General features: G+C 38.4%; 1 protein-coding gene across 2 annotated transcripts; it reads left to right on the plus strand.

The window, feature by feature from the left end:
• The first annotated feature begins 5,872 nt into the window (after positions 1-5,872).
• LOC144039210 (glutamate receptor ionotropic, kainate 2-like) lies at positions 5,873-117,296 on the plus strand. Of its 2 annotated transcripts, none has more exons than XM_077552287.1 (16): positions 5,873-6,463; positions 45,733-45,900; positions 47,351-47,614; positions 51,975-52,156; positions 55,676-55,729; positions 59,067-59,240; positions 82,812-82,955; positions 83,541-83,648; positions 85,639-85,752; positions 85,840-86,046; positions 87,920-88,143; positions 96,677-96,795; positions 97,549-97,766; positions 99,155-99,380; positions 111,463-111,713; positions 116,277-117,296. In XM_077552287.1, the coding sequence occupies exons 1-16, from the start codon at positions 6,340-6,342 to the stop codon at positions 116,439-116,441; spliced, it is 2,742 nt and encodes a 913-aa protein (XP_077408413.1). In that variant the 5' UTR covers positions 5,873-6,339; the 3' UTR covers positions 116,442-117,296. The 2 variants fall into 2 exon arrangements, with proteins under 2 accessions (XP_077408413.1, XP_077408414.1); XM_077552288.1 differs by having other exon boundaries at positions 47,351-47,608.
• Positions 117,297-121,896: the final 4,600 nt, after the last annotated feature.

A 121,896-nucleotide genomic window follows, 5' to 3' on the forward strand; every position in this document is an offset into this window, starting at 1 on the left:
TAAGCAGTGTTCATGGTAAGTATACACGCTTTTGAAATATCAAATTTGTTCCCATTAATGTTCATACTAAGTTACTATTTCCATCAGTAAAGACGTGGATCATGTTAATGATTTCTCCCAATGATTATCAACAATGATTTATCAAGGTATGACTTTGACAATGTTCCTAGGAAATCCCAATTTCCCATCATGGGTGAGCTATTTTTAGAGCGGGCCCCGGGCTCCCTGTGCGTTCTTCTATTATTAGCTTTCTGCTAATAGTGCATATTTGTCATGGGCAAGCACATATTGGTAGCATATCGATGCTAAACCGCTTTTTACACTTCTATGAAAGTGAATCATGCCGAAAACTTTGCCTGTACGGTTAATTAGTTTGTTTTACAGTTTGGCTTTCATCGCCCGTCTGCTGTATATTTTCATTGATTCCTATGCAAAATAATTGATTCCACCGTGCCACTTGGCAGGGCACGTACACTGATCGAGCGTTGTCCCATATAGCTTGAATCACATCCTACACTGACCACCCTACAAACACACGGCATCCATATAACGACTGCGGAATAATGAGCTGAGAAACTCGGTGGCATTATGCCGTCCCCACCTGAGTACACAACACTTTGGCTCTCATCTATCATCCTTACACCCGCGCTAGCCGAGCAGAAAAGGCGGGAGCCTCCATCCAGTACGCGAGGCGCTTCTGTGAAATATGTGAGTAAGTTTCACTGAGACGCTGGCTTCAGCCTTCCTATTTGGGATAAGTGGATCCACTCTGGTGCCAGCCGACTCCGGGAGATGCAAAGCCGGTGGAATCTGTGTATTCATAAAGCGTCTCCGGTGCCATCTGTTTACTCCGCAAGACAATCTGAAAGCCTGGTGTTGGGATTCGCTCAAGGATAATCGAGAATTTGGTCCTGCTGTTAACTAATGTAGCCAAGGTGGTCACAACATTAGGTACCCCTGCACAATCTCCTCGGATTGAAAAGCATGCCTTAATTATTCATGATGCCTTTCATTTTTAATAATCAAATTCATATATTACGTTATACATTATACATTAATATACTGACATCACATAATTATTAATAAATTAATTAACTCTTTGACTGGTTGCGGATGCTTATAGTCGCCAACTGGAATCCAACAGTTCACCGAAAAGTCGTTTTTCAACGGGTAGGTGCGAACGAGGTTCTCGCCTAGCTTGACTGTGATATTCAGGTTTGTAAACCACGATAATGGCTAACAGATCCCGCTAGATGGCAGCTGTGTAGCACTTCGGCCTAGCTTTTCAGTAGAAGATACAGACCAGGAGGTTTAGGCACCTCCCACTTGAACCCAGTTTGTTTATGTACGGCAAAGTATAGAAAGTGCAATCAACTCATATCTTGCATAGCCCACGGTATTTTTCATATTTTTTACTCTCACAAAAGTAAAAAAAAAAAAAATGCAAACATCCCTAGAATAGAGACTAGTCTTTCTTTCTATAGGAATGGTACGTAGAGTACAAACTCAAAGAACTCAATAGTTTCTGGGTCTTGAAAAATGCTCTAAAATGGCTGCCAATGGACAATTCTGCTTTGAAAACAGCTGGCAGTGAATGAGTTACAGGTCACTTGAGCAAATTATTTCTTACCGACGTGTATCAAACTAGTAGCCCTTCACATTCATTAGTAGCTCTCTGTTTCAAAAAGGCTGTCGACCCCCGGGCAAGAGTGCGCTGTGTCTTTAAGAGGACAAGTTCTTGTGCCGGCGCGCAATGAGCATTCCTTTCATGCTTTGTGAGGCTCCGCCGACTTGTGCCTAAATCCTCAACTTCTCCGTAATTATGCAAATGGCCCAGATGGCGACACGATGGCTTCCATTCTCTTTTGATTTTCCGACGCTGCAGATGGCCGCCGTGCAGACCCACGCAAAGTGACACTCGCTCAAAGTCAATGTTCACGCCGCATTTGTGATCCCGTTGCGAGGGAATCTCATTTCCATATTCCACCAGCATTACTACCACCACTCAAAATGCTTTTTTTTTCTCTTTGCGGTCATGCAGCCTTTCTAGTAAAAATAGTGGGCGTCAGCATAATGTTCCTATTGACACATTTAGTCATCCCTGTGTGCTTGTGGTGAGAGATGAGCATCCATAACATTGTGCTAAATTTGCATTTTTATTCTTATTATTTTGCAAATTTTAATTGTAAAATGGAAAAAAATTAAATGCTTGGTATTGTGAACATACACATGGAGCTGCTGTTGACCACAGCTCACCCCCAAACACTCACACGCATACTTTCCATAACGTCAGCCGATGCCACCCTACCAAGCCCAGCAGGAGGCGAGGGCGACCGCAGCAAGGCTTGTGCTGTGGAAGCAGGAACAGGCGGCAGCAACAGCGAAGGCAAGTGCCACCAAGGCAGGAACAGGATCTGGCAACAGCAAGGCTCGCGCTACCAAGGCAGGAACAGAGGACGGCCGCAGGACATGCGCAGCCCGAATAGGGTTAGAGGACGGCCGCAGATTGTGCGCTGCTGGAACAGGAACGGGCAGCGGCCGCAGGATGTGTGCTGCCGGAAGAGGAACAGGGAGCAACCGCGGGGCATGCTCCACTAGGACATGGATGGGCAGCGGCTGCAGGATGTAAGCCGCCAGAACTGGAACGGGGAGTGGCCGCAGGTTGTGTGCCGCCAGGACAGGAACAGAGGACGGTCGTAGGACATGCGCAGCCGGAACAGGGTTAGAGGACGGCCGCAGGTTGTGCGCCGCTGGAAGAGGAACGGGCAGCGGCCGCAGGAAATGTGCCGCCGGAACAGGAATGAGGAGTGGCTGAAGGATATGTGCCGTCAGGACAGGAACACAGAACGGGTGCAGGACATGCGCCCCTGGGAGCCCGAATAGGGTTAGAGGACGGCCGCAGATTGTGCGCTGCTGGAACAGGAACGGGCAGCAGCCGCAGGATGTGAGCCACCAGAGCAGGTCAGAGGGTGGCTGGAGAACATCTGAAGCCTTAACGGGTACCCGGTCACCCCCAAGGACCAAATGAGCAGCCTGTAGCTCACCAATGATGAGAAATTGCGATTTCCAAAGAATGTTGTATAATTGATCCATTGAAAATGGAAGCATTTGAAGAGAAGTTCTTGAAATAGTGTTGCATATGACTTATGTGAAATCATTAACACAATCAGTTTCTTTACATAACAGAATCATTCATTATTAATTATCGGTAATAACTTGTAATTAAAATTAATGTGAGCATATTTGTTATTTCCTATATTACCTATCAAACTGGTAGCTCTTTACATTAATCACTTCCCAAAATGTAGCTATTAGTTTCAAAAAGGTTAGCTATGCCTAATGTACTGTGTGGTAAATACGTTTACAACAGTGGTCTCAAACTTGCGGCGCAGGGACCATTTGCGGCCTGCAGGATTATATTTTGGGGCCCCGCACTTGACATCAAAGTTGTCGTTTTTTTAAATCACTTATGTGCTACCATAGCTCAGGCTCATGATATTTCATTTTAGACATACAGGAAGTAACTTAAGTGAGTTCACTTATGTACAGTAGTGTAAGTAAGCCACTGATGGTATCCTTGTAGTCACACAATAATTATTATTGTGATTCTACTAAAAATATCGATGATGTTACATCCTATCATGGGCGCCCTAATTTACAGACCGGCCATTCATGTCTCGGTCAAAGAGCTCCTTTCATTTATTTATGGGGGGTGAAATAAAAGCCCAATCTTTGGTCGCGGGGCTGCTGCACATACCTCACGGAGGTCCATCGACCCACTGGGAGATGTTCATTGGGGGTGGATGCTGATAAGGCGCGGGCGGTGTTCAATCAATAACATGTAGGCCCATGCTAGAACTACAGATATGCATCTTGCCGCGACATATCCGGTGGATACGGCCTTTTTGAAGTCGTTAATCAGAGCGATAAGCCGTCTCAGCGCCTCCGTGGATGCCGCTATTGTTTCCTGAAACGTAAACAATAATAACAAATAGTCCCCTCCTGCAAAGCTTTTGTTTTCATAGCTCAAATATAATTTCCTTCCCTGTGGAATGAATACATGGGTAAGAATGTTGCTAACTGTCATAAAGAAAGTATAAAAAATGAAAATGTTTTAAAATCTATTTATAGCTATTTTTAATGAGCAGGATAATGATATAAGTCATTAATGATGATTAAAGTTTCGCTGGTCTTTCGTCGCAATATTGAAAGTACGTTTGCTAACGTTGGTTGCTAATGCTAGTTAACTCTAATGCTAACAGTGTAGATTATTTGCTTGTGTGTGTGCATGCGTTTTTTTTTTTTATATATTATGAAGCAGTTAACGTGTCAAAATGTCTGCCCAAGAATTAAGACGTGTAGCAGATTTTACAAACCCTGTTTTTTAAAAAACTTTATTTATATAGCACATTTCATACACAAAGCAACTCAATGTGCTCCACACAACATAAACACATTTACAAACAGAACAGCTGAAGATATTTGTAAAGCAAAGAGCACAAAAGAACCTTATTAAAATTACTAAAACAATATCAATTGAGAATTCGGCACCTGCGATTTTGCATAATCACAGATTTGTCTTTTTTCAATACTTTGACATATTTTTCGTTTTTTTCTCTTTGCCGGGATTTTTTCACCACCCCCGTTTTTACGTATAAACCTTATATTGAATGCTTGTTTTTAAAAAAAAAATTTGCTTTGTTTTGTATTTAAAAAAAATCTAATAAATAAAACATTTTTTTCCAAATTATTTATTTATTAGAATAATCAAGGGGTAGAGTGTGGTTGCTCAGCCACTTGATCTCTGGTGACTCCATTTTTCTTTTCTTATTTCTGCTTAAATATAGTATATGAAACGCTTTTGTAAAATACTTAAATAATTTTATTAAAAAAATACTCTGACTTAACTAATACGTTGTTTGTTTTTTTTAACCTGTTAAATATGAAGCACAATTGACCATTAAATACGAGCTGAGGGCCGTGACAGAAAGAACGAGATCCCGGATCCAAGCGGTCGAAATGAGTTTCTTCCGCAGGGTATCCGGGCTCTCCCTTGGGTGAGAAGCTCAGTCATCCAAGAAAGACTCAGTGTGGAGCCGCTTCTCCTCCGCGTTGAGAGGAACCAGTTGAGGTGGCTCGGGCATCTGGTTCGGATGCCTCCTAGATGCCTCCCTGGAGAGGTGTTCTGGGCATGTCCCACACCGGTGGGAGGCCCCGGGGACGACCCAGGACACGCTGGTGAGACTATGACTGGGAACGCCTTGGGATCCCGTCAGAGGAGCTGGTTGAAGTGGTTGGGGAGAGGGAAGTCTGGGCTTCTCTGCTAAAGCTGCGACCGGAGCGGTAGATGATAAATGGATGACCATTAAATACAGTGAATCTTTCACAGGTCTGAGAATGACAGTTCTGTATCACTTGATCTCGTTAAAGTGCAGGTCCGGATCCGGTTTAGTTTGCTATCTATATTGTAAACGGATTAATGGGTGCTCCCTCTAAATTGTGTTCTGGTCCCTTGGGCTGAAATAGAGGACAATTATTATACAACACTACAAGACTCCGGCCCAATGGGCAACCGTCCTGTATGCCAGACGGCCAGTCCAGCAGTGTTAGACTCTAATTTTGAGTCATTCACACCGAAGGACATCCAGGCTCCAAGTTGAATGTTGTGGGAATGTGGGAGAGAACTCGCAAAGTCCTGAACTGAGATTCGAAGAACTTTTGAGGCAGCCAATCTAAAAAGCCGCTCAAGATGAACATTGTGAATTTCTCATCTCTCACTCGTCATCCATCTACTGCGCTCATCTTCATCACCACTCTCTCTCTCTCTCTCTCTCTCTCTCTCTCCCTCCACTAACCTTGGCAACACGTCACAGGCTGTGCAGCAGTGCAGTAGAAGGGGAGTGCATGCATGCAAGCAAGCCACAGTGCCTCATAGGAGGAGAGGGGGGGGCTGCACATCGCTGCCGTGTCCTCTGCTTGGCGCTCGTCGTCCCCGCTTTCGCATCCGTGCTCCGGCTGCTTCTCCCCCGCCGCCGCTTCTAACACACACCTCACACACACACGCCACCCCTCGACATGGATGTCCCGTCGTCCCTCGACCCGAAGGATTGTCGCGCGTTGCTGCAGTGAGCAAGACGAGGGGACCATGCCGGGACTGCTAATGGATTTTGGGAGAGCAAGAGTGACCATGCCGTGATCTTCACACGGCCATCTCCGAAATAAGAAGGAAAAAAAAAAAGAAAACACAGCGACGTGAATCGGAAAGGAAGGGGGCTCGAACCCACGCGCCGGCGGGATTCAAAACCACGGTGCATTTGTTTTGATTTCCCCGCAAACAACATGAAGATTACCTCCCGTCCGCTGATGATAAGCAGTGTCGTTTTCAGGTCCAAGCTCAGCCTCATTCCGCTTCTGCTGCTCTTTCTCGGTCACTCTCGCGGGATGCCGCACGTTCTAAGATTCGGTAAGCTTGCACTTATTTACCTTCCATTTGTAAACAATGCGTGTGCGTGTGTGTGGGGGGCCCACATTGAAATGACATTGAGTGGGGTGAAACGGATTTGTTGAGACTCTTTTTCCATCCCACTCAGAGTTGGCAAAGCCCTGTTGCTGCTGCTTTACTTTCTATTGCAATGCTACACCGTGTGTGTGTGTGTGTGTGTACCTCTCACCTAAAATGATCTTGGAACCTAATGAGGAGAAGTGCTATAGAAAACTCATAGATGGACTTTTTAAATTCAAGGAGCCGTGTTGCTATTTAAACTATTAATGAAAAGTCCCCACAGGAGCCAACAAAGCCATCACTGGCATATTTTGTCCAACCCTAATTGGTCATTTCCTCACTCTGACATGCCAACACGTCCTCTGCAGTAAATGTTTGTGTGGAAACAAGAAGTCCAGGTGCGCATCTATGCAATCAATTGGCCTGGCACCCCCCCCCCCCCCAAAGCCCCCACTCTACTACTTAATGTTATTGGCATCGACATCCCTTCCGAGCTAATTGGCTGAGTTGGAAGGTGTTGTAAAAGTGCCACACTCAAAAGTAATCACAAGGTGCATCTCTATGGAAGTTATATAATTAATGCAGAGCAGCAGTTGTGTTGTTTGGTCTCACAGCATCTTCACTGTGTCTGTTTCTTGGTGGCGCACACCGTTGCGTGGACAGAGCACTTTTAAAGAGTGACAGGGTGACAGTCGGTGGCGCCGAGTGTTGACAGCACGTCCTTGCGATCCCCCTTCACCCCGGGGGCCCTATTTGAAAGTCAGGCGACGTCTGCACGGGCCGCCGCTATGACAACCAGCCGGGTTTGTCCCCCTGGTGCACCCTTGGCCTGATGAGACGCTTCCGAGTCTCCCACGTTGAGACATCATTTTCTACAACTAAAGGAACAAAAGTTTTGTTAAACTTGTAATTATAGACCTCATATATATATATATAGATATATATAAATAATTTCCTTAAATTATCTATATTTTTAATAAAAGATGATTCGATAGATAAGAATAGAACGATAAAATTACTGGTAGGTATAATTCAATGCAATCACATCTTTTAAATCAAAACCAATTTTCTAATTCTAATTGTTTTTTGTTACACCCCTAGTATATATGTATATGCAAATGCAATATGTGTTTATTTGTATACATGTATTAGGTCAGCAATTAACAATTATTTTAATAATCGACGAATCTGTATTTTGGAGAGCGATTACAAAATTTTGTTTCAAATTAACTGTGCAGAAAATGCACAAACATAAATTAATTATGATTCAGTCACTGGTTTGGTCCGCAAAATGTCGGAAAATAGGCAAAAATAAAAGCAAATGTTTTATTTTAATCCAACACAATGACAATCAGTCTGTTTTTAAGGACGACTACAGAAATCGGAAAATATTTTTTATAATTAGAAACTGTATCAAAAATAATTAATCGATCATCGAAAATAGAGTGATATCAATATTACTCAATTAATTGCTGATTAACTTATTCACTGCCATTGACGGCTATAGACGTAAAAAATTCATTTGAACTATTTCTATTAGTTTAACATTTTTTTTCCACTTTTGTTAACAGTAGTATGAAAACCTAGAATTGTTTTAATTAACTTATTAGAACAGATATAAAGTGTGTGATTAATCGTGAGTTAACTATTGAAGTCATGTGATTAATTATAATTAAAAATTGTAATTGCCTGACGTGATTTAAAGATTATTAAAAATTCGGGGCGTCAGGCAATTAACATTTTTAATCGTAATTAATCGCATGACTTCACTTAACTCACAATAAATCACAAATTTTATATCTGTTCTATATGTACAATAAAAAATATATAGTTTTTTTTACTCTTGTTAACAAAAGTAGATTTTTTTTTATTAATAGAAATAGTTCAAATTAATTTTTCACGTCTATCACCGTCAATGGCAGTGAATGAGTTAATCAATTAAAAAGAAAGATACTGTGTGGTGAGGTGGTTTAGAGCCTTAAAACATGTATAATAAAAGTCAAACATAAAGCTAACTACTTCACAGATTGAATTTATTGTGGGCACTTTTGGAACCTAATCCCAGCGGAAAACGAGGGAACACTGTATAGATTAATTTATATCAAAGAATAATATTATTATTGTTGTTTTTTTTTGTTATTTTCCTGAAATGAGAAATAAATAAATAAATAAATAAAAATTGCCACCTACTGTAGCGGATGTGCAATTACATTTTATTCTAGTACGGCAAAATAGAAAAAAAGAAAAAGCATGTTCACCAGTGTCATACGTGTGCGTAAACACAGTATCTGTCTATATATGTGTGTGAGTGTGTGTGTGTGTGTGTGTGTGTATACAGTATGTATTTGATGTAGATCGGCATATGTGTGGATCACAATTAATAGCCCTCTGACAGTGTCAATCAAAACTGAGCATGGTTATATTTTTTCGCAGCAATACAGTGCAATACAATCCTTGAAATGGATTTATTAGAGCGCGCAGGTGTACCTAATGTTGTGGCCGATGTGTGTAATTACAGTAGATAAGATCTACCCTGGCTTTTGTTGCCGTGTGCATTTTGATGAGCAGCACATGGGCCGTGTGCAGGCTGCATCAGACAGGCATCAGAGTCAATATTCACGGCAGATAAGAGCTGATTCGTGTCACCAAGACATTTTGCTGCAGGATAAATCTGATAATCGTTTTTCCTCCACGGTCCTCTTCTGGTGCCAGACCGTAAAACCTGCTAAAAAGTGTCAGCCTGACGCCTGCTTGTGAGACACTTTTTTTTTTTCAGCACCCTGGACAGAGACTTTGCTTTTTGACAGTAAGCTGCTGTAGAACATTCTTATTTGCTGCCTTGCTCATCTCTATTTCAACCCGATGTTTTTAAATGTAGATTTTGAACTGCTTTTTCATGTTGTTAGCATGTATGTTAGCATGACAATAGGAATAATTATGTAATTATAATATGGTGCATTTATGTTGTTGTTGTTTTTCAAGATACTATAAATGCCACTCCAAGTTGAAATTAAATGTAAAATGTTTATGTAAAAAAAAAAAAGAAGATAACTTTGCCTTTAAGTCAGCTAGCTTAATGCTAACTCGTAATGTAAAACACCATATATGGGTTTACGAATAGCATCTATGTGCCATATTTCAACACACAATGCGGTAACAAATGTAGATAGATAATTTAGCAATACTCACAGGCATATATACTTTATCCTCTGTGAAAAATGGCTAATATCACTGCAGTTACTCAAAGTCTTGTTTGTGTCTGCATGATCGTATTAAAATGGTTGATGGCCGACCTCTATTTTGTTCGGATTCCTAAAAAAAAAAAAAAAGTCAAAAATAGCTGTGAGTTCCAAGCAAGTGCCCAATAGTGATAGCGACTCCTGATAAGTGAGTGTGGGAACAGTTCCCACTCTGACCGTGTGAATGGTTGTCTTGCCCTGTGATTGACTGGCGACCGGTCCTGGGTGTCGTCCGCGTTTGGCCTGAAATGAGCTGAGACAGATTCCAGCTTCAACGAAATAAGCAGTTTGGAAAATATGTAATCAAGCCCTGATACGGATCTGAGGATATCCAATTACACGCATGTTCCCCTCGCTTACACTGCCATGACTCATTTTGGAACGACATTGTATTAAAAAAAAAAGAAGTTCAGTTAAGATGCTAGTGACAACCACTAATTAATCTTCCAAAGGGACCATCTGAGAACTGTCGCCATGCTGAATTCAATTGTATTCCATATAAATGTGTCTTGATATAAACAAGCTTGTTTTTATAGGTTGCTAGTTGATTAGCAATGAGTGCTAACATGTAAGTTAGTGACGCTACCTAAAAAAAAAAAAAAAAAACTGATCATGATCTTCAAATACTTTGTTGTCATTTCAAACTCAATCAAATGCACCTGAATTAGATCAAAAATTAGTATTCGTATTATGTTAGTTCAAGTGACATATTTGAGCAAACACATAAAACAATTATGTAGAGTTGAAAGTTTTGGAAAAATTATTTCATTGTGATTCCACCCTCAATATTGAGATTGAATATGTGATTTTTTTTTCAATGTCACAAATATTTTTTTTAAACAAACACAAGCAATAATTTAATCTATGTTAAAATAAATAATATCAGATTTATTATGCATAAATGTTCTGTTTTTTTTATCAATTAGATTTACGCTAATATAAAAGCAAATTAATTAACATGAAAGAGTTTATTTTAGAAATGTTAGATTCCACTACATAATGAAATACTCACAGGCACATATTCTTTATCCTCTGCAAAGAAGGACTAATACCATAGTTTTGATTATAATCAGTGCCGATATTTAGCGTTTTGAAGAATATAGGATAGATATATAGAATATTTTAAAATTAAAGCAAAAATAAGTGAAAGTTCATACTAATGTTTTTTTAGTATGAGCTCTTTTTTCCTTTTTTTATCGTGAAAGTGATCATCTCGTGGCCTTCATATCGTGATAATATCGTATCGTGATGGTTGGATATCTTTACATCCCTATTTACTATAGAAAAGTATTTACTTTTGTGTTAGAATTGTAAAACAAAGCTGTCTATTTGCTGTATTCTAAATTTTAAAAAATATGTTGAAAATTGATGCTAATATTTTTTATTTTACTGCAAAACAATAGCGGTTCCAAATATCGGTTATCGGCCTCCTTGCCTACTAATAATCATTATCGGTATCAGCCCTAAAAAAACATATCAGTCTATCACTAATTTTGATGTCATAATGCGGGAAATATTACGGAAGCGTATAGCATTCACATGAAAAGAAAAAAAAACTAAAAAAAACTAATTTTTGGGGAGCTTAGTTTTTTTTTTGAGTATTTTTTTTGGAGTAATTTTTTTTTCAGTTTTTCTGAATATTTTTTTCTGTTTTACTGATTTTTTTTTCTGTCCCAAAAATATTCCAAAAAACAGGCTGAAAAAAAATATTCAGAAAAACAGGAAGAAAAATTACTCAGAAAAACAAGGAAAAAAATGATTCCAAAAAATAGAGCTGGTGTTCTGTTTTTCAAAGTAATTTTTTTTTTAACCTCTGAACTCCAGGTGACTTGTTGCAGACTCGCTAATAGCGGAAGTGGACACTTTCCCGCATACCTCCATATGCAATAAGATGGTCATGTTTACTTACTGGCTCTCAATATAAGAATGAATGGAAACCCTTTTTAAAAAATATTCAGAAAAACTGAAAAAATAAATATTCAGAAAAACTGAAAAATAATTATTTTATAAAACAGGGAAAAAATACTCAGAAAAACTGTAACAAATATTCAGAAAAACAGAACACATTTTTTTTTAAACAGAATATATATATTTTTAAATAACATGGAAAAAAATATTCAAAAAAACAAAGCTCCCCCCAAAAATTAGTCAGAAAAACAGAGGATTTTTTTTTAAACAGAAATTTTTTTTTCAAAATAAAATGGAAAAAAATATTCAAGAAAACAAAGCTCCCCCCAAAAATTAGTCAGAAAAACAGAGGATTTTTTTTTTCAAACAGAATTTTTTTTTTCAAAATAAAATGGAAAAAAATATTCAAAAAAACAAAGCTCCCCCTAAAAATTAGCCAGAAAAACAGAGGATTTTTTTTTAAACAGAATTTTTTTTTTCAAAATAAAATGGAAAAAAATATTCAAAAAAACAAAGCTCCCCCCCAAAATTTGTCAGAAAAACAGGAGTTTTTTTTTTTTCAAGTGAATGCAATTCGCTTCCGTAAAATATGGTTCAGTTTCCAAACGGTTAAAGACAAAAACAAAATGAGGTGTCTTCCCTCCAGACTAAAATAGACGACAGCTACAGGGTGGGGTCGTCACATAAGGAAAATGTACCGAGAGCCTCTAGAGCATCATTGGTCTTTTTCCAGTGCATGTCCTGTCCGGCGGGATGTGCTGAGTCAGCAGATAATCCCAGCTGCTCCTGCAGAAAGGCGTCGGAATTGAGGAGGTCAGCTCCCCCCGGCCGGCCCTGTCTGTTTTCTTCCGGTGCCCGCTTGTGTTCTGCCAAGACAGGCGTCCCCGCACGGCGCCCCGTAGTATTGTTCTCCTGTCAGACGCTCGTCCTCGCAAACGCGCACGCTCGTGTTGGAACATGAAAGAAAACAGTGGCCTTTTGTCTCGCTTCTTGTCGCCGCGGCCTCACCTTGTCGCGCAAAACGCCTGACGAGTTTTTATAGTCATCAGCTGAAGATACATGCGTTTTTATAGGAACTACTGCAGATTTTTACACGCCGTAATAAAACACACTTGCGCCTTTATATGTTGTTCACTCGTGCCTACGGAGGGCACTAAACGGGATGTCGTCGTCATGGATACGGCAAGGACGTCTCTGAGCCGCTCAAGTAAATATTTAGCCACTTCCTTTATGCTTCCCGCCCAAGAGGAAGAAAGTGGAGAATGCCCACTTTGAATATGGCTGACAAAATGAAAAGTATAAGGTGCCCTCACAGACGTCCGCTTGTTTTTGGCTGGTGGGAGTGAAATGAGGCGGAATGCAGCACGTAGCGGCGTTATGCGGCAGAACAAAAAAAACACAGGAGCTCTTTTATTCATTCATATAAGCAAATGAGTCAGAGTGGAAGATGTGATCTAATTTCACTTTAGGGTCATGCAGACTTGTTATTCATAAAATGCCTGTGGAAGATGAGAAAAAGACGGAAAGTCAACACTGAGATGAGATTTTATTTTATACATTTTTATTTCAATGACCGGAGAAAAGTGCAGGCTGGGAGCTAGACTGTGATAGCATCATCCTCAAACAGCGCTCCAAGCATATTTGCCTTGCTTATTCCCTGCCTATGTTTATGTTTTCCGTGTACCACCTTGTATGGGAATTATCGTATTAAATCAAAAATTGGAAATAAAATGCATTTATTCAAAGTAGTCACTTTTCCACTTTGAAAAACAGTGTACGTTTCCCCCGTATTTTTCATATGGTTTGTCCCCCCCCCACACACACGCATTTTAAACACATTTAAAGTTATTAAAGCACATTGGTTGAACTAACTAACTAAAAATATTTGTATTTATAGTGGGTAACAGTGAACAAAAATAACCGCACATTAAACGCATCAGAGTGAAACAACGGTTACAACGGAGTATTACGGCTACGTATAAATATATATATTTTTAGAGGCAACATTCTGAGGAAAAAAACAAATTTGTGACTTTATAAAGTGGCAAATTTTCGAGAGAAAAAAACTCGTAAATTTGCGAGTTTATTTATATACTTTTTATTTTATTTTTTTTAATTTTAATTTTTTTTCTGGAGAGTTTATAAAGTGACAAATTTGCGGCTTTATAAAGTGGCAGATTTGCAAGAAAAAACTCAGAAGGTTATGAGAAATACACATAGCGTACAACACGGACGATTATGCCGATACTTTTTTGTCGGTTTTTCAAATAAGAAGCTAGAAATGGCTTTAACCATCTGATGTTAAGCATTCGCACTTTGAAACGTTGGGTACGGCCACACCCTGAGGATCAAGTATTTAAGTTAATTTGTTAAAAAAGATATTTACTTATACAGTTATGTTTCCAGAATCATTATTTCCACATTCATACATTTTCGTATTTTCTTTTACAAGTAGCTAAGTTGATGTGTCGAATCTGCTGCTCTCCGTCATTCACTTGCATTTACCTAAAGAATGCTAGCCTCTGATTGGTTAGTGTTAGTCAGCTGATAGGGGATCAGGAAGTGTTGTCGCTCTGGCTGCGGTGAATGACGAGTAAAGTTTAAATCAAGAATGATCGTAAGTTTCTGAGTTTTGTTTCTCGCATATCTGCCACTTTATAAACTCGCAAATTTACGATTTTTTTTTCCTATAAAGTGGCAAATTTGTGAGTTTTTTTTTTCTCTGAATATTGCCCCCACCCTCTTAAAAAATATATTTATACGTGTCCCTAATGCGCCGCCATACAACGGTAACACTTTTTTTTTATGGTCTCTGGGTAATTTTGGACAAGAAATTTCTTTGAATTGGCTCCACTTTTTGAACTATCAATATTTTTAACAATTAATTCAGTGCTAATTGATGTGCTTTGACAACTCACAAAATATACTTTGACGTCACCTGTTTTTGCATTTTTTTTTTCTTGATTTCCACATGAAACATGATTTGTATAATGAAGACTCTGCGACAATATCACATCAAAAATGATGCGATTTTGTAAGAATATAATATAGACGTGCTTGAAAAGACAGATTCAGCCTCATCGAACTTGTAGCGTGACCAGCGTCATAGTTTGCGCATTATTTGCACTTTTTTTTTTAAAACAACAAACGTGGAATATCTAAAAAAATTTTTTTTAGCAAATTCGGGAAAAAATAAAATAATTTTCGCATTCAGAGACATCAAAATACCTTAAAACTGTTGACACTTTCTTGGCACTAAAATGTGTTGACTGGTGTAATCATTCAAAACATTTGGAATAATTTAACTGTTTTCAAACAATATTCATTTTTGTGGATGTGGTAATGATGAAGTGACACACTAGTGGATATAAATTGCGTTTTTGTGTAGCCTCAGTTTGGGGCAAAATACTAGGTTACATCAGGAAACATTGAGCACATCAGTAAGAACGTAACATGCTAACAAACAACAAAGAAGAAAGAAAGGACTTCTTGCGTCCTTGTGTTGATTTTTATAATGAGAAAACATTTTATTCAGGAGACTGAGAGCAGCTAGAAAAGTGAGCGTTGTAGCAAAGTGGAGACTGCAGGGTAGTACTGTAGCTTTGAGCGCTAACCTAGCGACCAGGGTAAGCTAATGTTAGCATCTAGGGCCATGGCCAGGCCACAAGTGAAGTCCAGAGGCATAATGTGTGCTGCTCCATTTGTGTCAGTGGTAAGTAATAGCATAATAGTGACTACATGCACTTCATCGTTGGTTTTAGACAATGAACTTTTTTATTTTTAGCATTTTGATGATATTTTATGTGCAATGGGGCTTTGGTGATCTCATAGCTTGTTAGCATGTAGGGCTGCAACTAACCATTAATTTAATAATCAGTTAATCTGTTAATTATAATATTACCGGATTTATTAATCTGATTTTTTAAAAATCAATTTAGACCGATTATCGGCTGGGTCGATTATCGGCGCAGATATTGTGCATTTTGACGAGTATCGCATCTGCCATTTTGAAGAATCAATTAACATTATAAGAGATGATGCTGACCCTGGGAACTCTCTGCATCTTCTGTTTTGTTTGAAATGAAAACTATGACAAGTAAAAAATAGAATACTTAAGATATTTAAAAATTTGGGCAAACTTTATTTACTGTCGAAAACAATAGGGCGCTATTTTTTTTTTAAGATATGCTACTGCCCCTGTGAGATCCCTGAACTTTTTGTTAGATGTTTAAAACAATGATGTCTATTGGCTAAGATTTTTTTTTTTAACTCCAATATTGCTTAATATGATAATGGAGTTGTTTTTGCACTTCTACCATTGCCCCAGAAATGATTGCCATAAACGATAATATTGCGGTGTTCATATAATTTTTCAACTAATATAATGTAAATGGTACAATGAATAAGTCCAAAGAATTCCCACACATGAACAGTTGCGTTGGGCTTTGATACCAGCTCCATTTGTCCGCATTATTTCCAAATGATGGCTGCCTACTACTCAGGGGCCCTCATGTTGAATCTGATGCACCAAATGCGCCGCTGTTGTCCCGGGGTGGTTGCCCCCGAGGAGGTTTGTATCCCCTGCCGCGGGATCTTATGACTTTTACCAAAAAAAAGTAGGCAAGTTTTAGAAAATGTTTCTTGTTCCTAACCCAAACCATAACCATAAACTTCAAAAAGTGTGGAAGAAAACCGAAAAAACAATAACATTCATCAGCCGTCTGAGCTTTTTTGATGTATGCTGAGATTTCCTACTGGTCATTGAACGCACCTGGAGTCCATTGCAAAATGCGAGTGTGTTCTTGCTTTTCTTTGGTTTATCTGTGATAAATATAATTTTTCTTGTTTCTATAACTCAAAAACACACGTGTCTTTTTCATGTGTTTATTGAAAACATGCGTACCCGTGGCAGGGTATACAAAAACATTTCGGGGGTAACTAACTACTTTGCCACAGCACGGTTTAGGAGTGACAGGAAAGTTAACTTATTACCCACCCAGTGTTTTTGGTAAAGCCCGTATCTCACTGAGCAGCACAGGATTGCGAGGGTGTGTGCATGTAGCGACTGTTCGAAGCACAAGCAATGACTAAAAACAACACCGCTGTGGTGCGCCGCTAGCAATAATGCTACATGGCTATTAGCAAGCGCAGCTGCCGCGGCTCACGAATGAAAAGACCCGATGGGACGCATGCGGACCAAAATGTTTAAACTGGTTTTAAAAGTCGCTTTACGTGCTCCGGGTGGCGGAGTGTTGCCGTCGGTGCAGGTGGTGTGGGTTCGACCATCATGTTTGCGTGTTTGCGTAAGTGAGTGAAGAGAAAGGAGAAAAAAAAAGCCGTGACTGACAGAGTGAGGCAACGGACCAGCGCGAATGTTGATGACGTATGTAAACAAACACGCACGTACATGGCTGGGAATTATCGCGTCCGGCAAAGTTATCAAGCTCAATTTTTATTATCGTGCAATTCATTGATTTATTGCATATCGCATATTTTCGTCTTTTCTGCCCATTAAATTGGAAGTCAAAAAAATGTATTTGCAATATATTCTATGTGTCCCCACTAGTCTATGGTGATCAATATTGTATTGATGGAATAACAATTAAGAAAACTGCACCGCCCCTTGCTGTCGACCGAAATAGACGTTATAGTGCCTTCGGGCTCGCATTGCGAATGGGGAAAAACAAAGAAATGACTTGTTTTTATTTCATGTCATTTCTTGCCTTAATGATATGATCCGTTAGTGGAATTGTTAGTGGAAATGCGACATAGCGAGCAGAGTCATGTCCAGCTGTGTCGGTCACATGTAGTGGAAAACGGGGGGGTGGATAGAGGGTGTTCCGAGGACACGCAAAAGCAAGAAGAAGCAAATGCGAGGGGGGTAGTTGTAGTTAATTAACTCAGCTTTTTTTTTTTTTTTTTGCTCCTTGCCAGGCTGAATTATCACCACGGCGGAGTTTAGTTTAGGATTGCAAGAATTAGAGATAACACCCGGCGCCCCGGCCCCGGCCTCGGCCCACTGCCAGCACATTCAGCGCAAATACATTTAAAGAGGCACAAAGCTGCTTAGAATATTCATGTGTCACTTGGCCCTGCGTGGCGTAGCTTATAGAAATATGAAACCATCTCCTCTCTGCTGGCAAATGATTTCCACGGTTTAAAAATATCTACTGTGGGTTTCAAGAACAAAGAGGAGATTGCGCTGACATTAGCATGCAGCAGCACACGTGGACCTGAAGCGGCGGATATTATCTGGATGGATTTCTAAAAAACGTGTTTACCGTCTTTGAAGGTCTTGCCTCAAACGCTGCATTGATGACAGATTCATGGTACAGACTTCCAAATGGGAATCGTCAACTAAGGACATTTTTAGACATTGTTTGTATTCACCGTTGGCGTGGAGGCTCACTTATGACGGTCTAATCCAATCAAATCAACCCCCAAAGTCCTTCCTTTTTCCTAACCTTTCACTGGAGGTGGTCGCGACTCCGGCGTTTTCCCCGTGGGGTGAGGGGTTATGTATGCGATTGTTCTGAGAGAGCGCCCCTCGAGAGGAGCCCCCGCTTGCATTTCTCGCTTGCTCGCCCGTCCAGCTCGGCGCTGACTGAAGGTCAAAGCCCGGATCACTCACATGGAAGGGAAGGGAGGACACGTGGATCTGTCCGGCTCCTCGGTCCTACCCGGGGAAGATGAGCATGAGGAGGGAAATTTGATGTCACGCTGGGCTGAAAGGAAAAAAGAAAGCCAGAGGAGAGAATGTTCAGTGAGAGCAGATAGAAAAAAAAAAGGAAGCATAAAGGAAGGTTGTTTTGCAGTCTTGCATTGCTGTGTTATGAGTCATAAAAATACAACCGACGTGCATAATAGGGTATCAAAGAATAACGTCATGGACGGTCCACTCAATTATTGTCGAACATAAAGACACATAGGGAAATATGATGTCTTGAGTCAAGTCGTAATTGTACAAAAAAAGATCAGTTTTCAGTTACAGCAAACAAATATACTTTCTAAAAAAAAAAAGTAGCAAAAGTAATTATTATTATTTGTAACCACCACTAATATGATAACATGGTAGCCCATTTCTTGGTAACCTTAACTCATCCGTATGTGTAGCTTCCACTCTTTGGTGTATCAAACTCTTGACCCAACCCTTGGACCCGGTGCTGGGTTATTTCACCTAATATGGGTTTGCTATTTGACCCAATATGGGTAGTTTCCCCACCTTGTTGGATCCAAATTTTGACCCAATGTGCTGGGTCAAATTCTGAACCCAATGCGCTGGGTATGACTAATCAAGCTTTGCTTGGTCCCTTTTGAACCCACCACCGCTGGGTTAGCTGTTTCACCCAAAATGGCAGTTTTGACCCCTTGTTGGATCAAAATCTTAACACAACTTGCTAGGTCACATCCTCAACCCGATGCACATGATATAAAATAACCAATATTTCTTTGGAACCTAGCGCTGGGTTAGCTATTTTACCTGAGGGGGGTAGTTCGTATCCCTTGTTGGATCAAAATCTTGACCCAACGTGTTGGGTCAAATCCTCAACCCAATGCATTATGTATACCAAGCATTGGCTCAGTCCCTTTTGGACCTAGTCCAGGGTTAGCTATTTCACCCAAAATGGGTAGTTCGTATCCCTTGTTGGATCAAAATCTTGACCCAACGTGTTGGGTCAAATCCTCAACCCAATGCATTATGTATACCAAGCATTGGCTCAGTCCCTTTTGGACCTAGTCCAGGGTTAGCTATTTCACCCAAAATGGGTAGTTTGTACCCCTTGTTGGATCAAAATCTTGACCCAACGTGTTGGGTCAAATCCTCAATCCAATGCATTATGTATACCAAGCATTGGCTCAGTCCCTTTTGGACCTAGTCCAGGGTTAGCTATTTCACCCAAAATGGGTAGTTTGTACCCCTTGTTGGATCAAAATCTTGACCCAACGTGTTGGGTCAAATCCTCAATCCAATGCATTATGTATACCAAGCATTGGCTCAGTCCCTTTTGGACCTAGTCCAGGGTTAGCTATTTCACCCAAAATGGGTAGTTTGTACCCCTTGTTGGATCAAAATCTTGACCCAACGTGTTGGGTCAAATCCTCAACCCAATGCATTATGTATAACAAGCATTGTCTTAGTCCCTTTTGGACCTAGTCCAGGGTTAGCTATTTCACCCAAAATGGGTAGTTTGTACCCCTTGTTGGATCAAAATCTTGACCCAATATGCTGGGTCAAATCCTCAACCCAATGCACTATGTATACCAAACATTTTCCCGGTCCTTTTTGGAACCAGCACTGGATTAGCTATTTCACCCAATATGGGTTACTTATACCCAGCAGTTTTAAAAATGTGTATGGTATTTTCTTAACATTTTGACTGATTTGGGGTCTTCCACTCTAAGTAAAAGAAATACCCGTAAAAACTGCGAGGGACTAAACCCACTAAAGCCCACATTTCTATTTTATCATCCTCCCACATGCTTCTCTATATTGAATCATGACACATTTAACTGTCTCCACTTCCACTCGACTGTGAGACTTTAAGAATCGGAAGAAGAAGAAGAAAAAAAAATCAATGTTTGTATTGCTAAGAGGAATTAATGGGGAAAAAAACTGGCAGCCGCGGCGAGTTAACGGCGCCAATTCCCGAATGGCGCTTGTGTGCATCTATCACAGGTTACCATCTGTGAGAACGCAAACACGTTGAGAAAGGCACAAGCGTGAGAAATTGGATTAAAAACGGAGCGTATGTGGCTTGCCGCGAGCCTCAGCAACTATACTTTCTGATCTAGACATCATAGTTTTACAGAAGAGCCCCAAACACATTTGGACAAGCTAAATATTTCTAATGTGACATGAAATGCATTTGTACCATTTTTACCGTGCATTTGGGTACCCGCTCCTTCAGTAGGGATTTACCCGATTTACGGTAATCCACCTGTTAATATCACTATCATGTCACAATTTTAGAAATTAATACTAGGGTTGTAAAGGAGTGAAAATTTTCCAGTAATTTTCCGTAAATTTTGCAGTAAATTTCCATGACAAGTTAGCTGAATTTATGTGATTTAACAGCAAATTGAGGGCAATTAAATATGTATATATATATATATATATATATATATATATATATATATATATATATATATATATATGTGTATATCACTCATGCTTAAATATAGACATTGTTTTTTTGTCCTAAGCAGACATCCTTGCAAAATAACATTATAATGCATGACATTTAAAAGGAAAAATCTCTGTAAGCAGAACTTAAACTTTACTTAATTATTCCTCTGAAGTAAAATGATTTTTATTCAAAGCATTATTGTTAAGTCAAATGTGACTCAATCCCTCCCGCTTCCAATCCATCTTAAAATACCAAGCAACGTTGCATTCAAAATATTCAATGAAAAGAGCCCTTCTAAAAAATAAAAATAAAAAACCCATTCAAAAATAAATAAATAATCACTAAAGCCTTTAAAGCTCTTCATATTCAACCGCACTTGAATGACATCTGCTTGTTTTCCCTCAGTATTATGCTCAAATACATTTTTTCAAACTATATTTCAGCTCCCTAAATTCTTCATTTATTCTTGTTCATTTTCTATAAATTCTTGGACTTTATAAATTTACAAATTCTTGGCTAAATTTTTGGGGGTTGACTAGCTTCACTGTAGTTAAGCTATCATAACTAAATGTGGACTAGCTTGTACCTTAGCTCACTACATGTTAATGTAGCTACTAGCTAGCTTCGGTAACAATGTCAATTCTTTACAAATATGTACAGCACACAATTGTTCGGAACCAATAGGCCTATTTATATAAGAACGTGACAAAAATAGCATTGTACAGAAAAGCTAACAAAATGAAAAAAAAACCTGACTGTTTGATAATATTTGAGTTGAGGCTGTAAATGTAAGCCAATGTTTCTGAGCGAAGAACGCCCACCGCTGTCAGGTTTCTCTGGCTGTGATTTCCAGAGAGGACACAGGGGACCCGTAGTTCCTCTCTGGTAATTAAACTTATATGACGACTACTCGAAGAAGGAGAAACAAACATGGCTTGACAACGGTTCATTGCGAACGCCGCCGATAGCGCTAATTGGCCGCCAGGCTAAATGTTTGCCGTGCTCTTGCTTTGTGATTAATACACCTAAGAAGTGACATTGATTGCCTCTCATTGGAGACGTCACAGCCCTCCCCCGTAGTGCTTGGAAAGCGGCCCCCGGTTCAATTACGTGTCTTGTAAGAAGTCAAGAAAGCGGGAACGGGCATCATAAATGAAAGCATCTCAACTGTGGAGGTCAACCGATGGGGTAAAAAGCCCGGCCGCTCTGTTGCTATGACGCTAGCCACGAGCGAGTTTCACCTTCATCTTTTGCCAGCATAAGAATCAAGAATAATGCCAACTTTATTGCACGACCCGTTTGAATGGTGAACCAAGGACACGGGAGGAGCAAACCATTCAGGCAGATTCACTTACGTCATCTTCATTCAATCAATATCGCCGCCTTTTGTCCACCGTTCGCTATCCAATGTCAAGTAGGATGTCCGCTGTTAAGATCTCTTCTTTTGCGTAGCATTTCAACATACTAGGTTCATTAATTGTTAAAAATTCGGTCTTTTGTGTAGAATTGAATGCTTTATAATAATGGGATATAATAATGGAATGCACTACCTGCAGACGAGCTATGGAACGTGACGTTAGCGATGGGAGCTAATCACAAAATTCAAGCATACGCCAGAGGTACTTAACCCTATAAAGCCTGAACCATGAAATATATAAGACTCTTTGTAAATAGTGTATTTATTGGTCTATTCGAACAAACAAACCAAAAATTGAAAATCAACTTCCACATTCCGATTTTTGATTTGTCCCATATTTGATACATTCGGTCACATGCTTTAAATTTGTACATTTATAACTGTCAAAAATACCAAACACATGAGTATTTCCAAAAATCTGAAAGAAAATGTCCCACAATTAATAAGTATAGTATATTTCTCAATTGGGGCAATCTTTCAAGGTCGCTGGAAAAGCCATCAGCTGGGTGATTACTGCCCTCTAATGGGGAAAAAAATATTACACTCATGAAATAGAGGGCACAAAATGTCTTGTATTTAATATGTTGTTTGGCTTTATAAGGTTAAATATGAAGATGCATATGGTTGCAAGCCCAAAGTCTTCCATTTACAGAGAGTTTTAGTAACAAGTGTTACAAAAATATTATTTTATTTAATCTCTCTAAAGCTTTAATTTTTTAAATCCAGTATGCTAATTCCGCCCTCCCATCAGCACGCATGCAGTCATGTCAGACACGCTCTTGATTTGATTTTCCCATTTCACGCGATCTGTTTTGGAATTCTAAGAAAACATGAAGAGTTTAAGCTACCAAACGGCTGCAGCGTCTCTTATTCTTTTTTTTTTTTAAGACAAAAAGCTCTACATTTCGCACTCAGCAGGGTGATAACCAATGTGAGACACATGAGCTTAAAAAATCTTTAATTTTCCACCAATTTCACTGTTTTCGTTTATCTCCCTTTCCCTTTCGGATCCGTTCGCCCCCCCTGGCTTATTTCCCGCTATTAAATCAGCGCCCGTGACTCTTTCATTTCTGTTCGGCCCTCGCTGCCGCAGATTGCCGCAATTGGCCTTTTGTTGTTGCAAAGAATGAGAAATGGACACACCTTTGCAGCAAAGTGCAGTTTATCGACTCGCACCTGTAGTCGTGTTTGTCAGGTACGGCGTGCAGCCTGCTCGCCGGCCTGATAACCACAGCGAGGCGGAACTCACAATTTCCTGCCCTCAGGCTGAAAGAAGTGGGAAGAAGTGTGTGCATGTGCACGTGTGTGTAGGTGTCTGTTCAGCTGTATCGGAGCGTCTATTCAATCTATCTTTTAATTGAGTGTCTTTAATCGGCCTTCCGTGACCCCTTTGTGTCCATATTACTCTTTTTTTTTTTGATCGTGGTCGTCCATTTTTCTTCCTGCCCCCTCTCTCCATTCAACCGTTTGATTTTTTTTTTCTGGGGTGGTTGTTATTTCTTCTGACAGCTTACTCAGACTTTGGCCATCACCTGTTGACACAGTGTGAAGGCAAGCTTTCGCAGACTGTGTAAATAAATGCCTGAAATCACAACACTTTGGACAGCGTTGATGAAATCTTTTGGGGTATCAAAACCTTTATTTTTATTTATTTATCTTTTTTTTTTTTTTTTTAGACAGGGGGTTAGAGATGTGATGGTGAATTGGAAAAGGGCAGACGACTTTGAAATCAGTTGGATTTGAACTAAATTACAGTTGAGTTAAGTTGAACAGAATTTGTTCTGGTACGCTTTTGATTTGTTCAGGTTTTGAAACTTGATTGGTTCCGGTTTTGAAACCTGAATGTGGTCTAAGGTCAGGATAAGGCCACCATAATACTTTTATCAACGTTACTAGCGAGGTTCAAAATAAGCGGTTTTGCATTGCAGTTTTCGGGTCAAAATTAGCATTTAGTGTCTCATCAAAACATTTTCGTAAAACTGAAAATCGCAGATTTTTGTCTGATCATTGAACTGCTGAGACCATCTCAAAAAGCTCCACGAAGCTGAACTCAGGTCATCTATGTGCGGGTAGTCGGCGACCGAGGGAAGCCCTGTGTTCCTAACGCCGCACCAGCTAGCAAGCAACTAGCTTCTTCTAGCTACTAGTGCGGCTAAACGCTAGGGGTGGAAATCTTTGAATATCTCACGATTCGATTAGATTCAGATTTGATTCAGAGTCGATTTTTGATTTAAAATGATTTGATTGACAAAGATTTTTGCTTCAATCTATACATGTGCAAGTAATTGTAATGATCTACTCCAGTCTGACTCGCTAAATGCCAATTAGCGCGCTACTCACAGCACTTTTACCACTCGAAAGAACGGCTCCACACTGAAAAAAAAAGCTTTTATTGGAATAACTTGATCGTGACTTTTTCCTTCTTCTCTCTAATGTGGCTACAACTTAACAGTGTATTAGACCGCGTGGAACTACACTGCCCCTCAGTGGCCAAACCGGATACAACATGAACAGCGCTCCAAATAAAGTCACACACACTGGCAAGACAGTATAAAATAATTTAAATAAAATCGATTCTGAATCGTACTAAATGAGAATCGCTATTTTTGGCACACCCCTACGAAACACGTTGAGTCAGAAATCATCGCTGCCAAGGCAGTGAATAAACGACACTTTGACAAGAATCCACATGAAGGGATGACGAAGAAATGATGCTAATTGCTAAGCTAACCTAAGATTCATATGTAATCATGAAACAGCGGAATTAAGTACTCGGGGGGGATCAGTATACTTTTCACAGAATTCTGGAATGATCTATAAACTTCAAAATGTTAATATTAAAGTACTCCGGTTTCTTACATACATGTTGAAATACACCTTGAAATACAAGTACCTTGACTTCAGAGTTTCCCAGATCGGAGCTTATTTCTTCATTAATTGCAAACTTGCGGGTTTACTTTGCTTCCATCTAAAGTCGATACTGTATCTGACCCCGCAGTCCATCTATTGATGTTTTCCATTCCTCCATTGTTTCACTTTAAAGTGTTGCGAGATTACTTCCTGCAATGTACTCTACTCACCTGTTATCTTGCTGCCAAGGTGTTTTCTGCATCTCCATTGTTTTTTTTTTTTTATATTTGTCCTTCACTGTCCTTTCTTTGTCTGTGTGCCTTCTTTGTCTGGGCTCCTCTGTTGGTCTCTCATTTCTTTGTACTGGCTGCCATTACCTTGTGTCCCTGCTTGTGTACATGGTAGCACTGCAGAGCGGTTTCGAATACAATGCTTTCCTTATTTTGCTTCAAAATGAACCACATGGCACACTAATAAACAAGTTGCTCACTCGATACTTTGCTGAAAGTGTCAGCCAGGACTGTTTTTTGTCAAGTCAATGCATAGGTATTACCATCCGTATTTAACTCATTCACTGCCATTGACGGCAATAGACGTCAAAAATTCATTTGAACTATTTCTATTAGTTTTGTTAACAAGAGTAGGAAAACCTTTTTTTATTTATTGTACATATAGAACAGATATAAAATGTGTGATTAATTGTGAGTATACTAGTAAAGTCATGCAATTAATTACGACTAAAAATAAATAAATTTTAATTGTAATTAATTGCATGACTTCAATAGTTAACTCACAATTAATCACACATTTTATATCTGTTCTAATAGAACAATAAAAAAATATTAGGTTTTCATACTCTTGTTAACAAAAGTGGAAAAAAATGTTAAACTAATAGAAATAGATCAAATGAATTTTTGACGTCTATAGCCGTCAATGGCAGTGAATGAGTTAACAATGAGGTTATTTAAGCGGCCTGTAAAATATACATTATTTCTTCTCCTCCCTTTTGACCAAACCAGCTGTGAGCATTATAGAGTTTCCTCCTGAATTAATTTGTGACCTCTTGGTTCTGCTGGTAGATAACATCTGCCTCTCGACAAGAAAGAAAGTGTCATTTTACAGCCATTTTGTTCATTTTACAATGTGGAGGAGAGCGGAAACATGGACGGTTTGATGAGCAGGGGAACAGTGAGAATTAGAATAAAGGAAAAGGAGCAGCCAGGACAATAGAGTGACACTTAATTGCAACATAAATGGATATTTTACTCCTCTGCTACATAGTTGAATGAGGTTCAAATGAAAGACGGACAGAGAGCGACGAATATAAAGATGAGACCTAAAATAATGTGATTATTAAACGCAAAAATACACATTATGTTTTAAAGTCAGATGAAATGAAGTGTGTCATTATCTTGGTTATTTTCTCAAATTGTAGAAGTAGATCACACTGATAAAGTCAATGAAATAAATATGATATTCCTTGAAATGTTTAAACAAATAAATAAAGAATAAATCATGATTGATTGATTATAATCGTTCTTTCATCGACAACAAATAAAACAGGAAGTAAAATGATGAGGATTTGAAAACAAAATAGCTTTTGTCACCGTGAATTAAAATTGAACATTGGATTAAAAGTGATAAAATGTTGCGCGAATGAATTAAACAGAAATAGTTAATCTATCAGTCATTGCTCATTACTAAAATAAAAAAAAATAAAAAAGAAAGACAACATAGATTCATTGATTATTATATAAGTAGCACTAAATTAAAAATGTGATCGGGATCGGCTGATTTCACTCATCTCACTTACGGATGAAAAAAAAGCCTGATCATAACGTCCCTAATAATACCGTGAAATCCCGTGGATTTTTCCATATAGAATAGAAAAAATACATTAAATGCGTATTCAGCGCCTGAATGTACATTTCAGGTGATTCTGTCAAACTTGATATCTGTTCTAAATGAACAATGAAAAAAAATTCTAGGTTTTCATACTTGTGTTAACAAAAGTGGGAAAAAATGTTTAACTAATAGAAATAGTTCAAATGAATTTTCGACGTTTATAGTCGTCAATGGCAGTGAATGAATAAAAGAAAAGAAAAGATTATAAAAATGTTGGGGCGTCAGGTGATTAAAATTGAAATCGTAATTAATCGCATGGCTTTACTAGTTAACTCACGTTTAATCACAAATTTCATATCTGTTCTAAATGTACAATAAAACAAATTCTAGCTTTTCATACTCGTGTTAACAAAATAAGGAAAAAAATGTTAAACTAATAGAAATAGTTCAAATGAATTTTTGACGTTTTTAGCCGTCAATGGCAGATTGTTTCAGTATTTTGTAAAATTGCATAAAAATGCTGTATATATTGAAACAAACAAACAAATGAATTGAAATGATGTGAAAATTCAGTTTGTATGAAAAGGTATATTACGGTAGACATAAAGATCAAATCTGCTGCCCAAAAGTCCAATTACAGCAAGACCAAACTTTTCTACTCACATCAAAAAGACTGGTCGCTCCCTTAACTGTCTAAGCTAGCAATCCCCTCACAATCCCTCTGCCTAACTTTTTGCTTTGTTTTCCAACATGAAGCTTAACTGCAACCCAACCGTGCCATCTGCACATCCGCTGTTGTTTGAGGTTCAATCCCGGACGCCGGAGCTCGTCTCGCGTCACCGCAAACACTAAAATCCAGCGAAATCAACATTAAATGAAAAAAAAAAACCCACGTTGTCAAGGATGGACCGACTCTCCGCTCTCTCTACATGCGCAGGATAATTAGCATATCGCTGTTGATTAAAAGCGAGTTTACCGCGAGGCGTGCTGTGAGGTCGCCATCTGTCACCTGCAGAGGCCGTCAGGAAACATACTCCATTCGCAGGGGGGGAGGGGTTGGGGGCACATGCGTGTGTGTTGCCTTTTTGTTCGTGCCATATGCGGCCGTTTGATAAGACGTTAAAAGAAATTGGTTAAATGTGAGCACGATGCTACCGGTGGTTTCCGTTCCTCTACGCCTCGGTGACATTGGTATGAGGATACGTACTTCAACTTTACAACCCGAAGGCTACAATATTCTCATTTTTATACATGGAGGTTCTTTTCCAAAATCCACTCGCCTGCTCCATATTCAATCATTCCGCTCTCCTTCCTTGCACTCTTTGCCGTCTTTCATTGGCGATGGGGTCCTGCCCTTAATTCATTTTTTTTATTTTGTATTTTTTAAATTTCTTTTTGATATTCAGTGCTTGGACCTGCATGGAAGCCACATTTACTAAAACATTCTGAACATGCATATGCATGCTTTCCCTGCGTGCTTTCATTATTAAATCCCGGCTGTAATTTGACGAAACTTTATAATTTTATTAATTTGCAAAATACTATACTATCTACTACTATATCAGTGGTTCTTAACTTTGTTGGGCCCCAATCTAGGAAAATAGGACCCTTAAAATTTTTCAAAATATTTTCTTATTGTTAAACGTCACATGATATTTCTATTAAAAATAACACTTTTTAGAGTCCTCCACGTTGAGAGGAACCAGTTGAGGTGGCTCGGGCATCTGGTTCGGATGCCTCCGGGACGCCTCCCTGGGGAGGTGTTCCGGGCATGTCCTACCGGCGGGAGGCCCCGGGGACGACCCAGGACACGCTGGAGAGACTACGTCTCTCGGCTGGCCTGGGAACGCCTTGGGATCCCGTCGGAGGAGCTGGGTGAAGTGGCTGGGGAGAGGGAAGTCTGGGCTTCCCTGCTAAAGCTGCTGCCCCCGCGACCCGACCCCGGATAAGCGGAATTGAAGACGGAACGGACCGGAACTTTTTAGAGTCATAAATTGTCATTACTGCAATTTAGATTTCGAACAGCCTCTAAAGAATGAAAACATGAAAAATATGAGAGAAAATTTGGATTCTTTGTAAATAGAGTATTTATCAATCCTTTTAAACAAACATTTATTTATTTATTTATTTATTTGAAAATCAACTTCCACATATGACTTTTGATTTGTGTCATATTTGATACAATCGGTCACAATTCTTTAAATTTGCACATTTATATTTATATATCATAATAAACAGACGGGTCAAGCATATTAGTATTTACAAAAAATCCGAAAGAACATTTCCCACTTTTAATAAGTATAGTATAACAGATTTGAGCAGCATTATTATTTTTTTAAACTAACTTTTTAACATTTTTTTATTTTAAATTGTGGAACACCTCCAAACTGTTTTGGGGCAAAGTTGTGCTTTGCATTTCTTACAGTAGACGTAGGCAGAACGTGTTTGCCATTTTGTGAAATGGTCATCTATGTATGATCAACGATCAATTATGTAATTCAAACATTTAATTAGTTTAGTTGAAAAATCAAGCTTTGATTAAATGGCAAATGCAAAAATGCACAAAAAATATCAAACAGCGTAAAATGACTCTATACACCTACTGTCTCAAATTTGATACATTTACTTTTAACACGGTTTTCCTAAAACATTTAGTCAAAAATATTGAGTACTTTTACATTATATTTTACGTGACATTTTTCAACTTTTTCTTGCCTTAACCACTCTATATTTGACAAAGAAAATCTTCAAAATCAGGTGTCTCTCCTTTCTCAATTGCGGCGATCTTGCAAGGTCGCTGGAAAAGCCATCGGCTGGGTGAAAATCTCTTGTAGTTAACTCATTCACTCCCAGCCATTTTTCACTGAAGCAACCCCCTTCGCTCTCGGCTGTTTTACTGGATTTTGACTCACATAATATTGTGTTCTATTGTTATAAAAACATGGAACCGACCAAAAGAAATATTAGAGTCTCTTCTTTCATCAGGAAAAACGTGTATCGTTTCTGTTTTGCAGTAATTAGCATTAGAATAAAGCTAAGTTTCATCATTATTTATAAATCTGTTGAAAACACTGGCAAAAAGATCTTGTTGCAACATGGCCCTGGTTGATCTCTTATACTTTGCTGCCAACTGCTGGCCGTTTTTTGTAATAACTACCATTGCTTTAAGCCACCTCTTCAGGTCAGAAGCTGTATATAAAAAAACAGCATAAAAAACTTTTTTTTTTTAAATAAGTTAAAAATACGTTTCTGGGATTGAAGGACAAAGTATTTAAAAAAACGTATTTATACGTTTTTGGTTTTGAATGAGTTTTGCGTTCTACTGTAGGTTATTAAATGTAGCTTGTAACACAAGGCAATGTCTCAGTCTGAACTCTAGGGGCACTATATAATCCGCTATGGATGGACCACAACTGAAGGTTGCTGAAGCTCCGCCCTCCCTTTGCGTTTCAAATGAAACAAAATTCATCACTACGACTGCGCGATCGTATATGTGTGCTAACCAAAGCACTCCAATACAAATGTCAACCCCCCTAGACATCCGTCTTACAGCACTTAACAAGAGAAAGAAATAAAGAACACTTTCACCTTCATTTACAGATTGTCCCTAAACGCACCCCACGGAGCCGTCAAGCGACTGCCAAAACAAACTTGAATGGCAGGCGCGCTGAACCACAAGCCAGGGCCGAACCAGGGAAAAATAGCAACGTCAAAACAAACAAAATACAATGAAAGCGACACAAAGAGGCAAGAAGTTCAATGAGGAAAAAGTTTCTGTCTGCAAAATGTCAATCTAAAGGCCACTTAGATCACAGTCTGGCCTTGTAATAATTAACTAAAGCACATCACGCTGTAAAATACTAAACATGACCAGAATATGGACAGCTAATTATGTAATATTTTGGTCTGTCAATGAAATGTGACTGTCAAGTGTTGTCATGTGTGTCTTTAGTAGCTCCGCATGGCTCCAGAAGGGTGTTCAGGTGTTGTAGTATCGGAGCAATTTGAAAAGTTACCAATATCGATACTAGGAATGTAGCAATAGCGGCGATATTGTGATATTGCGACATTAAAAGTGCCACAATATCGTCGTCGTCATGTCACGATATTAAAAGCAGCACATCCATTAAAAATGCGAGGTTATATTCCATTTGTGCAGTTGCAGCACCCTCTGGTGGTTAGTTTATTAGTGCGATTTAATTTTAATTAGGAATGTTTAGGGCACTTTATCACACCTCTAAATCAGTCATACCAAGTATTTTTCAACAATGCCGTCCAAAAAAACATTACTTTTGGTCCACTTCAGCCAAACACAACATTGTGAACTACATAGACCATGATGCATTGCGCCGCTGAACCAATAGGAGCTTATGACGACATAGCCAAGCCTACTTCTCCGTCACTGCTGTTATCATGTACACAAACACAATATTGTGTTACACCGCCTCCCCCCCCACCCATATGAGTTTTTGTATGTAATGTAATTTATTTTAATGAATTGATTTATTTACAATATCGTAGTTTTTACACATTATTGTGAGCTTTTTTTGTATCGCCAATGTCCCCCCGATATATCGTGATAATAATCAGATCGTGTGGTTCATATTGGGATATTAATTGCATCGTGATTTTTGGATATGGTTAAATCCCTAATCGATACTAGGGCCCGACCGATTAATCTGCCACTGATTGTAATCGGCCAATTTTTGCCCTTCAAACATCTGCCAAAACAATCAGCCAATAGGGCCAAATGGCCTATTATTTTCCCCTAAAAATGTTATAATTGAAGAAAATATATATTATATATATATATATAATTGTTTGCGACGCTGTGAAAGTACCCTGAATGCGCCATTTTGCTTGCGTCGCATTAACAAGTGTAGCGTACGTTATTCTGGTTATTCTGTTATCCCGAAGCTTTCTTTAAGTTGTTTAACTGTAAAACTAAACATAACAAGAAGAATTACATAATATACAAAATACGAAACACGCTTCGTTTTGAAAACATTGTTAGCATAGCGCTAATGCTAAAAGTGAAGGGAGGATCCATTCATCTGTATTTATTACTGGATCGTCGATCGGTCAAGACTTTTGAAGCCGCGACGTCGCCGTATTACTCCTTCACAGTTACAATAATGAAATTATAGAAACATCATGATTTAAATGTGTTAAACATAAACAAGAGGTTAACAATTTTATGCATTATATATATATTTTTAAATAAGCGGCAGATTAATCTGTAATCTGTATTTTTTTCTGCCAAAAATCGATACCGGCCTCAAAAAATGCATATTGGTTGGGCTCTAATCGATATCAATACCTGGTGCTGGTAGTGTTTCTTTTTTTCTGTTTTAAAGAGCAGTTGTGTGTGTATATGTGTGTGTGTCCTCTTCATCTTTGCTGTTTTATTATTCAGCGACATTCGCTTGAAGAGGTTACATGCGGACGAGAAGCCATTCGAGAGTCTGGCACGCGGGGGCCCGTAGAAGTGTACTCACAATTTGGCACAATTAGCACCAAAAGGGCTCCCTCCTTGACAAATTAGCACACAAAATGTCAGCTGGTAGTTTAGCGCAGCCACAGCGAGGCCTTGCAAATTAGCACCTATTTAGCGGAGTTAGCTGGCACATTATTGAGAGCGGCGAGAATGCGCGCAAATGAGCACATCTGTTGCCCGAGCTCCCCGTGAATACATGTTATACGATCGCCGGTGCCTCTCGTTGGAATCGGGTCAGCTTGGCAGCACTTTTATAATTGAAGTGTGCACACAGTCCTAATAGGGAATTGATGAGATGGGCCGTTTGGCAAAAAAAAAGAAAAAAAGCTTGTTATGGACCCCCTGAGTGTGAATTCGAGCAGCCTTGTGGAAAGTACCTGAAAGCTTAAAAGTTCCATTTCATCATAATCCACTTTTTCCCTAAATAACTGACTATAACAGTAAAATGCAAGAAGAGAACGTAGTCAAAAATGAGGCAGAATTTGTATTCCGAAAGGTGCAATATTATAAGATAATAGACATAAATTTTGAACAATAAAGTCCAACTTTTACCTGAATAACATCCAGTTACACATAATTAAAGGCGTAATATTAAGAGGGAAAAAACTATGTATATGACAAAGGTGTGCTGTTATGGGAAAAACAAAATAAAGTTAGAGGAATAAAGTTGAAATAATAAAAAAAAAAATTAAAAAGGGGACTAAAGACGGAATGTTTTTTTTTTTTTTTTTACCAGTTTCAGTAATCAAGTAGTCACTGATACCGACACCAAGTACGGATACCTTACTTTTAATACTTAACGACAGATCGTTTTAAAGAAATGCCTATATATTTCACAACATAGCATTTTTCCTTTAAATGTGTATGAAATTTATGTTCGGTTCTTCTAACTTCTAATTTCAAGTTCCTACACATAAAAGTGTTGCAAATACCGATACCTTGCAATAAGGCCTGGTATCAGCTTCATACTGACCCCTGGTATCGGTACTACTCACGCATCCCTAATATATAATATACAGTATATTATTTTATATACTAGAAAAATTCCCGCGGAAATATAAAATGTTATGACAAGAAAAAAAACATAATCTTTATTATATGAAATAATCTCTTATCTTATGAGAATAATGTCAAAATATTAGAAACCAAATGTTGAATTTTAATAAATAATAAATAAAGGTAAATTTTAAAAAGAACTTGGTAATTTTGGGGATTTTTTTTTACCTATGTAATAATTTAATTCTTAATGAACATTTTTGCTAAATAAGCTTAAAAACAAAAAACACTTCTTAAAGATTCAATGATGAATGTATTTGAATTTCAAAGTTAAATACAACTGAATTTTATGTGGGCAGTGATTCATTCATTCATTCATTCATGTCATGTCATGTGCATGCCAAGTACCACTGGGTGGTACTTGGCATGCGGACCAGTGGTCCCCAAACAACGGTACCAGCCTGGGGCATTTGGTACAGGGCCACACAGATATTTTTCTTCTTCTGAATTTTGTATTTATTTTTTGAGAGTGCAGGCCGCATAGTTGTTGTTGTTTTTTATTTCTGTTTTTATTTTTTGGGGGGGGATTCTGGAATATTTGTCATTGTACAACATTACAATGTCAGTTTTAATTTGTTCAGTGTTTAAAAATGTATGAGTGATTTTCTGATATTTAATGTACTTAGTAAATGCAAATACTGAAAAACAAGTCTCAATCAAACCCAAACACGTATTAATACTTTTTTATGTTGTTTTTTTATGCTCGAGCATACAGAAGGCTTTTTATACAGCTTCTGACGTGAAGAGGTCGCTTAAAGCAATGGTAGTTATTAAAAAAACGGCCAACAGGTGGCAGCAGAGTATAAGAGATCAGCTAGGGTCATGTTGCAACAACAGCTATATTCTAATGCTAATTGTTGCAAAACGGAAAGAGATACAAATATAATATTTTTTTTCCTGATGAAAGAAGAGAGTCTAATCTTTCTTTTGGTAGGTTCCATGTTTTTATAGCAATAGAACACAATATTCTGTGGACCTTGCAAAATCTGTCAAAATCCAGTAAAACAGCCGGGAGCGAAGGGGGTTGCTTCAGTGAAAATGCCTGGGAGTGAATTAGTGAAAGACTAGAGAGGAAATGTATAATATACATTTGATATCGAAACTATTCTGGAGTAAAAGAGAAAGTTGCCATAAATGTCAATAACAAAGCAAAATATGGAAGTTCGTACCTTGCTCACTTCCCCGACTGAATTTACAGTAAGTTGCAGCTGGCGCCACAGGTGTGTGCTCCAAACTCTCCCCTTTCCCCCCAGACGGACTTGTTTTGTGGCTGACAGCTCGGTTTAGGCTCAAGGGTGCCCGTGCGTGATTGTGTGCGCTCGCATGCGTCACTTCAAGTGTGTGAGTCAGCTGGAGGCTTAGCGGCCCCGAGTGTCAGGGGACGGTTGAGCTCGGTGTCAAAATGCTCGGGACTGACAGGAGGGATTGTGTCCTCTCTCCGACCATTCTGCTCACTTATCATAACGTCGGACCGAGACTTGAAAGGAATGTTTTAGCCATCGTTAAAGATGGCGAGGTGTAAATATTAGTCTGGAACTTGTTCATATTTTGTATGTGTGTACATTTCAGTGATCAACTAACTATAAAAAACAAAACTAAATAGAAGAATCACACTTTGAATGTTCTGAACTCCTGTTTCCATGCATTATTGTGCAGCATTACTGATTCTACATTGTGGTTCATTGTTTGCGCCCCCACTATATTATATTTTTTAAGGGATTAAATAAAATCAATTGTATATGGTGGTACCTTGACAAGTTCACTTTTTTTGCCATTATTTTTGTTGTTGCGTGTTTTTAATAAAGTAAAAATAGTGCCTTATTGCAAAATATCAACATAAAACATTTCCCATGCAATTATGGTGATCCATGATCAATAAACACTAAGCAATAATCAATAAATGTCGCTTTCCTAGAACGCATGAATACGTCGCAGCTCCCAGGCTACAAACTCACATGACACTCAAAGGCCCCGCCTCTTAAAGGGATATACACTAAAAAATATCGAGTGTTTTCTTGCCATTTTATTCATTTAGTTTTTTTTTTACAGTGTATTTTAATACATTAAAATGAGCATATTGGAAGGGTAATTATTATTTATTTTTTTACATGGTCTTTCAATTAGGGATAGACCGATTATCGGCACCAATATTTGGTATTTTGACTAATATCGGTCTCGGCCTTTTAAAAAAAAATCTGATACCTGATGAAAGATCAATTTAGAACTGTGGTAATTATTTATTTAAATTTTCAAATTACTTTATAAGAGATGATGGTGACCCTGAGAACTCTCTACACCTTCAGTTGTTTTGTTTGAAATTAAAGCTATGGGAAAGTTTCACATTTAAATTATTTAGTGTAAAAATATGTATTTATTTATTTGACTTTTAAGATATACTGCTGACCTTGGGAGTTTTCTGAACTTTTTGTTATAATTCAAAAAAAAAAATTACGCCAATATTTTTTCTCTTTTACTGAAAATGATTATTTTCTATATTGTGCATTGTCACCTGTTGGGTAGGACTGCAACATGTCACAGTGTTTCACAGATTAACGCTGCCAAAAGGAACCATTAGAAGAGATGTAGGTCTAATTCATCAAACGCATTGACAATAATTTAACAGCATCACATTTATTTTGCCCCACTTTCTTTAAAAAAAAAACATAATCAAAAGGCTTTGACTCAAAATATGGCTGCCATTGAAGGAGATGTAGGCCACTGCTGACGTCATGTTTTTCTTCTATAGACGTTGAATGTGTTGAGATTAATTTAACAGTATCGCACTGTATCTTTCACTATTTGCTTCAAAACATGACTAATCAATCACTTTCACACATGAGACAGAATTCTAAAGGATTGAGCGAGTGATTTTTATTCCTAGGAAATGTAATTTAGAGACTTCCCTACCAAGTAGTGTTAATTTTGTCAAACTAAACAAAAATAATTTCTCACCGGACAAAAACTAGAGTAGACTAAAACCCTCATTAATAAACAATAACTGGGACTAAATCAGTATGCATTTTTGTTGACTAAGGAAGATAAGAAAAATTATAGTTATAACGTAACAATAATCCAACGGCTATAACGTTCCAACAATAATGTTAATCAGACCGCTAACTGACGCTAACTTATTAGCTCGTAGCATGCAGCCTAGCCACTAGTTGATATTCTGTGTGTGAAGTCGTTTTTCATCAAAAAGATGAGAGAAAAATTGATGTGAAATAGTTTTAGATCCAAAATGTTCAACATTATTGTCTGTTGACAAAAAATATACAGGGGTCGTAAAATGATTGTCCTGGCCAAAACTAGACGAATAAAATTGTTTTCTTGCACTAAAATAAAGATTGCTTGATTTATAGTTGACTAAACGTTGACTGATAAAAACTAACAAACGTGATTGAAACTGGACTAAAACTGACACTAACTTTAAATATTGCTGATCAAATTAAGAAGAGAGCTGTACTAGTCTTGACTAAAAATGTAACATTAGCTTTAATGTAATATTCGGAGTCCAACTCACAAGCAAAACTTTCACTTGTTCATTATTTTTTTCTCTCCATTATTTCCGATTCAGAGCAGAGAATTATGTTGATTTTTCTTTTCTCAAAACGATCGACTTGTTTGTATGACATCATAGCCGCTGGCCGCCATCCAAACCGGTCCCGGTCACACTTGCGGGTGGTCTTCCAGGAGGCAAAATGGGCGGGTGTAATGTGCGAAGGTCGGCCCGTTGCTGATTAACGCGGGAGTGGTTTTCACGCATCAAACATACGGGGGGGGGGGGGGATTTCCGCCACGCCAGAAGCGAAATAGGTGGCGGTCAGTCGAGGGGGGCTTTTACCGGGCGCTCACCTGGGCCACTTACCCAAACGCCGCTTTGGCTCACCGGTTGCCATGGCAGCGCGGGCCCCGCCGCCATCCTGCAGCTACCCCGCCGGTCATTAGTCACACAGGCAGGCGGAGACAGGCCATCCGCGCTATCTTAACGTCCTTCCTCTACCAATCAGCCGCTCGCAAACTGCCGCTGCCTCTCAGCCGTGGCGTCGATGCGCCAGTCGCCATGGCAACATATCTGACTCAATCTCCGTCAGCATCCTTGAGTAAAGAAAGCTAATTGTACTTTCCGCGCATTGCGTTACCGGGTAACCTTCAAATCAAATCGCCGGTCAAAAGCCCGAATAGACTTCCGATTCCAAAAGTAACGAATGTGACTTCAATGTTACGATTGTGTTTAACAATTACACACACACAAAAAAAAAAAAAGATTACTCCAATTTTCCCCACACATCAAGGCACTCAGTTTGCCGCGCGCATATAAAGGGAGTAAAGCACACATATGAAAACACCCTCCCACGCAGCACTTTCATTTCCACTCGCCTCCCACTACACACACGCACTTGCCGCGGCGCTCATACACACACATCGTGAGACTCTCAAATCGGCAGGCCTGTTTTCTCGTAAGGGTGATTATCTCGCCTATAACTCACGCCGAGCTTTCATTTGCACCATAATTCACACCCGTCCCTCTCATGGTGGCTCTGTTGTTTACACACACACACACACACACACACACACACACACACACCACTCTCCGCTGTTATTCACACACCTGCAGTCATTTAGACCATAACATGTTGTGAAAGGACAGGACGGGCTATTTTCCCTCAATTATGAAAGTTAAAAAAAAAAAAGGGCTCCAATGCATAAATTAAGCAAATTAAAACAATTCTGCATCTGCTTCTTTGAAAGGTGCCGCAAAACACGTAGGAGTCCTTTTGGAATTGAATTAGCAAGTTATTATCTGATCATTTGGCCAAGTAATTTAATTTTCGACTCTCAGGACATGCCTAAATGAATTTTCCCCACGCTGGTGTAATCTTAAACCGTTTTGCGTTTGGCTGTTTCACACTCAAGAGTGTCTTTTTCCTAAATAGTAGTGGTTCAATCTTATAAACAAAATTGCAACCCTAATCGTGTTGTAGTGGAGTCATTTGGTTAGTATGTTTGTACGCCGGGATGTAATGATATTCTAACTTCATGATACGATAATTATCACGATATTGTGGGTAGGTTGGTGATATGAAAAAAAGCTTGACGTACTGTATAAAAACTCATGATATTGTAATTAAAATAAGGCTCATCGAAAAAAGCACACTAATACGTTATTGTAACTAACTAATGGCACAATTGCGATTAATCACAATTAACTAATTCACTTCTGGCTGTTTTACTGGATTTTGACAGATTTTGCAAGGCCCACAGAATAATCCGTTGCTATAAAAACATGGAACCTGTCAGTAAGGTGGGGGCTTTAGGACCCAGATGCGGGAAGGCAGAGCAAGGAGGCAGAGGTGCAGTCCAAAAAGAGGTTTTAATTTCTAATCAAAAAAAGCTAACTTCAAAATACAAAATAAACTGAACTAACAAAACATGAAGCTAAACATGACAAAACAACTAAGGCGAGACTAACAACATGACATGGATCCTGATAAGGCAAAGAGGTCAGCGTGACGTGGCGAAAGACTTACGACAGTGGCAACAATGAACCGACACAGCCAGGGGGGAGACAACCGACTAAATACACCAACACTAATGACATAACAAGACACACCTGGCTGAGGGCACTGATTGGATGACACATGAGGGTAATGGGGAAAGGTGGACACAATCAGGGTTGACACAGACACCACACAAGGAAGGGCAAGTGACCTGAAACGAGAGGAGTCAGACTTTTCACAATAAAACAGGAAATGACACGACAAGGGGAACACACAAGGAAAACAGAGGCTAAACATGACAGGGACTAAACAAGACTGAAAATAAACATGACAGAACCTACCAAAAGAAACATTAGAGTCTCTAGAAAATTAGAGAAAAAAAGTATATTTGTATCTGTTTCCGTTTTGCAGCAAATAGCAGTATATAATATATATATACAATATAGCTAACTTCCATCATTATTTACAAACATGTTGAAAACACTGGCAAAAAGAGGTTGTTGCAACGTGGCCCTTGCTGATCTCTTATACTCTGCTGCCACCTGCTGGCCATTTTTTTGTAATAACTACCATTGCTTTAAGGGACTTCTTCATGTCAGAAGCTGTAGCAAAGCCTTCTGTATGCTAGCATTAAAAAGAAACTTGTTTTTAAAACAACATAAAAATACATTTTTGGGAGTGCAGGACAGAGTATTTAAAAAATGTATTTATACGTTTTTTGGGTTTGAATGAGTTAATCACATTTCTCTACTTCAGCTTTTTTTTATACAAAGCTTGTAACAGATATTTACTTGAGTAAAATATTGGAATGAATATATTTTCGATTTTAATTTAGAATCAAATACCGTCCTAATAGCTTTCTTTGATACTTGAACATAATTCTTCTACTGTAAACTGCAACTGTTGAACAAAACGATCAAAATGGACTCAGCTTTACAGGCAATCTTTCACTCTCAAAACTCCTCGTTTCCAGGTTTAATCGTGCCCACAAGCAGCACACTTCAGAAAGGTTGATTTGCGAGGCCCTGTGGAGGGAACTTGAGCAGGATATTTTGCTCTGGGATGATACGCCAAAGACGTACAACTAGTATGCTATTTAAATTTGGCCTTGTAAAGTGTGCAAATTCATCAAGCCAGTAAAACTGAAAGTAAAACTACCCATAGTCCATGTTTGTCCAGCTTCATGCTAGCGGCTATGTCTGGTTGCAGGTTCAACAGGAAGTAAATAAAACTGAGTTGACTGTTCAATGTTGTGTCCGAGTGGGCGAAAAGTCATGTTTTGTAATTTGTGTAACTCAAATGTGTTATGTTCCCCTTCATCTGGTGATTAGCATCGGTCTTCAACATGGGTGGCCAAAACATGCCTAATTCAAATTAAACTGCACTAATAACCACCACTAAAGGGTGCTGGACATGCACAAATGGAAAACAACCTGACCTTAACAGAACCGAGGTGCTGCTTTTAATTTCTTTAACGTGACGACTACGATATCACGCCAATTTTAATATTGCAATATTGCCATTATCGTTTCATGTCTACTGTTTAGTAGATAGCATAGTTTTAAATACTTGCGAGCACAAATGTCTAAATTGACCAAGAACAATACTCTGAGGAATTCTCTTTAAAGCAAAGGTGTCCAAACTTTTTCATTTGAGGGACGCACATTAAACGAAATATTATTTATTAAACACATTAAAATCAATCAAGCAATCAATTCTATACTGTCTATACTGTATCTTCTACTTATTTTGAAAAACTGCTGCAAAGGGTCAGAAGGCAAATATATTTTAGATTTAGGGTTTCCTCAGCCCCTTATCGCCCCTAGACTAGATCCACCCCTGCACTGAACTATCCAAATCTCATCTTCACTTGTAATCAAATTTGGCCGCTGAAAAACTAATGGTGGGCTGTAAATGGCCCCCAGGCCTTAGTTTGGACACCACTGCTTTAAAGTGGACTGAAGTTTCTAACAATAATTTTTTTCAAGGCAAATTCATTTGTGTTACAAATAACAATCAGTATCCGATTTATTACACGTAACTAGTTTGGTATTATTGGTTAGGTTTACGGTGGAATAAAGTTGAAGGGTTAGGGTTAAGCCAAAGGTTATTGAGGCCAATTTAAAATCTAAATCTAAATCTAATAAGTGCAGCCTCTATACAAAACAAATTATTAAATCAAATTAAATAAAAACATCTAAATACAAAAAACATCTAAATACTACCCAACTTTAGCTACTTATATGTGGCAAAATATTATTAGTAACTAGACAATGTGCAATTTCTGCAGAAATTGCGTGGGAAAGCTGAAAAGCTGAATGCTAAGATTTGAATGCATGCGCTTATGAAGTAAATTGAAAGATACATTATGTGAAAATTACACATTTTCATTGTAGTTAAATAACAAATGAATCAAAACAAGACTTGAACTTGAATCGGTCCAAGGTGGGATTTAATAATTTCAGTGAAATTATAATCCATTTCCTGATATGATAGTCAGTTGGTATACATGTATATCTTTTTCCATTACCATTATTAATGGAAAAAATATCTGCCTCAAATGAAAACCAAATATCAAAATTTATAGAAACATGGTCTACGTATATAGAATTTTTTAACCTAATTCTGGTTACTTAATTCTGTCTGTTAGCAAGAGCCACTACATCGTGATAACTTACATTGATGTTTCTGCATTTGGCAATTTATTATTATATTATATTATTAGTATGGGATTTTTTTTTAATGGGCTTTAGGTGAACTGATGAATACACGCACGCACGCACATGCACATGCTAACCCACATACAAAAAAAAATATATATATATATATATATATATATATATATATATATATATATATATATATATATATATATGTGTGTGTGTATATGTATATATATGTATATGTATTTAAAAAAAGAAAAAAAAGAAAAAAAAACATTTTTATTTTATTTATTTTTTTAAATTTTTATTTTTTTTTAAAAAGGAGAGCAATGATGATGTCAAATCGAATGAACAATACTGAGCTCTCCTGAAAAAAAAAAAAGGTATACATGTATATCACTTAAGCATAATGGCCATGGATGTATTTGCAATGTACAGTCGGAGGTGGGATCCGAACCTGCAACCTCCTGGTTATTGGACAATGCACTTTACCAACTGTGTCAGACACTTGGTCATGATGATCAATTGTATGTAAGGAAGTGGGCGTGGCAAGTGGGACTTCGAAAAAGTTCAATGTCAGTCCTAATTGAAGTGAATTTTTGTAGCAAATTGAAATCGGAAGCATTATGTGGGAGTTGTTTCATGGCAAAAAAATGTGTGGAGAGTAAAAATCACAATAACATATGTGGGAATGCTTCAGCATATTTTTAATAAGTAACTATTTTTTTCAATGCAGTAATATCAATTCAACTGACGACCGGTCCATGCAGGTTGTATTGCACTTTTTGCCTAAAGTCAGTTGAAATAGACTCTAACTCTCCACAACCTTGAACAGGATAAGCGCTATATTGTAGAAATGGATTTAAAAAAAAAAAAATCCTAAAATTGCCCAACTTAACCCATAGAAACAGATTTGCTGTTAATTTTCCAGCCATTTTCAATCCTACTTTCATGTCCAGGCCATCCAGGATGTGGAAAAGAAGGTAGAGTGTCACCCCTAATGATCATTTGAAGTCTGCTCGAATCCACCAAGCGAGCTCCGTCCGCTCCCGAGAGGCCACGAGGCAAGAGCGTAATCATTGTCTATTAGCTGCCGCTGACGTGATTCCAATCATCTTGCATTGCGACTTTCAGGCCTTTCTCTTCTTTTTCTTCTTCTTCTTCTTAAATGAATGAGGGACGAGATGGATCAGGAGGAAAAAAAAATCCATTAAGCTACAGCAGCTCACTCAACCACAACATAACAAAAAAGCCCGCACTTTAGTGACGTGATGAGTTCAAATTCAAAAGCTGTCACGTTTCATCTATTTCCACTTAGTTTAACCCCGTTCGGCTCCCCGAGTTGGCCTTAAGGAGGGAAATGAAAATGTGCAGGTAATGTAAAGAAATAGCTAAATGTACACTCAACGCAAACCTCATTACTTATATCAGGTGCGCCGTCTCGAGAGGAAATTGGGCCTTTGCGGCGATTAGAACGTTCAATTTGATTAATCTGACTGTTGGTATTCACTGAGCAATATGCATGGAAATGACTTGTGTTTGAAAGTGGTGCACAACTCTTGTCCATTTCATGTAGTAGCTAAATAATATTATCGAACCAAAATGGCATCCCCGGTGAGAGAGAGACATTATATAATAATTTAAATAACACAATTTATTTATTATATAATAGCAACGATAGATCCAACGTGTGTGTTTTTTTTTTTTCAGGGCCGATATGACAGATTATTAGTAGTCAAGGATAACCGATATTTGTAGTCGATATTTGCAGATAGATCCAATGTGTGTTTTTTTTTTTTTCAGGGCCGATATGACAGATTATTAGTAGTCAAGGATAACTGATATTTGTAGTCGATATTTGCAGTAAAAAGGAAAATATTTATGTCCAAATTTTGAATAACACAATGCCAACATTTAACTTCATTTATGTGCCTTTTTATTATGCATGTTTAGCTTTTTTTAGATTTTAAACATGTTAAGGGGTTGTGTTTTTGTTTTTAAAATTCTAAACGATTGCTCGATTATTTAATTACTTGCTAATAAATGTTTGACAATTTTTTTTGTTTTTTTTTGTTTTGTTTTTAAATTACTGAAATAAATGGCGACTAAAAGCAATTCTTTTTATCTTGACTTTATTCAAACAATTAATTTAGTTTACTATTATATTTTCTCATGTTTTTAAACACAACACTTAAATGTTAATTTATTAATTAAAAAAAATACTTGGTGCTTTTTTTCTTTTTCTTTTTTTTTACAAAATCTCTCTGACAAAAATCAATGCAAGTGTTACTTTCCTTTATTTAACATTGCAAGTGGCACTGAGGGGACTGTTTGGAGCTGTAATGGCTTTGGTTCAGCTCAAAATAATAAACATGTCCGAGGGGAGCGGTTTCAAAATTAACTACACACTCAGTGGTGATAATTTAGTCTGGAACCGAGTGTATTGGTTGTTGTTTATTGTTGCCGGGCTCTTACTTTGTCGATTAATGCTCATTAACATTGTCTCCAATTAGACGTCAAGTCAGGAAAAATGAACATCAGCCCTTGGTGACATTTGAGAAAAAAATTTAAATCCCGTGCTATGTTTACCTCTTCGCTGCCCGTGCTCGTGTTTTCCCCCCCCCTTCTGGTTTGATGATTGATTGAAATCAATAGAGGGAAATGAAAAAGTGAGGCCTTCCTGTCAAGGCTGAGTGAGGCGGTTAAGGAAGGTCGCCCACCACTGAACTCAACCTTTCATCCGCCCGTCATTAATTACACTGAAGACTGCTGGTAACCAAATGCGCTTATGTTGCCTGTCAATGTAGCACTCAGCACCTTCACGCACCATTTGCAGTATCCATCACAATTTGTTGGCGTAGGAATTATAGGAAATTGAATTCATTTGCTCCAGGGTGACACTGTCTTCATCATATAACCTTTCATAATTGTGTTTAATACAGTAGGCCCCGCCTATAGAGGCACATATGTAGCAAACAGACACTACAATATTTTTTAATTTTATTTTGTAATTAAATTATATATATATATACATATATGCTTTTTTTTGCTTTTATCTCCAATAATTTAATACATAAAATATTTAATAAAGGAAAGCATCCTGTTAAAATGAATTATTTCACAGCCGGAACTAGTAGAAGAAGAAGAAGATCTGTCGAGAGAGGTGGGCAATTTACAAAATTACTAACAGAATGATGATTACAATTTGGTTCAGCTTGAAAAAAATGAGGGGCCTAACAATTGACGGTCCGACGAATTTTTGCAAAATGCCCACCTAAATCTTGCACTCAAAAAAATGCTCCATATTTTTATATTTATATATTTTATCTATATTTATAACAAACTAATACTAAAACTAATAAAAACTAAAATCAAGCAATTAAAAAAAAACATGAAAATTAAACCTGCTCTAAAAACAAATTTAAATTAAGTGAATTATATATATTTTTAAAACTTAAACTAATACTAAAACTAAGACAAACTAAAATGAAGCATTTTCAAAAAATAAATAAATAAACCTGCTCTATAAACTAATTAAATTTAACAGAATTTAAAAAAATAAGAAATAAAGCTCAAAACGAAATTAAATTATATATATTTTTAAACTAAAACTAATACTAAAACAAATACAAATAAAGTGAAGCATTTAAAAAAAATAAACCTGTTCTAAAAACTAATTGAAATTAACTGAATTATATATTTTTTAACTAAAATTAATACAAACTAAAATGAACCGTTTTGAAAAAAATGCTCTCAAAACGAATTATTACTAACCAAATTAAAAACAAATTTTTTATACAACTCTAAACAAAATAAGAACTCGCTTTAATGAAAAATTCAAAACACTTATAACCCTGGTGTGCACCGCTCCGTCGGCGGAGACCATGTTTTTTTTTGTTTTTTTATTCTTTATGAAAAAAATCCAATGAAAACAATTTCATTAATGCTAAACGCATGTTTGGAGGTCCATCAATAAAAAAAAAGGGATCACTTCCTGCTGTTCTATTTAGTGGACTGGAGAATATGTGCAGCCAGAAAAGCGCATAGTGTTTACGCACACGCGAAAATATGGCCCTTGTTGATGTAAAAAAATATTATAATGTGGTTCTATGTATTTTCTTGCTTGCAGGGGGAATATTTGAATCCATCGAGAGCGGCCCCTCGGGAGCAGAGGAACTCGCCTTCAAATTTGCCTTGAACACAATCAACAGAAACCGCACGTTGCTCCCCAACACCACGTTGACCTATGACATCCAGAGAATAAACATCTTTGACAGCTTTGAGGCCTCCCGCAAAGGTCAGTCAGCAGGTGTATGGCAAAGCTATGGCAGATTTTTTGCTACAATTCTTTTTTTGGATCTCGTTAGAATGTGCTTGCAATGCTTTTAAACCTTATGGCCAGAGGTGGCAAATTCAGGACCCTGCCACTGTTTGGTTTTAGCCCTTTAGCCCGTATCGCTAATTGTTTCAGTTGTTGTGCTAGCTAGCAGGTAAACGAGCACCATGGGGGCTAGCTCTTTAGCCCTTATCGCTAACTATTGCCGTTGTTGTGCTAGCTAGCAGGTAAACGATCACCACTGGAGCTAGCTAGAGACCTAGCTAGTGTTAGAAGACTATCTTTGTCTTCCGCGTGTTCGTTGTTGTTCGGGTAGAGAGAATGTTGATTTTCTGAATACAGACTGGAGATCGGTGAACAGGTCCTTCGAAGGATTTATTTTATAGAATATTGTGGACACAAGCAAGTTTACAGACAAATGGCTGCAGTCCTCTCGCAAGTGTGTTATTTCAGCGGACTCACAGCATTCTTATACTATCTTGAAAAAACACAAGGAAACAGCCCCCAGCCCTAAGTTTAATACACATGACGACAGCCGGAAGCAGATAAGACTTTTTACACTTTTACAGCATATCATCCGATACACATTGAGTTCAACCCCAGACACTGGCCCATTGATGAGGAAACAGACAAGGCCTCCTCCCCAGACCTCATTCAATACACTCACCAAGCTCTACTGAGGAAATTAAAACAGTTATGACTAAGCTAAAACAGTTATAACTAAATCTGGGCAAAAGACTCTCAACACTAGCTAGCTAGCACAAGGGGCTAGCTAGCAAGCACCAGGAACTAAAGCCAAACTGTGGCAGGGTTTTTACTTTCTGGACCTGGATTTGCCACCTCTGCTTATGGCTGCTGTTAGATATTATTAACATTTAAATTCTTTATTTTCATATATTAACCATTGTTATACATTGTTAACATTTTAATTCTTTATATTAACCATGTTGAGAGGTTTTGTGGACGTGTAAAGCGGGTGGTGTTGAGCTCAGTATAATTTGACCTTAAGCTGGGACATATTATTTGGTCTAGAAGTTCCTTCTCTGTGGGAAAACACATTTGGTCCTTGAGAACAGAATCTGTTTCGAACACGCGCCCCGGACTCTGTTTTCGCCATCGCTCATGGAAAAGTACCCAGAGAGTATGTTTTGTCTACAAATGAAAGAGAGGCGGTCGGTTTTAACTATAAGAAGCCATTTTACACGCGGAAGAGGCACATTCGGCGCTCTGAATTCCACCTGTTAAGTGATGAAAAGGAGACTGTCACAATGTCCAGAGATCTCTGTTAGATTAAAATCATTTTTGCAAAGGTGTTTTTTCTTACATTAAATCTGTCTTCAAGTTTTGGAACACGCAAAGAGGACAAATAATTTTATTCCTCTTTCACTGCTCTTCTTTCGTCCTAACCCAGCATGTGACCAGCTATCCCTCGGAGTGGCCGCCATATTCGGGCCGTCGCACAGCTCGTCGGCCAACGCGGTGCAGTCCATCTGCAACGCTCTGGGAGTGCCCCACGTCCAGACAAAATGGAAGCATCAGGTGTCGGACAACAGGGATTCCTACTATGTCAGCCTGTACCCGGACTTCTCGTCCTTCAGCCGAGCCATCCTGGACCTGGTGCACTTCTTCAAGTGGAGAACCGTCACTGTGGTCTACGACGACAGCACAGGTACAGGTAACAGCTGCTGCTTCATTTCTTCCTTAAGCCCAAAAGCCATTTCCGCAAAGTCACAGGAGGTTGTTGTTTATGATGGTTAAAAGCGCTAATCTTTTTTGCCGTTAGTAGCAAGAGGCACCAGATGGAAAGTACAAAAGAGACACTCGGAGTTGTGCGAGTGCTTTGCAACCTGTCAAGCTAATTCAAAAATCAATAGCTTACTGTTGGAGCCGGGTCCTCCAAGTGCAGCTCATGTCAGTCTTCCGGCAGCAGCACAAAGCTGAAAAAGAGAACAGTGAGAGGACCACATTACCCAGAATGACCCAGTGTCTCTTCAGATTGATACAAGGCCGCACTGTGCTGTGTGTGCTCTGACAGCCGCCATTAATAACACACAGACACTTGATCTCTAAGGGGGGGCTATGGGCCATTTTGTCCCTTCGTACGCTTTGTGAAGGGCCTCATAATGCGCCTTTTAAGAGACCAGTTGTATTTTAGCGGCTTGATATCTTTATGACCTAAAAGGTAATTGCCCCGCCGAAGGTAACGACATTCAAATAGTATGCGATTTACGAGCTTTTGCGGGAGATGGCAGCTTAATGCAAGGAAAATAGACCAAGTTATGACGAGCTTTGAAATACTGACGAGTGACACAATGGAAAAATTAACACTTCTGCTACTCGGAGTGCATTTGTCCCTGTCATCCCCTTCATTTCACAATACAGGTACACCTGAAAAATCGAATGTAAAAAAAATTATTAAATGTTTTCCTAATTTCTAAAAAAATAAAATAAAATAAAAACTCCCGTGAGTAGCTAACTAAACAAGGTAAATTGAATAATGAAGTGTTTTTCTATATTAATAAATATTTTTCATCTTTCTGTTCACAATGGGAAGTCCTGCAAGACTTTTGACAATAGTTTTAATTTAAAGTTTAAAAGTTAAAAAAAAATTAAAAATTATTATCTAAAAAAAATATAACAAAAAAATTGAACACAAAACCTAAATATAAATTGAACTAAAAACAACAAATATACCATACATATATATATATATATATATATATATATATATATATATATATAAATAGAAAAATTAAATACGAGATTGAAAAAATATAAATAAATGTGGGAATAAATACAAAAATAAATATATAAATAGAATTAAATGCCAATCAATAAATCAAAAGACAAACTAATTAGGACTGCCCCCTCATTTGAATAACATTTCATGACGGATTTCATGCGTTTGTCTTTATTGATTGACATTATATTGTATTTATTTCCACATTTATTTTTATATTTATTTGCATTTTTTTATTCTCGCTACATTTTGCTTCATCGTCCATGAACAAGGCCATTCCGAACAAATACAAATATCGGTTCTGTCACTTTTGGTAGGTGGGAGTGCAATTCAAGCTCCCTTCATAGAAGGCGGCATATTTGTCACAGTGCTTATTATTGGATTACACCAGATAACTCATGGTGATTGCATGTCACGTCGCAGCATGCTAGCCCTGTGCACGTTAACCTCAGATGATATCCCCTCCCAATGGCCGCATTCATCTGTATAGTCCCCTTGACCTCTCCGCACGTCCTGCCTGGGAGCTCAGCATGTTGTCCAGCAAATCGCCACAGTGTGATGCAGAAAGGTGACATTTCACTCCCACAATCCCACCCCGAGACTCCCTCCAAAGGGGGGGGATTTAGGCATGGGAGTGAGTACCTGCGTAGAATACACCTGATGCCCTGAAAAGTGTGACAGCTGTGTTGTCTCGCATCCACCCGTCGCTGCCACCACCACCTCCACCTGGCCCCGGGCTCACAAATCACACAGCTTCATGCTCCAGGGCCCTTAGCTACTGATTTGGAGCCTATCTGACGGCTGGCGGGAAAGACTATCGGAGGGGATAAAATATTCACACACAGCCGTTAGAAGATCCAGGGGGAATGTCTGAAGGCATTAGCTAGAACCCACAAATATCTACACTGACAGTGTTTTGCAAACGTTCAGCTCCCTTGACAGACTTTTATTTTTTTATTATTATTTAAAGCTTAACACCTCCCTGAGTGACAGTATGAACAATACAGCAGACTTTTGTCTGTATAGATTCTCAACCATCCAGATCATGCTAATCTACAAAAGTTGAATCGAGGCAACTAGCATGCATCTTGGTTGATGATATTTGGTCCTTTAGAGTGACCAGATTTTCAAAATTGAAAAACGGGACACTACACAAATTTAACCCCTAGGCGTTATTGTGACCATTTTTGGGCTTTTTGTTGGTTCTGACCAAGCCATTTCAAAATAAAATACTGCCCACGGGTTAAAGTCAATCTGGTAACCGGTAGTTGGGTTATTATTTTAGCTAACGCTAAATGCTATCTTTGTTGACAGTTCAACAGCGCTAAACAAGACAATGCGCTCGCTATTATCCGATCATTTTTCTCGGCCCCTGCAGCTATTTGGAACTGGCTGTCCCGTTTACCTCACGCCAGTCCCGAATTGTAGCATTGGAAGTATGCCGGCAGAAAAGTTCAGCTTGCATTCCGCGACCGCAGCATTAGCAGGAAGTAGTTCTTCTGATATGATGAAAACACGCCTGCTAACATGAGATAACATGCGGATGAGAACATGAATGTGAAAGTAAATATGTAGGATTATCGTATGAATTTTTAAAACAACTGTCTGATTGATATACACAAACGCCGCAAGCATTTGGCTTGCTGACTGGACTAAAAAAAGTCAGGACGCTGATGCGGGACCTTTGTAAAAGTGGAACAAAACAATGGGACTGACGAAATCTGCTTGGATTGGGACATAGGGCTCAAAAGCGGGACTGTCCCATGGAGAACCCACGGGGTCAAATTTGGCCCCTATAAATTCTGCTACTCAAATAACAGACCTTTTTTTTTCCAGCAGTGATTTTGTCCCTGTGTTCTGTGTTTCCATTGGCCAAAGTGTGTTTGTACATTCAAAATCCAGTTCTAAAATGCAACAAATAAAACTAAAAAATGATATTGTTCAATGTAGCTGTGTATTTGATTGATTATTTTCTAAATAGTTTACTGACAGTTTTTGTTATTCAGATTTTTCGAAATGATACCCCTAAATCCCAAAAGGGTCAAATTTCGCCCTAATCCTAAATTTGGGAATAAATGGTTAAAATTGAAAAAACATATATTTTGGTGTTCAGTGAACTTATAGCAGTCATTTAATGTATAATTTTCCAAAGAAGAAAAGGGTTCTTGGGTTCTCCAGGGTTAAACTGGACATGCCTCTTCTGAGATGTACACAACCATTTTTTTAACTCCAAATCTGTGTCCTCCATAGAAAATATGGTAACCTATATTTTTTAATTTTTGCAACATGTTTGGCATGTGGCTAAATCTCCTTGGTGTTTGCCATCACTGGTAAACCTCTGAGGTGGTTTCACAAAAAGCCATAGAAAAACCGAAGCAGAATTCATCCCGGAGTCTTAAGACCTACTAACATCTTGCACAACGTCACGCCTGATGATTGAATTTTTGGTTGAACTCCAACCATTTCTCGGCCATTTGCCTCTCAATGAGTGGACTCTCCGCCAGTAATGTAGAAGTGAAGAAAATGAGACCATGAAGTCCAGTTGCAAGACTTACAGTAACATATGGGCATCTATTAGAATTCCCTTAGGAAAGCTTTTTGGAGTTTCGCCGTCCTTCCTCACGATGGTTTTATTTTTCACAACAAGACATCCATGTTCCTATTTCACACCCCATCCAGAGATCCAGTCTCACTCCCGGGGACCCCATTAAAGTGCTCACACAGCAGTTCATTTCAACATAAGAAATAGGCTGAGCTATCTTAAAGTGGTTCCATAAAAAAAAAAAAAAAAGAAGAAAATCCTATCTCTCTCCAGTTCTCAAAATACCCTCGGCCCTCCATCCATTTTTATAACCATGACAAGTAATCATCTCTCCCATCAATCCGACCGCTTTCATCACTGAACTCTGGGGTTCTTCTCACCGGGGGGAAACTCATTGTGATCTCATCACAGAGAGCTTTCGACCCAAGCGTGTGGTCTGGAAAAGGTGAAGGATGACAGAGGTGCGAGCTAGACAAACAGAACCTGACTAATCAAACTTAAAATGTTCTGCCTTTGTTCCTACTGTAGTGTAACATGCTGGCTCGGTGTGAAATTTTTATTGATAGTCCACATTGGTATCTTAGCATGAGTAGGAGGATCAATAGAGGTGTGGATTAGGGAATATGAGCCCAGAGAAGCTCTCAGTTTCAGGCATCTTTACAATCACTTCAAAATGGCGGCACATCAAACAATGCGCACACAATGCTGTCTTTTAAACGCTCCCGCGTTGTTGCGTCTCCTTTTTGTCTCCAGGACTCATTCGACTGCAGGAGCTGATCAAGGCCCCGTCACGATACAACATCCGTTTGAAGATCCGACAGCTGCCCACGGAGACCAAGGACGCCAAGCCGCTTCTTAAAGAGATGAAGAAGGCGAAAGAATTCCACGTCATCTTCGATTGCGGGCACGAGATGGCTGCCTGGATATTAAAACAGGTACGAGTGCTTCATTAAGATTCACCAGCCATAGGGAAGAAGCAGCCATTTTATCCGGCTGATTTTTGAATCCAATTAAATGTGTTATTTACATAATTTACACATACACAGTTGTCATCATCTGCTGCCTTTTGTTGAAACCTCTTTTAGTCGGTGGGAATGTGAACGGTTGTTAGTGGTCTGAGACAAACTCATTTTTTATCACTGGCCACAATGTAGTTATGATTTCCCTTAGAGGGCTGTTATGACCAAGTCACTTTATTATATTGTTATGTATACAGAAACAGTCATTTTCTTGCCTGTGCACTCTCATACAGCTTTCTACAAAATAGGAGTATTTAAAAAAAAAAAAGTTTTACCAACCAGTTACCAACCAGAAACATATTGTCAGCAGTGGTTGGAAAAGGCGTGTAAATAGACAGTCTGTTACCAGTCAGAAACGGAAAATCAACAGGGGTGACGGACGGACTTTTACATACCACAAAACAATTGCCAATGGTTGGGGGAGGGGTTGGGAGACGTGAGGATGGACTGTTACTGATCAGAAACAACTAATCAATGGGAACACTGAACAGACTGTTACCGATCAGGGAAGGCCATGCAGACAGACTGTTAGTGATCGGAGACATCATAAATGCAAATCGTCAATGGGGTGATGTGGGCAGACTGTTTTCCGGTCCGAAAGCAATCGTCAAAGGGAGGGGTGGGGAAAGTTTTACCGAAACAAAACCAATCATCAACAGCGGGGACGTCCACAACCAAATTGTCAATGGGAGGAAGTGCGGATTGACTGTTTCCGATCGGAGATGGAGACAAACTTTTACCGATCATCAACGGCAGGGGCGGCTTTGCAGATGGACTCTTACGGTTTTGAAACAAATCGTTAATGTTGCGGGGGGACAGATGTATCTGAAATAAATCGTCAGTGGGAGGACGTGCGGACGGACTGTTTCCGATCGAAAATAAATCGTTATCAGGAGGGGCGGTCGGACTTAAGCCAATCATCAACGATGGGGGCGGCTCTGTGGATGGATCCTTAAGGCCTAGATACACCAATCCGACGTCGGCCAAACGTGACCGACGCCCACCCCCTGTGGCGTCGGCCCAGACGTTGGCACGTCGCGTAGAAAAAATGACGTGTATACACACCGTAACGACCCCCGCAAGAAGTAAGGCCCCTCCATATCATCGGCGGCGGTAGTCATTATTCCTAAAGGAAACCGGAAACCTCTTCACGGGGGCGGGATATAAAAACGTAAACAATGCACACCGGTTACTTTTCCTCACGATGTCCTCCCACATGAAAGAAACCTTCAGACTTTTTGCACAGTATCGTAAATAAAAGTATATCCTACCTGCTCCATCCAGTCGCGTCCCCATGTCCTGACATAGTTTGGCTTTCATACCTTTGTCGGCAAAGCTTTTTAACGGTAATATCATGCAATTCCGGTCTCTCTTGAATCAAAGTCATCGATCCGATCTTCTGTCCAGACAGACGTTGGACGTTCAAATGCGGAGGGTACAACGGGGTGACGATGAAAATGAGTGTAAAAAAAACGGTCCATGCTTTCCATTAATACTGTTTATCCGCGTTCGTCACTTCCTCTTCTTGCCCCATGCGCAATTACCGCGATCAAATGCACTGACGCCCGACGTGGATTCAACATGTCAAATTTGCTCGAAACGCCCTCCGCCGACCACACCCCGACGTATTCCGACTCGATCCGACTTGACGACAAATTTTATACACTGATCAGTCGGCGCATGCTGTCGGCCCTATGCTGTCCGACTCCCGACGTAGGATTGGTGTATTTAGGCCTTTACTTTTTTTTTTTTTTTCCCTCCTGAAGAGCTCAGTATTGTTCATTCTGTAATTTTACCGATTTGGCATGTCATCATCATTGCTCTCTTTTTTTGTATGTGGGTGAGTATGTGCGAGTGTATGTGTATTCATTAGATCACCTAAAACCTATTAAAAAATCCCATACCCGACGTAGGATTGGTGTATCTCGGCCTTTACTGATTGGAAACAAATCTACAATAGGGTCGGTGGAAGATGCACTGTTGCTGATTGTAAATAAATCATCAATGTGGGGGGACGTGTGGACTGACTGTTTCTGACCAGAAAACAATCGTTGCCAGGATGGGCGGGCCGACTTTTACAGATCTGTAACCAACATTGTAAGATGCCCCCCATTCACGTCACTGGTCTTGAGTGTCGTGTAATGTACTGTAATTGTTGGAACGCAACAACAATTTGAATACGTCATGGTATCTAAAGCCATTTCCAAGTTTTCCTAACCGAAGTCGTTATATTCCGACTTTTTTTGCGAAACATATCTAGTTGTCTATCCGGTATCCCAAAGAGAACTCAAAGGCAACGTTTCACATTTTAATGAAGTCGTTATCATGCAGACGTATCCTAAATCTTGCCGAAAGTTCCAGTTACGACTCTTTAAAAACCGATCCGGATGGTGTCTTGCCCCCATGCATCTGTAATCGCTTTATAAAATATGAGATCTTAGCGGCGAACCCACCCGTCTTCATGGTACAATAGAGGGTTTTAATTAGAATATCTAATCTCACTCACATGCATGCTAAATTTGTTTAATAGGGGCACATTCTTTATGAGAACCGCGGGGCTTCTTAATGAATGGACGTCGTCCCGGCAGCATATTGTCGGCTGAATTGCCTTTACAGCTGCGTCTTGGCGGGAAGCAACAAGAATGATTATTTATCGAAGAATTAAAGCAGCAGTTAGGAACATTTTTGCTCCGGGACTCCCCCAACAGTTGTGAATTATAATATTTCCCGGTAAACAACATTGACAGGGGTAATAATATTGTAATATAAGTTGACAGAGGCTGAAGCCAATTAATAAATAAATAAAGCATTAGCAGACATTGTTGATTTTGTAATAAATCATGAGATAAGGAAAAGTACATTATGGAAGGAGTTGAAGCAGGTCACATTAAGTATGCAAAATACATGATCTGGGTCCCGCAGACGCAGTTCTAATGATTACAAAGCTTTATTTTATAACGTACGATTGCTACAGTGGTGCAAAGCATTTCTTTTTGGATCTTGAAAATCTACCAAGTCTCAGTAATTTGTCCCGTGGGGATACGTAAAAAAAATTTGCCTTGAGGGACTGAAATGCAACTGCGACTTGCTCGCTTATTTCTGACAGTGTATCCCAAAAATCAGATTGATGAAATGTGAAAAAATCAGGCGTGTTTATGAGCGCATAGAAAATGTCAGTTTAAAGAATTGGCAATGAGGAAGGTAGTGGGGCTGAAGTAAACAAAATTATAATATTAAAGATCATTTACGCTCCCTCATTTTAATCTGTTTTTCATTCCGTCACGCTGAATGTCATATATTTAGTTTAGTAACAAAAAGTAAACGTATTTGAATAAACAAAGGCAAGTGAGACGTGATGGTATTCTTAAGTTAAATGTGGACGCATTGTAGGAATGAATGAAGGTATTTTTTTTTACTGATCTTTCTGACCTGCAGGCTCTGGCCATGGGGATGATGACGGAGTACTATCACTATATTTTTACCACCTTGGTGAGTCAACTGCCACATTTTTATTTTTTATTTTTTTTATTGCTGTGATTAAATGATGTGTTGTTGTTATTTTTGCACCGCTCCATTAGTAGAATTGCTTGTCCAATTTCCATCTGTTTACCTGCTGTGTCTTTGGTCTCTGAGAATAACTCATCCGAGCGCCGGTTCCAAAACAACTCCCCCATTATTTAAACTATCACCTGACTTTGTTGTGATTGACAAGGTTGAACTTTCCCAACGCAGGCAACTAACTATAAATACACCCTTTTGAATTTTCAGCACATTCGACTTCAATTGATTTTTCTCAATCCCTGGCCAACCTTTTGCACCCAAATTCGCCATCTAGAATCTCGAGAGGAGGAGACAAAAGCGGTTTGGAAATATTTCCCGTGCGCTTCTGACAGCGTTGTTGTTTGATCAGGCGTCTTCAAAGAGCGCCGCGGATGAAACAAGGCACATCTTGGCTGAACTCGAGTGAGGCCAAGAGGTCTTCGAGCCGAGCTAATAGCCCTGACAAGATGGTACTGTCAGCTATTAGGTCCATTATGGCCCTAATAAACATGTGACACGCTGTTACCTGAGCACTAAAGGCAAAGGTTGAACAAGACTGACCTGGAAATGACACGTGACAGAGCTCAGCCATCCTCCCGAGAAGCTGATTGGTGATTAGCGCGTGAAACTATATGACCAAAAGTTTTTCGGGACGCACCCCAATTTCAGTCTGGAGTTGGGAAAGACCCAATAATGTCTCCTCACACCCAAGTCTTCATTTTACCAAGACATTTTTGACAACTCTGTGATGAAAAAGTATTTAGATGAGAATACACACACACTCGCACGCACGCACGCACATACACACACTCACCCACATACAAAAAATTAAAAAAATTAAAAAAGAGAGCAATGATGATGACATGTCAAACCGGTAGAATTACCGAATGAACAATACTGAGCTCTCCAGAGAAAAAAAAAAAAAAAGAAAGAAAAAAGAGAAAGTCAAGTCATTTCAATAGAACACACTCTATTGATTGGAAATAAATACAAATGCTATTAAATTAAAAGTACATTTAAAAGCATCTAAAACCACATTTATTTGGACCGACTCCACTTCTGTTGGCAGCTTATTCCATTTGCATGCAGCATAACAGCTACATGCTGCTTCACCGTGTTTGCTTTGAACGCCAAACTAATTGATCCCAGTATGTAGATGTCGGGTTTATATTCAATTAGCAGTTCTTTCATGCATTCAGGAACTAAGCCAATCAGCAGAGACTGGGAAACCAGGTTTGGCTTTAGCCACAGGTGCTTCTCGTAATAACCTCGTTTACCTGCCGGTTGAGTTCAAGCACCTGTATCTAGGCAGGGTTTTGACTTTCTGGACCTGGATTTACCATCTCTGCCAATCAGCGATTTATAGACCAGTAGCAGATATTTGACCACTTTTTGGTCATGTTGCATCAGCACTTGCTCTAATTGCCTTTGGAATTCAAGCACATCTCGCATATATGTAATCAGAGCAATCTTGGCTTTCTGCCCATGCCTCAGTCTCCACTGGTGGATTTATCCAGAAGACAAAGAAGATGAAGGCATTGAAAGCAGATGCCGTTTATATATAGAAACTGAAATCATTCCAATCTAGTCGTACTTTGCACATGCAAGAACACTATTTCCTTCCACCACAAACTTGTTTTGATGTGACATAACCAGAAAATCCCCGCAGCCAAACCTATTGGCAGATTACCAGCAAGTGTTGCACAGACTTAGCCAAATTTGCCCCAAAAAGTGTTTCATTACTTTTATTCATGTAAAGTAGGACGGACAAGGAGAAGCGTCTGATTAACAGGAGCTGTCAAAATATTTCTGTAGCTTGACTAATGTGTACATGTAAATGTACTTAGCAAGACTCTACCGCAGTCTACAAAGCAAGATTCATTAAGGGGAAGTCAAGACAAAAATGTTCTATGCGCCCCCACTATAGTCTAAATCTCACTATTTGCAGCAAAGAGGTGAAAAAGTATACGTAATCACACAATTATCCAAAAGACACATTTTGTTCTTAAAAAAAAAAAAAATCTTAATTCATTCAGGGATGTCAAATTTATGTGATGATGTGTCACAATCATATCAGAGCTTTTAAATGGCTCAAAGCTAAGGAGGACTAATTGTTTTATTATGTTTGCTTTTATTGGCGTGAGATACCGAGATGATAGTTTATTGCAAATTATTTTGTGAAGCCCCAAGCTATGAATCGTGGATCCCCAGGGGATGCCATTTTGGGAGCCACTTCATTAATGCATGCTTGGATGAGCTTAATGTGATCGAACTCGTGAAATTTATTTGAGTTCTGCGTACGCATGCCAACCTTTAACTCATTTGCTCCCAATAACTTTCTATTTAATTTAGGCTTTTACGGTTTATTTTTTTATTTTTATTTTTTTAGGCTAGAGCATACAGAAGGCTTTTATGCAGCCTCTGACCTGAAAAGGACGCTAAAGGCAATGCTAGTTATTACAAAAAACGGCCAGCAGGTGGCAGCAGAGTATAAGAGATCAAGCAGGGCCATGTTGCAAAAAAAGCTTTTTTTCCCCAGTGTTTTAAACACATTTGCGAATAATGAGGAAATTTAGCTATATTCTAATTGTAATTGCTGCCAAACGGAAACAGATACAAATGTACTTTTTTTTCCTGATGAAAGAAGAGACTCTAATCTTTCTTTTGGTAGCTTCCATGTTTTTATAGCAATAGAACACAATATTCTGCGGGCCTTGCAAAATCAGTCAAAATCCAGTAACACAGCCAGGAGCGAAGGGGGTTGCTTCAGTGAAAAGGGCTGGGCATGAATGAGTTAATATAGTGGCGTAACGATCCCAATACTTTTGTCTACATTTTGTAAGTTATGTGTACAGTACGTCGACTTGGACTGCATGCTGCTTGTCAGGCGATTTTATCATCAGCCGCTGTGTCAGATTTGAAGGCCAACGCTGCTGAATGTTGGTAGCCAGCCAAAGTAGCACGCTGCTTTCAGGTTCAGGCGGCAAACAGTGACTGGGCCGCTCCATTTCCGGCCGCTCTGTCAACAGTGCTGTGTCGGCTCCGAGTGCCAGAATGCAGGACAATTGCGTTGTCCTTCTACGTGTGTGTGATAAATGGCAGCGCACCAAACGCCTACCTGTAACCTTGAAAGAATAGAGAGAAGAAAAAAAAAAGCTACTGCCTCAGCGAGAGGTAAAATAATAACGGAAAAACCTTCAACTGCACTTTCATGTTCTTAACTTTTGCTGTTAATGCATAAGTGTTCAGATTTGCGCAACTCATGATGAAAATTTTGTGCTTCCAGGACCTTTTCGCCTTGGACATGGAGCCGTACCGTTTCAGTGGAGTCAACATGACCGGCTTTCGCATCCTCAACACTGAAAACTCTCAGGTGTCGTCCATTATCGAAAAGTGGTCCATGGAGCGGCTACAAGCTCCGCCCAAACCTGACTCAGGCCTACTGGATGGATTCATGACGGTACGTCAAAAACTTTTACTTTGTTGCGCTGTTGTTTGTGGAACAAGGTCGGAAGCAAGGTCAAAAGTGGAACCCCAAATTAGAATCAGCCAGGGCTATGTTGCAACAAGCTCTTTTTGCCATTGTTTTCAACAGGTACTCCCAAAAACGGATTGTTTTTTTTTTATGCTAGAGCATCCAGAAGGCTTTGATACGGCTTCTGACATGAAGAGGTCGCGTAAAGCAATGGTAGTTATTAAAAAAAACGTCCAGCAGGTAGCAGCAGAGTATAAGAGATCAGTCAGGGCCATGTTGCAAGCTCTTTTTCTCAGTGTTTTCAACAGGTGTGTAAATAATGATGAAACTTAGCTAAATTCCAATGCTAATTGCTGCAAAACGTAAACAGATACAAATATACTTTTTTCCCGATGTTTTTATAGCAATAGAAAAGATTATTCAGTAGACCAGAATCCAGTAAAACAGCCGAGAGCGAAGGGGGTTGCTTCAGTGAAATTGCTGGGATTTAATGAGTTAAAGGGGGAGCACAGAATGAACCTGGAAAAAAAATGCACATACAGTCACTTAATGAAAGTCACGTGTGCGCAGGGGGAAAAGGGGCTAGGGGGCACCAAACCAAGCAAGGGGGTTGCTTCAGTGAAAATTGCTGGGATTTAATGAGTTAAAGGGGGAGCACAGAATGAACCTGGAAAAAAATGCACATACAGCTACTTAATGAAAGTCACGTGTGCGCAGGGGGAAAAGGGGCTAGGGGGCACCAAACCAAGCAAGGGGGTTGCTTCAGTGAAAATTGCTGGGATTTAATGAGTTAAAGGGGGAGCACAGAATGAACCTGGAAAAAAAATGCACATACAGCCACTTAATGAAAGTCACGTGTGCGCAGGGGGAAAAGGGGCTAGGGGGCACCAAACCAAGCAAGGGGGTTGCTTCAGTGAAAATTGCTGGGATTTAATGAGTTAAAGGGGGAGCACAGAATGAACCTGGAAAAAAATGCACATACAGCCACTTAATGAAAGTCACGTGTGCGCAGGGGGAAAAGGGGCTAGGGGGCACCAAACCAAGCAAGGGGGTTGCTTCAGTGAAAATTGCTGGGATTTAATGAGTTAAAGGGGGAGCACAGAATGAACCTGGAAAAAAAAAATGCACATACAGCCACTTAATGAAAGTCACGTGTGCGCAGGGGGAAAAGGGGCTAGGGGGCACCAAACCAAGCAAGGGGGTTGCTTCAGTGAAAATTGCTGGGATTTAATGAGTTAAAGGGGGAGCACAGAATGAACCTGGAAAGAAAAACTGCACATACAGCCACTTAATGAAAGTCACGTGTGCGCAGGGGGAAAAAGGGCCAGGGGGCACCAAACCAAGCAAGCAAAGAACAGATTGTTTCCAACCCTTAGTGGCTCCACTAAAAACTTTACGGCGTCAAACAATTTCTGCACATATTCATCAAGTTTGATGTTATGACGTGTGGTTTACGGTGTTTACGGTGTCTGCTAATAGCGTGACGCTTCTCTGCAGGGAGCTTTGTGTTGGTGCTCATGGGTTTTAAATGCTCGGTAATGAGCTGGTGTGAATGGTAATAGGCATTTATCTGCCCTCCTGCTTCTCTCATCTCTCCTCTGGGAGCAGGGCCAGAATATGACAATCTGTCAATGTTCATGCAGAGACTGAGAGAGAGTTGGATAAAAAGGCATGGGGGAGGGTGGGGGGGGGGTGTAAATTATGCCCTTGTTTTTTTGGGATGCTATCCAAGAGCGCGTGGGATAAGGTGATTTGAAAGTGAAAAAGAGGATGCGGAGCTCGCCGGGAACAATCAAGGTCCCGCTCTTGGTGTTTGTTGTTGGAAACAGTCGATTTACTCCGCCGGCTTTCAAAGCGCGCACATCTTTCAACAGGTCTGGCCTTCATCTTGGCATATTTAAGATCGAGTATCAGAGATACAGCAATTACATTACGTTGAAGACTGAACCAAGACCAACCTTAAAAGTCAGAGCTCTGATTTCACAGCGGGTTTTTTTTTTTTTTGCCCTCGAGGAGCAATGGAAATCTAGCCTGCTTAATTAAGGCAATAATGAACTAGTGCTTCTATATCCTTAACTAGTATCTAAATGCCTTAAGGAGAGATGTTCCCTATTGTGGGAGTGAAGGTTATCTTATCTCATCCTGTCCGACAGGAGCAGGGTGGCCAACGGACGGCAAATAGTAATTATTGGATGGAGGAATGGGATTCAGCGCATGTCCATCGTCTGCAACCACATTGACGAATATTTTTGTAAAATTTTGTTCCCAGTCCATCCCAGCTCTCTTGTCTTAAGTTTTCCGCTGAATAATGACATATAAAAAAAAACGAACTAACTAAATATTTCTTCACGTTGTCATACAACAATTGTGTCATTCAGTGCCATTGACGACTATAGACGTCAAAAATCCATTTTAACTGGGCTGGCAGTAAATGAGTTCAACTTGAACTGTTTACATTCTGCACTTGTAATTTTGTAAGTCTCTGCGTGGAAAACTGTCGTGGTATTGTTAACCCACCAAAAAAAGCAAAAGCAAAACACACACTGGTGGAGTTAATGCTTTAGATCAGTGGTTCTCGAATACCCCTATCCAGCCTGGTTTTAATGTCTCCCACAGCCAACACGGTTTTAAACAATCAGGTCCACGTCAGGTGGACCTAAACATTTGACTCCTCCCACACGGATTTTCGACCTCAAAGCGCCTTCTTTCTTTCTTTGTTGTTAAACCTAACCCTACCACGTCACAATTACTGTATTGTTTGAACACTTTATTGAACAACGAAAATTAAAAACTGACCAAAACCCAAATACTAACCTCAACCGTCCAGGTATGCGCTATCTGCTGGGGACTTCTAGTACTGCACTTTGGCCTCTTCCGCAAACCGTTTAGTTCGCTCCACCCCGGCTGACTTGAGTGTTTGTAATTTTAAGTGTTTGCAATTTTTGATGCGCCATAATGTGTTTTAAAAAGAACGTTACGTCATAAGACGGCACATCATTAAATCAGCAAATTTTGTTAGAAAAAAATTTGTTTAAACTATTTTGAAAAATCCATGTGGGCGGAGTCATACGTTTAAGTCCACCCGACGTGGCGGCACGCCTCGAACTGCACTCTGCTCTGCATGAAGCCTGATAACGATCCTCAGCTGTGTTGGCTGAAGGAGACATGGAAAACATGCTGGACCGTGGTACTCGAGGACCGGGGGTTGAGAACCAGTCTCATGTCTCACAAGATTTGCGGTGGTGTGACTTTCGTGGCATATTTTTCACCACACATACCGATTTTTAACATCTTAAAACAACTGTTTAAATAGGAACATTAAAACTTTAATTTGTAATTTGCGTAATTTTTACTTGCAAATAAAGCAAACAAACAAACAAAAAGTTCCAAATCTGTAGCCATTTTAGGTCCTTGACAAACATTAAGGCATTAAAGTGAGTGCTTAACTGTTGCCGTGGCGACGAATAGTTCAGGTTGAATCCTGTTTGTGGGAGCCGTTTCGGAAGATGACGATGAATCTGCAAGTGTGTGAGCCACAAAACAATTTCTCCACTAACAATTATGAGTTTCCTTCCCCACACCAGATGTCTGAGCAGATCAGGAAAGAAAAATCAGTAGTTACACACCCAACACGACGGATTTTGTATGCACTCTAAAATCCGATCTGATTTTCGGCATGTTGTATTTCACATCTACTTTAACTCATTCACTGCCAATGACGGCTATAGACGTCAAAAATTCATTTGAACTATTTCTATTAGTTAAAAAAAAAAATTCCCACTTTTGTCAACTAGTGTATGAAAGCCTAGAATTTTTTTTATTGGACATTTAGAACAGATACAACATTTGTGATTAATCGTGAGTTAACTACTGAAGTCATGCAATCAATTACAATTACAAATTTTAATCGCCTGATGCCCCTCATTCTCAATATTTTTTATAATAATAATTTCAGGCGATTTTAATTTTTAATATTAATTAATCGCTTGATTAATCACAAATGTTATATCTGTTCTAAATATACAACGAAAAAATATTCTAGGTTTTCATACTCTTATTAACAAAAAAATGTTAAACTAATAGAACTGGTTCAAATGAATTTTTGACGTTTATAGCCGTCAATGGCAGTGAATGAGTTAATCAACATGTTAATCAACTGTATGTTCGTAGTAGTCTGTATACTAAGTGAACATTTGATAATTCCGCTTGAAATAAATGTCTTTACTGTAAGTGGAGAACATTGACCTGATAAATTAGCATTTGCTTGAATCATTTGTCAGGTTCTATAGCACATATTGGCATGTCTCTGAAGACTTTGGGCTCAGTGGGGCTCTTTTAAATAATCATGAGTCCAGAGGCTGACAATAGAGCATTTCATTAGTGTGGACTATTTTTAAATCCTGGCGCTCATCATGTATTTTTTTCCTTTTGAGTGTTCCACCCTTTATAATGAGTGACTACAGAGATAAGAGCGTGAATATAAAAAGCTACTTTTAATGGTATAATAAATGCAGAGGATGTCTGAGGTTGGGGGAGGACATGTAATAATCATGTTTTTAATTTTTTAGTTTCTCATTGGAGTTACAAAGATTTGTATTTATTACATTTGTCCTGCGGCGCTGTGAGTCTGGCAGCCAGCTTGGAGGGTATCGTTCAATTACAAGCCAGGGGCGGCGTAACCTTTCACCCTTGTCCCTCCTGCCCCCCCCCCCCCCCAACCTTTTATTTCCTCTCCCTCGTGCCTTGTTCTTATTCTTTGGTGAAAAATAAATAAAAAAAGACTCGCCAGGCTCTGGGAGGCAGGCAACAGTTGTATAGGAGTGGTTGCCGGGGCAACCAGTGTCCGTGTCACCTTGCGATTTTTCGAGGATTGATTGACTAAGAGGAGGAGAGTTGTTAATGGGGGGGGGGGGGGGGTAAAATCTCAGTGACACTGCGCCTTGGGTGAGGCCGAGTGTTGTCTCAGGGAAGGGTGCATAATGAGAAGCCCGTCCTCGCCCCTGCAGCAATGAACAAGCCGCTGCTAAATTCTGTTTGGAGCTAAGATACTGATTAGCCCGCTTCATTTGTGTGTGTGTGTGTGTGTGTGTATCCCGAGGGAGAAGCCAATCAAATGTGAATTAAACACCATTAAAGAGCCACAAGCTGCGGACGGACGTATGGACGGATCCAATCTGATAATTATTTTCTCGTCCGCCTATAATTGTTGCCTTTAGCTAATACGTTTTGTATTCTTTTTCCGCTGTTTTGGATCCTTCTAAATCCCCGTCGACTGAGCTCAGAGCGTACTTGGTTTTAATTGAAGGAGAGAGAAAAAAGAAACAGATTCCCAGATGTGCGCCTCGCCAAGGATTAAAGCCCAACCATTTTCTTCATCTGCATCATTGCACTTATGTCGGTTTCATTGAGCTATAATTACCCATCGGGCTCAGCGTTCTCCGGTGTCATCCGCACAATAGGAAATTCTGGTGTAATAGCTCGTTATAATGACTGGCTCATTAATTGAGATCAGTTATTTGAATAATAAATATGACATGATGGGGCTTTCTCCTATGGGACGCTGTTAAACTAGAACGCTGCGAGATGGATCGCTGCGATGCTTAACACACTTGCTAAATTAGTGAGGAAATATGTTCGGGAAGTGCATTTTATGGCAGGATGCTGTTGCCGTTTTTTCCATTTTTTATGTGTAAATATGCATTTTTTTGTGACTACATCAAGAATAAAAAAGAATGCTCTCTTTTGAGCAATTTTTTTTTTAACAATTCATTTTTTGTCACTTGCAGTTTTTAAAGGGATACTCATTTAGCCATTTTCAGCAATAACAAGTTCATATTTTGTCTCTTTCTCTCTCTTTTTTTTCATGTACAATTAATACAGACGCTCAGGTACCGACCATTCATGGCTCAGCTGTTTTCTGGGTTTGGTCATGTGACTTTTTCAAATTTAACCATGATTGGTCATTACCTGAGCCCTGAGCACAGGTGATGTCATTTTCAGTTGATAGCAAGTGGCAAAATCTTTTTTTAAATGTATTAATTGTACACGGAAAAAAAATGTTGTCAAATTAATTACAAATATAATATTAACTTCTTGCTGCTGAAAATGGCTAAATGAGTAAAGCACTTTTCAACCTTGATAAAATATTGTCATAACTCTTCTGATGAAACATCGACTTAAAAAAATTGTACCTTTGCCATGGCCTGAGGGGGTCGGTATCATTTTTACTGGCACTAAGCAACTTTGAGGAGGATGGTAGGAACACTGCCGCACAAAAAAACTACAAATGTGCTGACTGCTTTATGGCATGCGTCACTTCCTTCTTTCCCCGTTCGTTACAAAGACGGAAGTCAATTTGAATGTCGCCGGACAATTAATGCTTTCCTGGCAGAAGCTGCAAAACAACTGAAAAGTTTTGTCTGAGGTGACAAAAACAAAAAAAAAGGGGAAGCTACCCGGATAAAAGGACAGTCAAGGATCAACATTTCACTCGCTGGCGTGAGCTAAAAAAAATTACGCTTGTCCTCATGGGAATTGTGGTCTTCTTTAAGGCATAACATTACCTATTTTGTCCACAAGGTGCTGTCTTAATCAATGCAAAGTAAAAGTTTGTTAGTGTTGCTTTAAGGTACGACATACTCATGGAGGCTGCCGATACCATCCACCGATACTTATGGCAAAAAAAATCAGACATCGAGTAATGCTTCATTGGCAGTAGTTTCTGCTATACTGTATACCGGATTTCACTCGCTGGCGTGAGCTAAAAAAAATTACGCTTGTCCTCATGGGAATTGTGGTCTTCTTTAAGGCATAACATTACCTCTTTTGTCCACAAGGTGCTGCCTTAATCAATGCAAAGTAAAAGTTCGTTAGTGTTGCTTTAAGGTACGACATACTCATGGAGGCTGCCGATATCATCCACCGATACTTATGGCAAAAAAAAATTAGACATCGAGTAATTCCTCATTGGCGGTAGTTTCTGCTATACTGTACTGCGGCAGTTTGACACATTGGCGAATCATCATCTGTGTCAGAAATTTGAAATTCAAAAGTACTGCAGGTATCAGTTCTCAGTATCGGTGAGTATACTCAATAAGGGAATACTCGTTCTGGTATTGGTCTGAAAAAAAGTGGTATTAAACATCCCTATTTTTAATATTTCGGTTACCTAATCTGGCTTCAGGAGAGTCCAAATTTGACAGACAGTAGGGTTTTACGATCAGGACCTAGAAATTAGGAGAATAGAAAATTGCCATTAAGATTATGTAATTTCAAGGTAAGAAAACGCTATATTGCTATATACAGTATAGGGTTTTCTTTAATATTATCTGTCATTGTTTTGTTTTTTTTATGTATCAAAAGTACTAGTGGTATCAGTACTTGAACATCTGCTGGTATTGAACATCCCTAATATCCCTTATCTTAATGTATCGGATACTCATAGAGACGACCGATACCCATAAACTATCAATCAGGACTAGAAGTGTTTCAAAGAGCAAGCAAACGTGCAAAATGTGGTTGTTTCAAGTCTGGATCGCACGTAATGCAAGCAAATCATGGCGTTTCCAGCCAAGAGGATTTTAGTCAACACAATTCCATGTAGTCGTGCATCTTCTTCCCTCGCTGGTTGTTAAAGGCTGCGTGTGCCTCCATAGGAAACAAATTGCTTCCTGCTTACAAGGGATCCTCGGGAAATGATGCATGCCCTCGTCATGTCCCATTGCGCCAAGTCTGCAACATACATTCATTTCCCCGCCCGCTCCGATTGGACACTCGCTTCTTTCATGCTCGGGATGCATGCAGATTTATGTGTAATTAGCGCGGAGATGATTGTTTTTATTATTATTATTATTTGTTGAAGATTTCACAGCGACATCATTTGCATTCCATGTGTGAACACTATTTGCAAAAATAATTTGTCAAAATAGGCCCCTTGATGTGTTGCTGGAATATTGAGCATGCGTGTATGTTTGCATAATGTGACTGACAACTGTGGATGCTGTTGACGCTCACTTTATTATTATCATTATATTGTAATTATTGGTCATGTGGGCTGGCCATTTATTTATTCTTCTATTATATGTGCTAGGGATTTTCGCTACTTTTTTTTAGACCAATTCTAATGTGAGTACTCAACTCTTTAGTAGTCGCCGATGCCGATACCACTGATACTTTTAATATATAAAATTCACCCCACCCCTAAAAAACAAGATAGATATATCCCAATATACCATTCTTGTATGAAATTAATGGCAATTTTCTCTTTTTCTCATTTGTAATTCCTGATGGTAAAATGGCCACAAGAGGTGGCCGATACCAGTATCGTCCCGATACCGATACTTGGTATGGGTACTCGCCCATCCCTGATGTTTTCAAATGATATGGGAAGGTTGTATAAAGTGGAGCAAATCTGTATAAAAGCTATGAATACACCAATTATCAGCCGGGCCGAATATCGTCATCAATATTCAGCATTTTGACAAATATTAGCATCAATCTTTTTTTTCTTTTTTTTTCTTTTTTTTTATTATGGTCAATAATATATCACTTGAAAACTGTGAGGAACTATTTATTTAATTCTCAGCCCATTGAGTCCAGGAAAAAGTTCTCCACGGGGAAAATAAAAGTATATCGTATCGTATCGTATCGTATCGTATCGTATCGTACTTTAAAACTTTATTTATTAAAGAAAATAATATGCAGTTATTTACTTGTTAAATTTGTATATAACTTTTTAAGACATGCTGATGAACTTTTTTATTATAAGTTTAAAACAAAGTTCTCTTGTCTGAGATCTAAAAAAAATAAAAAACAAACCCTTGAACAATTTGTTCAATAAACATTCCTACTCTTAAAGACATTTCAAGCAAATTAGGAATCGGAGGTTCTATTTATTTATTTATTTATTTTTATTCTGACGCCGATATTTTCCGTTTCGGTGAAAGTGAATATCAACTCCGAATATCAGCATGCTCTCTTTTTTTGGCAGCATTGGATGATGACTGTGTTCTTGTCACGATGATGGAGCAAACTGTGGCGATCTGCGCCCAATCGAGTGTTACTCTCGTTTTGTTTTGTTTTTGCCATAAAGTCCGATTCCATTTTGCCGCCGCTTGGATCCGACAATGACACTCCGGTAACCACAATCCCCCGCGTGGCTCCATTCACAACACATTTCAAGTAAATCATGGTCATCTGTGGGTGGTTGGCTCTTTCTGCCCCCCCTCCCCCACCCCCCCGGTCAGAACGACATGTTGGGCAATTTTGCCCAAAATGAATCAATGCCCAAATAGGATTTCCTGGATATTAGATTCAGCATTTGTGGGAGGGATTTATTTTATTTGTTGAAAGCTTTGCTGACTAAATTAAGTTTTACACCGCAGCAGGTGTGCTCGCGTGAAGCATCCGCACCTAATATAATTCTGCTGCCATTAAAGGAGCAGGGCTTGACTGACAGCTCAACACTGTTATCAGTCTGCATATAAGCTTATCATATATTGCACACAAATTGCACGGCGAGCCTTATTCAGCAAAACGCTTCAGTAAATACTGCACACATCCCGGTGTTAATTATTTACAGATAGAATCATGCTTTTTTTTTTTTTTTTTTTTGCGGCCACACAGAAAACGACGTGACTTTCATTTGTTGAGGTTAAGGTTGGTTCAGGCCTGCCTTCCCGGTAAGGCCAAGGAGAGAGGGAGGCTTTTTAAAGACGACGACTGTGGAGAGCAGACACTCGGTGCCCTGTGCCGGCCACCACCAGCTGGGCTTGGCACGGCATCAACATCATTAGCGCCAATGCTCCCTTGGCCAATAGAAGCCTTTTTGTGGGGGAGAAGAGGCAGGAAGGCGCAGTCTCGGGAAGATTGCCTTGCGTCCTGGTGCGCTATATAATAGTCGTCGTCCGAAAACCAAAATCGTCTTGAAATAGCTGCTGAAGAGTCATTGGGAGCGTGTCTGTCATAGTGCTGCAAATAATTTTAGAATCGATGAATTTACCGATTATTCAATCGATTAATCAACTAATTGGGTTGATTTTAATTTTGCATTAAAACATTTTCCCCCTGATTACTGTTTATTTCGTCTAGTCATTTAAAAAATAAAGGGGGATTGATGTTGCACTGTGTTACTGGTTCGGTCATTGTTTTCCAGAGTAAAAACACATTTTGGAAATGTCTTCTTTTTTTTATTAACTCATTCACTGCCATTGACGGCTATAAACGTCAAAAATTCATTTGAAGCAGTTCTATTAGTTTAACATTTTTTTGTTAACAAGAGTATGAAAACCTAGAATATTTTTTCATTGTATATTTAGAACAGATATAACATTTGTGATTAATCAAGCGATTAATTAATATTAAAAATTTTAATCGCCTGACGCGGTTTAAAAAAACAAAAGAAAAAAATATTGAGAATGAGGGGCATCAGGCAATTAAAATTTGTAATCGTAATTGATCGCATGACTTCAGTAGTTAACTCACGATTCATCACAAATGTTATATCTGTTCTAAATGTACAATAAAAAAAATTCTAGGCTTTCATACACTAGTTGACAAAAGTGGGAATTTTTTTTTTAACTAATAGAAATAGTTCAAATGAATTTTTGACGTCTATAGCCGTCATTGGCAGTGAATGAGTTAAACACAGAAGATAATCAGTCTTCTTTCATGAAGAACTACATAAACCAGTGAATAAAAATATGAAACCAGAGGATTTTAAATTTAAAAAATGATTACTCGATTATTAAAATAGTTGTCGACTAATTTGATAAGCGTTGACTTTTCGATTAATCGATTCACTTTGACAGCTCTAGTCTGTCATTACCGTACTGTAGTGCCTTTCATTACTTGCTTTAGTTAAGATTCCGAATAAGTACAACTTTCAATTACAATTTTACATAATAGATAAAAAAGTTACTTGTTTTATTTGCAAATAATGTATCTATGCCAACGACGTAGAGTGACAGACGGAGCAATCAAATGCTCCTCCTCTAATCCTCTATACCCACCTGTTGCCATTCATACTACAGAATATTAGAATTGTGTGTTTTTTTTTTAAAGCAGGCTCAGATTTGACTCAGAGTAGCATTATGGGTAAATGTGTGCATTGAGATCATATTATCATTATTTGATTGTGTGCTATGTGGTTTATCAAATGTAAAATATGTCTTGGCTTAATAAATGGGGTTAGGGTTGGAAAAAAACTGGATTATGGCATCGGAGAAGATACCTTACATATTGTGTGATGACTAATAATACTGTTAAAAAAAATAAAGCAAATAACTTCTAAAAGTCTAAATGGATCACATTTAAAAGCAGACTCAATTTAGCTGGTTTAATGAGTTCAGTAGCTAAATTTAAGGGGTGCGCACTTACTTATAATCTGGCCTAAAGTTGACAATTATAGCCTAAGTGTTAAATCTGTTTAATGTTTATGAACAAAAATCCGTATGTGTTGGTCAACCACATTTAGGAAGCGTTTCGTAATTCACCACAAAAAAATGACAATAAGAGTCTGCATCTGAATTTAAACTACTAGCTAATTTGACAGTTAGCCTAGCTTCTTTTATTTCTTCTTCTACTACTACTTTGACTTCATATTTTCTTGCGGTCTGGATGTCCTGTGACACCATACTGCCTTTCACAGGTCAGTCTTGGTACTACAACAAACATCTTTAATACTAGCGAAAATGCCCTTTTGTTTTCGTCTTTGGACATTAATTTAATACATGAGCTTTTGAGGTTGACGTTGTAATTTGAGTATATTTATTTTGATATCAACCGGAATAAGGACTTTTGAGAAAGTGTGTCACACATAAGTGATGTCGTCTTGCAGCAGCCAATAGAAAGCACCTTCAGATACATTACTCAATATATGATGAAGAAAATGGGACTCTCAGACTCCGACATTTGTCTCCAATGTTTACAAAACACTACAGACACTTATGTTCATGCTTTATGGTTATGTACTCCGGTTATGTATTTCTGGACTAAAGTCTTAGAAAAACTTTCCGCTATTTTGGACTGTAGGATACCTTTATCTCCAAACTTGTGTTTGCTAGGTGACCTAACAACCACTGACTTACCACATAAACAATTTCAATCTACACTTGTAGCCCTTACTATCGCAAAAAAAAAACAATTCTTGTTAACTGGAAAAATAAACAAACTCTGAATATCGACCAATGGTCTAACCTCCTCATAAATCACATTTTAATGGAAAAAATATCTGCCTCAAATAAAAACCAAATATCAAAATTTATAGAAACATGGTCTACGTATATAGAATTTTTTAACCTAATTCTGGTTACTTAATTCTGTCTGTTAGCGAGAGCCACTACATCGTGATAACTTACATTGATGTTTCTGCATTTGGCAATTTATTATTATATTATATTATTAGTATGGGATTTTTTTAATAGGCTTTAGGTGAACTGATGAATACGCACACGCTCGCACACACACACACGCACATACACATACTCACCCACAAACAAACAAAAAAAAAAATATATATATATATATATATAAAGAATATAAATATAAATATAAATATAAAAAAATATATATAAAAACATTTTTTTTATTATTATTATTATTTTTAATAAAAAATTAAAAAAAGGAGAGCAATGATGATGTCGAATCGAATGAACAATACTGAGCTTTCCTGAGAAAAAAAAGAAAGCACCTTCAGATGACGTCGCTCCTCACCGGAAATGCAACGCTAGGTAAGAAATGTGTTACTCTTTTCTTTTTACAATCGTGTTTATTAAATATTACATACAAGTAAAACACTACTAATACTAAAACTAAGCATTTCTTTAATAACTAATTAAAACTAAGTCCATTTTAAAAACAAAACTCAAAATGAAATAAAAACTAAACTAAAATGAAAATTCCAAAATTAGAATAACCCTGGTCTCCATCATGTGTGGAAAATCAGTTAAGATGTTAAAAATGTGTATTCACGTACCCCCACTTAAGCAATAATAGCGCACAAAATATAAGCCATTACGTTAGTGATGTTCGGCAGTGATGTTGTGATATAGGAGGGCCTTAGAAGGCTGCGCAGCCATCATGAGTTGAGACAGCGGGGGGGAAGGGGGGGTCACACTCATGCTCAGGAATATTGCCTGGCCTTGGGGGAGGAGGGGGTGACGGTGACAAGCAATCATCGCCGGTGGAGCCGGCCCCCCCCACCCGCCTACTCATAAAGACAAGTGCGCATGTCGTACTGTGCAGAATATGGAGCAATATCACGAGAAAACATGAAAACATCACACAAAGAAGGAGGAAGAACGAGATAACGACAAGAAAAGAATTGCTATGTGTGCGTTAGATATAAGGCCAAAACGCCTACAACTGACTTATTTTCCATTATTTCCTGTGTGCGCAAAAATCTCGCATAAAGGTCCCATATTATGAAAAATGCCCTTTAGTGGGGTTTTCTATCAATAATACGCATCCCCCGGCCTGTCTACAATCCAGCCAGGTAGGAAAAAAAAAAGTGTGTGCTTCAAACGGGCAGATAGCTGCTGCCTTCATGTGGTATCGAAATGATGGTAAATACGAGGGGTGTGAATTGCCTAGTGCCTGGCGGTTCGATTCGTATCACGATTCATAGGTCACGATTCGATACAATACCGATTAATCCCGATACGAATCTATAAATTGATTGTTGCGATTATTTTTTTTTTTGAAAATACAAATCAGTAAACTTTTACATGTACACTGTAAGATTTGTATGAAAATGTATATATTTATATGAAAATTCAGGTTGCAGTCTGTTTCATGTTTGAGCAGCACTGAAATCAAATATTAAGGCTTAATGTTGCATTAATATAACATTCTTCCATGCTTAACTCATTCACTGCCATTGACGGCTATAAACGTCAAAAATTCATTTTAGCTATTTCAATTAGTTTAACTTTTTTTTCCCACTTTTGTTAACAAGAGTATGAAAACCAGACTTTTTTTAAAAATTTTAAAAGAAAAGATTATTAAAAATTAGGGGCGTCAGGCGATTAAATTATAAAAAAAAATTGGGGCGTCAGTCATTTGTAATTGTAATTAATCACATGACTTCAATAGTTAACTCATGATCAATCACAAATTTTATATCTGTTCTAAATGTACAATAATTTTCTTCTTGGTTTTCATACTCTTGTTAACAAAAGTGAAAAAAAACAACTTATAGAAATAGTTCAAATTCATTTTTGACGTCTATAGCCGTCAATGGCAGTGAATGAGTGTGAATCCTAACCCTAAGTAAGACGTTTTGTTGAATATTCCCATAAAAAAATTATGTTTAAAAATCAATTCGGCCGCATATCGAATCGATTCGATATCGCGATATATTGCCGAATCGATTTTTTCGATTTTTTTCTAACACCCCTAGTAAACATGTCGAGTAGTAAATTGCAGGTGAACGCCCCCTCATTTCGTATTTTCCACTGGACAACTGGGAATTTATTTGGATTTCCGAGCTGAGAGAACTTTTCAAGTTTCAACATGGAAATCACAAAAATCTCCCCCTTTCATTAATATTATTCGATATTGTTTCGCCAAGATCGAATCCGCGACGGTTATTTTGCCGCGACCGGCAGTTTGCCACCTTGTGACTTTGTGATGGTAACCGGCCGCTAAGCGGTCACGACGAGTGGCCTAAATGTGCACATTTGTGTTATTCATGACCGCCTATAAATGTCTACAAGCATTCACGGCAAATCAGACATTCACGGCAAAATAACGCTGTTGCCGGTCACGGCAAAATAATCACGCGAACTAACGCTACAACATTGTGTCTCTACTGTAGTAACGTTATGCTACTTTTTTTTTTTACGTTAAAACATTATGCCACTTTTCCACAAACAATATTAAAATAGTTCTTAAATGTGTAAAAGACATGTCAGTGTGGCTCAAATCGGTACGGTTGTACCGCACTGCTTCTGCTTGGCCGAGTCGATTACATTATATGTTGTTGTAGATTATATATTTGTTTTGAGCAGGGCATTTTTCTGCTGATTTAGGGCCAGCAAAAATATTAGAGCCAAAGTCAGTTTTGACGAATGCATGTCACAGACACATTTGAGAACTATTTTAGCATGTGGAAAAGTTGAATAATAGTCATTCACATTGCACATGGTAAACATAACGACAGAAAGAAACATAACACAAAAATATCCAAATTGGCTTGTTTTCAAGGGTAGCCTTCGAGCCAAAGCGGCCCCGAGGCACTTTAAAGCCGGCAGAAAAGGCCCCGGTGTTAAATCGTGTTTTGATAAGACGTACCGGGCGCTGGCATGCTGCTAATTGGTGAAAAGTGGGCAGCCAGCTGTCACTTGAAGGATCCACTTGGATAAGGCACGCTACACCGCGGCCTTAAGTGACGAGATCAAAATGAGAAAAGTTGCATGATGTTTTAGAAAACTTACAGGGACGTTTTTTTATTTATTTTTCCCGGTGCGGGTTAGTTGCAAATCCCTTCTCTGAATATGTTTGTTTTTCGCTGGCAGGGAAAGAGAAAAAGGCACAAGGTTACAGAGTAGAAATCAATAAATAAATAAAAAATCCATGTTAAGTCTTAGTGTCAGGAGGCAACTTGTGTATGCATGTTGACAAAATAATCACATTTTATTCCCTCTATTCCCACGTGAGCCTCTCTTTCCCTTTTCCACCAAAAACTCTGCAGCCTTCCGTACCGCTTGAAACACTTTCAAGTGCGCTTACGTCTCGAGTGGAAGCGCGAATGTGCTCTCACATAAAATTCAGCGCCATCAGTCGATCTATTACCCACGGCTCCTCCGTGGCAAAAGTTTTATTTTCCTGTGACAAAAACAAAACGCATAAATAAATAAATAAAAAAAGGCTGCTTTGAATGCAGGATGTAGAATCGCAACATTAGAGATAGCGGGAGACAATAAGCACAAAAGAAGAGAAAACGTTGATAATATAATGAAAGGCGCTGGCGAGACGGATGGATGGGAGAATGTTAAAGGGAAAATAAAAAGGATAAAAGATGATATTGACTGAGAGAAAGAAAAAGAAGGGCGAGATGGAACTGCATGATGCTGCATTACTCACCGAAATCATCTGACAAGTGCCCGCTTAGAAACCCGAAAACAGCCACAATACGCCTTATAAATCACTTCTCGTTCTCACATTCCAGCTTTTTTTCCACGCATTCTATCACTGCTTTGCACAGCTTGCGACGCAGCAACTCACTTTTATGGGCAAATGTGAGTCACGCAGTACGACACTCGACGGCTCAATGGCTACGTCGATAATGGAAGCCGGCCAAAAAACAACAAACAATGAGACTGGGTGTTAGAAATCATGTTAACACAACTGCAGACTGTATAGAATGTTCTTTTTAAACACAGCTTGACAAATTACCGGCCAGCTGTTAGCGTTGCTGATCTAAATTTAGCTTTGCTGACCTTACGTTAGCAAAGCTAGCCTTAGTCCAGCTTAGCTTTGAACAGAACAGTTGATGATAACAAAATAAATGAGACCGTTGGAAATAATGTTATCGCAACTACAAACTGTATAGAATTAATGGCAAACTATTAGCCAGTGGTTAGCTTAGCTTTGCTGACATTAGTTTGTTAGCTCAATTTAGCCTAGCTTAATTACAGTAGAATCGTGTATAAAAATATGAGACTGTGGATTACAAATAATGTTAATACAACTACAAACTGTATCAAATGTTATTTTTACACATCACTCGACAAAGTACATCAGTTAGCTTATTATCATTGCTGATCTTAGTTTATTAACTTAGCATTATTTCGAGAACAGAACGGGGGGACAAACTTTTAGCCCACGGTTAGCTTAGTTTTGCTGATCTTACAATGTTTGTCGTTTATTATTTTAGCAAAGCTTAACTGAACCTACATTAGCTTTTGGATAGAAAATCATGTTTGCTTAGGTTTTCATAGTAGAAGCCATACTTAATTCTAACATGATAGAATGTGAGATAATTAGAAGTTGTATTAGAAATAACTGTAAAGCGAGAAAGTTCCTTTTGAACAAATCCAACAAACAGCTTCAATTTAGCTGAATCAAACGTAGCTCAAATAGCGCTACAGAATACAAACAACAGCAAACATTAAGTCCAAGTAATAAAACGAACATTTTCGAATATATATATTTTATTATTTATGATAAATAAAAAAAATGAACAAATGATTACAAGTAATTTAAACTAAATGGACTGTTACTTTTATAAACAGTCTGAATCATTAGCCTTGCTGGCTTTGTTTTGCAAATTAGCTTTGTTGAGTTGAGCTGAACTTGAGTATTTCGTTTTTGTGAGATTTCGGTGGTAGGTGAAAATTTTTACCCATGTCAAATTTGTGCCTTGGCTCAGTGAAGGTTGGGCAAAAACAACTGCCATCTTTACCATACTTTATTTTTTATTTTAGCATCTTAGATTAGCATTCGGAGTTAGAATGAATTTTAGCTTAAGATAAAGTGAAAAACAAGCCCGTGTCTGAATTAAATTTGCCAAAAACATAATATAAAATATTAATAGCAATAATACAAGTAGTAATGTATTATATTTTGCGTATTTTAATCTGTTGCTAATTCAGTCATTAGATTTGCAAAGGAGTCGCGTTCGCACATGTGCAGGAGTCTGATTAGCTCCTCTGCAGGAGTCAATATTCTTGCCAAATTGTAATTGTGTGCAGACGTCTCCCGGCGTGTAAACACCACAAACGCGAGTCCAAAGCTCGCTTAACACTTTTCTGGCATTAATCATTTGCACTTTTTTTCGCGCAGAAAAACTCCGCTTGACAAATGCCGCTTGTAAGTCATACATTTGGAAAAAAGCGACAGCGGTGTTTGTGAATTAAATGCCTGCATCCAGTGCTTAGTGGAGCGACGCACATGCATATGAACTTGCTAATGAAATGAATAATTAGCCCACTCGTCTAGTAAATCATCAAGTCCCACGGGGCCGAGAGCGGGAGCGGCTGCGGCGCCGAGAAAACAGCCAGCTTCCTTCTCGGTGGCAGACTGTGATGCTGATGGTTGTCGTTTGTGTGTGTGTGTGTGTGTTGGCAGCTGTAGAGCACTGATGCATGGTGAATAACAGGTCAGGCTTAATCTCGTTAAGGCTAATCAGATGTATATGATATGTAGAAACCACTGCAGCTGCACTTCCCGTCCATCATGGATGGACCAGTAGTGTGTTTGTGTACATTTCTGTGTGCATGGAAGTGAAATGAAAAAAGAGAGGAATGTCATTTTTCAGAGTGCTACCATTATCAGAGGAATTATGGAATTATGCACAGGTGGATGGATGGCGTGAATACTGATAACAGCTAGGAAGGAATATATTTGTGTAAATGTTCACGTGGCGCCGTTTTCACTCCTCCTGTTCCAAATGAGGAAGCCGGATGCACCTTGGGTAAATGAGGCAAAGTCTCCGGGGACTTGGGTTTTGTCACTGAGTATATGCGTGTGCATGTGGCATTCACGCCTCTTATGTTGCGACGATTTGTTTTTCTTCTCACATATGCGTTGGTGTTTTTATATAAAAAATGATGAGGCACCAACCACTTAAGTAGTGCAAAACGATTGTGTCTTACCGATGCGCTTTTTTAAATGCTTCTTTAAAAAAACAAAATCATTTGGCATTCATAAAACTTGACAACTGGAATAAAACTGGAACCATCTAGTCGATGCAGCGACGTAGATCAATGGAATCGCTTGGTCATGTCACACATTTGCCTGAGTGCTTGTTGCTAGGCAGAATTCAGAGCGCCACCAAGTCCAATTTAAAGAAATGGCATTAAAGGAATGACTCCAAAACAGCACTACAGTGGTGCCTTGAGATCATAATTTGGGGATTTTTTGGGGGTTAGTTTTTATTTCACTTTAGATTTTTGTTTTAAAAATTGAATTAGCATTAATTCATTTTTATTTCATTTTTATCTTTATTAGTTAAATTTTTTTTAAATGCTTTGTTTAACATTTGTTTGTATTAGTTTTTAGTGTTAGTTTTATATATATATATATTCAATATTTGTGGAGTGTAATATAAAAAAAACATTGTGTAAAAAAAAAAAAATAGTAAATTACAATTCCCAAACTCCTGTTCAACTGTCACGTCATGTCATGTCACACATTTGCCTGAGTGCTTGTTGCTATGCAGAATTCAGAGCGCCACCAAGTCCAATATAAAGAAATGACATTAAATGAATGACTCCAAAACAGCACTACAGTGGTGCCTTGAGATAATAATTTTGGATTTCTTTATTTTTTTGATTTTTGTTTTTTTAAATTTATCTTTATCTTTAATGCATTTTTATTTCATTTTAATTTTTATTATTTGTTTTTTTAACGTGCTTTGTTTAAGATGTGATTGTATTAGTTTTATTTTATTTTTTAAATATTCAACATTTGTGGAGTGTAAGATAATTTCAAAAAAAGTATTTTGTAAAAAAAAAAAAAGGTAAATTATAATTCCTAACCTCCTGTTTGACTTTATTTCTTCTGTACGGCCAATAATAGTACCAAAATAAATACATTTAGAATTTACCACAAACATGTCATCTTAGGAAAATGATAATTATATTTAATTTTAACTATTTTTGTTATAGATTTTTTTTAAGTACTCTTGTTTCTGTTTTATTTCATTAACGAAAATTTTATTTTAGTTATTGCTTTAGTTTGCATGAACTATAATAACCTTGTTTGAGATACAAGTTTGATTTGTTCCCTGAGCACGCTCACAACTCAAAACACTGATAGGCCTATGTCAAATCATGTTTCCCCATCGAAACGAATGGAAATGGCAATTATGTTCCACCCTTGCCAAAGACAAAAACGTTGTTAATGTGTTTTAATAAGAAAAAATAGCACTCTATGATATTGTAATTCACTGATATAATTGAATACAATTTAAGACTTGCAGCATTTTTTGCGAAGATAGAGACATGAAAGTCCGTCTTGTTGAGTCGTAACATGTCTGCTGATTGTCTGATTGCATATGTGAGCCAGCACAAGAGGCTGCCATCTTGCTCGCAAACCTTTCCCCCGAGCGCCTGAGTGTCCCTGTTGGTTGGAGATTGGTTTCACTTAAAGCACTTAAAACAGCCCTCAGCAGCCACGCTTGGCGCTGAAACAAATATCCAGATCACACTTGGATTGTTTTGAAATGGAAGGCAATCTGCCAGAGATGTAAGCCATCATTTTCACATGTTTGCTCCCTTGATCTGTCCCTCTTTCACTTGGCGCCACTAGCCTCTTGTTCCCATCACAGGGCAATGCATTGAGGAATTGCTCTTCTCCAAAGACCATCGAGTGTGGGAAAGATAGAAGAAATATGACAAATTCGCATTGCTCTTAAAATATGCCAACGTTCGGCTAGTCGCGCACATCAGTGAGCAGAGATAATTTAAATAATTAACAATGGCGTAAGAGACGCCGGGGAGCAGTCAGACTGATGAACACATTGCTGCCTTTTGTCCCTCTGAGGCATTTACTTTAATGAGCCACATCTTTCAGCACTTGTGTGGCTTAAACGGGGACTCTGTCAATCAAATAATGGCTTTATTGAAACGTGAGGTTGGACAAAAGACGACCGGGAATGGAAAATCGCCTGCGACATATGAAGGAATATATACTGCGTGTATATATGTTGTGGTTTTATATCTGTTCTAAATGTATAATAAGTTTTCATACTCTTTTTAACATTAGTGGGAAAAAGGTTAAATAGAAATATGGCTACATCTTTTAGTCATTGATACAATAATTTCATAATGAATCATACAACTGAGTTAAATTAAAAAAGATGTACTGTCCTGTAAAAAATGAGTGTGATATTGATTTGTGTTGAGGTCATTTTTCTGCCACTAGATGGCATAATTGCATTTGTAAGACATTGATGACAGCTCAGTGCATTTTTATTTTCATATTAAGAACTATCTAATCTTAACATGAAGTAACTTGTGAAATTCAGCAATTTTTTTACTCATTCACTGCTATAGACAGAAATTTAAAAAAAATCATTTGAATTATTTCTATTAGTTTAAAAAAAATCCACTTTTCCTAACAAGAGTATGAAAACCTATCAAAAATGTTATTGTAAATTTAGAACAGATATAAAATTTGTGATTAATCGTTAGTTAACTAGTGAAGTCATGTGATTAATTACAATTAAAAAATGTAATCGCGTGACGCCCCTAATTAAAAAAATATATATTAAAAATAAGCGGGAAACTTTTAATCGTAATTAATCACATGACTTTAATAGTTGACTCACGATTAATCAAATTTTTTCTATCTGTTATAAATGTACAATAAAAAAAAATCTAGGTTTTCATAAAAAATTTAATGAAACGAAAAAAAAATGTTTAACTAATAGAAATAGTTCACATGAATTTTTGACGTCTATAGTCGTCAATGGCAGTGAATAAGTTAAAATTGTATTACACAACTTGATCCCAGAATACACAAATATATGCGTTCTTATTAAATGTATTACTACAAAATTTTGACGAGGACGTGTCTGGTGCAATGCGACTGGAATTCGTCCAGTACAGGCTTTCCAAGTAAGGGGCAGTCTTTTTGATATAGCTCTTAAATTGTGCCTGGTAGACTTAATCAAGAGTCGTGAAAGTGCTACAATTACATCATTTGTCCCATGGTATTTTTGAATGGATCCCCAGTCCTGTAATAGATGTGTTGAATCAATACAATGCAATTATATTGAGTGACGAGTTAGAAGCCCAGTGGCATGCCTTTGTTGGAGAAGCCAATATCTCAATGACAGGACATGTGTGAAAGTATGTATTTATTGGTATAATATTAGGCTAGGATAAATTGTTCATTTTCATTTTCAATAGTTTGAGGCTGTATTGTGGATGATAATCAATAGTGCTTTGGAGTGTGTTTTCCCGGTTTGTAATTTACCTTACTGTACTTTGCATGAGCATACACCGCCCAGAGTTCCCGTCTGGACTGGTTGCCTGGTTTGAATTGCCATTTCTCTGGGGGACGGGAACACCCATCAGGAGTCATTAGTTTCCACGGCGACAGGCCAGAGACTCTCCCTGCTGCAGCTTTTCCATTGCCGCAAACAGTCTTTTGGAAATTATACTGAGCTGATCAGACACTGAGATGACTTCTTTTTTTTTTTTATACAATTCCCGAACTGTGTTGATGATCCTACAAAGGCATAGAATGCAATGGTGATGTTTTCTTATAGAAATCCAATTTGACGCTAAATAGCATCACACTAAACTAATATTTTGTATTCATTATAAAACTAAAAAAACAAAATTTAATAAATAATTGTTTATGTTCTTTTTCCTGTTCTTTGCTCGGCAGAATTTGTGAGGCATGGTAATTTTTTGCCTCAAAGCCTGCTAGTATTAAAATAAGCAACATACCCTTAGGGTTGAGGGGTGTGCTGCCCCACACAACTGAGAAAGGACAGGTACAGCCGGCAGCAACATAGTCATACCCAAACAATAAAAGCTCATTGGCTCCCCTCAAATGCGATGCGTGTTTACATTTCTGCGCCTAAACTTGACGACACACACACACACACATAGTAGTCTATATATATATATATATTAGGGTTGTCAAAATGAGTGTGTTAATTTAATACTTGGAAAGCCTGTAGCCGGTAAGTTAGTCGCAACGCAGCAGACATGTCCACATCAAAATTTATCAGTAATTAATTTAATAATGATGCATATATTTGTGGAGACTGGGATCAAGTTGTATTTTACAATTTTTCAAATGTGTAGAATTTCACAAGTGACTTCAATTTAAAGATTAGATAGCTCTTAATTAGAAAATAAAAGAAACTGAGCTGTCACCAATGTCTTACAAATGCAATTATGCCATCTGGTGGCAGAAAAATGACCTCATCACACTGGTTTTTACCGTACAGTACATATTTTTGATTTTAACTCAATTTTATCAATTACTGTATCAATGACTAAATGATGCAGCCATAGTTCTATTAGTTTAACGTATTTGTTTAACAACAAGAGTATGAAAACTTAGGGGAAAACATTTTTGTGTACATTTTATTGTATGTTTAGAACAGACATAAAATTGGAGATTAATTGTGAGTTAATTATTGAAGTCATGTGATTAATTACAATTAAAAAATGTAATCACCTGGCACCCATTATATATATATATATATATATATATATATGTTCAGTGTTTCCCACACCATATTAATACTTGGGTGGGCCACCCAAGTATACACCCAAGAAGTTTTCAAGAAAATCTATAAAAATATATATTTAAAAGAAAAAAAAAAACGTGTCGCGACCGGATATATATGTAACGTTAGTTCGCCGTCGCTCACTTGTGGATTGTGAGGCGAAGTAACAAGACTAGCATCGATTGAATTCGATCTTTAAGGCTCACAATTAAAATCATGATTCTCTCCAAAAAAAAAAAGCCTTCATATATGATCTGGTACCACATCGCCATCTACTGGATTTGGAGGGGCACAGCCTAGCTCATCCCCCGACGCAAAATCTTTTTTTATGACGTTAGCCCCTTCTGCCCGCCCGACAGACGGATGCAGCCCTGATGTACGACGCCGTGCACGTGGTGGCGGTGGCAGTCCAGCAGTCGCAGCAGATCACCGTCAGCTCCCTGCAGTGCAACCGCCACAAGCCGTGGCGCTTCGGGGGCCGCTTCATCGGTCTCATCAAAGAGGTACCGTAGCGCCTCGTCCCACCTTTGACCTGCTAGCCGCTGAGCCGCGTTGCTTTGATGAGTGCCGGCTACTCTGCGGAATCACTGATTTTGTAGACCCTCATTTTCTGCCTCAAACAACCCCCGCAATACAACTTAAACATCGCCATTATGCCCTTTCTTTCTTTCCGTACATGTCGATATCAAAGCGTCTTCATTCTAGCGCAGGTCAGCAGATTGCTCGCTTTGTTCTCGCTGCTCTTGGATGTTATCATTGCAGGTAATTCTCACTATCATTGCCGTTAGCAATAGCGGCAGGCTACTACTAAGGCTCCGTTGCTTCAAAGTGGAACTCGCAAGCACGCGCGCATGATGAACTCGTCGCCGTTTTCTCCCTTTTAGCAGCTTGGCCGTCTAGCGCTAAATTACTGCGGCAGACGGCGAGAGGAGAGAGCGCGGCGCAGTGCATGATTCGGAAATAAAATGAGGTGGTTAGAGGTTAGATTGATATTGTGGGGGAAAGACGGCGGCTTCGGCTTGATGGAGCGAGCGGCTGCGCTCACAGGCTGAGGATTTTCATTAGCATGATCAACGTTATGTTTATAGGCTCACTGGGATGGCCTGACCGGCCGCGTTCTCTTCAACAAGACCAACGGACTCAGGACGGATTTTGACCTAGATGTCATCAGCCTGAAAGAGGAAGGCCTGGAAAAGGTGCGTCAATATCGGTTTACTCTCTGCTGGATGGGATTTGAATGTCTGAGGTGATGCCATAAAAGTGGCACGATTGGTGTAACACCTGACCGAGTACTTCCTTTCAGTACCTGAGATAAGCCACTTACAGAATGAATATTACTCCTCCAGGCGTCACTCTTGTCTTTGCTCATCCCGAGCCAGCAGATACCAGATTTATGAACCCATCTATGCATATGCAGGTCACACATTTAACAGCTACAGATGTTTACCCAGAGTGAGATAAAAAAAAAACTCGTTTCCTGTGCCTACAGGCTTCTTTGACGCTTGGATAAACCATAAAAGCCTTAAATTACACGTTGGAATGTTACGCATCTAACTAGCCTTTTGGTCACCTTTCCTTTTAAGTTGAAAACAGTTCAGTGGTTCATGTAGGCCGAGCTGGGACTACTCATAGGTAAATAAAGAAACCTAATAAAATGCTGAATCTGTATAAACTGTAATGTGACAAAATTATTCATTGTTTTCAAAACAGTTTTTTTTTTTTACGTAAAAGAACAGCAAAAAAATAAATTACAGGGTTTCTGTGGATCATTAAAAGCAAAAAAATAAAATAAATTAAAAAAAATTAAAAAATAACTGAAAATTCATTAAATTTATTTTGTTAATGGCATTAAAAAGCATTTTAAAAAATATGTCCAGAAGCATTCATTTATACATAATTGTGGAGAGTGGGGACAAGTTGTAATTTACAATGAACAAAATGGGCAGGAGTTCAAAAGTTATTTTATTTGAAAAAGAAAAATGTAATGTTCCTGTCACCAACGTCCAACATGAAACGCTAATGTCACCTAGTGGTTTTTAACTACAAATATTTTTATGAATTATTTGTATGAATGAAGTTACAACCATACTTGTATTAGGTAAGCATATTTGTCAATGTTTATATTAATTAAAAAAGTGCATGAGAAACTTGAAAATATTTGATTGTACATTCAAAACAGATATAGAATAAGCAATTAATTTGTCATTAATCACAAGTTAGCTGTGGTAATTAAAGTATTAAATTTGATTTGCTGCAGAAACCCTGTATTCATAACAAAGAATCATCATAATAATATATTAAAATAAAATAATAGCAATAAACAACAGTAAAACTGAAACTAAAAATAAATACCGGCTGTTCCTGCTGTGCGCGACTCAGCCTCAGATTTTTTTTTTAAGCAGAAGAAAGTTGTTATTTTTTTATTATTTTTTTTTTTTACAGATTAACAAGAATACATGTCTTTGACTATTTCTGAATTACCTGTCTTAATTTGTATATGCAGCCTTGTTATGAATATTTGTTATTTGAAAGAATATCACTCCTGGAACTTGATGCTAATTTTCTATTAGCCTTTCAATGGTATTTTACATTGACTTTAGCATTAGCAACGGCAATTGGCGCTTTCATGAAGGAGGAACTAGTAAATAAACACCAACCACCTTGGGTGTATTAATCGTTTTTCTTCAATTATAATGTTAATAATGAATTAATATAATTTATGATGGTGAAAAGCAAAAATGAAAATTTGGATAAAATTTTGATGACATGCCCAGCCTTATTTCCAAGCATACGTAGCTTAATGCTCCATTGGTGGTCACTCAATGGTCGAGCAGATTCAATATTGCTGCCATAATGTAACTTTTTTAGGAAACACGGCTAGAAATGAGAAAAATAAATGAACATGCTCAGTTCTATATTTTCTATTGTTGCTGTCCGTTGCTTTTTTTTTTCTTCCTGTGGTTCTCGTGCTACTGCATTCAATGCACTGTAGTTTTCCGGACTCTTTTAAAGCAGAATCCTGTCAGTGACTGTGCAGTGGAAAGTGACCTTTGTGGAATGTGTTGTTTTCCAGTTAGACAAATTCCCCACAAACACGTACTATTGTCCAAACATTTTGTAGCATTACGTTATTGTGAGAGCACCTTTACTGGACGAGACAAGTGTGATAGTGAGCTGTCTCCACAGATCGGTACTTGGGATCCTCCGAGCGGTCTGAATATGTCTGAGACTCACAAAAGCAAGACGTCCAACATCACCGACTCGCTGGCTAACAAATCTCTGCGCGTATCCACCATACTGGTAGACTAAGTCGGCTATAAATAACAATGAGAGCCATCCCAAATTTTTACAAGCTGACCTTTTCTTCCACATTCGCGCCCTGGACAGGAGGAGCCGTATGTGATGTTTAAAAAGTCGGACAAACCTCTGTACGGGAACGACCGCTTCGAGGGTTATTGCATCGACCTGCTGAGGGAGCTTTCTGGAATCTTGGGCTTCCAGTACGAAATCCGGCTGGTTGAAGATGGCAAGTACGGAGCCCTGGATGAGGCCGCGGGCCAGTGGAACGGAATGGTGCGAGAACTCATGGATCACGTAAGTATCCTGTTGCTTCAACTGTGCATGAGACTTTACTAAACAAATAAAAGAAACAATAGGTGATTCTATTCGATTCCGATTTTTGGGTGTGCGATTCGATTCAGCGTCGATTTTCGATTAGGAACGATTTTTTATTCAAAATGATTTGATTGACAATGATTTTTGCTTCAATTTATAGATGTTCAAGGAATCGTAATGATCTAGTCCAGTCTGACTCGCTAATGCTAATTAGTGCTCTTCTCGCGGCACTTTTATCACTCTAAAGAACGTCTCCACGCTGAAAAAACGAAAACTTTTATTGCAATAACTTGATCGTGACTTTTTACTTACAACTTAACAGTGTATCAGACCGCTTGGAACCACACTGCCCCTAAATGGCCAAATCGGGTACAACATGAACAACGCTCCCAATAAAGGCACGCACAAAGGGAAGACAGTATAAAATAATTTAAATAAAATCGATTTTGGGACATTTAAAACCCTAACCCTATCAGATGGTTCAATCTGGCCCGTGAGGACAAAACACAAACTGCAGTTGTTCACTAAAATGAACTGTTGTTGCTAATTTTGTCCACTAGAGGGTGCAATAACAACCGCTTAAATCACATTCTGACATTTGGCTTTTACTCAAGATTTGATGCAAAAATGTTGCGCTCATTTTAGTTAAGAAATGTCAGATTTCTCTGCAGCAAGATAATAACAAATGGAAATATTTACAGAACATACTAAAAAAAGAAATATCATTTGCTCCAAAAAATGTATAAATATGTCTAGTTCAAATATTACCATGCTCCCAAAGATGTATTTATATGTTTTTTAATGTTTTTTGTAAGCTATAGCATACAGAAGGCTTTGATGCAGCCTCTGAACTAAAGAGAATGCTGGAAGAAATGGTAGTTATTACAAAACCGGCCAGCAGGTGGCAGCAGAGTATAAGAGATCAACCAGGGCCTGGTTTCCATCTATCTCTTTTCCCCACTGCTTTAAAGATTTGTGAATAATGATGAAATGTTGCTTTATTCTAACGCTAAATGCTGCAAAACAGAAACAGATAGAAATGTACTTTTTTTTCCTAATGAAAGAAGAGACTCTAACCTTTCATTTGTTGAGTCCATGTTTTTATAGCAATATAACACAATATTCTGTGGGTCAAAATCCAGTAAAACAGCCAGGAGCGAAGGGGGTTGCTTCCGTGAAAATGGATAGGATTGAATTAGTTATTAGGCCACGAACAGACTGGTTGAGATCAAATTTGGATGGAAGGAACCCCCGAACTAAATTGAGTTTGACACCCCTGGTATAGTGATAGGGGTTTAACAAAAAAATATTGAATAGGAAAATTGTTTTTGATTTAAATTTATCGTATTTATTGAATTTGTTCATCTAAAACCAAATCAAGTCGTTCCACTTTAAAATCCTTTATACCTTCAGAATAATACATTTATTTTTTTTCTAACTAAAAACTATAGAAGAAAACGTGAAATTCACAATCAAGACTGACTTTGTCTAATTACCTTTTTCTTTTCTTTTTTTAAATCTCTGCACTGTGGAAGACTCACCTTCCTTCCGGGTAAATCTAATCCCAAGATTGTTGCCTTTCTGACTCACCTGCGACACCATTTAGGAAAGTTCAAACATAAACCGCAAGATGTAATTTCCATTAAAAATAAATAGCAGCGCCGGTAATCTAACTGAACTAAGGACCCTGATTATTTTCCCTCTTCCGTCTCAGCTCTTCCACCCGTACACGTTGACCCCGCCGGCTGTCGACAGAAATCAAATGTTAATTTGATTTGTCTACTCTGCTGTTTTTTTTTTTTTCCCACCAAAATCGTCCTCATCCGCATTAGCTCTTATGGTGTCGTTGCAGAAAGTGGACTTGGCGGTCGCTCCTCTGGCCATCACCTACGTGCGAGAGAAGGTCATTGACTTCTCCAAGCCCTTCATGACGCTGGGGATAAGTATCCTGTACCGCAAGCCCAACGGCACCAACCCGGGGGTCTTCTCTTTCCTAAACCCCCTCTCGCCTGATATCTGGATGTATATTCTGCTGGCTTGCTTGGGTGTCAGTTGTGTGCTGTTTGTCATAGCCAGGTAACATGACACGTTTCCTTCCCTCTCACCTCAATCCGCTTCCTTAGACCAGATCACACCAATTCCTCAACACGCCACAAAGCAAAAAAACTACAATGGCACTCAGTTATTAACAGTACTCATTTTGACACCGTAAATGAATTAATAGAATAATGATCATTCATTAACTCATTCATACCCAAAACCGTATAAATACGTTTTTTAATACTTTTTCCTTCACTCCCAAAAATTCATTTATAGTTTTTTTTTATTTTTTATTTTTTTATGCTAGAGCATACAGAAGGCTTTGATACAGCTTCTGACATGAAGACGAAGCTTAAAGCAATGGTAGTTACTACAAAAAAGGGCCAGCAGGTGGCAGCAGAGTATAAGAGATCAACCAGGGCCATGTTGCCATCTATCTCTTTTCCCCACTGCTTTAAAGATTTGTGAATAATGATGAAATTTAGCTATATTCTAATGCTAATTGCTGCAAAACAGAAACAGATACAAATGTACTTTTTTTTTACTGATAAAATACGAGACTCTAATCTTTCTTTTGGTAGGTCCATGTTTTTATAGCAATAGAACAAAAAATTCTGTGGACCTTGCAAAATCTGTCAAAATCCAGTAAACCAGTCGGGGGCGAAGGGGGTTGCTTCAGTGAAAATGAATAGGTAGGAGTGAATGAGTTAATTCAAGGAATCCTAAATTGCGACTTACGCAATTCCACTCCAGTCCTGTAGGTGGTGGTAAAGTTCAATTTGGATCAAAACCAAATTTAAAGGTTTTTTCCTCTTCTTTTTTTAACTACCACTCCACAATTTCTGTAAAAATTGTCAATGTAGTTTTTGGGTAATCCTGCTAACACGCAAACAAATAAGTACATTGTGCCAAAAGCATCAGACGGCAGACGTAAGTAAGAACTCCCGGTGTAAGCATCATTTGAATGGTGAGCCAGGATAGCTTTGAAGGTAAAAATCAAGACGAATAACTGATGACTCTGATCTCACTGCAGTAAATGGGTGAAAACAAGGCAAACTACTTCATCAGGGCTTGGAAAGGCGCAAAAATAAATTGCTGACGTTGTACAGAAAAACAAAGTTATCTCTGCAAAAACAACCCCCCCCCCCCCATCACAACCCCCACCCATGACCTTTACGAGAAATGCGCGTTAACCCCCGGTCGATCTAACGTCGGGGTGTGACGCACATTTTAGAAAATGTTACCGGCAAAATGATCACACGAGAGGAAACTGTCACCTAAGTTAGTTCAGAATATGCAAATTTGGCTTTTGATTTTAGCAACCGCCGCTGTGGGTAAGTGACGAGCATGCGATCATTTTGATATTCAGCTCATGCAATTGCTTTGATCTCATTGTGTATGCATCATGATTTTAATTGCAAGCCGCTGCGGTAAAAAAATCTTAAATGGAGCTCTTGTTTGTACACTATTTGGAGTTGCAAAATGGAATGTAAAGTCATGTTTTTTTCATAGTTTTATCCCAACCCCACCAAAGAAACACACTTTTCTTTCATCCTTTGCCAAGAACGAGCGTAGAGAATAACTGAGAAAAATAAAATAAAACATGCAACAAGAATAAAGGTGCGATTTCTGGGGGAGAGAAAAAAAAAAGCTGCAGGAATAAAACTGAATGTTACGAGAGAAAAACAGTCTGAATTTTACAAAAATAAAATAAAAAAAGAATCAACTGTTGAGGAATATAAACAACAATTAACATCTGGTGATAAGGCCGTTTGGCTTTTTTTTCCTAATATTGCAACTTGATTCTGGTAACATTTCTTATATTCTTTATGAATATGGATATTTTTCTTGTGCTATTATGACTTTATTCTTTTTTTTTCTCAGCACCTGAAAAAAAAGAAGACTTTTGCTTATTTTTCCAGCATGACATTTTTTTGTAACTTTACAACTTTCGTCTCGTAACGGTAATTTAACTCAAGTAACCTCACAACTTCTTTCTTTGTGATACTACGACTTTACGCTAATAACCTTATGAATAATTTTTTCCCCTCTCAGGGCAGTGAATCGATCGAATAACAAATTATTAATGAATAATTCTAAATAAAATTACGAGTTAAGGATAGTAACATTGCAGCTTTCTCTTTGCAATATTATGACTACGGTACTATAGTAGCCTAAATACTTTTTTTTTTAATATTACAACTTAACATTAGTACCCATATGAATGTTTTTCTGTGTAATTTTAGGATTTTAGTAAACATTACTTTTTTGTCATTTATAACTTTACGCGGGTAACCTTAAAACTTTTTTCTTTGTAAATTACGAGTTTACTCTATTTAGCTTGTGACTTTTTTGTTGTAATTTTCCGACTTTAATCTAGCAACATTACGACTTTATTCTTTGTAGTCTTATCTTGTAACTTTATTCTGGTAACTTTAGGATTGTTTTCTGATCATCTTTCTTATATTCTTCTAATGTTACAACTCTTTCCTTATAATGTTTCACCTATATACTATTTAAATTTAAATTTATTTATTTATTAAATTTATGATTTTATTCTTTGTTATCGTTTTGACTTTGGTAACCTTTGGACTATTTTCTTATCATTTTACAAATGTATTACTTTAATGTTACAGCTTTTTCTTCGTAATGTGTTACTTTTATTCATGACTTTATTCTTTGTTTGATTTTTTTACTTTAGTGACTTTGCAACTTTTTCCCATAATTTTGCAATGTTTATGTAGCCACTATTTTTTGCAGTCTTACAATTTAGTTTTGGTAACTATTTTCTTATATTCTTACAAATGTACTCTTCTAACATAACAACTTTTTCCTCATAATGTTTCACGTTTATGCTCGTAACCTTATGACTTTATCCTTTGTTATATTTTCGACTTTACTCTTAGTAAACAGTTTTTCGTAATTTTGCGACTTAGTTTAGCAACCGTAAGACTTTACCTGATGACTTTATTCTTTGTCATATTTCAACATTAGAAACCCACTGGTATTCGTATATTATTATTATTATATTTTTTTATTATTATTATTATTTTATATTATATTATATTATTATTATTATTATTATGACGTTACGTTAGCAACTTTTTTCTTTGTTACATTCTGACTTTAGTCTGGTAAATTGACAACTTTTTCCCTTGTTATATTTCAACTTTCTTCTCACATTTCCTTTTCTGTGCGGCCCCAGTCCTCCGCCGTTCTTTGCAAATAAACTGTTTGGAGTTCACGAAATTGTGGTCTTGCACAATAAAACCCAGAACACTTCAGTTTCCTGCTGGGGATTCACATCTTTGAAGCACTTCCCACACACACACAAACACACACATATTTTTTTTTCTTCTTTTCTTGCCTGAATGCGTTATCCCATCTGAAGCGAGAGACAAACACGCTTCTCCCAGCGGATCCTTCCAAAAGCTGTCTGTGCTTGAACGTATTTCTCTCTTTATTAACAGCAACAAATGATATTTTCTCACATCGCAAGTCCCTTTCAAGGTAGAAAATGTCATCCCGCCCAGGAGAGCGGATGATTTAAATGGCATCTTTAGTTGCAACTAGCGCGGCTTTGAAGTCCACTGAGTGGCGATTTAACACTGAACATTAAGTCCTCGCTTGGCCTGAGTGTGAGTCAACAGATCTATAAAGCCAGGCGGAGTAATTGAATCCAGGGGACGGTTAAAAGTAGGGCTGTTGTGTTATTGTGGAAGCGGAACGGCGGAGGCGGGAGAGAGAATCCTTTTAGCATTCCGCGCGCAATTTGACATGTGCTCGGTACGCCGAGGTGACCTCATGTCCGCATGTTCCTCGCCCGCTTCTTCCCAGCGAACGGCGTGCTGAACACAGCCTGCAGGAATATAGACTGGCTTCAGGCAAAGGTCATACAGAGGTGCCCGACACTCACGGAATAAACATAGGCGCCGAGAGAGCGGGACAAACCCAATCCAATCAAGCGCGTGTTGCACAGATTTACACCCACCGCCTTGTACGCGGCTCAAAGCGCAGCTGCTCGCGTTCACATTTGCACCTACAGAAAAAGCCGCCGGCTGCACATCTGCATTTTCTGCATGATAATAACGTTGTTGGAAGACTATCTTTGTCTTCCGCGTGTTCGTTGTTGTTCGGGTAGAGAGAATGTTGATTTTCTGAATACAGACTGGAGATCGGTGAACAGGTCCTTCGAAGGATTTATTTTACAGAATATTCTGGACACAAGCAAGTTTACAGACAAATGGCTGCAGTCCTCTCGCAAGTGTGTCTTTTCAGCGGACTCCTATCATTCTTATACTATCTTGAAAAAGTATTACAACTCCTCCTTTTCCCCCCAAGCCCCTCCCCCCCCAGCCACCAGCCAAGACAGACTTTTACAGCATTCAATACACATTGACAGATGGCCTTTTGATGTGGAAATATAGTAGGTCTCAGACCCGACGTCACCTAGCATAAGATAAAACTTACAAAGAAATCATATTAACATATTTGCTTCAACCCCAGACAAATGGTCAAATTTAGCTGATTTTTAGTACAAGAAAAACGTGCAAAATGTACATATAGTACGTGGTATATCGCCACCAAGCAATTTTGTAGTTCCGCTTAAGTGCGTCGCAAGGAGACAGAGCTCATTGACATGCTAGCAAATCAGCAGCTGCGATAGCGTTGACAGGAAAAATGATAGCGACGGCCATTTCCGAAAATATGCTTTTCAAGGGGAACATGAAGGAAATGTGGACGTGAGGAGCAATCTTGTCAAGGCGGAAGCGTCCTAAACATGTCCATCTGACACGTGCACACCATTCCAGTCCAATCTTTTCGGTGGTGGAAGTGGTTAGCAACCTTTTCAATCACCACTGGCCCTAATACAAGAGTTGAATAGTAAACAGTATAAATTATCGTCATATTCGAGTATTAGGAACAAGACAGCAATAATCCGTGAGTAAAAAAAAAAAAAAGGGTATAATTGCTTATAGATACCACAAGATGCACTATGTTTCTATTTGACAGTCTAAATTATGCTCCTTCCCTTACTTCACCATAGTTCCTTGGCACCAAAATGCCACACGATGCTGTCAAAGCACTACATTTATATTCAACAGGGCTTTGACCTGACCACAAAAACAGCAAATCGGTGACATTTTAACCAATTAATGGAGATTGTGTTGTTTTTGGAAGACATTCTAGTTTTGGTCTTTTGTACAAAAATGCTTATCACACTTCACATTTATATTTTAGCCGTCTCTATAAGTGATAGTTTTAGTTCACTTATTTAAAAAATATATAATAAAATATGTGCGGAATCATATTGAATTTAATGATATGGATTAGGAAAAATTATATTGGTGAATATGTGCAATATGTGAGTGAAAAGCGTGGACCTTTTGGTATGTGGGAATGTTGAAAATCATTCCCAAGGTGAACTGAATGAGCTGAACATGTTGAATGTGATGGAATTGTTGAATGTGTCATTGAACATGAATGGGGAATTTGTGGGACAAACGTACAATTATGTGCAACATGGAAACATTTTGTTCCTTCATTCATTACATTGAATGGCAAGGTGAATTGAAAGAAGTGAACGTTTGAATTTTGAATAGGAACAAATTGAATTTCTAATAGGAACCATATAAACCCTAACCCTTAGTTCTAACCCTAACTCTCACGCCACCTTGTTGGTGAAAAATATGCAATATTTAGTGTAAGTAAGTTAGGAATGAGAAAAGTAATAGCCCTCAAAGCATGAATTTTTGAAACATTTTAAAGGTGGAATGGTTTGAATCGGTTGAGAATTGCAGGAGTAGTTGAAGGACAAAAAAACGGTAGAATGAAAAGATAAAGTAATAATAATTACTGTCAAAATATCATTTTTGGTGAAAAATATGCAATATTTAGTGGAAAGATGTGGAATTTTTGCTTTGTGAGAATTGAAGGAGTGCTTAAGATTGTAGGAGTGAATTTTTAAATGTCTCATTCGGAATGAATGGGGATTTTAAATTGTTGGGACAGCGGTGTAAGTTAGGAATGAGAAAAATAATAGCCCACCAAGCGTGAATTTTTGAAACATTTTAAAGGTGAAATGGTTTGAATCGGTCGAGAATTGCAGGAGTAGTTGAAGGACAAAAAAACGGTAGAATGAAAAGATAAAGTAATAATAATTACTGTCAAAATATCATTTTTGGTGAAAAATATGCAATATTTAGTGGAAAAATGTGGAATTTTTGCTTTGTGAGAATTGAAGGAGTGCTTAAGATTGTAGGAGTGAATTTTTAAATGTCTCATTCGGAATGAATGGGGATTTTAAATTGTTGGGACAGCGGTGTAAGTTAGGAATGAGAAAAATAATAGCCCACGAAGCGTGAATTTTTTAAACATTTTAAAGGTGAAATGGTTTGAATCGGTCGAGAATTGCAGGAGTAGTTGAAGGACCAAAAAAACGGTAGAATGAAAAGATAAAGTAATAATAATTACTGTCAAAATATAATTTTTGGTGAAAAATATGCAATATTTAGTGGAAAGATGTGGAATTTTTGCTTTGTGAGAATTGAAGGAGTGCTTAAGATTGTAGGAGTGAATTTTTAAATGTCTCATTCGGAATGAATGGGGATTTTAAATTGTGGGACAGCGGTGTAAGTTAGGAATGAGAAAAATAATAGCCCACGAAGCGTGAATTTTTGAAACATTTTAAAGGTGGAATGCTTTGAATCGGTCGAGAATTGCACGAGTAGTAGTAGTAAAAAGATAAAATAATAATAATTACCGTAAAAATATAATTTGCTTTCAGCATTCTCACAATAAAATATATCACTGAAATCTTTCACCTCTAAAATCCCCAAATCATAATTTCAGGTGACTCCCAAAATGCTTGTTTTGTTCAACTATTAACATCTCATCGTCAAATAGAGCAAATTGTAAAAATAACACCCACAAATGTGGATCGTACGTCTGACTGATAGCATAGATTTGTGAAAAACGATTACATTTACCTAATTGTGACTTTGAAGGTTTGGGCCTGACGCCACAGATTTATAAAAGCTTTTGAGAGAAAGAGTAATTTTGCCGGTCGGATTCTGTGCTGCACTTTCTGTTTGAGGAACACCTGAAGGGCTCTTCAACCTTGCCTAAGCCATGCATCAAACACTTCAGCACAAACTCTATCAGCTCCTTGATGATTAACCCTAACCCATTCACCTCACACTAATGCCGCGCCACTTTCCCTGAAGCTAATTAATAAGAGATGTCTACGGCTGACCCGAAGACAGCGACACTCAGCCGAAGCGGCCCCTGCAGAAGGCCGAGCTCAAGTTATGTGTGAGTGATCGCCAGTGGACTTGCTGTAGAGAAGACAACCGTTCCCGAGTCAGGGAATCCAAACGATCTCCTAAGATCATCACGCACTGGGACATGATCACCAGCGACAGTGTTATTCCACTTTATTGATCCGTTCTCACAATATAGTGAAGGCATTTGAGAATGCCAATAAGTTGATCTCGGTGAAAGCCTGAATGATTTGGTCTGACCCTGAGGCCGACGCGCGCGCACACACACACACACACACACACACACACTCTAGCTCCTTGTTTATTACACTACAATGGATTTTAATTATAAAGGAGTACTAGTTCCACACTGTGAAGAATTTAGGCCTATTTCCGTTTATCTTACTGTCCTTTTATTGTCTTTTAAGCGTTTAGTTTCTTATACTCTTGTCTTTTGTCTGTTCCTCATGGGGGGTGTTTTTCCTCACATGGTTTCTCTGTGCCCCGCCTTGTCCTTTTTAACCGTAGTTCTTCAGTTTGTGCATGTGTGTGAGCCGGCGTGCTCGTGGGGATGGAGGGGGCTTGCTTTGCAAATTAAGTTTGATTTGATTTCAAGATTGTAACAAAAATGCAACACCCATCAGATTAAAGTTGTGATTTTGTGAGAAAAAGTCATTATGGAATGATATTATGCAAGTCTTTTATTACAGCCCTAAAAGTTATTAAAGGCCAAAACTATTATTATGAATGAAATGTTTGTATTCTGATCATTCAAGCACAATTTTGCAAGAAAAGTCATAATTTAACTAGAACAATGTTACATTACCAAATTTCCTGCAGCACAGAAAGACCAATTAAGTCGGGTCGTGTGTATTGACCTCTGACGAACCCCTAAGACTGACTTACCAAACCTCTGGGGTTCAATCGAACCCAAGTTAGAACCTCTGCGGGAGCATTTATTTTAACTTAACGGTGTCATTTAACTATATTCTTAACCGTGTTTATCTGATGTCTTTCTTTTATGCGCTTGTAACATCACCTCTATTTCTTTCCCTCGTAAAGTCACGCTGCTCTCGTTAAGTTTTGACATTATTCTCATAACGTTTGGACTTTTTCTCGTAAGAAATGATGACTTAATCCCCGTAAAATTCAGACTTTTTTCCTCGTAAAAGTAAGACTTTATCCTTCTATTATTATGATTTATTTTCTATACTGATAGTGTGCCTATAGCAGTGTGTTATGCTTTCTTGATTTTTTTTTTTTTTTTTTTTTTTACTGACATGCTTTTCTGTGCTCTACTTTTGCAGGTTTAGCCCCTACGAGTGGTACAACCCGCACCCGTGCAACCCGGACTCGGATGTAGTGGAAAACAATTTTACGCTGCTCAATAGTTTCTGGTTTGGAGTCGGGGCTCTCATGCAGCAAGGTAGTTGCCTCAGCCTGTGGAGCTCTCAATATCCCACTGTCTCTCAGGGTTGGGCTTTTTTTTTTATATCCAAGCCGACGGCGACAGAGAAATAGACATCTGGCTTTCTCCCCACCCCAACAAAAAAAAAAAAAATTATATATTTTTTAAAAGATATATATATATATATATACAGTATATATATATCGGGGTGTTAATTCCATGATGGCCAGTGTCCTCTCTCTGTCTGTGCTCGGCCCATCAGCGCCTAGAGACCAGTGGGGTGTGGAGTCAGGACGTGAGGTTACCTTGGGTACATGACTCTCTGGCCCAAACAGACCCGTCACTTCTCCACACTCTGCCGCTGAACGCATCCGACGCATGAAAAACAACCTATCTGCGGGACAAGTTCTATTTTTTCCCCCCTGCATTATTCAAAGCACTCACTTGTGTCAGCTATTGGGGGGGGGGGGGGAGTTGGGGTAAGCGTGTTTGAAATCCAACAATTATCTTTTCTGTGAGCTTTTTTTTTTTTCAAGTGATTTCATCTTGAAGCGAGCGGCGCTTCCGCCTTTTGAATAGAAAGAAGGCAAGAGGGGAAAACAAAAAAAACCTCAAGAGAGTTCTTGACTGTTTGACTGTTTTTAGAGCAAGCGGCGTTATCTTGTGTGTTGTTACGAGTTGCAAATAGAGCTCGGAGAGTGAATGCCGGATGAGTGGCTGCGGGGATGAATATATTTCGCAGCTTAACCGCCGCCGCCTCCCTCACCTCAGGCTCAGAGCTCATGCCCAAGGCGCTGTCGACGCGAATAGTCGGAGGCATCTGGTGGTTCTTCACCCTCATCATCATTTCCTCCTACACGGCCAACCTGGCCGCCTTCCTCACCGTGGAGAGGATGGAGTCGCCCATCGACTCCGCCGACGACCTCGCCAAGCAGACCAAGATCCTTTACGGAGTGGTCGAGGACGGCGCCACCATGACCTTTTTCAAGGTAGAAAAAAAAATAAAAAAATAAATGCACTTCTGTTTCATTTTGCAGGCCAACAGTGAGACATTCGGCAAACTCGTTTTCACAAAGGTTATTATAAATAGCGAAAACATACCAAAGTACTGTAAAATCATGTGAATAACACTCATTTAAAAGTCAAATAAAAATAAGACCCCCAAATCAAGTTAAGGGGGGTGGGGGGAGTCATTATACAGGGGTTTAATCGGGAATGAAAAATGTTCACATTGATTGGATGTATACCAGTATAAATAAATAATAGTATAAATAGAATTGAGGATTTATAGCACATTTCATACACAACAGAACAAATTAAAAGTATAGCATATCAAAAGCAGTTAATGAGATTTAAGAGCAAAGAAATCAAAAATAGCGTTATTAAAATGACTAAATGAGCGCAATATGCTAGATTTGGATAACAGGATTTTAAAAATGCTTTGACAGAAAACAGCATAGTTTTGAACCTGAGTTTAAAAGCATTTACACTTTTTCAGAATGTTTTGAATCTTTATTTAGTCATATTATGTACTTTATTTAAATTAGGGAATGTTTCATACACAAGTACAGAAGGAAAAAAAGCTTTAAAGGGTGATTTTTGGGGGGGCCTATTATACACGGGTGAGTGTTACACGTGGTATTTTATGGTAACTTTAACTGGGGGGGAAAACATGTTTGTTCACCAAATAAAATTAAAATAAAAGAATGCTTTTTAAAAACAATAACTAACTATATTTTACATTTATACAACTAAAACTAACTTTGTCTTTTTCAATTCATTTCTTACATGGGGTTTTGGGATTTTTTTTAAAAAAATTTTATGTGTATTTATTTGGGTATTTCTGTACGGCCATACAGACGAAGGAAGATAAAATTGTAATTTGCTTCATTCCAAAATATTTTGTGACCTTTTTAAAATCTTGCACAAAATAAATGCTCCATATTGACTATAATAAAAATCAACTAAAACTAATACTAAAACTACTTCTTTTTTTTATTAACTAAAACAAAGCATTTACGAATAAGTAAAAACTAACAAACACGCTCTAATATCCAATTAAAACTATTATGTAGCTGAATTTAAAAACAAAAGTCAAAATAAAATTAAAAGTAACTTTACTGAAAAATCCAAGACAACAGTAATATATTTTTCACATGAAGTTAGAAGGAAATTATTTGGGAATTTAGGACCCTTGGAATTTTAAGAACAATATGTTAGATTTTTGTTTAAAGCATTATTTTTTTCGGCTTTTAAATGAATTTTCCAACAACAACAAAATAACTGAAGTTGCAACATGATAAAAGTTTTAAATATTGTACGGGTAATCTAAAATCTGCGTACAAGCATGAGTTTTCCTTTCAATCTGTCACCGCAGAAGACGAAGATCTCCACCTACGACAAGATGTGGGAGTTCATGAACAGCAGGAGGCAGTCGGTGATGGTGAAAAACGTGGAGGAGGGCATCCAGCGCGCCCTCACATCCGAGTACGCCTTCCTCATGGAGTCCACCACCATCGAGTTTGTCACCCAGCGCAACTGCAACCTCACGCAGATCGGAGGCCTCATCGACTCCAAAGCTTACGGAGTGGGAACGCCCATGGGTGAGTGAGGAGCGCCACCTTCGACCTTCTTACACTCAGCATTACGGCTTGGAATTGGGGGGGTTAGATCGCCAAATGATTCCCGAGCGCGGCCCCCGCTGCTCCTCACCGCACCCTCAGGGATGGGTCAAATGCGGAGAACGAATTTCGCCCCACTTAGGTGGGTGTGACAATCAGTGGTACTTTAACTATTCACTTTAACTAAGAAGTATCCTAAATATGCCCCAGCCACTTCATCCGACTATTCCTGAAATCATGAGAGGTTTCCAGACCAACCTGGTACGTGTAGTACCCAGAATGTACTGGGTCTTCCCTGGGCTGGTAATTCCTCATTAAGAAGTATCTTAAAAATGCCTCAGCCACTTCTTCCGACTATTCCTGAAATCATGAGAGGTTTCCAGGCCAACCAGGTACTTGTAGTACCCAGGATGTACTGGGTCTTCCCTGGGCCCGTAACACCTCACTAAGAAGTATATTAGATATTCCCCAGCCACTTCATTCAACTATTCCTGAAATCATGAGAAGTTTCCAGGCCAACCAGGTACTTGTATGTACCCAGCATGTACTGGGTCTTCCCTGGGCCCATGACAACCTCAGGAAGGAGTATCCTAAATATGCCCCAGCCACTTCATCCGGATATTCCTAAAATCATGAGCGGTTTCCAGGCCAACCAGGTACTTGTATGTACCCAGCATGTACTGGGTCTTCCCTGGGCCCGTAACAACCTCATGAAGGAGTATCCTAAATATGCCCCAGCCACTTCATCCGGCTATTCCTAAAATCATGAGCGGTTTCCAGTCCAACCAGGTACTTGTAGTCGCTCCAGCATGTACTGGGTCTTCCCTGGGCCCGTAACAACCTCAGGAAGGAGTATCCTAAATATGCCCCAGCCACTTCATCCGGCTATTCCTAAAATCATGAGCGGTTTCCAGGCCAACCAGGTACTTGTAGTCGCTCCAGCATGTACTGGGTCTTCCCTGGGCCCGAAACACCTCAGTAAGGAGGATCCTAAACGTTCCCGAGCCACCTCATCTGGCTCTTCTCCAAATGGAGGAGCAGCAGCTTGACTCTGAGCTCCTTCTGGGTGTCTGAGCTTCTTACCCTATATTGAAGGGAGAGGTCAGGCACCCTTTTGAGTTTATCTTGTTTTACTGCTCACGGCCCAGAAGCTCGTGATGTTGATCAACTGGTATATCGAGAGCAGAGTCTGCATCACTGCAGGCACCGCATCCCATCCTATTCAAATATTGTCAAACCTCCAAAATTTAACACAAGCCATGCCATGACTGCCAAGATGTTATAGGTGATAATGTAAAGTGAATAAACAATTTGCACATTGAAACTCACCATTAACATTTTGGCGCATCTTCATGTTTATGCTGGGGAAAGTCTAGTTTGCCAGTTGGGAGTTTGGCAGACCCCGCTGTGCCTCACTGGGGATTCTGACGGACCAAGAGCATTTTCTTCTAATCTCCAGCGAGTCCGTTATGCTTCTACCATGTTGACCACAACACCACAACCACTTGACCTCAAGTGCACTGAATTTAAAGGGAATGAGTGGAGCCTCTTCAATAGGCCGGGAGTCAAGTCGGCTGTGTTCAGTCCCACAACTGTGCCAGTCCATGAAAATGCCAAAAGGAAAAAAAACTCCACCCATGCGCACAGTTACACTGCACCTCATACTAAAACTAAAAGTAAAATAAGTCACACTTTGATGATCTTTGTAGATCGATAGTCATCAAGTTGCGTTTTATAGGAATTTCTGGGATGCTGTTTGATTAAATGAATAGTCAAAAGAAAGCATTTGTTCACATGCTTGGCTCTCTGGTAGTTTTCATGCTAGCCTTTAAGTTCCATTGATTTCATCTGCTTGATCAAATTAATTTGAGAATTTTTATCAAATTAATTGTATTGCCCATGTTGTACTGAGCAGCCAAAGGTTCCACTATATCGACATATCTTCTATTTCCTGTCCTTCAGCGGATATCAATATCTTTCAGTGGTTTCTTTACCAAATATACAAAAAAAACATCTTCTAGACACTGACTGAGCTGAGGTTTCAAAAGATGTTCTGATATTAAACATGATGAGTTCGAAGTCCAACTGTTTAAACATATTTTCCCTACAAAAATGACTGTCACTTAAAACATTAATTGATTGATTGATTGATTTTTTTACGGAAGCTTGGAACTGCCAATGTGGAGTAAACATTTTTGACTGGCAAGAACGTATTTAAATACGTTTGTACAATACGTACTCACACATACATTTAGACATACTTGCAAATATGTCCAAACATACTACGCGAGTACGTTCGCAAGTTAATACCCTGTTGCATTATGGGAAAAATGCCAAGCCTAAATCATGCAATGCAGCAAGTTATTAATAAACAATGTTTTTTTTACTTAATTTTAATTTCTTTAATTAATTAATTAATTAATTTAGTTGTTTATTTTTACTGTGTGCTTTTATTGTTGCCTGTCCTGTGCACTTAGAGATTTATTTTATAAATCTAAAGTGCGTTACAAATAAAATCTATTATTATTTATTATTATTAATTATCAAACGTATTGGTATAGTGTGGGCCAAATGCTTAAAATATGACCCCCCTCCCCCCACGCGCATATGTGCATACCCTGAGGCATTACGGGAAAATATGCTATGTTTGTAGCATTTAGCCTAGCGAGTATTTTTGAACATATTTGTACGTAATTAAATACGTTTGAACGTCCTCGCAAAAACGTTTACTCCACATAAGCAGTTCCATTCATCCATAATCTGTCCTTGTAGTCTATCTAATACTTGTCGTTAAATGTAAAATTTGTAATATTAATGGCTAATGGTTTCTACAAAATGGGGAGTTAAAAGCAGACGGGCTGACTTATACAGATGTCGTTCCATATTTACTCTGTGGTAGAGAAACAAAAGCGGAATGTTGGCAATTATCTCCCAATGGTGTGATTTAGCTTATTTTCCATGTCACCAAGAGAATTGTGGAAAGCAGCTCGAAAGTGAATTTACCACAGACCCAACCACCCCCCACCACCACTACAAACCCCCACCCCCCCACGTCTCGCTTGACGCCGCGTAAATTGTAGCCGAGCGTTAAAGCGCCTCAACAAAAACACTTCGGCGGCAAACAATCAGAAGACAATCCGGCCGCTCGCACGTCTGCTTTTCTAATCTACGTTTGCGCCTGTCAAAAAAGATGAGGCACTCTCGAAGTATCAAACTTTTTATGCCGCACTCATCATTCACGCCGAGGAGCATCGTGTCTTCGCGCCGTGTTGTGTTGTGCCGTATGCAAAGCAGCCGGCGGGTGGCTTCATGTATCCCAAGGGTGCCCGAGTTGAACGCTGCTGATGATTTCTGTCGCCATAAAGGTTAAAGTAGTCGCCACGAGGCCAACGGGAGCACTGCGTCGGGGACGAGTGAAGGGGGGTGGGGTCTAATGGCCGCATCCATCACGGGCGATATGAAGGCCATCAAAATAAGGATGATTAATTCCGGCCATCCACATCTGGAGCTGCCCCGTGCTGATGAGCGCGGCGCGGTTATAGATCTGCAGAGATGCGATGATTGCCGCGGCTGTAACAAAGCCGAGGCGGCGTGGTGATGTATCGTCCCGCTGCGGCGCAGACTTTACACGGACGTCCTTGAGATGGACATCAGACCTTCCCCGGTTCCTTTTCACGGGTGCGACGGCGCAGCGTATCAAACGCAACCGGCTATATTTCAAATCCTTCATTTCCCTGATAAGTGCCGCGCTGATAAATGCGTAAAAACGACTGATTAGGACGTCTGCTGCAGGAGTTATTGCTTCCCACTAATTCATTTCACTCTCGCGTTGAGTGTTCATGACTCACTGTTTCAGAATAAAGCTGATTACGCTGCCTCAAATGTTTCCTCTCTGATAGAAAATGTCTCTTTTAATCATTAAAAGCAGCGGCTCCCCAACACAATAGGATTTTTTCCCCGACTTTGGTCGTCCTTGTCGGTTAGTATGTTTTGATCAAAGTTTAGTTGGTTTCCTCCATGGTGAGGTTTTATTTTGACCCATCAGTGAGTTAAAAAAGGATAATCGATCACCGATTCTATCAGAATCAATTTAAATAACTTTTATATTTAAGCTACAGTCCACGAAACACAAAAAACCCATGTATAATTGACGCCAATTTTAATGTATAGGGGAAAAAATTAAACCCAAAAATGTCTTTAAATAACACGAATAAACTCATCATGTCTTATATAACCAATGACATCATTGATTGATCAAGCAAATTAAGACACTACAGCCGATCCCCGATTTTGCAAAATATCATCCAATCCTGATCCAGACGGGCTACCAGGTTTATAAAGCACTGGGGGAAACCATACAACTACAATGTCTTTTGTTCATTTGTCTTGCTTAAGATGTCTTCAATAACTACAAAAGATATCTGATGTTTAAGCTTCGTCCATGTTTACATATATTTGTAGGGGTGTCGAAATTAGTGCGTTCATTTTGACTTAATTTAAAGTTCCTAATGTTTCTGGGGTTGGTGAAAGACTCTGGTTGGTAACCCGGTGGGTAGTTTTCACTTTCCTTTGATCCTTCCTCGGGTCTCCTGACAACCTCACGACTCTAGCTGGATTCTGAAGTATTCGGTTTAGGTGAACGGTATGAGATTTTTAATAGGTTTTAGGTGAACTAATGAGTACACACGCACACGCATGCACACATGCGCACACACACGCACATACAAAATAAAAATAAATAAATAAATAAATAAAAATAATAAATAAATAAAAAGGAGCAATGATGATGACATGTCGAATCGGTAAAATTACCGAATGAACAGTATTGAGTCGAGCCCCAACAAACATAGCATGGATTGTATTTTCCCTCACGGAGTCGGCACTTCTGTGCCATAACCGCGGTGTGAGCGAGTTGTCTCGATCATCAGGCGATGCAATGGTTCACTTTCGCTGTGCAATCTGTACGAGTTAGCTTCAATGTTTGTTTGTTTTGCATCATCTCCTTGTGTCGCTTTGACATGGCGGCTGTAACCTTCGGGGGCAGAACGTCCTGCTTCAAGATGAGGCCAATCCGACCGGCAAATAAACAAATCGAGCTGATGACATCTTGGCGCTGGAGCTGGTGGTTGTGTGTATTTTGAATGCTAACTTAGCACACGAGTCTTTGGTAGGAATGTTGACAAAATGATCTTGATGGTGAATGGTGAAAACTACATTAACATATTTAGAATTCAATAGTGATGTTAAGAATAACATTTCAAAAAATGTTTGGATCATTGAACAATGCAATAATTTCATGTACCATATTTGTGGTTCAATATTCACAAAAACTTATAAACTATGACAATTTAGCATTAATAAAAATTATAACATACAGGGACTGATGATTAGTTGTAATTTAAATGAACAAAATGGGCAGGAGTCCACGAGTTCCTCCATATTCAAATTATTTGCTCTTCATTTGAAAAGAAAAATGCACTGTTGCTGTCGACAACTTCCAACATGAAATGCTAATGCCACCTAGTGGCAGAAAAATTACCACTCTAAATGCCAGGCAGGAGGTCTAGAGGAAGACCAAAGAGTCAAAGAGGACATGAAGGTAGTGTGCAGAGGACAGGGTTGGATGGAGGCAACTGATTCGCTGTGGCGACCCCTGAAAGGAAAAGCCGAAAGGAAAAGAAGAATACAGTATGTTAATTAGCAAAAATTTTGATCGTACATTTTGAATATATAAAATGTGTGATTAATTCCTGATTAAAGTGGTCGTCTCCCATCCGTGAGGTTGTGGGTTCGATCCCGGTGACCATGTCAAAGTGTCCTTGAGCAAGACACTGAACCCCCTAATTTTTAATAATCTTTTCTTCTTCTTTTTATTAGGTTCATCAGGCGGTTACATTTTTTTATTGTAATTAATCACATGATTTCACTAGTTAACTCACGATTAATCACAAATTTTATATCTGTTCTAAATGTACAGTAAAAAAAATTCTAGGTTTTCATACTCCTGTTAACAAAAGTAGGGAAAAAAGTGAAACTAAAAAATTTATTTTGTCTATAGCCGTCGATGGCAGTGAATGAGTTAAATGTTATCAATTATGATTTTTTTTTTAATTATTGACTGACTGTCCTAAGTCTTAAATTCCTTCATGTTCCAATTATTTACTCTTAGTTTGAAAAGAAAAATTTGCTGTTGCTATCAACAACGTCCAACATGAACCGCTAATGCCACCTAGTGGCAGATAATTACCACTTTTATATTATATAGCAAGAGTAGAAAACTTGAAAAAAATATTTCATTATACATTTAGAACACATAATATGTGTGGTTAGTTTGTGATTAATATGGAGTTAGCGCTGAAAATCATGTGATTGATTATGATTTTAAAAAAAATGTATTGAATGTCCGTTCTTATATATATACTGTATATATATATATATATATATATATATATATATATATATATATATATATATATATATATATATATATATATGTATATATATATATATATATATATGCATATGTGTGGCCATTAAATTTATTTTAAGTCGCATTAAAAAGCATTAAATCAGATTTGCTGATGCCTGCAGAAATCCTGAAACAAGCGGTTAATCGATAACTAGGAGGAAAATGTTCTCCCTTTAAAGTGCACATATTAACAAATTTGTGCCATGCGGTGTTCTTTTCTTCTTCCTGTTTACATTCTTTTGATCAATCAGAGAAGTGAAAGACCTCAGGTGACGCGTGCTAACGCATTGTGGCTCACTCAGACCGAGTATAAAAACCTATCAATGGATTCGTCCCGGAGAAAGCGACCTAATGGCGCGAAAGCTCGTTTCATCTCCAAATGCTTCCCGCAAATCCCTTTCCCATAAGCGCAGCTACGGACTCAAAGCGTTAGCATAGCAAGCCGCTCAGCTGTGTGGGAGTGATGGATGCCTTACGCTTTTCAACATCTGTAAGGTAGTTAGGAATGCGCGCGGCGTCAAGCGTCGCACTTTTCCATTTGCCGCCGCTGCGGCTCTCGATCCTTGTCTCGGAGGACTCATCCTATTAGCATTTATCCGAGGCCTCCTTTGTTAGGCCATCATTTATCATTTGAAATATGATGGAGGGCTTTGTGGCGATGGGGTGGGGGGGGCCGACAATCGGGAGTCTGTGATACTTGAGAGATGTCTCGTCTTCAAATGAAGCATATGCTGGAAAACACGAATATGCAAATGAGATGACTGATGAGTAGACTTTATCAATATTATGTCATGTTTCGACCTTAAAACAACAGCTTAAAAATCATGTTGATAGCGCGCCGGGTGGCATTAAACATGCATTCTTTATGACCTTTATATGTACTATACTAAAACATGCTTTAATGCTCATATAAGCCTAAAGGCGTGTATTAAAGCAACGGGTTCTATTCAACTTTACAGTCAAGGAACTGCTTAAAAAAAGGAGGTTTTATTGCTATGGAGACCGCGGATTGCCTTTCGTGATCGTTAATATTGGTGGACCGGCTAGATGGGCAATTTAAATGGGTGGTGGGGGGGCGGGGGGGTTCACAATTTTTCATCAGTGCTACTCGGGGGTCACATAGGAACACACGCTTCCGAACCAAACAGAGACAAGAATGCTCTTTTACATACATTAAATACATAGCATTTTTCATAAAACATTACTCAATGCATGTATGAAATATCGACTAACCAAACCCAACAACAAAAGTTTCAAAGTAAACAACAAAATAACCACATACATTTATTTATTTGTTTGTTTGTTTTTACAGTGCAAAGGGCTCTCTTGCATAAAAGATGCTAAACAGAAAACCAACGTGAAGTGAAAGAACTCATTTTGTGCTGGGGGGTTCGCAAAAATCAACTGACTCAAATTTTTAATGCAGTACTATGTTTGTCCTGTATATAATTCCAAATCTGCTATAAAAAAAATTATATATATATATATATATAAGGCCTTGTAATGTTGTAGTATAGGGCAGTCGAACAGCTATCTAGTGGTGAATGGTGATATTACAACTTAAAACTGCAGTCAATGCATATTTGCAGTTCTGCACCCGCAAAATCACATATTTGCTGGAAGAAAAAAAAAACATTTTTCAATATATATTTTTTTTTAACAATTTATTTTTCTTTTTTTTTTAAACACTTTTTAATATATTTTTTTCTATAATTTGTTTTTCTTTTTTGTCTTTTTTTAACAACATTTTTCAATATATATTTTTTTCTATAAATTCAGTTTTCAGTTTGTTTTTCCCAGGATTTATTTCTACATTTACCCATAGCTTTTCCTGTAAAAGACGAATGGATTTTTATCAGTGTATCTTGAAGATTTTTGGGGGTTTGTATAAAAAAATATATATATTATTTTAATTAATCATTCATGTAGCTTGATATGATGTCGAAGCATTACTATAACTATTAAGTACGAGATGGTAATTTTCAATGTGTTTTAATCCTATTGTTCACCAAGTAACGTAAATTCACACGTTTACAACTGTAGGAAAGCCCTGAAGCAAAACAAAAGAAAGTATTATTTACTACGGCATTTCAAAATAGAATAGAAACGTTTTTCTTTTTTTGCTGTCAACTAAAAAGCCCGTTTCTACATGTTACTGACTTCTATATTTTTAGCACCAAAAAAGCACTTTTTCCTCAAGGTTTTTCAGTGAACAGTGTCACAAAAAAAACAATTTTTAACTAAGAAGTACTAATTTCTAAAACCTTTATACGCCGTCAGTGGTTTTAAAGTAAAACACCTACTATGGTAAATGTGTAATTAAATTAAAACTGAAAGCTAACACTTAAACAAAAGTACAGCAATAAAGAAATGACAGCCATTTTATACTGCGTTTTGACACACTTTAAACTAAACTGCAGTTAGCTGACAACCAATCCTTGGTGTACCCCACCTGTTGCTCAAAGTCGACTGACAGAGGTGGCAAATCCAGGTCAGAAAGTAAAAACCTTTTTGACTTTAGCCCCTGATGCTAGCTAGCTAGCTTCCTAGCAGTTTTTTTTTTTTAGCTCCCTAGCAGGTAAACGAGCACATTGGGAGTGAGCTAGCTAGCACCTAGTAAAAAACCCTGCCACAGTTTGGCTTTAGCCCCTGATGTTAGCTAGGAAGTTAGCTAGCTCCCTAGCAGGTAAAAAAAAGTACCATTGGAGTTAGCTAGGGAGCTAGCTAGCTAGCACCTGAAATTTAAAACCCTGCCACAGTTTGGATTTAGCCCTTGATGTTAGCTAGCTAGCTGGCACTTGAAAGAAAAAACCCTGCCACAGTTTGGCTTTAGCCCCTGATGTTAGCTAGGAAGTTAGCTAGCTCCCTAGCAGGTAAAAAAAGTACCATGGGAGTTAGCATAGGGAGTTACCTAGCTAGCTAGCACCCGTGAGTAAAAACCCTGCCACAATTTGGCTTTAGGCCCTGATGTTAGCTAGCTAGCTACTGAAGACATTTAATATTTTCAATAATATAGTAATCAAAATATTCCTTCACTACCACCTGAAAGAAAAAAACCCTGCCACAGTTTGGCTTTAGCCCCTGATGGTAGCCAGGTAAACAAGCGCCTAGGGAGCTAGCTAGCTAGCAACTGAAAGTAAAAACCCTGCCACAATTTGGCTTTAGCTCCTTAGCAGGTAAAAAAAAAAAAAAGCAGCACCTGGAGCTAAAGCCATACTTTGGCAGGGTTTTTACTTTCAGTTGCTAGCTAGCTAGCTCCCTGGATTTGCCATATAGACAATGAATAAATGAAGGAAAAGATCATTTGTTCATTTAGAAAAAGAAATCTGTTCTGTGAAAAGCGCTTACATCTGTTGTGAAAGCGCTACATAAATCAACCTGAGTCACGAAAAGATCATTTTTATGATTTGCACAACAAAGATAATAAACGAAAAAGTCAGTCAGTGTCCAAATACTTGTGGGCTCTGGTGTAGGCTTCTAAAAAAATGTCTGCCTCTGCCCTTTGTGTGTCCAAATAAATGGAGTCTGTGAGATGAAAGGATGATGGATGATAACAGAAAATGATGGATGACGCTGAGAATAAACTGCAAAATAAAAAAAAGAGGCCTGATCCTGCAGTCGAGTCCACAACAGATGGGAGACTATTAAACATCACCTGCGAAGCTTTGCAAAAACTTCCAACTATAATTTATTCGATAGATTAGCGCAAAATGATTGATTTACTTTCTTAATTGCAGCTCAGGTATTTTCCCCTTCAACGATCCACGCTGTTGATTTTAAAAATGCGTCTAAATGGAAATGAGTTCAAAAGGCTGCCTTTGTCTTTTATGCGTTTCCTAAACTGATTATTTGAATTTCCTTTTTTTTAAAAGTCACAAATAGAAATAGATGTAACGTTTTTTTCGCACGGTTTATAAATGAATGAAATGATCTTGCTGTGCGCATTAATCTCTCTCTGGGATGTGTGTGCGCGTGCGCGCGCGTTGCACTATTCTGTGGAAGCGGCAGGGACGAGACCCCGCTCTGCTCCTCTGCAACGATAACTCCTCCTTTGATCACCCCACCAGCTCCTACTGTGTCACTAATACCCCCCCCCCCCACACCCTCCACACACACATCACGCCATTCAACCGTGCCCAAATAATGGCTCCCCATCTCAAATATACACATATAATCCCGCCGCCGTGTAATATACACCCAGCTGGGCCGCTGTTTACCACGTGTGCAAACAGCGGCTCGTTGGATGCGGGTGCAAGCCGATACTTTGCTGCCAACTTCCTGTGCGTAAATGGGACTGTAGAGTGTGAATGGAGTCACTCTGTGAAGATCAGGATTAGTGGGAGCTAAAGGAGGAGCCCTTGCGTGCAGCCATATGTAACGTGTTAGGTTATATGACGGCAGGGGGAGAAATAGGCTCACTCCCGCCCGCAGGTAATTCAGCTCGCCACTGTGCAGCTGAGGAACAGGTACCAACTCCCCCCAAAAAGATACCATCATTCTAGTAGAGTTTTAAAAATTAATCGATTAATCGACAAATAATCGATTATCTAATTAATCTGCAACTATTTTATATTTGAGTAATCGTTTGGAGCTGTTTTTTTATTTAAAGCTGTCCAAATCCTTTGATTTCAACATATCAAGAGTAATTTTTGTAGTCCTTCATGATAGAAGTCTGATTATCTTCTGTGTTTAGTTCAAATTAGACATTTTCAAACATCTGTTTTTATTTTGGAAACCACTGACTGAACCGGTAACATAGTACAACATAAACCCCTTTTTTTTAATCACTATACAAATACAAAGTATAAAGTAACCACCAATCACTGGTTAATAAACAGTAATCAGGTAAAAACAAAAAAGCAAAAACTTTGTAATACACTTTAATGCAAACTTAAAATGAATCCGATGAGTCGATAAATCGATTCAATAATCGGTAGATTAATCTATTCAAAAATTATTTGATAGAGACAACACTAAATTATAGTGCTGTCACTATTGCATAGTTTAAGAATCGATTGATCTATCAATTAATCTATGGATTATCCGATGAGTCGATTAATCAATTCAATAATCGGTAGATTAATCGATAAAAAAATTATTCGATAGTGACAGCACTAAATTCTAGTGCTGTCACTGTCGCATATTTTAAGAATCGATTGATCTATCAATTATTCTATGGATTATCCGATTAGTCGATTAATCAATTTAATAATCAATAAATTAATCGATTAAAAAAATTATTCGATAGTGACAGCACTAAATTCTGTAACACTGTAAAGTAAGGCATTTGTATAGTAAGTCTTTTTTTTAATGACCATGTACCATATTAGTAACCATAGTAACCACACAACCGTCACATTTTAATTAAATTAATTATTAATTATGATTAATTCAATCAATTAAAAGAATACTGGAGTACTGAAAAAAACTGAAAACCTTGGTATGGTGTTTTGTTTTTGTTTTGTTTTTACTACTTGATTAAAAACGTGTCCTTCACAAACATCATCATTTTCATCAAGTGACTCCTGTACTTTTCCTCAACTGTTTTATTCGCCGCACGAAAGCATCCGATGACATCACGGTTGTCTCCCGCAGGCTCCCCATACCGGGACAAGATCACCATCGCCATTCTGCAGCTGCAGGAGGAGGGCAAGCTGCACATGATGAAAGAGAAATGGTGGCGCGGGAACGGCTGTCCTGAGGAAGAGAGCAAAGAGGCCAGCGCGTTGGGGGTGCAAAACATCGGCGGGATCTTCATCGTGCTGGCCGCCGGACTGGTGCTGTCCGTCTTTGTGGCCGTGGGGGAGGTCCTCTACAAGTCCAAGCAGAACGCACAACTAGAGAAGGTGCCTTTTTTTTTTCTTCCCCCCTCTATACTCTCTGTGTGTATACACATAAAAAATTGAATAATTTCTGCAATCTACTTTTTGCCACTCCTGGTTGCAGTTTACGTTAAATATAAAATATGAAAGTAGTAGCTTAATGCTAACACACATTGCAAATGGCCATTGACAGACCAAACGAATTAGCATCGATACTCTAGCACTTTTAAACATTATCATCATGATCAATCGCAAATGAATCACACATTTTATATTTGTTCAAAATATACAATAAAATAATAATAATATGATTGTTCTGAGCTAAATGTGTATGAAAAAATTCAGCCACTTGGTGGCTTTAGTGATTCATGCTGGACATTCATGACGTACTGTCAGTAAATTATGCTTGTGAAAATAAAAGCTATAGTTGAGGGGGAATTTTTTTTTTTTTTAGGTGGTGGGGGGGGTGTTATGTAGATAATGAGATAAGTGGTTCAGAGATGGATGATTGTTCTGAGCTTAATGTGAATAGAATTTTTCAGCCACTAGGTGACATTAGTGATTCATGCTGGACGCTCATGATATACTGCCAGTAAATTATACTTGCCAAAATAAAGTTATAGTTGAGGGAAAAAAATGTTTTTTTTAGGTGGTGGGGGGTGGTAGGGGGGGGGTGTTATGTAGATAATGAGATAAGTGGTTCAGAGATGGATGGTTGTTCTGAGCTAAATGTGAATAGAATTTTTCAGCCACTAGGTGGCATTAGTGATTCATGCTGGACATTCATGACGTACTGTCAGTAAATTATGCTTGTCAAAATAAAAGCTATAGTTGAGGGGGAAAAAATGTTTTTTTTTAGGTGGTGGGGGGTGGTGGGGTGGGTGTTATGTAGCTAATGAGATAAGTGGTTCAGAGATGGATGGTTGTTCTGAGCTAAATGTGAATAGAATTTTTCAGCCACTAGGTGGCATTAGTGACTCATGCTGGACATTCATGACGTACTGTCAGTAAATTATACTTGCCAAAATAAAAGTTATAGTTGAGGGAAGAAAATATTTTATTAGGTGGTGGGGGGTGGTAGGGGGGGTGTTATGTAGATAATGAGATAAGTGGTTCAGAGATGGATGGTTGTTCTGAGCTAAATGTGAATAGAATTTTTCAGCCACTAGGTGGCATTAGTGATTCATGCTGGACATTCATGACGTACTGTCAGTAAATTATGCTTGTCAAAATAAAAGCTATAGTTGAGGGGGAAAAAATGTTTTTTTTTAGGTGGTGGGGGGTGGTGGGGTGGGTGTTATGTAGCTAATGAGATAAGTGGTTCAGAGATGGATGGTTGTTCTGAGCTAAATGTGAATAGAATTTTTCAGCCACTAGGTGGCATTAGTGACTCATGCTGGACATTCATGACGTACTGTCAGTAAATTATACTTGCCAAAATAAAAGTTATAGTTGAGGGAAGAAAATATTTTATTAGGTGGTGGGGGGTGGTAGGGGGGGTGTTATGTAGATAATGAGATAAGTGGTTCAGAGATGGATGGTTGTTCTGAGCTAAATGTGAATAGAATTTTTCAGCCACTAGGTGGCATTAGTGATTCATGCTGGACATTCATGACGTACTGTCAGTAAATTATGCTTGTCAAAATAAAAGCTATAGTTGAAGGGAAAAAATGTTTTTTTTTAGGTGGTGGGGGGTGGTGGGGGGTGTTATGTAGATAATGAGATAAGTGGTTCAGAGATGGATGATTGTTCTGAGCTAAATGTGAATAGAATTTTTCAGCCACTAGGTGGCATTAGTGATTCATGCTGGACGTTCATGATATACTGCCAGTAAATTATACTTGCCAAAATAAAAGTTATAGTTGAAAATATTTTTCGGGGGTGGGAGTGCTATGTAGATGAGATCATGATTGATGATAAATGGTTCAGAGATGGATGATTGTTCTAAGATAAATGTGACAAAAAAAAATCAACCACTAGGTGGCATTAGTGACTCATGCTATACGTTCATAACCTACTGCCAGTAAATTATACTTGCCAAAATAAAAGTTATAGTCGAGGGGAAAATTTGTAACATGTTCTTAATTGAAATGTGTTATACTGTCCCCTGGTGGCCAAAGCGTATACACCGAAAGGAGCCTCACAACGTCGATTGAAGTAAGCAGCCGAGAATTTAAAATGGCTCAATCCGGTTATTTTCCCCGACGGACGAATAAAGACTGAAGTTCAACCTTGGTCCGTTCTTGTTTACAGTTGCAAGGTTTTAATTGACATTGATTTGACTTTTCCGAATGGGGTCGCGCACGTTCGCATTGCAGCGTTCCTACTTCCAAAATGGGCCGGATGCATTTGTTTTTCCCACCTGCCATCTCACCGCTGATTAGTTAGTGTTTTTGTTGCGGGCCGCGTCTCAGCCATCATTAATCAAGATGGCGGCTCGCAGTGTTTGAATCATTTTCAAATGCCACAACAACATCCACGCCCGCCGCCGAGACACTCGTTCATTGACTCGCCTTTTTTCTCCCACCTGCTCTCTTCGCTCTGTCACATGAAACCAAAGGCTTCTTCCTCTTTTCTTTTTTTTTTTAAATCCGCCTCTTCTTTCCTCTGTTGCTACACTTCTGTTTGCTTTTCTTCTTCTCTAATCACCGTGTTGAGAGAAGGCGCAAGATGTCATTCATGCAGCAGTCAAATTGTGTGTTTAAGTGAAAGGAAATCACCTGTTGTCCGAGCCGCCCACGTGTCACACTCCTACACCCAAATTGGATTCGGCTTCATCCGAAAGTGATTTAAAAAAGAAAAAAAGGCATTTGGCTCGGCAGGATTGGCCGAGCAGACATAATAACGTTTCAGATCAAGGATTTCGAAAAATACGAGCTTGCAAATGATTGTTTTGTGTTGTACAGATTTCCATAGCCGAGGTCGGAAGTCCGATTGTTGCATCGCTAATCACAATTCTAAAAGTTACTATTCCTCATCCTTTATCGTGTCAAAAAGTCAAATCAATACATGTTCATTTTCAGCACCGCCCACCATGTTTGGGGAAATCTTAAGGGATTGTTTTGTACAGAACAAGGAAAGATTGACGAGATCAACTTTTTCGTCCTGTAAAATGATGTTAAATGTTTACATACCTTGGCCGAATATGTGCATTATTGGTATTTAACTCATTCGCTGCCATTAACGGCTATCAACGTCAAAAATTTATTTGAACAATTTCTATTAATTAGTAATTAATTTAATTAAATTCCACTTTTGTTAACAAGAGTATGAAAACCTAGAATATTTATTTATTGTTCATTTAGAACAGATATAAAATTTGTGATTAATTGTGAGTTAACTAGTGAAGTCATGTGATTAATTATGATTTTAAAAATATTTAATAATCTCTTCTTTTTTTAAAAAAAGAAAAGAAAATATTATTTAAAAAGTTTTAAAAAATAATGAAAATTACTTCTTTTTTTTAAACAAAGAAAAGATTATTAAAAATTTCAAACAAACTGTCAACATTTCTTTAAGCATATCTAAGAGTGTCTGGCAATTCATTTTTTTAAGCGTACTTAATTGACTTCAGTAGTTAACTAATAGCTAGTAGCAAATTTTATATCTGTTCTAAATGTACAATAAAAATAAAAAATCCAAGTTGTCGTACTCTTGTTAACATAAAAGTAGGGGGAAAGTGTTAAACTAATAGAACTATGGCTGCAACTTTTAGTCATTGAAACAGTAATTTCAGAATAATTCATCAAATTGAGTTAAAATTCACGTACAAAGGTGTAAAAAATGAGTGTGATATTGATCTATGTTGAGGTAATTTTCTGCCACTAGATGGCATAATTGCATTTGTAAGACATTGGTGACAGCTCAGTGCATTTTTCTTTTCATATTAACTCATTCACTGCCATTAACGGATATAGATGTCAAAAATTCATTTAAACTATTTCTATTAGTTTAACATTTTTTCCAAATTTTTTTAACAAGAGTATGAAAACCTAGAAAAAAATTTTTTATTGTACATTTAGAACAGATTTTAAAATGATGAAATCATGCGATTAATTACAATTAAAAATTGTATTCGCCTGAAGTGATTAAAAAAAAATTATTAAAAAATAGGGGCGTCAGCCGATTAAAATTTGTAATCGTAATTAATTGCATGACTTCACTAGTTAATTCACGATTAATCACATAAATGTACAAAAAAATGATAGGTTTTCATACAAAAGTTAACAAAAGTGTAAAAAATAGAATAGAAATAGTTCAAATGAATTTTTGACGTCTATAGCCGTCAATGGCAGTGAATGAGTTAAGAGCTGTCTAATCTTTAACATGAAGTAACTTGTGAAATTCTGCACATTTTTAAAATTATAAACCAGGCTTATATATATACTGTATTTACTTATGAGATATCTCTTAGCGCATAAGAAAGTGCATTCCACAATTCGGAGTCTCTATCACCTTAGTTAGTTCATCCGGTTCGGTTCTCCGGCGCAGGTGCGCCTAAATGTCGCATCCCGCGAGTGTAATCATCGGCGTTGTGAGCAGTGCGGCATAAACGCCCGTCTACTTCCCGTCCCCGCTTCTGTGCAGAGGTCCTTCTGCAGCGCCATGATGGACGAGCTGCGGGTGTCTCTGAAGTGCCAGCGTCGTCTCAAGCAGAAGCCGCAGCCGCCCGTCATCGTTAAGACGGAGGAAGTCATCAACATGCACACCTTCAACGACAGGAGACTCCCGGGAAAGGAAACCATGGCGTGAAAAAGACAACAACAACAAAAAACGCAATGGGTGGAGCTGGGTGACATCACGGCTGTCCTTACCGCTGTCTAAAGTTGGCGGTCTTTTTTTGGGGGGTGCGGGGGGGGGCTGACCCCATTGGTTTGTTATGTAGAGCGATGTTTCCTGTGGAAATCAAGCTAGCTGAGGTAGCAGTGTCACCTCACTGTGAATTTAAGAAGGCAGCCGGACATGGAGAGGACTGTACATGCGCAAAGTGGACTAACACACACAAACACGCACACACACATATAGTGACACAGGATGTAGATTTTCTGTTGAAGTCCGACCTCTGTGTGACCCCCATATACCCCTTCCCCCTTAGTTTCTTTAGGATTATTTGGAGGTTAAAAAAAAAAACACATCAAGAAGAAGATGATGAGTAGACATCACCAAACACTTTTACTATGAACTGGTGTGTATATTTCGGAATCATCTTTGCCGACTCATCGTACCGTCTTTTTCCTCGTGCCAAAGCTTTTGGTTCAAAAGCCTCAATGTAATACGCTTCAAATGTCTCTCTTAAGTTGTTGTTTTAATGCAGGATTTCTACAGCAAAAAAAATAAAGAAATAATGTTTGTTTTTGTACAAGATCAAGACATTTTATAGGACTTTGTAATCATGGTAGCCCCTCCCCCAGGGCGCGACATGTAGCGGACGCAAACGAAGCCCTCGCTCGGACCTCTGACGCCTGGGAGGCTTCCACACGCTGCTCTGTAGGTTTCCATCGCGCTCGCTTATGCCGCATTCCCGCTTTTGCGCTTTTCATTCTTTGTGTGTTTGCGTGTCTGGAGAAAATATGGCTATGTAATAAAGCTATGCTTGAAGTCACTAAAGTGCTTATTTTTAACATACAAACAATGGGCAACTTACTGATACCAAGTAGTGTATCAATATCAGGCCAATAACGGACAGGCTTTAGCCATTGATGCTAGCTAGCTAGCTGCCTAGCAGGTAAACGAGCAACATGGGAGCTAGCTGTAGCCAGAGTCTGTTGGCCGACAGGGTAACAAGATGGCGTCATGTGACCAGCAGTTGACCAATCCCAGTATGATTGGTCAACTGCTGGTCACATGACATATGGACGCCATCTTGTTACCCTGCTGAAACCGAGTTGGCCAAACTCTCTCTATGAACTGCTCAAGCTAGCTAGCTAGCACCTGGGGCTAAAGCCAAACGGTGGATTTGACACCTCTGATAACGGCCTTACAGCATTTTAAGGTCAAGAGTACTTGTGAAGTTTGCCGATATCAGTCACCGATACTGACATTTTGTAAGTACTACTTGGCAATAGATTGCCCTATACTGCAGCAGTTTGACACTGGCGGAAATATCATCTGTCAGAAAGAAAGGTCTTTATTTAAAAAAAAAAATGTAATTAATTATGTTAAATAAAATTTCTTTGTTTTTTGTTTTTTTAAGTAAATCGGTCCTACAGAGTTGTTTCAAGCAAGAAAACTACAGTACTATAAAGATACCATATTTGTAGTTCCCATGTAGATGCAGGACTGCAAATTGAGCATTTGAGCATTTTTTCCCCGTTCCGATTAAAATCTTTGTCTATGACTTAGACTATGTCCCTAGAAATATTATCTATACCGAATATTCTGTGGTGGTGGGTGGCTCGGGAGTGGAGGGTAAAGGGGATGAATAATAATAACAATAATAATAATACACTCCACAATCAGCTCAGAAAATACCAACAATTGTAAAAGTGAAACCTCTGGATTCCAAGAATGTGCCATGTAACAACAATAACCAATTCAGAAGCAATGGAGCTAACAGTTAGCGTAGCTTGTTCTACTTCTTCTTAATTGTCTTCCACACTTTTTCTTCTACAACTACAACTACTCTTTCTTCATTTTATTTTCCGATATTCTGGCAGCCATGTCACACTCTGCTGCCTCTCACAGGTCAGTCTAGGTACTGCACCAGATGTCTGGTTTTGGTGTGGATTTACAACTGTCGGTTGAAATATCATTACACGTGTGGCACATTTTGTACACACGGCGATAAACCCCCCCCCCCCCCCCCCCCGTTACGATATTTTAAATCATGTTGAGGTACATGTACTGTGTCACTCGTTCACAACATCGTAACACAATCTTCTTTAACCTTTCTATGATTACTCCTCAATGTCAATACGTATTGATTAAGATAGCCAACGCAAGATGACAGAGGAGACTGACGTCAAAAGTCAGATTGCTACATGTTCCCTCTTGGCTATTGAATTTAGAGCGATTAAATCTCTTTCAGTTCAATATATTGATTTTTATTTTTTTTTTAAGTGTTTGATCCAAGAAGCTTGCAGGTAGCTGTCGAAAGTCATGTGTCACTTTCTCTAATAATTACATGTTCTACTTAGCAAGCTAGCTAGTTAGCTAGCTCGTTAGGAACTAAAGGAACTCTAGTATGAAAGCCACCATGACTGTAGTTCTTACTTCTAGTATTTTTATGTATAGCTAATAAAGGTTTAAATAAGAGCTTCTCTTTTAATGAGCGTGACTGTGTTGTCGGTTTTCACTCGTGTGAATCGTCCCACAGGAAGAGAACACACTGAGTGGTTTTGCTGTGTTGCGTGCTGAAACATGACAAGCAGCGAGTTGATCCTTCTGGCCAACGCTGTTCACTTAATCAGCTCCAAGGGTGTGCACTGCGCACACGCACACGCACGAGGACATCTTGGCTGTAGATGAAGTGGTCTCCATTTGTGAGATCGTGTGTGTGTGGGGGCTGAACATAATGCTGAAAGCATGTTTTCCCAGTGTGCCATGCAGCCGTAGCTCTCGTTGACGTGATTGAACACGTGTGTTGGAGGTTTCACAACAAAAGGTTGTGCTGTTAAAAAAAAACAAAGTGATGTCATTAAAAACGTGTTACCGTGGTAATTTGACCAAGGTTAGGTTATATTATGATAAGTCCTTTCTTAACTCATTCACTGCCATAAATTCATTAAAAATATATATTACTGTATTAAAAATTAGGGGCAAGAGGCGATTAATTTGTTTAAATTGTAATTAATCGCATGTCTTCACTAGTTAACTCCCCCCTACTTTTAGGTTAACAAGAGTACGACAACTTGGATTTTTTTTATTGTACAATTAGAACAGATATAAAATTTTGCTATTAGTTAACTACTGAAGTCAATTAAGTACGCTTAAAAAATGTAATTGCCAGACACTCCTATATATATACTTTTTTAATAATATTTTCTTTTCTCTTTTTTTTTTTAAAGAAAAGAGTATTAAATTAGGGGCGTCAGGCCATTTAAAAAAAAAAACATAATTAATCGCATGACTTCACTAGTAACAATTAATCACAAATTTTATATCTGTTCTAAATGTACTATAAAAAATTCTAGGTTTTCATACGAAAAAAATGTTAAACTAATAGAAATTGTTAAAATTAATTGTTGACATTTAAAGACGTCAATTGCAGTGAATTAGTTAACTGTTACAGATTATTGATTGATTGATTGGTTTATTTATTTATTTACCTGTATTTATTTTGCGACATAACCTGAGTTTATACATCAGTAAAAATTTAGCATTACAGTAAATATTTGTATTTAAAACACTACAGTATATTTTTGGCTATAAATGTAAAAACTGCCAAATGGAGACATCAAGTATGGTGGTAACTTATCGTGCCTGGTGATTACGATTTGTAAGCCGTTGCATTCATAACTTCGAAAAATGTCATGTCAGGACTGTCACAAACCGAGGGCCCCCAATTTTTCTTCTCTTATAGGATGACACAATGAGATACAATGAAAATAGATAAGGATGACAAAATTGAGACAATGAAATATGTTAGAATGAAATATGACAAGCAGCTAAAATAAGATTTGATAAGCCTTGCTACCAAAAAAATACAACTTACTACAGAAGCATAGAAATGCTAATGTGGTTGTTTGAAGATATTGATATTGTAGGCTAAAAGCTAAAACGTAAACCATTACTATCTGCTAGCTAGATAGTGAGCTAGTTAGCTAGCTAGCAAGCTATCTATCTATCTTCCGGTGGCCCCGGGCAGCCACTGTGCTTTCTTTTGTTTATCATTATTTCGTATTTGGCACCCGCAGGCGCCGTTTTTTTTTCGGTGAGAGTCATGATGAGAGCGACTCGCAGCTGTGCGTCCACAACAGTAATGGCCGCCAATGGCCGCCCTCCAGATTGACACGGAAGGTCAGAGCAGGCGTTAGCGCGCCCACAGACGATCGTTAAGTCTGTCACACTTATTTCCATCATATTAAGTCCTCTTCCTGCTTATCCTGAGTGCTCTTCGGAACGCTACCCGAGGACGGCATCGTGTACATTAGGCAATTAATGTGGGCCGTGGTGAAAATAGCGTTGTGAATGTGACTTTGCTTTGATTGGTCCGGTCGAAAAAAAGATCACAAGATGTATTCTCCGGAGTTTGTAAACTCACAAATTACGCGAGAATTATTCTTGCTGGCTATGTTATGTTAGGGAACACTCCAAATGGGTGTGAATGGTTGTTTGTCTAATGTGTGTCCTGCGATTGGCTGGCAACCGGTTCAGAGTGTGCTCGGATAGGATAGGATAGGATACGGCACCCCTGCAACTCTTTGTTGGAATAAGCAGTTCGGAAAATAGATGATGTATAGTAAGACTTGTTCTTTTGAAATGACATGATGAAATGAAATGACATCACTCTTTTATGACATGATGTATATTATATAGTGAGACTTTTTTTTAATGACATAAAGTACAGTAAGACGTATTTTATGGCATGATGTATAATAAGATTTTTTTTTAAGCAACATAAAGTAGGGTTTTTTTTTATATAAATGACTCAATGGCATAATGTATATAGTAAGACTTATTTTTTAAATCACATAATTTTTTTTAAATGACATGATGTATAGTAAGACTTTTTTTAAAGATGACATAATATATAATATTACTTTTTTTTAAATGACATGTATAGTAAGACTTATTTTTTAAATCACAATTTTTTTTTTAAATGTCATGATGTAATTTTATGTTTATGTAATTTAAAGTACGTTTCTTTAAATTACATAAATGACATGATGTATAGTAAGACTTATTTTTGTTCAACTACATGATCTGTAAGACTTTTTTTAAATGGCATGATGTATAATAAGATTTTTTTTTTTAAGGCACATAAAGTAGGATTTTTTTATATATAAATGACACAATAGCATAATGTATATAGTAAGACTTATTTTTTAAATCACATGATAATTTTTTTAAATGTCATGATTTAAAGTACGTTTCTTTAAATGACATAATCTATACTAAGACTTATTTTTTTCACCGACATGATCTATAAGACTTTTTTTTAAAGACATGATGTATAGTAAGACTTTTTTTTTCAAATGACATAAGACTTTTTTTTAAATAAGATGATGTATATAGTAAGACTTATTTTTTCAAATTTCAAATGAAA

This window comes from Vanacampus margaritifer, chromosome 19 (assembly GCF_051991255.1).
Source record: "Vanacampus margaritifer isolate UIUO_Vmar chromosome 19, RoL_Vmar_1.0, whole genome shotgun sequence".
In the NCBI taxonomy this organism is placed as follows: domain Eukaryota; kingdom Metazoa; phylum Chordata; class Actinopteri; order Syngnathiformes; family Syngnathidae; genus Vanacampus; species Vanacampus margaritifer.

Excerpts from the sequence above, each read along its gene's own strand:
- LOC144039210 (XM_077552287.1), top strand. The coding sequence starts at position 6,340 with ATGAAGATTACCTCCCGTCCGCTGATGATAAGCAGTGTCGTTTTCAGG. Across the intron at positions 55,730-59,066 it reads ACTATATTTTTACCACCTTG|GACCTTTTCGCCTTGGACAT; the intron begins GTGAGTCAACTG and ends TTGTGCTTCCAG. Across the intron at positions 96,796-97,548 it reads CGGGGCTCTCATGCAGCAAG|GCTCAGAGCTCATGCCCAAG; the intron begins GTAGTTGCCTCA and ends CCCTCACCTCAG.